This window comes from Neovison vison, chromosome 12 (genome assembly GCF_020171115.1).
Source record: "Neovison vison isolate M4711 chromosome 12, ASM_NN_V1, whole genome shotgun sequence".
Lineage (NCBI taxonomy): Eukaryota > Metazoa > Chordata > Mammalia > Carnivora > Mustelidae > Neogale > Neogale vison.
The window spans coordinates 103,045,349-103,189,527 of NC_058102.1; positions in this window are offsets into that span (position 1 = coordinate 103,045,349).

A 144,179-nucleotide genomic window follows, 5' to 3' on the forward strand; every position below is an offset into this window, starting at 1 on the left:
TAATTTTAGCCATTCTGACTGGTGTGAGGTGATATCTCACTGTGGTTTTGATTTGTATTTCCCTGATGCCGAGTGATATGGAGCACTTTTTCATGTGTCTCTTGGCCATCTGGATGTCTTCTTTGCAGAAATGTCTGTTCATGTCTTCTGCCCATTTCTTGATTGGATTATTTGTTCTTTGGGTGTTGAGTTTACTAAGTTCTTTATAGATTTTGGACACTAGCCCTTTATCTGATATGTTGTTTGCAAATATCTTCTCCCATTCTGTAAGTTGTCTTTTGGTTTGGTTCACTGTTTCCTTTGCTGTGCAAAAGCTTTTGATCTTGATAATATCCCAGTAGTTCATTTTTGCCCTTGCTTCCCTTGCTTTTGTCAATGTTCCTAGGAAGATGTTGCTGCGGCTGAGGTCGAAGAGGTTGCTGCCTGTGTTCTCCTCAAGGATTTTGATGGATTCCTTTCTCACATTGAGGTCCTTCATCCATTTTGAGTCTATTTTTGTGTGTGGTGTAAGGAAATGGTGCAATTTCATTTTTCTGCATGTGGCTGTCCAATTTTCCCAACACCATTTATTGAAGAGGCTGTCTTTTTTCCATTGGACATTCTTTCCTGCTTTGTTGAAGATTAGTTGACCATAGAGTTGAGGGTCTATTTCTGGGCTCTCTATTCCATTGTTCTATGTTCTCTGTTCATTGTTCTCTGTTCCATTGATCTATGTGTCTGTTTTTGTGCCAGTAACATGCTGTCTTGATGATGACAGCTTTGTAATAAAGCTTGAAGTCTAGAATTGTGATGCCACCAACTTTGGCTTTCTTTTTCAATATTCCTTTGTCTATTCAAGGTCTTTTCTGGTTCCATATAAATTTTAGGAATATTTGTTCCATTTCTTTGAAAAAGATGGATGGTACTTTGATAGGAATTGCATTAAATGTGTAGATTACTTTAGGTAGCATAGACATTTTCACAATATTTATTCTTCCAATCCAGGATCATGGAACATTTTTCCATTTCTTTGTGTCTTCCTCAATTTCTTTCATGAGTACTTTATAGTTTTCTGAGTATAGATTCTTAGCCTCTTTGGTTAGGTTTATTCCTAGGTATCTTATGGTTTTGGGTGCAATTGTAAATGGGATCGACTCCTTAATTTCTCTTTCTTCTGTCTTGTTGTTGGTGTAGAGAAATTCAACTGATTTCTGTGCATTGATTTTATATCCTGATACTTTACTGAATTCCTGTACAAGTTCTAGCAGTTTTGGAGTGGAGTCTTTTGGGTTTTCTATATATAGTATCATATCATCTGTGAAGAGTGATAGTTTGACTTCTTTGCCGATTTGGATGCCTTTAATTTCCTTTTGTTGTCTGATTGCTGAGGCTAGGACTTCTAGTACTATGTTGAATAGCAGTGGTGATAATGGACATCACTGCCATGTTCCTGACCTTAGCGGAAAAGCTTTCAGTTTTTCTCCATTGAGAATGATATTTGCGGTGGGTTTTTCATAGATGGCTTTGATGATATTGAGGTATGTGCTCTCTATCCCTACACTTTGAAGAGTTTTGATCAGGAAGGGATGCTGTACTTTGTCAAATGCTTTTTCAGCATCTATTGAGAGTATCATATGGCTCTTGTTCTTTTATTGATGTGTTGTATCACATTGATTGATTCGTGGATGTTGAACCAACCTTGCAGCCCTGGATAAATCCCACTTGGTTGTGGTGAATATTCCTTTTAATGTACTGTTGAATCCTATTGGCTAGTATTTTGGTGAGAATTTTCACATCTGTGTTCATCAAGGATATTGATCTGTAGTTCTCTTTTTTGTTGGGATCCTTGTCTGGTTTTGGGATCAAGGTGATGCTGGCCTCATAAAATGAGTTTGGAAGTTTTCCTTCCATTTCTATTTTTTGGAACAGTTTCAAGAGAATAGGAATTAATTCTTTAAATGTTTGGTAGAAGTCCCCCAGGAAGCCATCTGGCCCTGGGCTTTTGTTTGTTTGGAGATTTTTGATGACTGTTTCAATCTCCTTACTGGTTATGGGCCTGTTCAGGCTTTCTATTTCTTCATGGTCCAGTTGTGGTAGTTTATATGTCTCTAGGAATGCATCCATTTCTTCCAGATTGTCAAATTTGTTGGTGTAAAGTTGCTCATAGTATTTCTTATAATTGTCTGTATTTCTTTGGTGTTAGTTGTGATCTCTCCTCTTTCATTCATGATTTTATTTATTTGGGTCCTTTCTCTTTTCTTTTTGATAAGTCTGGCCAGGGGTTTATCAATCTCATTAATTCTTTCAAAGAACCAGCTCCTAGTTTCGTTGATTTGTTCTGTTGGTTTTTTTGTTTTTATTTCATTGATTTCTGCTCTGATCTTTATGATTTCTCTTCTCCTGCTGGGTTTAGGGTTTCTTTCTTATTCTTTCTCCAGCTCCTTTAAGTGTAGGGTTAGGGTGTGTACCTGAGACATTTATTGTTTCTTGAGAAAGGCTTGTACCGCTTTATATTTTCCTCTTGGGACTGCCTTTGTTGTGTCTCACAGATTTTGAACCGTTGTGTTTTCATTATCATTTTTTTCCATGAATTTTTTCAATTCTTCTTTAATTTCCTGGTTGACCCATCATTCTTCAAAAGGATGCTGTTTAGTCTCCATGTATTTGGGTTCTTTCCAAATTTTCTCTTGTGATTGAGTTCTAGTTTCAGAGCACTGTGGTCTGAAAATATGCAGGGAATGATCCCAATCATTTGATTCTGATTGAGTCCTGATTTAGGACTGAGGATGTGATCTATTCTGGAGAATGTTCCATGTGCACTAGAGAAGAATGTGTACTCTGTTGCTTTGGGATGAAATGTTCTGAATATATCTGTGATGTCCATCTGGTCCAGTGTGTCATTTAAGGCCTTTATTTCCTTGTTGATCTTTTACGTGGATGATCTGTCCATTTCAGTGAGGGGGGTGTTAAAGTCCCCTACTATTATTTTATTATTGTTGATGTGTTTCTTTGATTTTGTTATTAATTGGTTTATATAGTTGGCTGCTCCCACGTTGGGGGCATAGATATTTTAAATTGTTAGATCTTCTTGTTGGACAGATCCTTTGAGTATGATATAGTGTCCTTCCTCATCTCTTATTACAGTCTTTGGCTTAAAGTCTAATTGATCTGATATAAGGATTGCCACTCCTGCTTTCTTCTGATGTACATTAGCATGGTAAATTCTTTTCCTCACTTTAAATCTGGAGGTGTCTTCGGGTTTAAAATGAGTTTCTTGTAGGCAGCATATAGATGGGTTTTTTTTTTTATCCATTCTGATACCTGTGTCTTTTGATTGGGGCATTTAGCCCATTAACATTCAGGGTAACTATTGAGAGAGATGAATTTAGTGCCATTATATTGCCTGTAAGGTGACTGTTCCTGTATATTGTCTCTGTTCCTTTCTGATCTACTACTTTCAGGCTCTCTCTTTGCTTAGAGGACCCCTTTCAATATTTCCTGTAGATCTGGTTTGGTGTTTGCAAATTCTTTCAGTTTTTGTTTGTCCTGGAAGCTTTTAATCTCTTCTTCTATTTTCAATGCTAGCCTAGCTGGATATATTATTCTTGGCTGCATGTTTTTCTCGTTTAATGCTCTGGATATATCATGCCAGCTCTTTCTGGCCTGCCAGGTCTCTGTGGATAAGTCTGCTGCCAATCTAATATTTTTACGATTGTATGGTACAGACTTCTTTTCCCGGGCTGCTTTCAGGATTTTCTCTTTTTCACTAAGACTTGTAAATTTTACTATTAGGTGATGGTGTGTTGACCTATTCTTATTGATTTTGAGGGGGGTTCTCTGCACCTCCTGGATTTTGATGCTTGTTCCCTTTGCCATATTGGGGAAATTCTCTCCAATAATTCTCTCCAGTATACTGGATGCTCCCCTCTCTCTTTCTTCTTCTTCTGGAATCCCAATTATTCTAATGTTGTTTCATCTTATGGTGTCACTTATCTCTCGAATTCTCCCCTCGTGGTCCAGTAGCTGTTTTTCCCTCTTTTGCTCAGCTTCTTTATTCTCTGTCATTTGGTCTTCTATATCGCTAAGTCTTTCTTCTGCCTCATTTATCCTAGCAGTGAGAGCCTCCATTTTTTATTGCACCTCATTAATAGCTTTTTTGATTTCAAATTGGTTAGACTTTAGTTCTTTTACTTCTCCAGAAAGGGCTTTTATATCACCCAAGAGGGTTTCTCTAATATCTTCCATGCCTTTTTCGAGCCCAGCTAGAACCTTGAGAATTGTCATTCTGAACTCTAGATCTGACATATTACCAATGTCTGTATTGATTAGGTCCCTAGCCTTCGGTACTGCCTCTTGTTCTTTTTTTTTGTGGTTAATTTTTCCGCCTTGTCATTTTGTCCAGATAAGAGTATGAAGGTGCAAGTAAAATACTAAAAGGGTGGCTACAACCCCAGGAAAATATGCTTTAACCAAATCAGAAGAGATCCTAAATCGTGAGGGGGGAGAAAGGTGATAAAAAGAGTTCAGAAAGAGAAAAAAAAAGCAAAGAAAAGAAAATTAAAAAAAGAAAACGAATAAAGAAAAAGTATAAAAAGAAAAAATATATATATTAGATAAACTAGTTAAAAAATGTTAAAAAAGAAAAGGGTAAAAGTTAAAAAAAAATTAGAAAGGATGAATACCCAACTTTTGTAGCAACATGGATGGGACTGGAAGAGATTATGCTGAGTGAAATAAGTCAAGCAGAGAGAGTCAATTATCATATGGTTTCACTTATTTGTGGAGCGTAACAAATAGCATGGAGGACAAGGGGCGTTAGAGAGGAGTAGGGAATTTGGGTAAATTGGAAGGGGAGGTGAACCATGAGAGACTATGGACTCTGAAAAACAGTCTGAGGGGTTTGAAGTGGCGGGGGTGGGAGGTTGGGGTACCAGGTGGTGGGTATTATAGAGGACACGGCTTGCATGGAGCACTGGGTGTGGTGAAAAAATAATGAATAATGTTTTTCTGAAAATAAATAAATTGGCAAAAAAAATAAAGATAAAAAAATTAGCCGAAGAAGAGAAAAAAAATTAAAAAAGAAAAAAAATTTAAATTCACTGCAAGACTAAAGAATCATGGGGAGAAAGCCACGGGTTCCGTGCTTTGCTTTCTCCTCCTCTGGAATTCTGATGCTCTCCTTGGTATTGAAACTGCACTCCTTGGTAGGTGAACTTGATCCTGGCTGGATTTCTTGTTGATCTTCTGGGAGAGGGGCCTGTTGTAGTGATTCTCAAGCCTCTTTGCCCCAGGCAGAATTGCACCGCCCTTACCAGGGGCCAGGCTGGGTAATCCGCTCTGGTTTGCTTTTGGGAGCTTTTGTTCCCTGAGCGCTTTCCGTCGAGTTCTGGAGGACGGGAATGAAAATGGCGGCCTCCTGGTCTCTGGCCCAGAGGAGCCGAAAGCCCGGGACCCCACTCCTCAGTGCGCCCTCAGAGAACTGTGCCTAATTATTCCCGTCTCCCTGGACTCCGGCCACGCTCTAGGCTCACAGAGCCTGTGACCAGTTCAAGGTAACCCCAAGCTGGGAGCTCACTCTTCGGCTCTGTCTCTGTAGCTGGCTTCCTCGTTCTAATACCTGTACGCTCTGCGACACTCAGACACCCCCGATCCTTCTGTGACCCTGTGGGACCTGAGGCCACGCTGACCCTGCATGGGCTTCACCCCGGTTTAGCCTCTGGAGTGATGTCCCTCAGTGGAACAGACTTTTAAAAGTCCCGATTTTGTGCTCCGTTGCTCCGCCACTTGCCGGGAGCCGGCCCCTCCCCCCAGGGTCTATCTTCCCGTCGCTTTGGATTCACTTCTCCGCCAGTCCTACCTTTCAGAAAGTGGTTGATTTTCTGTTTCTAGAATTGCTGTTCTTCTCTTCGATCTGCCATTGGATTTGTAGGTATTTGCAATCTTTAGATAAGCTATCTAGCTGATCTCCTGCTAGCTGAAGTGGTCTCAGTCTATTTCTCCATCATCTTGACTCCTCGTATCACCTCTTTGTTTTCTTGACTGTTTCTTTTGCTGTGCAGAAGCTTTTGATCTTGATGGAGTCCCAAAAGTTCATTTTTGCTTTTGTTTCCTTTGCCTTTGGAACCATATCTTGAGAGAAGTTGCTGTGGCTGATATTGAAGAGGTTACTGCCTATATTCTCCTCTAGGATTCTGATGGATTCCTGTCTCACGTTGACGTCTTTTATCCATTTCGAGTTTATCTTTGACACCCGCCTATTCTTATAATTAATTCTATTTTGTTAATTTGCTTGTCTGTTTCACTTATTTATTTGTTTATTTTGCTTAGCTACACTAGTGTGTTTCTTTTGTTTGAAACAGTCCTGAAAATCTTAATCTAAGAATGGAGCCATAATTATTTCAATGATCTTAACAAATGTGGAAACTGAGGCTAAGAGGTTTAACCAATCATTTGAAACTAAATAATGGTTGATTTAAAAAATGATGAAGTTTTAAGCTGTCCCAGGGCCATTAAGGATGGGCAAGAGAATCTCAAGATTATAAGCAGAGACATGAGAGGGCTAGTACTATTTACAAGGACATTAAAAGTTTTAGGAAATATGTACTAGACAGTTATTGTAATGAAAACAGAAGGAATTCTAGGAGGACACAAAAGCCATTACCCATCAAATATCTGAATGGTCTGTAACTTTCTCTGCAGATTCTGCCTCTGTGGAACCTCAGATGAGACCAGATAATCAGTGTCCCTAGATGGTGAGACATTTAAGCAACATTCCTGAGCATCTGTTATGCATCTAGCCTTGTGCAGGATACACAGGAAATGCCATGTACAGACCTGCCCATAAGAAGCTTAAAAGGTCATTAGGGACATAGAACAAAACCATTAGCAAACAATACAGGGCAGCATATAATTAATCTTTCCAAGGTGTGGTGCAGATCTACACATTATAAGAAATTAGTAAGTGGAAAATTCAGCATGGTCTGGAATTGTTGGGAAAGACTTCAAGAACAAGTTTGGACTTGAGGTGAAGTATAAATGTATGGAAAAACTTCAGTAACTCACATGATAGGAAGAGAAGAGAAAGAAGAGAGGGAAGGCAGGAAGTAGGATGGTGAGTATTGGGATAGGCTGCAGTGTAAGCCAAATGAAAATGGAGTTAGCATGGTTAGCATGAGGAAATGAGCTTGGCTGAACACTGCCTTTGCCAGACCCTTATCTTTGGTGGTGTTCTGGCTCTGCTCTTCCATAAAACCCTTCCTAATACTACATCCTTCTGAACTCCTAGCACAGTCATCACTCTTGAATGGGCCTTGTGTTGCTTTAGTTATCTGTATTTCCAATGTCTACATCATTTTGTTTAAAATTTTTTTATCTTCTCAACAGGATGGTAGGCTCCTTAAGGATAAAGACTTAAGGACATTGGCCAGTATGTTTTGACATTCACCCAGAACTGAATGCAACAAGTTGAATTTCAAATTCTTATAATAAATAAACATTTATTAAATGGACCAAGTAGAATCTGGATATCACTTCTAGCTCTAGCTTTCTGGGACCCCTTGCCTCTATAATGTTTATTCCAAGGCTTTGTTGAGTGTTGAAATCAGGTTTCAGGCATGTGGAAGAAGAGGTGGTCTGTTTCTCCTGTTAGGGCTGTAAAAGTCTTCTCAGCTCTGCTCTTGCTGGGGAACTAATCACAGTCCTGGCATACAAACATTGCTTAGAAATTAGGTACACTCAAAAGAAACCAGGTTTGAAGTGGCGGTGGGGTGGGAGGTTGGGGTACCAGGTGGTGGGTATTATAGAGGGCACAGCTTGCATGGAGCACTGGGTGTGGTGAAAAAATAATGAATACTGTTTTTCTGAAAATAAATAAATTGGGAAAAAAAAAAGAAACCAGGAAACAAATAAAAATTTATTTGAAGGGCCCCTGTTTCTCCCACAGTTGGTTGAGACACTTTCACTATTATGCCCAGTTTGGAATGGAAAGTGCAGCTGGTATGCAGAATATTAGCACCCAAAAAACTTCAAACCTCATTGGAGCCCTTTAGGAAGTATTTAAATTATCCTATCACATCTACTTTGATGTTCTTCTTTCATCTTTGCAAATCAAATTTTTAGGTGAGAAGGCAACCACATATTTCAAATGCATTTGCCTCTGGATACGAAAACATTTGGAATATTATGGTAAAGCCAAGGAAAACTATCTGATGGTCTTCATTTCTCTTCTGGATTTGGGAACTATTTGGTTCTACTGTGTATCTGGTTGCAGATCACTAGGGCCATGTAGACCCTGTGCCTGGGAGCAGTGGTGTGACCCAGCTCAGTTGAGATGGAGAGATAGAACTGGCTCCTAGGGCATAGAGTTTAGGGGAAAACCAGGCTTCTTTTGGATTCATACTACATTGAATTCTACCCTGACTATGCTATCTATTAGCTGTATGCCCTTGAGCAAGTTATTTCATCTGAGTCTCAGTTTCCTTGTTTTTTTTTTCAATTTATTTATTTTCAGAAAAACAGTATTCATTATTTTTCACCACACCCAGTGCTCCATGCAAGCCGTGCCCTCTATAATACCCATAGTTTCCTTGTTTTTAAATATTTTACATTTATTTATTTTAGAGAAAGAGAGAGAGAGCAAGTAGGGAGAAAGGCAGAGGAAGAAGCAGAGAGAATTTTCAAGCAGACTCCCTGCTGAGTACAGAGCCTAATGTGAGGCTGTACCCTGAGATAAGGACTTGAGCCAAAATCAAGAGTTGGTATATTACTCAGCCATCAGAAAGGATGAATACCCACCATTTGCATTGACATGGATTATGCTAAGTGAAATAAGTCAAGCAGAGAAAGACAATTATCATATAGTTTCACTATATGTAGAACATAAGGAATAGTATGGAGAACATTAGAAGGAAGGAAAAAATGAAGGGGGAGGTAATCAGAAGGAGAGATGAACCATGAAAGACTATGGGCTCTGGAAAACAAACTGAGGGTTTCAGAGAGGGGAGGGGCATCGGGAGGATGGGTTAACCTGATGATGGGTATTAAGGAGGGCAGGTATTGCAATGAGCATTGGGCATTAGGTGCAGATAATGAATCATGGAATGCTACACCAAAAACTAATGAAGTACTGTATGGTGACTAATATAACAATAAAAAAACATATTATATTACTAAAAAAAAAGAGTCAGATACTTAACCGACTGAGCCACCCAGGTACCCCAGCAATTTTTTCATTTTTAAAATGAAAATAGTAATAATGTGAAACTGAAGAGATGGTCACAAAGAATAAATGAGATCACATACACATGATGCCTTTGGCGCAGCAGCTGGGGAGAGTTAGGACTTGATAAGCAATAGCTCTTATAATTATTATCACTAAGTACATTCTGGAGCATCATCCCTTGCCCAGCCATTCAAGACAGAACAGGGCTTGGGTAGAGCAAAGGAGAGGTGATGGGTCTGAATATGTGGCTGGCTGTGTGTGTTGGTCAAGAGGGGTAGGTGTGTCCTGAGAACATTGTAGACTCATGGGTGTGTCTCAGCCCCAAACCAAGCAAGAGAATCTCTGACAACGACGAGTCATAAGTCTGAGCAGCCTGTCGTGCTCATGTCCCAGGCAAATGCTGCTTCCCATTCTGCCCAGTGGGCTGTTCCCACAGAAAAGGATTTACCAGTCACGTATACTCTTAAATCCCGCATATCTCCTACATCTCTCTCTCTCTCTTTCTCTCTCTCTCTCTCCCTCTCCCTCTTCTCTCTTCTTGGTCTTTGGACTCAATGAAAGAGTTGCGGCCATTTTAGGGACCTTGATAAAGCCCCATTAAAATACCCATGCATAGCCTATGCTTAATGCACCTATTTGGACCTACTAGTAAATGACAGGATGGCATTCCTTGTTAAGCAGATCATGTCTGGACTGACTTCGGGGATTATGTGTTCATTCATAGGGTATCATTGGTGGGAGCACCACAAATCTTGCTCAAAACGTCTTGTCATTTATCTACCATAGAGACAGAAGTTCTATAATACCAGAATCTTCAGTATGAAAGCTTTAGAAAACTACAACTATCTCTGGGCAGGAATGATTCCTTAAGTCAATACAAGTCATTAGCCTCTTAATGTGAAATTGTGCACAGGGATTTTATTCATCAAAGAAATTAGGAAAGAAATTAGAGCCTACAAGAAAAAGTTTGGGTGGAAGGGCAAAAGGCCACAGCCTGTCACTTCAGTCCAGAGTGTGCAGCCCTGAGCAACTGGGCAGTAGGAAGATGCTGATTGTAGGTTTCCTGGAGAAATCTATTGAAAGTGAGGTAGGAGAGAAAGGACAACACTTTCACCCACTTCAAAATTCTGCCTTGATTCTGAGGAATCATTCTTTTTGTCATGTCTGGAATTGAAAAGTCAAGCTTGGAGACATAAGGCAGGCTCTTATCAAAGAGGGAACACATGTAGCAGGATTAGGGCCCATGGACATGAATAACTCAACCAGGCTGGCATTGATGTCTTCCCAAACTGCTCTGAAGGGAGTGATCCCACAGGCTGAGACATAACCTCACCGCCAAAGCCAAAGTATGTCATGGAGCTTTTAATAACCCTGCCTGTCCCTGCCTCCCCCACAAAGGGGAACAGCTGGCCTCACCCTCCCTTCTTCTCATTGTCACTTTCTCTCTGTGATTCCAGGGCATTGTCTTTGAATGGGTGTCCCCATGCTAAGAAGCATGTTTTCAGGATATAAGCAGCAATCATTTTATAATTTCTTTAATGCTATTGTTGCTGGGATTGCCTCTCTACGTGATGGTTACAAAAGGCAGATGGGGAGATTCAGTATAATTAGGGGCCCACAAAACTTTTCACCTGTATGTAGTTTCAGTCCCACCCATGTTTACCTGGGCCACCCAGGCCCCGCTACACCTCCTGCCCTCAACACAGGAGGATCTCAACACCATCTATGAGAACTTCAGACCAGCGTTATGATCAGGTCTACATTTGGGGACTTCCCATCTCCCTTTTAATGCCTCTTCGTGCACTTGTGGAGACCCTCAGCTGTGTGCTGGAGTCCATGCTTACCAGGCAGCAAGTAGGAGCCAATTGTTAATTTCTAGGAATTTTGTGAGCCAGTTGACATCACATTGGCATGGGGGTAGTATTTACATTCATGGAAATCAGTAGATGCTTCAAAACAGCACACCATTGTCCTCTCCTTCACTCAGGAAGTCTTTTCCTCCATGCAACCCACCAAGGGTTTTTCTTTCCTTTCTTTCCCACATTAAAATTTCCCAGGTATGTGTCTTTTCTCTTTTGCTCAGCACTAGCAGTTATTGAACAGAATCTAATAAAGTACTTCCTCTTACTGTATTAACAGTAATACAATTACTAGCATTTGTAATTGTATTAATGCAATTACTAGTATTAATACAATTACAAGTACTAGTACAAGTAGTAATAATTGTATTAATAGTAGTAATTGCTACCGCCCTCATGATGCTTGTAATTTAACATTGGGTAAAACTCTTGGTTCCCTTCATCACATTCCAAGCCGCTAGTTTGGGGGAAAGACCTTCCTAGAACCACTGTTTGCTTGAAAGTTGTTCCAGTGTGTTAGATGGCAGGTGGTACCACATCATCTCCTTGCCTGGAATGATGGAATTGTTGCCTGGCCTGGAGCTGGCAGTCAGTGAGGTGAGCCTGTCACTGCCCTTCCCACCTAACAGTTCAACCTTATGTCATTCTTTAAAATAAATGGATCCCTCTATATTCAAAACAAAGATTGTTCTAAAATCTTAACTTAATTCTTCAAGATTTAGTACTTCTTTCCAACTGAACTAAGGTCCCCTAGAAACAGAACTGTACTTTAGAAATGGATATGTTTTGCTTGCTGTTGTTTTAGTTCCCCCAAATCCCCCATTAGCAGAGACCAGGACACTCCAGTCATATGTGCATGTGCAGTTGGAGGAAGAAACCACTATAGGCACATACTTTGAGAGAGCAAGTCAACTGACTCTCAACTTCTTGAACTGTCTTAAGTTTTGTTGCCCTTTTAAAAATTCTTTCAACTTCCCCCAGGTCCTTCCTGAGCTCACTTTAAATTTTTGTATGATCATGAAACCTGGACTCTGGTAAAGATCTGTCTAGGGCAGGAATTGAAGGAAGAATTGCTCTAAAGTTTCTACATGCCATTTTTTGTAAGGAACATAAGCCCCACCACACTCAGTCATTCTACGCCTTCCCTTGCATAAGATTCTGCAGTGGGACAAGCCTTCATGTGATGGATTATGGATGACAATTGTCAAAGACTTGATTTTTATTTCTGTATCCAAGAATTAGGTTGATTTTGAAAACTACAGTATCATACTTTACTATGATTTCTTGTTCTCTACCATAACGGTTACAATAGCTATCATTATTAATTTGTGGGATTACTTGTTTATATCTCCTTCCCTAAACTGTAAACTCCATCAGGGTATTAATGATCATGTCTGTCTTATTTATCAGTATGTCTCCAGCACCAGGCAAAATATGGTGGCTCAGTACATACTTGTTAAATGACCCTAAGATCTTTCTCAAACAGAACTTCTTCCTCCATTTTGTGTCTGGATTTGTTTTTCCCCCTATGTTACAGTAATTTGAACTTAATAGTATTGAATTACTATTTAACCAGGAAACAAAATGGTCTAAAGGCACAAGTTCTCTAAAGGTTTCTGCTTTTTGATTATATAGTAATTCTGGTGGGGAATCCAGTTGCTAATTCCAACTCCAGAATGTACATTCTTACCAACTTCTTAACACTTTTTTGTGACCTAGTTAGCTTAGCTACCTAAGCAATTATGAAGTCAAGGTCAGAATGAAGCTGACTGGGGAAATAGAACTATGTCTTGAACCTCATCAATTTCCTGGTTATATGATGCTTCCATGAGAGACTGTGCATGGCTCCACACATACCCATTTGTCTTGCTAGCAACACAATTCCTAGGTCTCACCTTTGATGGGTCAACAAAGACAAAGATACCCCACCCCAAGATACCCCACCCCACATTTAAGTGGGAAAATTATTCTTGTGCTTTGTCTCCCAGGGCTGTTTCAAGGAATTGAGATAATGTTTGTAGAAGTTCTTTAGCAAGAAAAGACACTACAATGAGCTGCCCTTTATGTAGAAAGAAGATGATACTGATCTGCGTTCAATAGGTCATGGTGTTTCTCATGGTTTTTGAAGGTGTTTCTCATCTTCAATAGGAAGGTGTTTCTCAGCAGCTGGGCTTGGCTTCTGTTGCCTCATGCTGTCTTTCTGACTAGGATTTCCTGAAACTAATAGCTCTATAAGGTCAGAACTGAGCTATAGACACTATCAAGTCTTCTTAGTATTGTATCCATGGCATTTTCTTAAATTCTCATGGCATCTTTTAAGGTGCAGTTTCAGGTCCCTGACTGCTCCTCTTTCCAATCCTCTCCTCCCACATCACTGAGCACATTTGAATCTGGGTACAGCTCCTGAAGTAGTCTCTTGCTGACTATGTCCTTAAGTCAGACCTGTGGATAACTACTTCTGAAACATGACCTTTCAGGACTTCATCTGGGTGCTTTTATAGTATAGACAGAAGTTCTCGAAGTGTGGTCTTCCAACCAGCAGCATCAGCATCAGCATCAGCATCACCTAAGAACTTGTTAAAAATGCAAGTTCTCAGACCCCACTATATATAGGCCAGTGAATCAGAAGATTTGGTGATAGGGTCCAAAAACTGAACAAACTCTCCAACTGATTCATATTCAAATTTGAGAGCCACTGGTCCAGACCATATTTAGTCTCAAGAATTTTTCAAATTAGAACTTGGGATGAAATTGCAAAGCAGAACATCATATTTTTTTTATCCTTTTACCTTTTTATTTCTTAAGTGATTAAATTGAGGCCATATGATTTGCCCAGAGATACAGTACAATCCTAGCAGAGCCTGGGTCTCATGCATTCATATTCAGAGCTCTAAGAATATATAGATCATAGTGTTCCCATGAGCTTTGGCCTTGGAAATGTGTTCATCTCTTGTGTCAGGGCAAAAACCAGCCTCTCTTGGGCTTTGACCTTTCTCAGCTGAGATACAGATCCCTCCCTCCCCCTTCTAATCTTTCCTCCTAATCTCTAACCATACCCCAAAGCAGAACTGTCTTGGAGAAAAAGAAATCTCCAAAGGCTTGGTGCAGAAGTATGGTCTCTCTTCCGGAGCTCTAACAGGTGACTCCCAAATGTAATTGTTACCCAGATTCCCTGCATGCCTGAGAACAGATGGGCAGTCTGTAGAGGACTCCCTCCTGGAATTTTGGGAAAACCTATTCACAGAAGTGGGGGAAGGGCTCCAAAATCTCTCTGAACAGGTCAGCTGCAAATGCACAAGGCCTGGCAACCTTCACTGCCCTTAAGAAGGAAAGAACTTGCTGTGTTTTGGGACAATCCATTATCACTTGGGAAAAAACAAAACAAAACCTTAAACCTCCTTCCAGCCTTTGCTGCCTACGTCCTTCCAACTCAGGACTATTGCCAGCTTTAAATTTCATCTATCATTTGAGACCATATGTGGAAATTCTGATCACTGACATTTTTATTTTTATCTCTCAGACTGAAAAGTCTTGTCTCTCTTCCAAACCAGCTTATTAAAAAGGCTAGAGTTGACTCCAAGTGCTTCAGGCAGAATGGTGACAAGTGAGAGAGAGAGAGAGAGAGAGAGAGAGAATTCCGGTGTTTGGGAGGGATGGAGTTGGTGCAAGTCCCAGCTTGTCCTAGGATCTCCTGGAGGGTGTCCGCATCATTCACAAAGACTCCACTAACTCTCTCCTCCCAAGACCTTCAAAAGCCTTTGACTTAACACAAGCTGCCCATCCCCTCTTCCCTAAACACAGTTCTATGTGTCACTCTCTATCAACAGAGGTTGAAACAGTAAGTCGCAAGAAAAACATTGGCTCCTTCTGCTTCCAAAAAAATCCTTTTTTTCCCCCTCTGACCTCAGGATCATATTTTTGGTATTAGGTGCTCTAGCTATTTGCCTTCAGGCAATCCATAAGTTAATATTTACAAAGAGATGATCACTAAAAGCCCATATGGGTTCACTGAGAATTGGCCATGTGGAACTAACCCCATTTCCTCTTTTAAAAATGGTTATAAGGCAGTAAATCAGAGGAATGCCATAGTTATATAGAGTATCTTTATTTCAGAAAAGCGTCTAACAGTGTTTTATGATAGCCATATTGAAGAAAACAAAACAAAAAACAAAACAAAACAAAAAATAATGGCTACATTTGAGTACTGCATATGGATTCAGTTGTACTCAGTCAATCTGGATAAAGTTATTTGCGTCGTGACCTGTGCCCGTCCCCATCATGTCTTCCTGTCTCTTCTTCAGTGATTTCTACAAAAGTATAGAAGAGCTATTCATCAAATTCGTGTGAGGTATATTACAGAGAAAGACGAACGCTTTACATAACAAGATGAAAATTCAGACATTCTCAAAAGATAGAAATACTTAACAAAATCTAAGAAGAATTTTTTAAAAGAATTTTTAACACACATCCCTGCAATCAGTTACATAAACAGAAAATGAAAGACAACTGGCTTAATAGTTATCAATTAAAACAAAACAGTTCTCATTGACCATAAGCTCTGGAATGCAGCAACCAAGAAAGCCAAACAATATTTGGCTCTATTAATAGAGATATAGAGAACATATCAAAGAAGTCAATGGCCCTACTGCACCCTGCACTGGTCAGACCACAGCAGGACCATTGCCTTATCCTCTTCTGCAAGCAATATTCTTAAAGGCACATTGACAAACAGGAGAGTATACAGTCAGCAGAAACTGAAGGGGTGAGCAGCCTGGAATCCAAATCATCTGTACTTCAAGAAATGGGAAGGTTCAAGAAGTTCAAGAAATTATAAGAAGGAGGATTTTAGCACAATGAAAAGAAACTTTTCCAGTAAATTTGTCTAATAATGATAGATTTTTCTCACAAATTAATGAATTGCATTCAAAGAAAATACTCAAGGAGAAGCAAGAAATATTAGATTTTCTACTGAGAAGATTTCTATAATGCACAGAAGACTATATTAAGGAGTATGATTTCTAGGTCTTTCTTAAGACTGCTTCCAGCCCAAAGAATATATTTTGGCCAGCTTTTCCTCCAGATCAATCCCCTGGCCTGGGAATACTTTATCCAGCAAGACTGACATTCAAAATGGATGGAGAGATAAAGAGTTTCCAAGACCGGCAAGGCTTAAAAGACTATGCAACCACCAAGCCGATACTTCCGGAAATATTAAGGGGGGGGTTCTATAAAAGAGGAAAAATCCCAAGAATAGCATTGAACAGAAATATAGAGACAGTCTACAGAAAGAAAGACTTCAAAGGTAACTCGATGTCAATAAAAACGTATCTATCAATAATCACTCTCAATGTGAATGGCCTAAATGCACCCATAAAACGGCACAGGGTTGCAGATTGGATAAAATGACAGGACCCATCCATATGCTGTCTACAAGAGACCCATTTTGAACCTAAAGATACATGCAGACTGAAAGTGAAGGGGTGGAGAAGCATCTTTCATGCCAATGGGACTCAAAAGAAGGCTGGGGTAGCGATTCTCATATCAGATAAATTAGACTTCAAACTAAAGACTGTAGTCAGAGATACAGAAGGACACTACATAATCCTTAAAGGGACTATCCACCAAGATGATCTAACAATTGTAAATATCTATGCTCCTAATATGGGAGCAGCCAATTACTTAAGAAAACTGTTAATCAAGATAAAGAGTCATATTGATATGAATAACTAATCGTAGGAGATCTTAACACGCCTCTTTCAGAATTAGACAGATCATCGAAGCAGAAAATCAATAAAGAAACAAGAGCATTGAATGACACATTGGACCAGATGGACCTCATAGATATATACAGAACATTCCACCCTAAAACAAGAGAATACTCATTCTTCTCAAGTGCACACGGAACCTTCTCCAGAATAGACCACATACTGGGTCACAAATCAGGACTCAACTGATACCAAAAGACTGAGATTATTCCCTGCATATTCTCAGATCACAATGCTTTGAAACTGGAGCTCAATCACAAGAAAAGGTTCCGAAGGAACTCAAACACCTGGAAGCTAAAGACCACCTTGCTTAAGAATGCTTGGATCAACCAGGAGATCAAAGAAGAACTGAAACAATTCATGGAAACCAATGAGAATGAAGACACTTCGGTCCAAAACCTATGGGATACAGCAAAGGCGGTCCTAAGGGGGAAATACATAGCCATCCAAGCCTCCCTCAAAAAAATTAAAAAATCCAGAACACACCAGCTGTCTCTACACCTTAAAGAACTGGAGGATCAACAACAAATCAAACCAACTCCACACATAAGAAGGGAAATCATCAAGATTAGAGCTGAGATCAATGAGGGAGAAACCAGAGATACAGTAGAACGTATCAATGAAACTAGAAGCTGGTTTTTTGAAAGAATCAATAAGATCGATAAGCCACTGGCTACACTAATCCGAAAGAAAAGAGAAAAATCCCAAATTCATAAAATTATGAATGAAAAGGGAGAGATCACAACTAACGCCAAGGAAGTAGAAACAATCATCAGAAGTTATTACGAACAGTTATATGCCAATAAGCTTAGCAACCTAGATGAAATGGATGCATTCCTGGAAAAATATAAACTACCAAAATTGAACCAGGAAGAAATCGACAACCTGAATAGACCGATATCTAATAACGAGATTGAATCAGTGATCAAAAACCTCCCAAAAAACAAGAGCCCAGGACCTGATGGATTCCCTGGGGAATTCTACCAAACCTTCAAAGAAGAAATAACACCTATTCTCCTGAAGCTGTTTCAAAAAATTGAAGCAGAAGGAAAACTTCCAGACTCTTTCTATGAAGCCAGCATTACCCTGATCCCCAAACCAGGCAAGGACCCTACCCAAAAGGAGAATTTCAGACCAATATCACTGATGAATATGGATGCTAAGATTCTCAACAAGATCCTAGCCAACAGGATCCAACAGCACATTAAAAAGATTATCCACCATGATCAGGTGGGATTCATCCCTGGGCTACAAGGATGGTTCAACATTCGCAAATCAATCAATGTGATACAACAAATTAATATGAGAAGAGAGAAGAACCACATGGTCCTCTCAATTGAGGCAGAAAAAGCATTTGACAAAATCCAACATCCATTCCTGATTAAAACGCTTCAAAGTATAGGGATAGAGGGAACATTCCTGAACCTCATCAAATCTATCTATGAAAGACCCACAGCAAATATCATCCTCAATGGGAAAAAGCTTGCAGCCTTCCCATTGAGATCAGGAACAAGACAAGGATGCCCACTTTCACCACTCTTGTTCAACATAGTATTAGAAGTCCTAGCAACAGCAATCAGACAACAGAGAGAAATAAAAGGTATCCAAATTGGTAATGAAGAAGTCAAACTCTCTCTCTTCGCAGATGACATGATTCTTTATATGGAAAACCCAAAAGACTCTACCCCCAAACTTCTAGAACTCATACAGCAATTCAGCAACGTGGCAGGATACAAAGTCAATGTGCAGAAATCAGTGGCTTTCTTATACACTAACAATGAAAATACAGAAAGGGAAATTAGAAATCTGGATTTCAAATATGATTTTGTTAAGAACCAGCTGGACAAGTGAATTCTTTCTGTTTTATTTAGTTTTTGTCCACCTGGAAAATGGGAGGGATGAGTTAAATGATAGCTATGATCACTGATAGGAGAAATATCTGATTTATTAAATATTTTTGAATTTATAAAAATAACAGAATTAGAGAAATTACCACCAATTAGGTAATATTAGATTCTTTGGGATCTTATCTTGCAAAACATAAGTCTCAAGATCTGCTTGAAGAAGATATTTTTTTTCCTATTCTCCTGTCTTAGTCCTTGACAGAGAATATTTATGAAAGTAACCCACTAATTTCTACAAAAGGACATTTTTCAACAGTGGTGGCTACAGGATTCTTTTTCAAAACTGAAATTCTTCTATGTCCATAGGAAGTATTCAATGCTTTGTACATTGTTGCAACACTTAAAAGCTGTGAAAATCTTGACACCAAGCCTTAAAGCTCCATAAACACTACAGAAATACCTTTAGTCTTAGGTGGTGAAGTAGCTAAATATAGCCACATTGAAAAGTGATTTGACTGTATCTATTAAAATTTCAAATGTTCTTACCATTTGACCAGCTATTCCATTTCCAGTATCTTCCCTATGGAAATGTACACACAAGTATGAAAAAGCCTGGACAAGGACGGCCTGAAAACATCTATATGTTCCTCAATATTGAAAAGGATAACCAAGCCATTGGATGCCTAACCAGGCAACACTTTGCAGCAAGCTAAAGAGAGGTACTGATGTGTAAAATCCGATACCTCATGTTGGTCAGTAAAAAACCTCCCAAAACAAAAAACAAGTTACAAAGAATATATTAACACAACCAGAGATGCATGTTGTTTGACCTGTGCAAGATGGGCCCTGCACTTTGCCTTTGATTTTTCTGAATTGGGAGACAACATTTTAACCCACGGAGCCACCCAGGTGCCCCCTGGGGGATAACATTTTAAATTGAGAAATTTAAAATTAAAATATACATTTATTCTTTAAAAAATTATTTTTAAATCAAATCTGATAGTTTATTTTGTAAATAACATATATAGAAATAAAATGTATGACAATAGCTGAAAACGATGGAAGGAGGTTGGAAATATACTGTTAAAATACTCTTAGACTGTATGTTAATGGTATAGTATTAATTGAAGGAGGGCTCTAATAATTTAAAGGCAATTATTGTGAAGTCTACAGCAACTGTTTAAAAAGTAAAGCAGAAGTACATTGACATATGCCAATATGCCAAATGACATATGTTGGCATATGCCAACAACATAGATGAAATGAAATAATAACATATTTGATAAACCCCAAAGAAGTCCACCCCTTCAAAAGAAGAAAAATGGAACAGACTAGATGGCACAAATAGAAAAGAAATAGCAAGATAATCAACCTGAACCCAAACATTAAATACATTAAATATAAAAAGTTTAGATATTCTGATTAAAGTAACAGTGAATCTTGGAACTCTGAAAAAAATAAAATAAAATTAAGATGTTAAAATAAATAAAGAACAGAGATTACCTGATTGAAAAAAAATTCTTTAAGTAACCCAATTTAAATATAGAGATACAGCTAAGTTAAAATAAAAGGATATAAAATGTATGCCACACAAACATCAACCATGAGAAAGCTATAGTAACAATATATATAATATCAATAAGTAGACTTTATTTAAAGGATCACAACCAAGGACAAAGACAGATATTTAATAATGATAAATGAATCAATTCCTTAAAAAGTCATAACAATCCTGAGGGATGCCTGGGTGACTCAGTGAGTTAAGAGTCTGCCTGTGGCTCAGGTCATGATCTCAGGGTTCTGGAAACAGGTCTGCATTGGGCTCCTTGCTGAGCAAGAAGCCTGCTTCTCCCTCTGCCTGCTGCTCCCCCTTCTTGTTCTCTCTCTTTCTCCCAATCTCTAACAAATAAATAAATAAAAACACTTTTTTAAAAAGTCATAACAATCCTGAATGTGTATGCATCTAATGATAGAGTTTTAAAATACAAGAAGGAAAAACTAAGAACTGAAAAGAGTGACAGAAAAACCTGCAATTATAACTATATACCTCAACAACCTTCTCTTCGTAATGGACAGAACAAGTAGATAAAAAAATACTGAATATATAACAATATCAACCAACTTGACCTAATTAACATTTATAGAACATTCTGACCAACAACTGCAGAAGACACATTTATTTATTTTTTAAAAGATCTTGTTTAATTGTCAGAGAGAATGAGAGAGAGAGCAAGCAGGAGATGCAGCAGGCAGAGGGAGAAGCAGGCTCCCTGTGGAGCAAGGAGTTTGATGTGGGAATCAATCCCAGGACCCTGGGATCATGACCTGAGTGGAAGGCAGACGTTTAACTGACTGAGCCACCCAGGCATTCCCAGAATACACATTTAGTGGACATCAAACATTCATCAGAATAAATCATATTCTAGGCCATGAAGCAAGTCTTAATACATTTAAGAGAGTTGAAATCACACAAAACATAGTTTTAATCACAATAGAATTAAATTTTAAAGTATATTTTAAGAATTTTTAGATGGGTAATTATAAATGTATTAGGGAGATGGGTGGGAGACTTAGAAATATATTTCCTTAAAGTTATCAAAAGTGTAGAGTTGAGCTTCTTGATTTTTTTAAAAATCAGCAGCAATACTGCTGCTCCTTGTCCCCAGATATCTCCCCCACTGGCCATCATGATGATCATTACTAAAGCTGAGGTGGGTGTTTGTTCAAAAGATGTGAGTATCAGTCACAAACAATTTAGAGTAGATAACTTTATTATAGTTAAATAAATCAGGCCATTAAGGTACCAAGGTACCAATGGCAGCAAGTTACCATTTATGGAGGGAAATGAGAAAATATCAAAGTGCCCAGATTATGGTCTTGCATTGAACAAACCCAGAAAGGAGGCTTCTGCATAAACACTGAAGAAGCTCATGGTGACAAGCATTATCAGGAGGAAAAAAAAGGGGGGGGGAATGGGCATCAGGATACAGTGCAGGAAGAAGATGTAGACCCAGGACCTGTTTGTGATTTTTTTTTTAGGTCCACCTGTGTAGTAGAAAGGCAAGGCCACTAGTGCCAGAAAACTTGTTCCCATCTCTATTGAAGTATGTCATAGATCTGATCAGAATGAGGACTTACTCCCTCACTTTTCTTTGCCTCTCTGGGGATGTGAATGGCTGAAACATATCCTGGCATGCACCCCCTGGGAGACAAGGGCTTTACCATGGAATGTTCCATGACGTGGACCCAATGGCCCCAGAGGGAATATTTTCCTTAGGGTACTGGCTAGAAGATTTATTCTGTTGGATGGTATTCCTTTGTTTCCCAGGATCTAACTAGAAGTCCTTGCTCTACTCCTGCCCCTCCCTATAAGATTGTATTTTGAATTTGTTATGGCCATTTTCTGCACCATGGAAAACCCAGAGAACCTAACAGGTAAGACCATTGTCACCTCCTGGTGAAGTTTGAGTAGCCAGCTCTTCCTCCAATGCCACTTCCTTTCCCCAAATCCCCCTGCTTACAGTTATAGCCCCCTTTTCTTTTAACTAAGTCTTATCAGTTTCTAAAGGGCAAAATTTAAGCCTTATCCATCTTGGAATCCTTTAAAGAAGGAGGGGAAATTCTTAACTCAGGACTCCTCACACACAAGTGGGTTCCATAAATATTTCCTGGATTGTGTTGCATTATGCCCTGTTAAAATGCAAAACCTCTTGGAAGAATGCACCATTAAACCTCAGCAATGGAACATCTTACAATAAGTATAAGAATTCTCTCCCAAGGGAAGGTTGGTGGGAGGGAAATGATATAAAGATGGCAGATAAAGTTTTGAAGAAGTTAGATAGACACTAAAGCAATGACTATTTCATCAAGAGGATATGAAGGATGCAAAATAAACTTCAAGTCTCTCACAATATGACCAAGGATTGGCTATGTACTTTTTGGTCATGACTAACCCTGTCCACAGAAATGGCTTATCAGAAGCTGTGTTTCTGCTCTGTGACCCTAACTCCATAGATATCATTGGGTGGACCAGGAATGGATATTTGATTAATGTGAATCACTTCAAACCCCTCAGACTCAGAGCTATTACCTCTCTCAAGGACTGACCCTACAAACATGGTTTGGGAGTTGGGAATGAGTCAGTCTGCTCAACAGCACAACACTGGGCAGTGCATCCACACACTTTACCTGCCTCTTTCCCTTGCACAGCTAGGTTGTTCAACTTGTCCTTGAATTCCAATAATGCTAATTTTTGCTTAAGCTTACTTGACTTGATTTCTATTACTTTTTTACAAAAGGATTGTAACTGATACAGAAATGCATTTTGCTTTCCATTTTTGAGGTGAGGGGCCCAGGCTTGTGATTGGGAGGCAGTATGACCTGAAAAAAATTACTCAGACTTTGAAGAAAGACAAAAATGATGTTGAGTCCCAACTCCATTACTTGCTGTCAGTGAAGTGATCTTGAGGATCTCAGCTAAGTTCTCTAAGCCTCAGTTTCTTCATCTGCAAAATAGAGTCAGTGATCCATTCATCATAGGATTATGATAGGATTGTGACAGGGCTTAAAAGAGCTAAAATATGCAAAGGGCTTGGCCTATAATAGCTGCTTTTTCCGGCTGTGTTCCTTCATTTTTTTTCAGTCATTCATCAGGCAATATTTCCACAAGAACTTAAACCCCCCCCTAGAGGCCTTAAGAAAGATTCTCTTTAATTTTCTTCAATAATCTAATTTTCATTCTTTTTTATATGTCTGAGCATAATAAAGGCAAAGTGATGCTGAGTGATGAGCACAGAATGGGAAGAAAGTGCTGACTCTGCCCACAGACACAGTTGTGTGACCTAACATAAAAGTCATTTCTGCTCTCTAGGCCTGTTTCTACATTTACACAATGAAGAGGTTAGCCTAAGTTAGTGTCTTAAAATGTGAATAAGATGTTTTACCCAATGGGGCACTACTGGCATTTCGAGTGGGATAATTCTTCATTAAATGGGAAGGACTGGCTCTCATAATACATGTTGTTTAGCATCCCTCGCCCTCATCTTCTAAATACCAAGACACTGTGACCAAAATGTCCCCCAGATTTGCAGAATTAAAAAGGCAGTACGGGACAGATTTAGTACCACTTTGTTGGGCTAAATAGTTTCAGTAATAAAACAAGTTTAGGAAATGTTGAGCTAAGTGAAGTTGCATAACTTTCTTTAGAGTAGGATTTCTTAAAACCTTTATTTGTGATGGTTGCAGATGAATGAACCCATTTCTTCATTAACACAACTCTTACTTGGGATTGAGTTTAACACTGATAAAGAGCAGATATGTGTCCCAGAGAAATTGTATTTTGGATATTTATGGTGAACCGTGAGCTTATGCTGTTTCTGTGACCAAAACTTTATGCCAGTACAAAGCAGCACATTGTGTGTGAGAGAGAATAAAATAATGAAGTATTAACTTTTTGTTGTTATTAGCAGGAACAATGAAAGAAAACTCTGGCTGTTATATACTTTTACAATCTGTCTGCAAGAAATTCCCCTACTGGAAAGCATAATGAGAGTAAGAATGTCCAGGAGGTAAAGACAAATATAATGGATATTACAGCTAAAGTATGAAATGGAAGAAATTAGTATGCCTGGTTTCCATACCTGGTCTAAACTTTATAGGTCAAGCTCACTGAGAGAGCCACAACAGAACAGTCAAAGACCCTTCATTGTGTCCCCACTAATTTACCATTCCATTATGAGTGCAGAATGAATTTTACATTTTTAAGACTCACTCTTCACCCAAACATTGGCCCATTCCAAAGATATACTGTTCAGTCAAGGAGATTACATCTTCCTTTGCAAAGTCTATCTTGAAGATCTGGAGTAGATTCTCTTCATTGCCATTAACATGTTGGTTTTATTTTAGTTCCCCATTTCTGCCTTGTCTGGTGTGGGCTGCTTTGATTAACCAAAGTGACTAGAGCTGGGGACAATAAGGAAGGTATTCCTGAAAAAAGATTTTGATCAGCTTTAAGGAAACCTCGAGGAGCCACAGGCAGGACTGTTCAGAAAGCCAGCCCTGTGGCCTGTGAAGTTGCCAAGTTAGAACTGGGGTCATGAGTCTATCAGCTCAGTTTTTTTTTTTTACTTGCCACCCGAAATATTTTTAATTTATTATTTGACTTATTTTAATAGATTAATTAATTAATTAATCACTCACTTATTGAACAATTAATTATTACAAACCTACTGTGAGTGTTACTGCTTTTGGTACAGGGAAAACAACAATAAAAAGTATAGACAGGGTTCTTGTACTTACTGAGTTTGTATTTGAGTAGAGTAGACAGATAATAGACAATGAAGTAAATAACAAGTAATAAAATGTCAGAAAGGGACAAGTGCTCTGAAAAAGCAGAGTAAAGGTTTAGTGGATGGTGATATGGGATTAAAAGTTTACTGTTTTATAAAAAATGGTCAAAGATAACATCTCCAAAAGGCTTTAATGAAGGGATGAGCCATATGAAAATTTGAAGAAAGAGCATTCTTGGCAGGGGGAACAATGGGTGTGAAGGTCACAAACAAGAATGACGTTAGTGTCATTAGAGGAGCATGGCGTCAGTGTGGCCAATGCAAAGTGAGTCAGGTGAGAAATAGTAGAAAAGGAGATCAGAGAAGTATGTATGGCTCAAATTGTGTACAGTCCTGGAAATCGTGAAAACGAATTTGATTTTTGAGAGTTTGGAGCAAAGCAGTGAGACTGTTTTGTATTTAACAAAACAAAACCACTTAAGCTGTTAGAGGACAGAAAGTAGGAGATGGCAAGAAAGGAAGAAGAAATAATCATACTGGGTCATGAACAGGAGTAGGAAGATCCATTAGAAAACTGCTGCAGCTCCTGGGTATTTACCCCAAGGATACAGATGTCTTGAAAAGAAGGGCCATCTGTACCCCAATGTTTACAGCAGCATTGGCCACGGTCGCCAAACTGTGGAAAGAACCAAGATGCCCTTCAGCGGACGAATGGATAAGGAAGATGTGGTCCATATACACTATGGAGTATTATCCCTCCATCAGAAAGGACGAATACCCAACTTTTGTAGCAACATGGACGGGGCTGGAAGAGATTATGCTGAGTGAAATAAGTCAAGCAGAGAGAGTCAATTATCATATGGTTTCACTTATTTGTGGAGCATAACAAAAAGCATGGAGGACATGGGGAGTTAGAGAGGAGAAGGGAGCTGGGGTAAATTGGAAGGGGAGGTGAACCATGAAAGACTGTGGACTCTGAAAAACAATCTGAGGGGTTTGAAGTGGCGGGGGGGTGGGAGGTTGGGGTACCAGGTGGTGGGTATTATAGAGGGCATGGATTGCATGGAGCAGTGGGTGTGGTGAAAAAATAATGAATACTGTTTTTCTGAAAATAAATAAATTTAAAAAAAAGAAAAAGAAAACTGCTGCAGTATTTTAGACAAAGATGATAGTACCTTTGACTAGGGTGATAGCGGGGGAAGCAGTAAGATAGTTTTGGGTTGAGATAGTGTTGCAAATATTTTATTTATTTCCCTTTATTTCTCAACCTTTCTACAGTTAATTTAGGGCCAGATGACTAATTATGATCAATGAACAAAACTTATATGTGTCATATCCAGGTATGGCAGTTAAAAGCTAGTTTGTCTCTTCTATCTCTATGTTCCCTGACCACAACAGTCTGGGCATCATGTGTGCCAAAGGATGGACGAAAGTCTCCCAACTTATACTGAACCAACTTTTCTCATGTTAAACTCTGAAGTATTCAAGGTATTCTGTCAGGAAGAAAATGAAAATACTAATTCAAAAATATATTCAGCCCTGTTTCTTGAAGAATTATTTATAATAGACAAGATATGGAAGCAACCCAAGTGTCCATTCATTGATGAATGGATAAAGAAGATATGGTATACACACACACACGCATGCACACAAATACCATGTTTATATGTATAATATATATATAATAGATAATATAATACTATTATATAATATTATATAATAATATAAGAGACAAAGAAGAAACCAAGATTCTTAAATATGGAGAACAAACTGGTGGTTACAAGAGAGGAGGTGGGTAGGGGGGTGAGTGAAGTAAGTGAAAGGTATTAAAAGTATACTTACTGGGGCGCCTGGGTGGCTCAGTGGGTTAAGCTGCTGCCTTCGGCTCAGGTCATGATCTCAGGGTCCTGGGATCGAGCCCCACATCGGGCTCTCTGCTCAGCAGGGAGCCTGCTTCCTCCTCTCTCTCTGCTTGCCTCTCTGCCTACTTGTGATCTCTCTCTGTCAAATAAATAAATAAAATCTCTAAAAAAAATAAAAAATATATATATTTTAAAAAAGTATACTTATTGTGATGAGCACTGCATAATGTGTAGAATTGTTGAATCATTATATTGTACACCTGAAACTAATATAGCACTACATGTAAATTATACTTGAATAATAAGTAAAAAGTATTTATTCTGGTACCTAGCAGTGTTTACTCTGAAAAATATGTTATATATAAGGTGAATCCAATAGGATATGTTTAGGGTATAAAAGAGAGAGAAGACTCCAAAATAATGTAAAACTTTTTTGCCATTATTAGATGGTGAATTATAGTGCCATTTATGCAGATGACAAACACTAAGGAGAAGCGGCATATTTGAGAGCAAAAATCAAGAGTTTGAATTTGGACCATAATAAGTTTTCATTGCCCATGAAAAAATTGGATAATAGTCGAGTTCAGGGAAAAACCATAGCCATTTAAACAGATTTGATAGTCATCATTCTTCTGATTGAGATTCAAGGCCATAGACTGGAGGTAATTACTGACACAGGCAGAAAAGTGTGTTATTTAATTTAATGAGGAAATAGCACTCAAATCAGTGTGGTCTCTGGATTATTAGAGGGGCAACAGAAAAATACAGGAAATCAAATAGATAATGATTACCCTCACTCTTTACTCCCTTGTTCCCACGTGGAATGTAATTTTGACCTGGTTCCTAGTGGGAGCTTGTAGAGTAGTGATGGTAGTGTTCAAGGGATGGAAGTGGTATGTGAAAAGAGATAAGATGATGGCTCAGGACCAACCAGACTTGGATATTCCTCAGTTTAGAATATTCTTTCACCCTCAACCTAAATCATCTGAGTTCCTATACTCTAAATCATCACTAAATCCTATACTCTCTTTACTCTAGCCAACTCCTTATTCCCATAATGGGCCTCCAGTACATTTAGGTTATGGGAGGTTGATTTGAATCGGAATGAAAAGACTTTCACAATCGAAGACGATCAAGTTTGGCTGTCCTGGACATTTACTAGCTGGGATTCATTTGCTTTATATTAGAAAGGGAATGGGGGATGATGTCAGCAAAAATAGAAGAGCAAGAACCTCCAAGAATTCGTCACTTCATAAAAAAAGCAACAATTAGCAAAAGTTGTCAGAACCAACATTTTTAGAACTCTGGAAATTAAGTTATGGTTTATAGTAAACTCAGAAATGTTTATTCAAGAAAAACAGCTGAATTTTAGTAAGAACAGGGATTTGTGGGTTTTCACTAGCTCTACTTCCATTCCCGGCTCTCCAGTTTAACTATAGTTTCAAAAAATAATAGTTCACAAGTCTAATGCAGCATAACATCCATCTGTGGAAGATCAGACCTGGAGCTTTTTGGAAAAAAAAAATCATTCCTTAAGAATTGTCACACTTTCACCTGTCTTGTGATTCCTTACATGATCCAACTTACAAGCTCGTTCAGTGTGACTCAAGCTCATTCAGTGTAAAGAGCCTTTTTCCTTGGTAAGGGTGAAGGAGCATTGGTTGAAACAATTATAGGGAAATGTTTTAACCTGTTTGCTACATGAGGTGATGGATAATGGTTGGTGCAAAGACTAACCCACAGCTTAAAAGGAAAAGTTAGGAAATGAGATGGCAATAGGGCTTTGAAATTTCCAGCATATTCTTGAATATCTAAAAGGCCTTATGTATCTTTGGGGTAAATACCCAGGAGTGCAATAGCGGGGTCATAGGGAAATTCTATTTTTAATTTCTTGAGCAATCTCCACACTGTTCTCCAAAAAGGCTGCACCAACTTGCATTCCCACCAACAGTGTAGAGGGTTCCCCTTTCTCCACATCCCCCTGTTGTTTCCTGTCTTGTTAGTTTTGGCCATTCTAACTGGTGTAAGGTGATATCTCAAAGTAGTTTTAATTTTAATCTCCCTGATGACTAGTGATGATAAACATTTTTTCATGTGTCTGATAGCCATTTGTATATCTTCAATGGAGAAGTCTCTGTTCATATCTTCTGTCCATTTTTTGATATGCTTGTCTGTTTTGTGTGTGTTGAGTTTGAGGAGTTCATTATAGATCCTGGATATCAACCTTTTGTCTGTACTGTCATTTGCAAATATCTTCTCCCATTCCGTGGGTTGCCTCTTTGTTTTGTTGACTGTTTCCTTTGCTGTGCAGAAGCTTTTGATTTTGAAGAAGTCCCAAAAGTTCATTTTCGCTTTTGTTTCCTTTGCCTTTGGAGACATATCTTGAAAGAAGTTGCTGTGGCTGATATCGAAGAGATTACTGCCTATGTTCTCCTCTAGGATTCTGATGGATTCCTGTCTCACATTGAGGTCTTTTATCCATTTTGAGTTTATCTTTGTGAATGGTGTAAGAGAATGGTCGAGTTTCATTCTTCTACAAATAGCTGCCCAGTTTTCCCAGCACCATTTATTGAAGAGAATGTCTTTTTTCCACTGTATATTTTTTCTTGCTTTGTCGAAGATTATTTGCCCATAGAGTTGAGGGTCCATATCTGGGCTCTTTACTCTGTTCCACTGGTCTATGTGTCTGTTTTTATGCCAGTACCATGCTGTCTTGGTGATCACATCTTTGTAGTAAAGCTTGAAATCAGGTAGTGTGATGCCCCCAGTTTTATTTTTGTTTTTCAACATTTCCTTAGTGATTCGGGGTCTCTTCTGGTTCCATACAAATTTTTGGATTATTTGCTCCAGCTCTTTGAAGAATACCAGTGGAATTTTGATCGGAATGGCATTAAAAGTATAGATTGCTCTAGGCAGTATAGACATTTTAACAATGTTTATTCTTCCTATCCAAGAGCATGGAATGGTCTTCATTCTTTTTGTGTCTTCTTCAGTTTCTTTCATGAGTGTTCTGTAGTTCCTCGAATACAGATCCTTTACAGATATAGTGAAAAGAAGGGCCATCTGTACCCCAATGTTTATAGCAGCAATGGCCACGGTCGCCAAACTATGGAAAGAACCAAGATGCCCTTCAACGGACGAATGGATAAGGAAGATGTGGTCCATATACACTATGGAGTATTATGCCTCCATCAGAAAGGATGAACACCCAACTTTTGTATCAACATGGATGGGACTGGAAGAGATTATGCTGAGTGAAATAAGTCTAGCAGAGAGAGTCAGTTATCATATGGTTTCACTTATTTGTGAAGCATAACAAATAGCATGGAGGACATGGGAAGTTAGAGAAGGAAGTTGGGGTAAATTGGAAGGGGAGGTGAACCATGAGAGACTATGGACTCTAAAAAACAATCTGAGGGGTTTGAATTGGTGGGTGGGTGGGAGGTTGGGGTACTAGGTGGTGGGTATTATAGAGGGCATGGATTGCATGGAGCACTGGGTGTGGTGAAAAAATAATGAATACTGTTTTTCTGAAAATAAATAAATTAATTTAAAAAAGTAAAAATAATGAATACTGTTATGCCGAAAATAAACACCAGTTAGAATGGCCAAAATTAACAAAACAGGAAACAACATGTGTTGGAGAGGATGTGGAGAAAGGGGAACCCTCTTACACTGTTGGTGGGAATGCAAGTTGGTGCAGCCTCTTTGGAGAACAGTGTGGAGATTCCTCAAGAAATTAAAAATAGAGCTTCCCTACGACCCTGCAATTGCACTCCTGGGTATTTACCCCAAAGATACAGATGTCGTGAAAAGAAGGGCCATCTGTACCCCAATGTTTATAGCAGCAATGGCCACAGTCGCCAAACTATGGAAAGAACCAAGATGCCCTTCAACGGATGAATGGATAAGGAAGATGTGGTCCATATACACTATGGAGTATTATGCCTCCATCAGAAAGGACGAATATCCAACTTTTGTAGCAACATGGACGGGACTGGAAGAGATTATGCTGAGTGAAATAAGTCAAGCAGAGTCAATTATCATATGGTTTCACTCATTTGTGGAGCATAACCAATAGCATGGAGGACAAGGGGCGTTAGAGAGTAGTAGGGAATTTGGGTAAATTGGAAGGGGAGGTGAACCATGAGAGACTATGGACTCTGAAAAACAGTCTGAGGGGTTTGAAGTGGCGGGGGGGTGGGAGATTGGGGTACCAGGTGGTGGGTATTATAGAGGGCACAGCTTGCATGGAGCACTGGGTGTGGTGAAAAAATAATGAATACTGTTTTTCTGAAAATAAATAAATTGGGAAAAAAAAATTAAAAGGCCTTATGGATGCACATGGCTATGCACATGTACAGGAAAGATGCGAAGTGGCCTTAAGCTTTCTCCTATAGCTGATCTTGAAGCTGTGTGCAAGCAGAAAGTGAAGGCTGTAGATTGTGAAGCCTGTAAAAAGTTAAGGCTGTAAGGCAGAACCATAAACAGGCTGGCTGGATGTTGAAGATTGTCCTAAGACATTCATACAGAGGCCCTTGGCAAAGACTGGGATATTTATTGGTACATTTATCAGATAGAATTAGGTTCTGCTGCAACTGACAGAAATAAAACATCAACAATAAAAAAAACCACAATGACTTAAGTAAAATAGGTTTATTTTTCTACTAGATGAAGAAGGCTAGAGCTAAACATTTCAGGACTGGTATTACAGCTCTGGACATCAGGTTCAGGCTAATTCTAGCCTTCCATGTAGCATAACCAGGGTAGCCCATGTTCTCTGAGTTCAAGATGACTGCCAAATTTCAACTACCACGTTTGTATTCCAGGGACAAAATGGAATAAGGGTTAAATGAAAAGGGAACAAAGGGCACACACAAGAAATCATTTAAAGAGGTTTTTCAGAAGTGACACAAACCTGCCATTGAACAGAGTTTACTACTGCAAGGAAGACTAAGAAATCCGGATTTTATTAGGGGAAGCCTTGTGTTTGGATTTAATCTGGGGACAATGACAGAAAGGAAATAAGGAATATTTGGATAGGTAACTGGTAGTCTCTGCCATTGTGTGATTTGGGGGTGGGAAAGTGAAAAGATATTGAGGTCTGCATCAAAGTTGGTGTAAGGCAAAAAAAGAAAGACTACATACAAGGATGGACATAAAACTGGATACTATGGAATGAGTAAGTCACGGGAATAAAAGGTACAGCATGGGGAATATAGTCAATGGTATTGTAATATTGTAACAATATTGTAATTGTTGCATGGTGACATTTGGTAGCTAAACTTGTGGTGAGTGTAGCATAACACACAGAGATGTTGAATAGGTTATACACCTGAAACTAATGCAATAGTGTGTGTCAACTATAGTCATATAGTTGATAGTGTGTCAACTATACTCAATTTTAAAAAAAATAAATGTATAATGTATTTTTATCCCCAGGGGTACAGGTCTGTGAATCACCAGGTTTACACTCTTCACAGCACTCACCATAGCACATACCCTCCCCAATGTTCATAACTCCACCCACTCTCCCAAACCCCCTCCCCCCCAGCAAGCCTCAGTTTGTTTTGTGAGATTGAGTCACTTATGGTTTGTCTCCCTCCCAATCCCATCTTGTTTCATTTATTCTTCTCCTACCCCTAAACCCCCTCATGTTGCATCTCCACTTCCTCATATCAGGGAGATCATATGATAGTTGTCTTTCTCTGCTTGACTTATTTCGCTAAGCATGATACCCTCTAGTTCCATCCATGTCATTGCAAATGGCAAGATTTCATTTCTTTTGATGGCTGCATAGTATTCCATTGTGTATATATACCACATCTTCTTTATCTATTCATCTGTTGAGGGAAATCTAGGTTCTTTCCATAGTTTGGCTATTGTAGACATTGCTGCTATAAACTTTCGGGTGCACGTGCCCCTTTGGATCACTACGCTTGTATCTTTAGGGTAGATGGTATTTTGATAGGAATTGCATTAAATTGTGTAGATTCCTTCGGTAGCATAGACATTTTCACAATATTTATTCTTCCAATCCAGGAACATGGAACATTTTTCCATTTCTTAGTGTTTTCCTCAGTTTCTTTCATGAGTACTTTATAGTTTTCACTACCCAGTAGTGAAATTGCTGGGTCATAGGGTAGTTCTATTTTCAATATTTTGAGGAACCTCCATTATGTTTTCCAGAGTGGTTGCACTAGCTTGCATTCCCACCAACAGTGTAGGAGGGTTCCCCTTTCTCCGCATCCTCACCAGCATCTGTCATTTCCTGACTTTTTAATTTTAGCCATTCTGACTGGTGTGAGGTGATAACTCCTTGTGGTTTTGATTTGTATCTCCCTGATGCCGAGTGATGTGGAGCACTTTTTCATGTATCTTGTTGGCCATCTGGATGTCTTCTTTGCAGAAATGTCTGTTCATGTCTTCTGCCCATTTCTTGATTGGATTATTTGTTCTTTGGGTGTTGAGTTTGCTAAGTTCTTTATAGATTTTGGACACTAGCCCTTTATCTGATATGTCATTTGCAAATATCTTCTCCCATTCTGTCAGTTGTCTTTTGGTTTTGTTAACTGTTTCCTTTGCTGTGCAAAAGCTTTTGATCTTGATGAAATCCCAATAGTTCATTTTTGCCCTTGCTTCCCTTGCCTTTGGCGATGTTCCTAGGAAGATGTTGCTGCGGCTGAGGTTGAAGAGGTTGTTGCCTGTGTTCTCCTCAAGGATTCTGATGGATTCCTGTCTCATGTTAAGGTCCTTCATCCATTTTGAGTCTATTTTTGTGTGTGGTGTAAGGAAATGGTGCAATTTCATTTTTTTGCATGTGGCTGTCCAATTTTCCCAACACCATTTATTGAAGAGGCTGTCTTTTTTCCATTGGACATTCTTTCCTGCTTTGTCGAAGATAAGTTGACCATAGAGTTGAGGGTCTATTTCTGGGATCTCTATTCTGTTCCATTGATCTATATGTCTATTTTTGTGCCAGTACCATGCTGTCTTGATGATGACAGCTTTGTAATAGAGCTTGAAGTCCGGAATTGTGATGTCACCAACTTTGGCTTTCTTTTTCAATATTCCTTTGGCTATTTGAGGTCTTTTCTGGTTCCATATAAATTTTAGGATTATTCCATTTCTTTGAAGAAAATGGATGGTATTTTGATAGGAATTGCATTAAATTGTGTAGATTCCTTCGGTAGCATAGACATTTTCACAATATTTATTCTTCCAATCCAGGAGTATGGAACATTTTTCCATTTCTTTGTGTTTTCCTCAGTTTCTTTCATGAGTACTTTATAGTTTTCTGAGTATAGATTCTTAGCCTCTTTGGCTAGGTTTATTCCTAGGTATCTTATAGTTTTGGGTGCAATTTTAAATGGGATTGACTCCTTAATTTCTCTTTCTTCTGTCTTGTTGTTGGTGTAGAGAAATGCAACTGATTTCTGTGCATTAATTTCATATCCTGACACTTTACTGAATTCCTGTACAAGTTCTAGCAGTTTTGGAGTGGAGTCTTTTGGGTTTTCCATGTATAGTATTATATCATCTGCGAAGAGCGATAGTTTGACTTCTTCTTTGCCAATTTGGATGCCTTTAATTTCCTTTTGTTGTCTGATTGCTGACTATGTTGAATAGCAGTGGTGATAATGGACATCCCTGCCGTGTTCCTGACCTTAGCGGAAAAGCTTTCAGTTTTTCTCCATTGAGAATGATATTTGTGGTGGGTTTTTCATAGATGGTTTTGATAATATTGAGGTATGTGCCCTCTATCCCTACACTTTGAAGAGTTTTGGTCAGGAAGGGATGCTGTACTTTATCAAATGCTTTTTCAGCATCTATTGAAAGTATCATATGGTTCTTGTTCTTTCTTTTATTAATGTGTTGTATCACATTAATTGATTTGTGGATGTTGAACCAACCTTGCAGCCCTGGAATAAATCCCACTTGGTCGTGGTGAATAATCCTTTTAATGTACTGTCGAATCCTATTAGCTAGTATTTTGGTGAGAATTTATGCATCTGTGTTCATCAGAGGTATTGGTCTGTAGTTCTCTTTTTTTGATGGGATCCTTGTCTGGTTTTGGGATCAAGGTGATGCTGGCCTCATAAAATAAGTTTGGAAGTTTTCCTTCCATTCCTTTTTTTTTGGAACAACTATACTCAAATTTTTAAAAAAATGTGAAGTAGGGCACCTGGGTGGCTGAGCCAGTTAAGCCTCTGTCTTCAGTTCTGGTCATGACCCCAGAGTCCTGGGGTCGAGTCCTGCATTGACCTCTCTGCTCATTGGAGTGTCGGCTTCTCCCTCCTCCTTTGCACCTCCCACCTGCTCATGCTGTCTCTCTCTCTAATAAGTAAGTAAAATCTTGAAAACCAAATAAATAATGCAAAATACAAAAAAAAGACCCCTTGGTACAATATTAACAATGTTCCATAATCTAAAATAGAAATAAACCCTATACTAAAATCAAGATCAAGGAACTTGCTAAAGATATCTTTTTATATTCCATAGTCAGTATTATTTGAGTAAGAGAGTTGAGATATTCCACAAAATTCTGTTGACTTATTGACTTTTCCAGTCCTTCAGAACTGAGAAGCCCATCAAGGGCTTCCAAGCACAGTTTTTCTAGGTGCTCTAGAGATGTCCACAGGATGTCATATATGAATCATTTGAATCTGAGCCATGTTTTCATTGTATCTCAGTTTTGGAAAGTTTTGATGGACAAATTTCCACTCTATCTCTTTGAACAAAAGGAGGAGAAAGACTGAGTGATAATGGAGGATGTTAAGTTCAAAAATGGCATTTTTGATGATTTCAAACAAGTAGAATGTACTAGTCAGATACTTAATGCTAGTAGCAGATGGAGTCAGGTATAAAGAGGAAAAGACTATTTTTACCTTCTACAAGGTTGTTCTATACCCTATAAAGTATTTCTCTGTGTTTCACAGAACACTACTTTACATGACATAAAAGGTTTCAAAACCCAAATAAAATTTAAAAAAATAGTGTAACTTGCTCTTAAAGATTAATAATTAACACTAGAGATTAAATTCATACTATGTTCAAGGCTCAGAGAGTCCTGCAGTAAAGAAACCCAACTTTGTAAAAGCTAGTGCTCCCAATCATCTGGCCCCTCAAGACATTTTTCAGTATTTCATGAAATTTCTCAGAACACAGTTTCATTTTAATTTGGGAAATGGTGCCATAGAAGAGTGTGTTACCTGCAGTAAAAAAAAGTATTTTCTTGGGGCGCCTGGGTGGCTCAGTTGGTTAAGCAGCTGCCTTTGGCTCAGGTCATGATCCCAGCATCCTGGGATCGAGTCCCACATCGGGCTCCTTGCTCAGCAGGGAGCCTGCTTCTCCCTTGGCCTCTGCCTGCCATTCTGTCTGCCTATGCTCACTCTCTCTCCCTCTCTCTCTGATAAATAAATAAAATCTTTTAAAAAAAAAGTATTTTCTTAATGTCCAATATTTCATAGACTGATACTTTTTTCCCAATTTATTTATTTTCAGAAAAACAGTATTCATTATTTTTTCACCACACCCAGTTACTTTTATTTAAAATTACAATAAAGTGAACTGCAAGAAAAATGAAAAAAAAAGTGGTCACACAGAATAGGAGCCAAATATTTTATTATTGGAGTCAATAGTCTAATGAAAATTACTGTGTCAAAATGCTGAAAAGTTTCCACCTGTTCACTATAGAAAATTCTGCAGTTATTTCACTGTGAACAGGCAGCAAACAGTTGGTGGACTTGCTCCAGCCCACTGACCAGGTGGTATTAATGTACCACTGCCATACAGCATCCCCCCTTCTCTTGTATCTTTCCTAGAGTAAACCATTCCTTACCTTCTAATGCATATTTTGCTGTTTCTTATGAGAAAAAGGCCAATGTTTGCATCAAAATATGACCTATGATCTTGGGTTTAAGTCAGAGAAACAATATGAGAGAAACCCAAGCTTGGCTTTTGAAATTCAGCTTTGGCTTTTAATAGGAGAGAAAGAAGCTGTACTTTTCTGCCCCTGTTGATCTTTTATCCTTTTGCATAACTGAGGCTAGATCCAGAGATAACTAGGCCCTCAAATGAAGAGAGAAAATAGGCAACTTCAGTCTGGAGTTAGAGTCCTTCTTGGCAATACTATTGATCAGTCGAGCTTCTAAGCCTTGATTCCCCACTTGTCTGACATTTTTCTGGTAATTGCCATTGATACCACCTGTCCCTTCTAGTCCATCTACCTCTTTGCAGTCAGTCTAATGTTCATATGACTTAGAATACCTGCTATTGTCAGTTTCCTGAACTTTCAGGATACTCAATCCATCATATTAGAGGGGTACTTCAATTTAACCCTACATCTTTGGAATATGAAAGTGCCAGATTCACAGAAATAGCTGAAAGTTCCTGAGAAAGTGAGGTTTAGAGGATTTATCCTGAGAAGGAAAGGATTGGGGATGAAAAGACACTTAAGTGTCTAGGCTGAAACAAACAAAATTTGTCAACAGAGGAGTTTTTCAGGAGTGGAGCCTCTTAGCCCCTAAGGGGTGTTGAATTGGAGGTATAAAAGGGATAGAGACCGAGAGGAAAAAAGCTAGCTTCTATCTTCTATATCATGAATATCTAACTTGGTCCTTCTTCAGATGAAGAACTTCTTTGAGATGGGCCAAATAATGCCTTGGAATCTAACTAACTCACTATTTCTAAAGATGAGGCACATTAAGCCTAACTAACATCTCTGTTAGTGTCAAAAGGTTGACAGGGATATGCTTCCTGTGAGAATCTAGGGCTGCCTGCCAAAACCTCCTGCCTCAGTCTGTACTGGTTAGGGTTGACTAACTCTCTTCTACCAGCCAACATAACACACAACAGAAAAACAAACAAACAAAACTCCCTACAAAACTATCTCCAAGTATCCCACCAAAATAAGATGGTGGAAAATTCAGATAGAGGGAGTCATGTGTGAGGAAGAAATAAGTATTCCTGCCTCTTGAACTTCCTTTCATTTGGAGTGACATCCATTAGCAGAATATTCCTGGCCTCCCTCCAACTACTTACTCGTTTCTCCCAAGGCAGGGGAGGTGATTTTCTAGTTGATGAGTTTGGGATGAGCATTGAAACTATGGCTCCTTTCTTCCTTCTTTGAGATGTGCTTGCAGAGCGTTCATCTCCTGAAAAATTCTGAGCTACTGCTGTGGAGTCAATCTATGTTCTCCAGTGGTGCTTGTGCCAGGGGGGAGGTGACTAACTGAGGATTCAGTATTAGGAAGCCCACTGTCCCCACAATTCTAAGTCATGTTCCTTAATAACCATATCAATAATAAGGGAAAGATCTTACTCTCTAAATGTCTATTCTTCATTTTAGTTTGTTTAGAATTCAAACTTGAAAAAGAGGACTATTATATATTGACCCCCCCCTCAGGCCCCCAAATAAATTATTGGTATTTATTTATTTATTTGACAGAGAGAGATCACAAGTAGGCAGAGAGAGAGAGAAAGAGAGAGAGAGAGAGAGGAAGCAGGCTCCCTGCTGAGCAGAGAGCCCGATGTGGGGCTTGATCCCAGGACCCTGAGATCATGACCTGAGCAGAAGGTAGAGGCTTAACCCACTGAGCCACCCAAGTGCCCCAAATTATTGGTATTTAAATAGTCTCTTGTAGAGGCAGGATCTCTGACAGGATCACAAAACCTACCTGGTAGAGTTCTTACAGAATTTAATCAATCAGTGTTTAAGAAGGCACTTGTGAATTATGATATGATACACTAATCTAAAGGATTAATAATGATGATGATGTCAATAACAATGACAACACTAAGTTGAATTATGAACTTCTCTACCTTCATCCTAGTCACAAATTCCCTGCTTCCTCTTAATCTCTTCCACACTGTACACCAGCCAATATGTATCCACTAGACAGTGAATGAACTTAAACCAAAACATTTAAAACTTGAGTATCTCTATAGAGCTCCAATGCTCTTTACTTTTCAATTCTAGGAAGTGTGGAGGGTAGTTACTAAGAAAAAAATTTGGTAGCATTTACTAACAATATTTGGGGCTTTAAAGATGGTGAAATTGTTTCTAACAAATCAGATTTTTAGGTAAATAATGAATGGGAAGCTGCTGGAATATTTATTTGCATTCCTAAGAATCCCCTAACATTCTTGCTCTGACAGTCAAAATCAAAACAAATGCTTCCATTTCTTAAACATTTCCTGGTATGATTAACATTTCCCTTTATTTAGAAGAAGAAAGAGTTTGAGTCATGAAGCTGCACTTCAATTAAATAGTGTTTAAAAGAACAAACATTTACTTAGGAATGCTTTTAAAAAGCAATGGGATAGAAATTTAATGCCTTAATTTCACATCCTTCAAAATGGTGAGGAGAAAGATGTAGAAATAATATTTCCTTTCTCATGAGGTTTTTTGGAAATTAGTAAATTAGTGCTTATTAAGTGCTTGGCTAAAAGATGAGGTGAAAAATACCAAACATCATCTCTGTTATTCTGTTCCAAGTGTTCATCTGTCACTGATAAAAGCCTGAGCCCCGGGCACAGTCTTTTGTACTCTTGTCTTTGCAGAGAATTGCCTACAAGTTTCCTTTATTCTAGTGATAAATCATAATTAATAATTCATCCATTATGCTATCAGACACACAAGGCCAAGGATGCACTGCCTCGAGCACTGGCAGGCTCTCTTGCTCTGTGCCTGCTATTGTTTGTAGCACAGAGATGTGTCCATGGCAAAGACCTATGAGGCCTGAAGGGAAGGCACCATCTTGGTTGATTCAGATCTATGGCTTTGGAAGAAGCATTTGGCATCCTATAGAGAGGCCACTGCTAGTGGAATCAGAGGACTGACAGAGACACAGAGAAGAAAATGACTAAGGGATGGGTCAGAGCTTAACCATGCCTAGAAGTGGAAGGTAGCATTTTTTCTAACTCATTCCCTCTGGCTTCTGTTGGACTTATTTGTTATACCTGAGATGTCAATGAGCACCTATTGGACTCGGCTCATTACATGTACCCATCACTCAACAGAAACTCATTTAAGAGATTTCAACGAAAGGCATTGATCAATGGTCAGAACTCACGTTAAGAAATGACATTCTTTCTTCCCAGAATTTACAAAATAATTTACAATATAATGGTAAATTCTAGAGAAGCACCATAGTTTCCAACTGTCACCATGACCCTACATATTTTGTCTGTACTCTACCATAAGCAAACTCATGCTATTAGGCCAGGATTAACAACTGGATGTGCTAAGACAACCTAAAAAAGGAAGTGGTCATAAGCTAAAGAAACCACGCATTAATCCAGGAACCAAATAGGCAACATTTAATCTGCCTGCTGATGGCTGTCAGACTTTGGTCAGTGGCCAAAACTCTCTAAACAGACCACAAGGCAAGCTTCCATCCCAGGGTTTTTTTGTTCTTTTTTTTTTTTTTTTTAATAGTTCAGGTCATGAGTTGGTAATCAGAATAATGGGTTAGATGGGTCATGGGCTGATTTTAGAATGGTGTCATTTCAGAACACAGTCAGAGTATTTTAAGTTGTATGGGATCTGGGAGATCATTCAATGTAAACTTTTTGTTTTATGGATGGGAAAACAAAAGGCTCAGAGAATGGTTCTATCCAGAATTGTATGTTTGTAGGTGCCAGAGTCGAAACTCCCAGAATAGGGGTCCCCCATTACCCCAGATCATCCTTCTTAATTATGAAACATGAAACAAAGAACATCTAAAGGCCCTGAAATTGAGGCAAGGTCACTTTTAGACAAGTTCTATTTTAAAGATTTCCATGGAGTGGGCCCCCAAAGTAGCTCTACAACCAGGAATAAGATATGCAATTTAGCAATTTAATTTGTCGATAAATATGTACTGAGTGCTTGCTATGTGCCAGGCACTGTTTTAGGCATTATGGATTTAGCAGTGAGTCAATTAGACAGAACTTCCTACCATCATGGATTTATATTTGTATTATATTACTTTCTATATAAGACACATTCACATGTAAGGTAAGTTCCTAAGAGAAGGTCCTGATTAAGAGCTCAATGAGAAAGAAAAAAGGCAGTAGATATGTGCAAGGTATTTGAAACCTTCCCCTATCCAGTGTATTCTATCCTTCTTCATCTCCTCCAGGACTAAATAATGAAATGGGACATTATTATAGAGGTAATAATGGATCTTCTCCAATTTATATCTAAAAAAACCCCCTAATTTGCTTATGAATTTTGCTACTTTATCATTAATAACAAAATTTTATCTTCACTACTCACATCTGGTCCATGATCTTCTCCCACCTAGGATGTGCTTAGATACAAGGTCCTTTGGTATAGCTTCTCTCCACCCTGGGCAGATTCTGAAAAATTACAAAGCCAGTCAAGATAGGCCAGGTTAGTGAGAGTGTACGTGAAGCTGGGGGACAGTTAAGGACCCTGCAGCATTTTGGAGGCTTGAGGAGTCTCCTGTCCCCAACCTGATCAGTAACCAAGGATTCATTCCAAACAGCTTTCTCCAATGACTCGGGCCTGCACTGAGAAGCCCAAGGCTAGTGCATAGCCCTGTACTGACCAAACACTTTCTTGCCCAAGTTTGGGGCTGCCTCCTCAGCACGTTGATGTCACTGTCCCAGTCTGACCCTTGGCTCCCCAGAATATCAAAGTGATAGTGTGAAGCTGTTCTATGGTAGAACTGGTGGGGATTTCTGTTGGTTCCCTGTTGCTATGAAAACTCTTTCCACAAATAAATATTTAGATATGGTTGAGGAATAAACTCCCTTCAAGAGTGAGTGTATTTTATTTAATTCTGACAGTCTTTAAGCATGGTTCAGTGCATGACTCAACTGGCAGCAGCCAGCTCTTTTCAAAAAGAAATGTTGCTTCTCTTTGACCATGCACTATCCCTTCCTAACTTCTTCTCTCTCTCTTCGGCTTCCTGCTTATTTTCTCTTGGTTCTTTTTCTCTTTACATTTTCTTTCTCCATTTTGTCCTCTCAGATCTTTTTTACATTACTGCATGTGTGTCTCCTTTTCTTCCCTTTTCTCCTATTTTGCCTTCTCTCCTAGTAAAGCAGAGCATATTTTGGACAACTAAATCTGTATGTAACTGGTTTTGATCAGCTGTGGTCCTCGAGACCTGAGTGACAGAAGTCCCTATCCCTTGGCCGCCTGTCACAGTATAGGCCCAAGGCCAAGACCCACTTCCGGTGTTTGCTGGAGAGATGCTGAGCGGTCCTCCTGGCAAGTGCACAGATGGTGGGTGATGGAGTCCGGATGCCGAGACTTAGGACAGGTCAAAACAATGATTGCTCAAGTGTAAACTGTGCTAATTGCTGGGGACAAAGGGAGAGCCAGATCCCACTGGAGTACATGTCAGGGTGGAGTACCATAAACAAGAGGTGGCTTAAATTGTTCACAGATTAATATTAAGGCTGCTGGCCTGAGCTCCTAGACTGCTTTGGCTTTCGTTGTCACTTTATTGATGTGGAGACTGAGCTCTGCCATTTCACTCCAGGACATAAAAATTGGTTTTGATCATTTGTAGATCCTTCCGTAATGGTGGAGATATTTTTCCTTGAAAGACATCTCATGTAAAACATTACAGTGGATAGAATGACAGACACAAAGAAACACACACACAAACTTCATTCCAGAAACAACACCATTCTCCCTCAATAAATAACTACTTTATAGTAACTAGTTTTACAGTAATCATGTCCTTTATTACTTTATGGTTTTATCACTCAAGTGCATCCCTAAATGCTATAGTTAAATCTTGAACATTTTAAATTTTTGGTCTCTCTACACTCCCTTTAATTTATAGTTCCTTCCTCCCTTCCTCTTTTCCTTACAATTTGTATTGATGAATCTGGGCATTTGACTTGTAGTCTAGATTTTGCTAAATGCATACTCATGGTGTAGTCTAACATGTTCTGTCTTCTGCATTTCCCACAAATTAGCAGCTAGAATTTGAGGCTTGGTCAGACTCAGTTGTGAACCCTTTCGGCAAGATTATGGGTGGTGTTCATTCTATGTGTTCATTCATCACCGCATTAATGTCTGGTTTTCACTCCTTTTTTGATGTGAGTAGCCATTGTTGCTCAACACCTAAACTCATTCACTTGGGGGTTGGTGGCATCTTAATCTATAATTTCATTTGTCATCAAATAGCTTGACTACTTGTATAAGGAAACACTTTTTCTCATCCAATATTTTGTTACTCAGGGGAATAGTTTATATAGCACAGGCAGAATAAATGCTCAAATCACACTTTATTTACCCAGTTTTCAAGAAAAAATGGGTTAGCTTCTTGTCACTCTCTGGAGGTAACAAATTGCAAATATTGTTATAAATCTGTGGATTTATTTATTTTTATTTTTAAAGATTTTATTTATTTATTTGAGATATATGTAGAGAGAGCACAAGCAGGCAGCAGAGGAAGAGGGAGAAGTAGGCTTCCTGCTGAGCAGAGAGCCTGATGCAGGGCTCTACCTCAGGACACAGGTATCATGACCTGAGCTGAAGGCAGACGCTTAACCAACTGAGTCACACAAGTGCCCCATAAATCTGTGGATTTAGAAAGATTTGATGGGTTTCAATTCATTACAATTCTTTTCCTTATTGAAGCTCCAATTGTCCCTCTTTGGCTACTGAGAGCATACTGGTTCCTCAGTTCTTTTAAAAAAAATTTTTTTTTCTAAATTTCTTTTCGGTGTTCCAGAATTCATTGTTTATGCACAACACCCAGTGGTCCATACAATACATGCCCTCCATAACACCCACAACTAGGCTCACCCAACCCCCCAACCCCTCCCCTCCAAAACCCTCAGTTTGTTTCTCAGAGTCTCTCATGGTTTGTCTCCTCCTCCAATTTCCCCCAACTCACTTCTTCTCAGTCCTTTTGACTCTGATATGGCAAGATATTCTAGGGTCATCATGCAAATTTCTCTGAGAAACCCTGTTTGTTTGTTTGTTTGTTTAAAATGGGAAAGAGTATTTCAAGATGATAATGTTGTCATTAGAGATGCTTATTGCTACTGGGTTGTATATAGATAACATATATACAATATGTATTTCTATATAATTATATAAGAAAATGTAACAATATAGATAATCTTCTATACATACCCATGTAGTGAGTTCATATGTTCATACTGATATTTCCATTTCTTTTTTTTTGCATGTATGAAGGTGATTCATTATGTCAATTAGAATTTTTTTTTAAAGATTTTATTTTATTTATTTGTCATAGAGAGAGAAGCGAGAGCAAGCATAGGCAGACAGAGTGGCAGGCAGAGGCAGAGGGAGAAGCAGGCTCCCCGCCAAGCAAGGAGCCCGATGTGGGACTCGATCCCAGGACGCTGGGATCATGACCTGAGCTGAAGGCAGCCGCTTAACCAACTGAGCCACCCGGGCGTCCCATATGTCAATTAGAATTTTAACCATTGTTCATAATTGGTATCCCCTAATTATATAAGATTCTGTGGGGATAATTGAATTTTCAAAAAAAATTTATTTCATTAAAAATTTTTTTTATAAACATATAATGCATTTTTATCCCCAGGGGTACAGGTCTGTGAATCACCAGGTTTACACACTTCACAGTACTCACCACAGCACACCCCCCCAATGTCCATAACCCTACCACCCTCTCTCAACCCCTCTCCCCCCAGCAACCCTCAGTTTGTTCTGTGAGATTAAGAATCTCTTATGGTTTGTCACTCTCCCAGTCCCATCTGTTTCATTTATTCTTTTCCTACCCTCCAAATCCCCCACATTGCATCTCCACTTCCTCATCAGGGAGATCATATGATAGTTGTCTTTCTCCGCTTGACTTATTTCGTTAAGCATAATACCCCATAGTTCCATCCTTGTCATCGCAAATGGCAAGATTTCATTTCTTTTGATGGCTGCATAGTATTACATTGTGTATATACACACCACATCTTCTTTATCCATTCATCTGTGGATGGACATCTAGGTTCTTTCCATAGTTTGGCTATTGTGGACATTGTTACCGTAAATATTTGGGTGCATGTGCCCCTTCGGATCACTACATTTGTATCTTTTTTTAACATTAAGTTATTTATTTTCAGAAAAACAGTATTCATTATTTTTTCACCACACCCAGTGCTCCATGCAAGCCGTGCCCTCTATAATACCCACCACCTGGTGCCCCAACCTCCCACCCCCCGCCACTTCAAACCCCTCAGATTGTTTTTCATTTGTATCTTTAGGGTAGTTACCAAGTAGTGTGATTGCTGGGTCATAGGGTAGTTCTATTTTCAATATTTTGAGGAACTTCCATGCTGTTTTCCAGAGTGGTTGCACTAGCTTGCATTCCTACCAACAGTGTAGGAGGGTTCCCCTTTCTCCACATCCTCGCCAGCATCTGTCATTTCCTGACTTGTTAATTTTAGCCATTCTGACTGGTGTGAGGTAGTATCTCACTGTGGTTTTGATTTGTATCTCCCTGATGCCGAGTGATGTGGAGCACTTTTTCATGTGTCTGTTGGCCATCTGGATGTCTTCTTTGCAGAAATGTCTGTTCATGTCTTCTGCCCATTTCTTGATTGGATTATTTGTTCTTTGGGTGTTGAGTTTTCTAAGTTCTTTATAGATTTTGGATACTAGCCCTTTATCTGATATGTCATTTGCAAATATCTTCTCCCATTCTTGGTTGTCTTTTGGTTTTGTTAACTGTTTCCTTTGCTGTGCAAAAGCTTTTGATCTTGATGAAGTCCCAATAGTTCATTTTTGCCCTTGCTTCCCTTGCCTTTGGTGATGTTCCTAGGAAGAAGTTGCTGTGGCTGAGGTCAAAGAGGTTGCTGCCTATGTTTTCCTCAAGGATTTTGATGGATCCCTTTGAGGATCCATTGAGGTCTTTCATCATTTTGAGTCTATTTTCGTGTGTGGTGTAAGGAAATGGTCCAGTTTCATTTTTCTGCATGTGGCTGTCCAATTTTCCCAACACCATTTATTGAAGAGGCTGTCTTTTTTCCATTGGACATTCTTTACTGCTTTGTCAAAGATTAGTTGACCATAAAGTTGAGGGTCTATTTCTGGGCTCTCTATTCTGTTCCATTGATCCATGTGACTATTTTTTTTAATCATTATACTATATCCACATCATCAGAGCATATATCCATCCATCCACTCCATACCATACTCTCCCCTGCTTAAGCCTTATTTAATCTCAGTTCAACAAGGATATGTATATTTGAAAGCATATAAATGTAATGATCACTACTAGTCCTTGTGTCTATTTCTCTTTAGTCTTTTTGGTGGTCTAAAGCTCATTCAATATCTCCTGTGTATGACCAAAGTTAGTGTTTCTCCTGTGTGCACTGCTTCTTTGAAAATATAATTCACAAAAAAAATGTGCATGGGCCTTAAGAGTTCAGTCTGATGAGTTCTGAGGATTGTACACACTCCTGTACTCACTACTCAAATTTTCCTCCCATCCCTTTGTAGCCAGTTGTGTTGCCTAGTCCCACCTCCCACCAGAGGCAGCCGCTCTCTGATTTTCATGACTATAGATAAGTTTTCACCTGTTCTTTGACTTCATATACATGGAGCTCAAGTTTGATGTAAAACACTTGTCTTTCCTGTGTACAATCATAGGACATTTTATGGTAATCTTTTTAAAAAAATTTTTTCAATTTATTTATTTTCAGAAAAACAGTATTCATTATTTTTTTCACCACACCCAGTGCTCCATGCAATCCGTGCCCTCTATAATACCCACGACCTGGTCTATTCCTAGGTCATCACTGAGGATTTTTTTTTAAAGTCATAAGTTAGTGTTGAATTTTACCAGATGTGTTTCCTGCATATATTAAGGTGTTATATGACTTTTCTCCTCTAATGTGTTAATACACTGAATTACATTGATTTATTTTAAAAATGTCAACCCAGATAATGTTTTGTTAATGGATTTACTTATGTTTATAGAAATGTATTTCTCAGGTTTTGGCTTTGTGGTTATTCTGGCCTCATAAAATTTAATTGGTAAGGAATATTTTCTTGTCTGTTTCCTGAAAAACTTTGTATAAGATTGGTATTATGTATTCTATAAATGTTTCACTCATTTCACTATTTTGGCTTGGAGTTTATTTTGTGGAAATATTTTAGATTATGGATACACTTTAAAAAAGTAGATATAAGGCTACTTAGGGTTTTAAATTTCCTCAAGTTAGTTTTGATAAGTTGTTCCTTGAAAAGATTTTGTTCATTTCATTTAAGTTGTCTCATTTATTGCCATAGATTACTCATAAATATGAGCTATTGTCCTTTAAATATTTTTAGGATATTCAGTGTTGATTATATTTCATTTATTATATTAGAATTTGGTATTTTTTTCTTAAAAGTTCAGTATAATTTAGCAGTTAAGATATTTGGGCATAGAGCATCCTTTATGAGATGGTTTGAACTATAAATTCAATTTCCTTAATAGATGTAAATCTATTTTGTGTGTGTGTTTCTTTTTGAGTTAGCTTTGATAGTTTCTCTTTCAAAATTTGCTCAGTTCATCTAAACTGTTAAGTCATCATTGTGATGTTTTTCATAATACTCCTTTATTATCCTTTTAGTGCCTAATATAATCTGTTAATTATATAATCTGTATAATCTGTTGTGATGTCTCCTCTTTGGTGACTGATATTGGTAATTTGTGTTTTCTCTCTTTCTTATATTTTCCTGATTTTCTAGCTAGAGATTTATCTAATTTTATTGATATTTTAAAATAATTAGCTTTGATTTCATTTTTCTCTGATGTTTTTCTGCTTTCTATTTTATTGATTCTGTTCTTCGTTACTTTTTGCCATCTTTGCTTATGGTCTAATTTTATCTTCTTTTCCATTCTCTGTAAATGAAAGCTTATCTCATTGATCTGAAAACTATTTTCTTTTTAAAAATAAGAAATTGGTATGATTAGGGCAACAAACATTTCTCTAAACATTGCCTTATTTGCATCTTACATATTTTGTGTTTTTGTTTTTCAATTAGTTCAAATGTTTTTGGCCCATGTTTTTTTTTTTTTTTGCCCATGTTTTATTAAAAGTGTATTGTTTGTGGAGCATAACAAATAGCATGGAGGACATGAGGAGATAAAGAGGAGAAGGGAGTTGGGGGAAACTGGAAGGGGAGGTGAACCATGAGAGACTTTGGACTCTGAAAAAAAATCTGAGGGTTTTGAAGGGGTGGGGGGTGGGAAGTCGGGGTACCAGGTGGTGGGTATTATAAAGGAGCATGGAGCACTGGGTGTGGTGCAAAAATAATGAATACTGTTATGCTGAAAATAAGAAATAAATTTTTAAAAAGTATATTGTTTGATGAAATATTTGGAAATATTTTATATTTCCGTATTATTATTGATTTCTGGTTTAATTCTCTTGTGGTCAGAGAATATACTTCGTGTTATTTCAATTGACTTAAATTTGTTGTGACACATTTATTGTGACATAATTGTTCTATTTGATAGCTATTCCTTGTGCACTTGAAAAGAACATGTAACTTGATAATGGTGGATTATATATATTATAAATATAAATTAGTTCAAGTTATTGTTATTCAAGTCATATACTTCAAGTCATTGTTATTCAAGTCATATACTTCCTCACTGATTTTCTGTCTATTCTTTCTATCAATATCTCCAAACTCTCCAACTATAATTGTAGATAATATTATTGTCTATCTCTCCTTTTAGTTCTACCAATTTTTTAAAAATATTTTATTTATTTATTTGACAGAGAGAGAGATCACAAGTAGGCAGAAAGGCAGGAAGAGAGAGAGGAAGGGAAGCAGGCCCCCTGCTGAGCAGAGAGCCCGATGCGGGCCTCAATCCCAGGACCCTGAGATCATGACCTGAGCCGAAGGCAGCGGCTTAACCCACTGAGCCACCCAGGCGCCCTAGTTCTACCAATTTTAACTTCATATGTTTGGAAGGTCTTGCTATTAAGTATACACACATTTAGAATTGTTATGTCTTCTTTTTTTAAATTAATTTTTTTCCTTTTTTTCCCCAATTTATTTATTTTCAGAAAAACAGTATTCATTATTTTTTCACCACACCCAATGCTCCATGCAAGCTGTGCCCTCTATAATACCCACCACCTGTTACCCCAACCTCCCACCCCCCCGCCACTTCAAACCCCTCAGATTGTTTTTCAGAGTCCATAGTCATTTAAATTAATTTTTTTCAGTGATCCATAATTCATTGTTTATGCACCACACCCAGTGTTCCATACAATACATGCCATCCTTAATACCCACCACTAGGTTCACAAACACCCAGCCCCCCCCCCGCAAAACCCTCAGTTTGTTTCTCAGAGTCCACAGTCTCTCATGGTTTTCTCCCCCTCCAATTTCCCCCAACTCTCTTCTCCTCTCCATCTCACAATGTCCTCTGTGTTATTCCTTATGCTCCACAAGTAAGTGAAATCATATGATAATTGACTTTCTGCTTTATTTATTTCATTCAGCATAATCTCTTCCAGTCCCATCCATGTTGATACAAACTTGGGTATTCATCCCTTATGATGGAGGTGTAGTACTCCATTGTATATATAGATCATATCTTCTTTATCCATTCATCTGTTGAAGGGCATCTTGGTTCTTTCCACAGTTTGGCAACAGTGGCCATTGCTGCTATAAACACTGGGGTAAATATGGCCCTTCTTTTCACTATATCTATATCTTTGTGATAAATACCCAGTAGTGTAATTGCAAGGTCATAGGGTAGCTCTATTTTTTTCCCAATTTATTTATTTTCAGAAAAACAGTATTCATTATTTTTTCACCACACCCAGTGCTCCATGCAATCCGTGCCCTCTATAATACCCACCACCTGGTACCCCAACCTCCCACCCCCCGCCACTTCAAACCCCTCAGATTGTTTTTCAGAGTCCATAGTCTCTCATGGTTCACCTCCCCTTCCAATTTACCCAAATTCCCTGCTCCTCTCTAACGCCCCTTGTCCTCCATGCTATTTGTTATGCTCCACAAATAAGTGAAACCATATGATAATTGACTCTCTCTGCTTGACTTATTTCACTCAGCATCATCTCTTCCAGTCCCGGACATGTTGCTACAAAAGTTGGGTATTCATCCTTTCTAATGGAGGCATAATAATCCATAGTGTATATGGACCACATCTTCCTTATCCATTTGTCCGTTGAAGGGCTTCTTGGTTCTTTCCATAGTTTGGCGACCATGGCCATTGCTGCTATAAACATTGGGGTACAGATGGCCCTTCTTTTCACGACATCTGTATCTTTGGGGTAAATACCCCGGAGTGAAATTGCAGGGTCATAGGGAAGCTCTATTTTTAATTTCTTGAGGAATCTCCACACTGTTCTCCAAAGTGGCTGCACCAACTTGCTTCCCCACCAACACTGTAAAGGAGTTCCCCTTTCTCTGCATCCTTTCCAACACTTGTGGTTTCCTGTCCTGTTGATTTTGGCCATTCTAACTGGTGTAAGGTGGTATCTCAATGTGTTTTTTTTTCTTCAAGATATTATTTATTTATTCATCACAGAGAGAGATCACAAGTAGACAGAGAGGCAGGCAGAGAGAGTGGGGGAAGCAGTCTCCCTCCTGAGCAGAAAGCCCAATGTGGGGCTTATCCCAGGTCTTTGAGACCATGACCTGAGCCCAAGGTGGAGGCTTAACCCACTGAGCCACCCAATCGCCCTTCAATGTGGTTTTGATTTGAATCTCCCTGATGTCTAATGATGAACACTTTTTCATGTTATCTGTTAGCTATTTGTATGTCTTCTCTGGAGAAGTGTCTGTTCATGTCTTCTGCCCATTTTTAACATGATTATCTGTTTTGTGTGTGTTGAGTTTGAGGAGTTCTTTATAGATCTTGGATATCAGCTCTTTGTCTGTAGTGTCATTTCTGAATAACTTCTCCCATTCCGTGGGTTGCCTCTTTGTTTTATTGACTGTTTCCTTTGCTGTGCAGAAGTTTTTGATCTTGATGAAGTCCCAAAAGTTCATTTTTGTTTTTATTTCCTTTGCCTTTGGAGACATGTTTTGAAAGAAGTTGCTGTGGCCGATGTTGAAGAGTTTACTGCCTATGTTATCCTCTAGGATTCTGATGGATTCCTGCCTCAGGTTGAGGTCTTTTATCCATCCTGAGGTTATCTTTGTGTATGGTGTAAGAAAATGGTCGAGTTTCATTCTATATGTAAGCTGTCTTCTTGATGAATTAACCCTTTATCATCATGGAATATCTTTATTTATCCCTGATAATACTATTTGGTCTGAATTCTACTTTATATGACATTGATACAGCAACTCCAGCTCCTTTGGTTAGTGTTTTTTTATGGTATATTTTTTCTCATATTTTTCCTTTTAATCTATGTCCTCATATTTAGATTGGTTTCTTATAGACAGTGTTTAGTTGCATATTGTTCTTACTCCATTCTGACAATCTCTGCCTTTTAATTGGAGCATTTATTCTGTTTATACTTAATGCACATGAGTTTAAGTCTACAGTTTTGGTATTTGTTTTGTATTTATCCTATTTGAATTTTTTGCCTTTCCTGTTCTTTTGATTTCTTTTGTGTAAACTTCTATTTTCAATATCTTATTTTATTTCATTGATTAACTTCGTACCATATTTCTTTGCATCATTTTTACTAGATGCTCCATACATTACAATACATATCTTTAATATTACAGTATACCTTCAAGTAATATTATACTATTTTAAAACCAATACTATGCTACATTACCATGACATTCCATTTACCTCTTTCCTGCCTTTTGTTATTTTGTTATACATTTAATTAACTTCTCTATATATTATAAACTCCCAATCCATTGTTATTTACTTTGCTTAATAAGTATACACTACACTATTCTGTGTATGTATACATGTATGTATCGTCATCTATCATCTATCTTTTTTTTTATCTATTTCATCATTATATTTATATTTAACCCCTCTGTTGTTCTTCATTCATTTCTGCTAATGTGGTCTGAGATTTTGTCATCAGTTCTCATAAATCTGTATTACTTTTTTTTTGTATTACTTTTTTAAGCATTTCTTGAACCTCAGGTATTCTAGCAATGGATAATGCCAACTTTTAACTATGTAAAATTATTTCATTTTTATTATTATAGTTGAAGTACATTTTCATTGGATATAGAGTTCTAGGACTTTTTTTCCCCTTCTTTCCTGCATTTAAGTTATCTTTTGGCCTTAATCATGTTCTATGATTATGAGAAGTTAGCTGTCCTTTTCACTGTTCTTTGGTATGCAATAAGTTTTCCTCACTCTGACTGTTCTTAGATATCTTTTTACCATTTTTTTCCAACTTTTTTTTATGATGTGCCTTGGGATGTGAGTGTGTGTGTGTGTGTGTGTAAAATCCTGTGCTTATCCTACTTGGAGTTTGCTGAGCTTTTGGATCTGTGGGTTAATACCTTTCTTAAAGTTAGAAAATTTTTATTAGGTCTTCAAAAATTTCTTCTGCCCATTTTGTCTCTCCTCTTTGTTTGGTAGGATCACACAGATTTTAGATGTACCCCCCCTTCACCTTTTTTTGCTCTTCACTATTCATTGTGTTTCAGTTTTGATAATTTCTATTGAGTAAATCTTGTTGAGTGATCTTTTTGTCTTTATTCTTAATTTTCTCTTAAGTGGATCAAATAAATTCTTCATTTCTGACATCGTTTTTATTTCTAGAAGTTTCATCATTATTCAAACTCCTTTTTTTGTAGTATATATTTTTTTAAAATTTTCAGCATAACAGTATTCCTTGTTTTTGCACCACACCCAGTGCTCCATGCAATCTGTGCCCTCTATAATACCCACCACCTGGTACCCCAACGTCCCACTCCCCCGCCACTTCAAAACCCTCAGATTGTTTTTCAGAGTCCATAGTCTCTCATGGTTCAACCCCCCTTCCAATTTCTCCCAACTCCCTTCTCTTTTTAAATTCTTTTTAAAATTTATTTTTAAAATTTCTTTTCAGTGTTCCAGAATTCATTGTTTATGCACCACACCCAGTGCTTCATGCAATATGTGCCCTCCATAATACCCACCACTAGGCTCATCCAACTTCCCACCTCACCCCTCCAAAACCCTCAGCTTATTTCTCAGAGTCCAGAGTCTCTCATGATTCATCTCCCCCTCCAATTCCCCCCAACTCCCTTCTCCTCTCCATCACCCCCAAACTACTAGAACTCATAGAGCAATTCAGTAATGTGGCAGGATACAAAATCACTATACAGAAATAAGTTGCTTTCTTATACACTAACAATGAAAATACAGAAAGGGAAATTAGAGAATTGATTCCATTTACTATAGCACCAAGAACCACAAGATACCTGGGAATAAACCTAACCAGAGAAGTAAAGGATCTGTACTCAAGAAACTACAGAATACTCATGAAAGAAATTGAAGAAGACACAAAAAGATGGAAGACCATTCCATGCTCATGGATCGGAAGAATAAACATTGTTAAAATGTCTATACTGCCTAGAGTAATCTATACTTTCAATGTCATTCTGATGAAACATCTACCAGCATTTTTCAACGAGCTGGAGCAAACAATCCTAAAATTTGTATGGAATCAGAAGAGACCCCAAATTTTTAAGGAAATGTTGAAAAAGAAAAACAAGATGTGGTATATATACACAATGGAATACTATGCAGCCATCAAAAGAAACGAAATCTTGCCATTTGCGACAACATGGATGGAACTAGAGCGTATCATTCTTAGTGAAATAAGTCAAGCAGAGAAAGACAACTGTTATATGATCTCCCTGATATGAGGAAGTGGTGATGCAACATGGGGGCTTAAGTGGGTAGGGGAAGAAACCATGAAACAAGATGGGATAGGGAGGGAGACAAACCATAAGTGACTCTTAATCTCATGAAACAAACTGTGGGTTGCTGGGGGGAGGGGGGTTGGGGAGAAGGGGGGTAGGGTTATGGACATTGGGGAGGGTATGTGCTTTTGGGTAAATTGGAAGAGAAGACGAACCATGAGAGAGAGACTGTGGACTCTGAAAAACAATCTGAGGGGTTTGAAGTGGTGGGGGGGGTGGGAGGTTGGGGTACCAGGTGGTGGGTATTATAGAGGGCACAGCTTGCATGGAGCACTGGGTGTGGTGAAAAAATAATGAATACTGTTTTTCTGAAAATAAATAAATTGGGAAAAAAAGTATAGTGATAGAAAAAAAAAAAAGTAAGCTGGTAAAATATCAGAATTTGGGCTGCCTGGATGCTCGGTGGCTTAAACCTCTACCTTCAGCTTGGGTCGTGATCTCAGGGTCCTGCGATTGAGTCCAACATCGGGCTCCCTGCTGGGCGGGGAGCCTGCTTCCTGCTCTATCTCTCTCTCCCTCCCTCTCTGCCTACTTGTGATCTCTCTCTGTCAAATAAATAAAATCTTAAAAATAAAAAAAAAAAGAAAAAAAAAACTGGGAGCATCATGTTGCCTGATTTCAAGCTTTACTGCAAAGCTGTGATCATCAAGACAGCATGGCACTGGCACAAAAACAGGCATATAGACCAGTGAAACAGAGTAGAGAACCTAGATATGGACCCTCAACTTTATGGTCAGCTAACATTCAACAAAGCAGGAAAAAATATACAGTGGTAAAAAGACAGTCTCTTCAATAAATGGTGCTGGGAAAATTAGACAGCTATATGTAGAAGAATGAAAATCAACCATTATCTTACACCATACACAAAGATAACCTCAGGATGGATAAAAGACCTCAACCTGAGGCAGGAATCCATCAGAATCCTAGAGGATAACATAGGCAGTAAACTCTTCAACATCGGCCACAGCAACTTCTTTCAAAACATGTCTCCAAAGGCAAAGGAAATAAAAACAAAAATGAACTTTTGGGACTTCATCAAGATCAAAAACTTCTGCACAGCAAAGGAAACAGTCAATAAAACAAAGAGGCAACCCACGGAATGGGAGAAGATATTCAGAAATGACACTACAGACAAAGAGCTGATATCCAAGATCTATAAAGAACTCCTCTATTTTTAATTTCTTGAGGAATCTCCACACTGTTCTCCAAAGAGGCTGCACCAACTTGCATTCCCACCAACAGTGTAAGAGGGTACCCCTTTCTCCACATCCTCTCCAACACATGTTGTTTCCTGTTTTGTTAATTTTGGCCATTCTAACTGGTGTAAGGTGATATCTCAATGTGGTTTTAAACTCAACACACGCAAAACAGATAATCATGTTAAAAATGGGCAGAAGACATGAACAGACACTTCTCCAAAGAGGACATACAAATGGCTAATAGACACATGAAAAAATGTTATCATCACTAGCCATCAGGGAAATTCAAATCAAAACCACATTGAGATACCACCTTACACTAGTTAAAATGGCCAAAATTAGCAAGACAGTAAATAACGTGTGTTGGAGAGAATGAGGAGAAAGGGGAACCCTCTTACACTGTTGGTGAGAATGCAAGTTGGTGCAGTCACTTTGGAAAACAGTGTGGAAATTCCTTAAGAAATTAAAAATAGAGCTGCCCTATGACCCTGCAATTGTACTACTGGGTATTTACCCCAAAGATACAGATGTAGTGAAAAGAAGGACCATCAGTACCTCAATCTTCATAGCAGCAATGACCATAGTTGCCAAACTGTGGAAAGAACCAAGATGCCCTTCAATGGATGAATGGATAAAGAACATATGGTCCATATATACTATGGAGTATTACACCTCCATCAGAAAGGATGAATACCCAACTTTTTTTTTTTGTAAAATTATTTTTTTTCAATTTATTTATTTTCAGAAAAACAGTATTCATTATTTTTTCACCACACCCAGTGCTCCATGCAAGCCGTGCCCCAACCTCCCACCCCCCCCCCGCCACTTCAAACCCCTCAGATTGTTTTTCAGAGTCCATAGTCTCTCATGGTTCACCTCCCCTTCCAATTTACCCAAATTCCCTGCTCCTCTCTAACGCCCCTTGTCCTCCATGCTATTTGTTATGCTCCACAAATAAGTGAAACCATATGATAATTGACTCTCTCTGCTTCACTTATTTCACTCAGCATAATCTCTTCCAGTCCCGTCCATGTTGCTACAAAAGTTGGATATTCATCCTTTCTGATGGAGGCATAATACTCCATAGTGTATATGGACCACATCTTCCTTATCCATTCATCCATTGAAGGGCATCGTGGTTCTTTCCATAGTTTGGCGACCGTGGCCATTGCTGCTATAAACATTGGGGTACAGATGGCCCTTCTTTTCACGACATCTATGTCTTTGGGGTAAATACCCAGGAGTGCAATTGCAGGGTCATAGGGAAGCTCACGTTACCTGATTTCAAGCTTTATTACAAAGCTGTGATCACCAAGACAGCATGATACTGGCATAAAAACAGACACATAGACCAGTGAACAGAGTAGAGAGCCCAGATATGGACCCTCAACTCTATGGTCAAATAATCTTCGACAAAACAGGAAAAAATATACAGTGGAAAAAAGACAGTCTCTTCAATAAATGGTGCTGGGAAAACTGGACAGCTATATGTAGAAGAATGAAACTCAACCATTCTCTTACACCGTACACAAAGATCAACTCAAAATGGATAAAAGACCTCAACATGAGACAGGAATCCATCAGAATCCTAGAGGAGAACATAGGCAGTAATCTCTTCGATATCAAGCCACAGCAACTTCTTTCAAGATATGTCTCCAAAGGCAAAGGAAACAAAAGCGAAAATAAACTTTTGGGACTTCATCAAAATCAAAAGCTTCTGCACAGCAAAGGAAAGAGTCAAAAAAACAAAGAAGCAACCCACGGAATGGGAGAAGATATTTGCAAATGACAGTACAGAATGCCCAACTTTTGTTATCAAACTTTTAATTATTTAAAGTACTTGAAAATCCCTATCTGATGATTGCATTATCTGAGTCATTACTTATTCTGCTTCTATGACTATTTCTTGATTTATACATACCTTGTCATTCTGCATGCCATGTCATTTTTAAATGACACTTTTAAATGTCATGCCAAGTATTTTGTGTAAAAAACCAAGATAGACTTCAATAAATATGTCAAGAAAAAAATAGATCTTTTTCTGTCAGGCTACTATTATGGGATGGGAAGGAAAATGAATTAATCTGTCCCATAGTTGAAATGGAAATTCTGCAATTTCAGTTAGATTCACCTCACCACTGTTTTCAAATATTTTGAGATAGAATCAGAACTTCTCCTATAACAGGTATTCATATTTGAGAAATTGAGTGATTCTGGAGTTCTCTTTATAGTTCAGCTGCTAATTTTCAGGTTGGTGAGAAGTTCTTTGTTTTTCAGTCTCAGTACTAGTGTACTGTACATCAGATGTGTTTTCACTCTACTGACATGTCTCTAACTTTTGGAAAACTACCTCAGTGCATTTGGTGAAGGTCTACAGAGCCTCAGAATTTCTCTCAATTATCTTGTCTTACCTTCAACCTTTGGCAATGGCTATTTTGTACTTGATTATTGTCCTCAGTTCTCATGCCCATCCTCAGGCTTTGGAAGCCCCTACAGTGTACCTGATGAAGGTCTGGAGTACCTTGGAGGAATCTATCTCAGCTCTAGTGCCTTAACCATAACCTTTAGAGAATTACTTGAGTGCATTTGGTGAAGGCCTATACAAAAGAGTTGCTTGGTAGGTACAGACTTATTTTGTTCTGGGACTCCTTGACACTCTAATCTCTCAATCTAGCCCACTTCTGACCATTGAAAGTTCATTAAAAGTTTGACTGTTTCTCCTTATTCCATCAATGGTACATTTCTCCTCTTTCTTTTTTTTTTCCCAATTTATTTATTTTCAGAAAAACAGTATTCATTATTTTTTCACCACACCCAGTGCTCCATGCAAGCTGTGCCCTCTATAATACCCACCACCTGGTACCCCAACCTCCCACCCCCCCGCCACTTCAAACCCCTCAGACTGTTTTTCAGAGTCCATAGTCTCTCATGGTTCACCTCCCCTTCCAATTTACCCAAATTCCCTACTACTCTCTAACGCCCCCTTGTCCTCCATGCTATTGGTTATGCTCCACAAATGAGTGAAACCATATGATAATTGACTCTCTCTGCTTGACTGATTTCACTCAGCATAATCTCTTCCAGTCCCGTCCATGTTGCTACAAAAGTTGGATATTCGTCCTTTCTGATGGAGGCATAATACTCCATAGTGTATATGGACCACATCTTCCTTATCCATTCATCCGTTGAAGGGCATCTTGGTTCTTTCCATAGTTTGGCGACTGTGGCCATTGCTGCTATAAACATTGGGGTACAGATGGCCCTTCTTTTCACGACATCTGTATCTTTGGGGTAAATACCCAGGAGTGCAATTGCAGGGTCGTAGGGAAGCTCTATTTTTAATTTCTTGAGGAATCTCCACACTGTTCTCCAAAGAGGCTGCACCAACTTGCATTCCCACCAACAGTGGAAGAGGGTTCCCCTTTCTCCACATCCTCTCCAACACATGTTGTTTCCTGTTTTGTTAATTTTGGCCATTCTAACTGGTGTAAGGTGATATCCCAATGTGGTTTTAATTTGAATCTCCCTGAGGGCTAATGATGATGAGCATTTTTTCATGTGTCTGATAGCCATTTGTATTTCTTGATTGGAGAAGTGTCTGTTCATATCTTCTGCCCATTTTTTGATGTGTTTGTCTGTTTCGTGTGGGTTGAGTTTGAGGAGTTCATTATAGATCCTGGATATCAACCTTTTGTCTGTACTGTCATTTGCAAATATCTTCTCCCATTCCGTGGGTTGCCTCTTTGTTTTTTTGACTGTTTCCTTTGCTGTGCAGAAGCTTTTGATTTTGATGAAGTCCCAGAAGTCTATTTTCGCTTTTGTTTCCTTTGCCTTTGGAGACGTATCTTGAAAGAAGTTGCTGTGGCTGATATCGAAGAGATTACTGCCTATGTTCTCCTCTAAGATTCTGATAGATTCCTGTCTCACGTTGAGGTCTTTTATCCATTTTGAGTTGATCTTTGTGTACGGTGTAAGAGAATGGTCGAGTTTCATTCTTCTACATATAGCTGTCCAGCTTTCCCAGCACCATTTATTGAAGAGACTGTCTTTTTTTCCACTGTATATTTTTTGCTGTTTTGTCGAAGATTAATTGACCATAGAGTTGAGGGTCCATATCAGGGCTCTCTACTCTGTTCCACTGGTCTATGTGTCTGTTTTTATGCCAGTACCATGCTGTCTTGGTGATCACAGCTTTGTAATAAAGCTTGAAATCAGGTAAGGTGATGCCGCCAGCTTTATTTTTGTTTTTCAACGTTTCCTTAGCGATTCGGGGTCTCTTCTGATTCCATACAAATTTTAGGATTATTTGCTCCAGCTCTTTGAAGAATGCCGGTGGAATTTTGATCGGAATGGCATTAAAAGTATAGATTGCTCTAGGCAGTATAGACATTTTAACGATGTATTATTCTTCCGATCCAAGAGCATGGAATGGTCTTCCATCTTTTTGTGTCTTCTTCAATTTCTTTCATGAGTGTTCTATAGTTCCTCAAGTATAGATCCTTTACCTCTTTAGTTAGGTTTATTCCCAGGTATCTTATGGTTCTTGGTGCTATAGTAAATGGAATCGATTCTCTAATTTCCCTTTCTGTATTTTCCTTGTTAGTGTATAAGAAAGCCACTGATTTCTGCACATTGACTTTGTATCCTGCCACGCTGCTGAATTGCTGTATGAGTTCTAGTAGTTTGGGGGTGGAGTCTTTTGGGTTTTCCATATAAAGAATCATGTCATCTGCGAAGAGAGAGAGTTTGGGACTATCCACCAAGATGATCTAACAATTGTAAATATCTATGCTCCCAATATGGGAGCAGCCAATTACTTAAGAAAACTGTTAATCAAGATAAAGAGTCATATTGATATGAATACACTAATCGTAGGTGATCTTAACACGCCTCTTTCAGAATTAGACAGATCATCGAAGCAGAAAATCAATAAAGAAACAAGAGCATTGAACGACACATTGGACCAGATGGACCTCATAGATATATACAGAACATTCCACCCTAAAACAGCAGAATACTCATTCTTCTCAAATGCACACGGAACCTTCTCCAGAATAGACCACATACTGGGTCACAAATCAGGACTCAGCCGATACCAAAAGACTGAGATTATTCCCTGCATATTCTCAGATCACAATGCTTTGAAACTGGAGCTCAATCACAAGGAAAAGTTCCGAAGGAACTCAAACACCTGGAAGCTAAAGACCACCTTGCTTAAGAATGCTTGGATCAACCAGGAGATCAAAGAAGAACTGAAGCAATTCATGGAAACCAATGAGAATGAAGACACTTCGGTCCAAAACCTATGGGATACAGCAAAGGCGGTCCTAAGGGGAAAATATATAGCCATCCAAGCCTTGCTCAAAAAAATTGAAAAATCCAGAACACACCAGCTGTCTCTACACCTTAAAGAACTGGAGGATCAACAACAAATCAAACCAACTCCACACATAAGAAGGGAAATCATCAAGATTAGAGCTGAGATCAATGAGGGAGAAACCAGAGATACAGTAGAACGTATCAATGAAACTAGAAGCTGGTTTTTTGAAAGAATCAATAAGATCGATAAGCCACTGGCTACACTAATCCAAAAGAAAAGAGAGAAATCCCAAATTCATAAAATTATGAATGAAAGGGGAGAGATCACAACTAACACCAAGGAAGTAGAAACAATCATCAGAAGTTACTACGAACAGTTATATGCCAATAAGCTTAGCAACCTAGATGAAATGGATGCATTCCTGGAAAAATATAAACTACCAAAATTGAACCAGGAAGAAATCGACAACCTGAATAGACCGATATCTAATAACGAGATTGAAGCAGTGATCAAAAATCTCCCAAAAAACAAGAGCCCAGGACCTGACGGATTCCCTGGGGAATTCTACCAAACCTTCCAAGAAGAAATAACACCTATTCTCCTGAAGCTGTTTCAAAAAATTGAAGCAGAAGGAAAACTTCCAGACTCTTTCTATGAAGCCAGCATTACCCCGATCCCCAAACCAGGCAAGGACCATACCAAAAAGGAGAATTTCAGGCCAATATCACTGATGAATATGGATGCTAAGATTCTCAACAAGATCCTAGCCAACAGGATCCAACAACACATTAAAAAGATTATCCACCATGATCAGGTGGGATTCATCCCTGGGCTACAAGGATGGTTCAACATTCGTAAATCAATCAATGTGATACAACAAATTAATATGAGAAGAGAGAAGAACCACATGGTCCTCTCAATTGATGCAGAAAAAGCATTTGACAAAATCCAACATCCGTTCCTGATTAAAACGCTTCAAAGTATAGGGATAGAGGGAACATTCCTGAACCTCATCAAATCTATCTATGAAAGACCCACAGCAAATATCATCCTCAATGGGAAAAAGCTTGCAGCCTTCCCGTTGAGATCAGGAACAAGACAAGGATGCCCACTTTCACCACTCTTGTTCAACATAGTATTAGAAGTCCTAGCAACAGCAATCAGACAACAGAGAGAAATAAAAGGTATCCAAATTGGTAATGAAGAAGTCAAACTCTCTCTCTTCGCAGATGACATGATTCTTTATATGGAAAACCCAAAAGACTCCACCCCCAAACTACTAGAACTCATACAGCAATTCAGCAGCGTGGCAGGATACAAAGTCAATGTGCAGAAATCAGTGGCTTTCTTATACACTAACAAGGAAAATACAGAAAGGGAAATTAGAGAATCGATTCCATTTACTATAGCACCAAGAACCATAAGATACCTGGGAATAAACCTAACTAAAGAGGTAAAGGATCTATACTTGAGGAACTATAGAACACTCATGAAAGAAATTGAAGAAGACACAAAAAGATGGAAGACCATTCCATGCTCTTGGATCGGAAGAATAAACATCGTTAAAATGTCTATACTGCCTAGAGCAATCTATACTTTTAATGCCATTTCTCCTCTTTCTATTACTCTTCCAGGGGTAAGATGAACCATGGTTCTCATCTTTCCTAGGAAGGGCTCATCACTTTCTGGAATTTAGTTCTTTCAGATTTTTTTTTACATGAAAGCTGTATTACAGATTTGTTTTAAAAAGCTATGTTTTTTAGCTCATCAAATTTGTTCTCATTGTGTTCAGGTAAGATCTTTTTCCACTTTCTATATCTAAATAGGAAACAGAAATCCTATTTGTAGTCTTCCTAACCATTTCCACTTTCTCTAAAGTTTAGACTGGAAAATGGCTCCACTTGGCTAAAGCAAAAGTCATAGTGGAATCAAAACACAGATCACTGAATTCAATAAAAATATTAAGATACTTTCAAGATGGAACAATTTCCACTTACTTATGTGGGGATCACCTAAGGTTCCACTCATGCTTTATCTTCTCCAGGATTTCCTTTCTTTCATAATCTCATTCCAGTTGAAATACCCACAATCAGACTGTCTCATAAGAGGTGGGGTATGTTTCTTGCCTCTGAAGTCTTGTCTAAAACATGTGCACTTTGACAAGTGAGAACTGGCGCTCATTCACCTGGACAATGATAAGAAAGAATTGTAGATTGAACCTGTGTTTGGCTAGCATGTTTATTCTTTGAACTCATCCTACTAAGCACCCCTCTTTGACCTTCCTAGTAGTCTATCTGGGCATTGACCCTTCTGTCTCTAATCTCTTTTCCAGGAAGCCCTTTGTAAGTGCCTCAAGCTTTTCTTATTTTCCTCTTGATATTTCTGCACATTATTTGTTCATAGTGAGCCTTCAATTATAGGCAAGCAAAATCTATATTCAGTGTTTCATTCCGTTAGTGAATGGGATCATATAGCTTTATGGCCCTAAAAGACATCTATATGCTGTTGTACATACCAGTACCTACCAGGTGATATCATAAAATAGTACAGAGAACAGAATTAAGCCTACTTTTTTGTTTAAAGCAAAATTTGAAGAATAAGTTACTGGTAGACAAAGCCTGGAATTTCAGTAATACATCAATAAATCTGCAATTTAGTCCAGTAGGTAGCAAACAAATTGCAAGTCACAGCAGTCCACATCTCTACACATAGGTGAAATACAGCAGAGACACTCTTGTGGGTGATACTCAGATGTCCAACTCAGCTACTGCTGGCAGCAGCATAGATGGAGATTGATAACAAATAATATCTCAGCCCTTGATTTGTGACTCATAAATGTCTGTTTCCTGGAAAGGAATTGCTGAATGCAAGACATGGCTCAAGTGTAGATGGCAGCTAAGGTATAAGGCAGATGAACAAGATAGTAAGTTGTATACAGGTAAAAGGACTAATGGGGATGGATTGGGTTTGAGTCTTGGGTATGCCACTTGTGTTTTGGTGACCTCAACAATATATTTACCCTTTTTCATTCTGTTTCCTACACTATAAAATGAGAATAATGATAGCTACTTTATTGGGTTTTGAGGACATTCATGAAAAGAATAAATATGAAAGTTTCTGGTTCATAACAGATACCCTTTTGTTTTACTTCTCTTCTTCTGAAATTATGGCATTTGGTTTTTGGCTCAAGCTGTTTGTGAGTTTCTGCAGCTAATATTACTATTATCATTGTCATTGTCATTGTCATTACTATGGTTGTTATTATAGATATTTGGAGCACTGGAATGGTAAGAGCAATTAATCAACTACCATAGAATCTCTGGTGATGTAGACAAATAGCTTTTCCCACAATTTAATTTGTGGGATGAGGGAAACAAAACCAGATCAAGGAAGTGACTTTGGGATAATTTATGGCAAATTAATTTTGGGATAATTTATAACAAATTAAACTGATGTTTGTTAGTTTGTTGTTGTAGAAGCACATTTCCCAGTTCACACCCATGCCTGAGATATGCAGCGTTTATCAGACCCCCAGCAAATGTTGATAGCCAAGATCTCTTCCTGAGGAGATAGCAGCTCAGACAACATTCCCTCAGAACCACTCTCAGAGTCACATTATGTGCCTGCATGATGGCAAATGAGTTAGCGTTCACATCAGTCTGCATTTGCATAACTTTTTATGGTTGATGAAATAGATAAAAACCATGGAAGGAGAACAAAGCAAAGTCATTCTGTATAAAAGCCATTCTTCAAGCTCATTCATTTATCAGACCCTGGTTTTTGAAGATACACAGAGCTCTCTAAACACATGTTTCAAGCTACATTTGTACAGAGAAAAAAGCTGACACACTGACAAGTTCACCAACTTGAAGCCAATCACTGAACTGGTTCCTATTTCAGTGGTAGGTTTCTACCTCAAAGGAATTTTCCATCATCTCTTCTAATTTGAATTCCAAGAAAGAAATAAAGAAAAGAAACACTCACCTAATTTTTATTATATGTGCTTCTTTGCAAGGTACTTTTAGAAGGGGATATATGCTTATACATACTTATGTACAACTTAAAATATAGCAAAATTATGCATTCATCTGTTGAAGGGCATCTTGGCTCCTTCTACAGTTTGGCTATTGTAGATATTGCTGTTACAAACATTGCAGTGCATATGACCCTTCAAAGATACATCTGTATCTTTGATATAAATATCCAGTAGTGCAATTGCTGGGTCCCAGGGTAGCTCCATTGTTAGCTTTTTGAGGAACCTCCACATTGTTTTCCAAAGTGGCTGTACCAACTTGCATTCTCACCAACAGTGTAAGAGGGCTTCCCTTTCTCTACAACCTCTCCAACATTTGTTGTTTCTTGTCAATTTCTGCCATTCTAATTGGTGTAAGGTGGTATCTGAATGTGGTTTTAATTTGAATTTCCCTAATGGCTAATGACGTTGAACATTTTTTCATGTGTCTATTAACTATTTATATGTCTTCTTTGGAGAAGTGTCTGCTCATGTCTTCTGCCCATTTTGACATGATTATCTGTTTTTTGGGTGTTGAGATTGAGGAGTTCTTTATAAATCTTGGATACCAGCCCTTTATCTGTAGTGTCATTTGAAAATATTTACTTCCTTTCAGTGGCTTGTCTGTTTTGTTGACTATTTCCCTTGCTGTGCAGAAGCTTTTGATCTTGGTGAAGTCCCAGAAGTTCATTTTGGCTTTTGTTTCCCATACCTCTGGAGATGTGTTTTGTTTTGTTTTTCTTTTTTTTTTCATTTATTTATTTTCAGCATAACAGTATCATTTTTTCACCACACCCAGTGCTCCATGCAATCCATGCCCTCTATAATACCCACCACCTGGTACCCCGACCTCCCACCCCCCCGCCACTTCAAACCCCTCAGATTGTTTTTCAGAGTCCATAGTCTCTCATGATTCACCTACCCTTCCAATTTACCCCAACCCACTTCTCTCTAACTCCCCATGTCCTCCATGCTTTTTGTTATGCTCCACAAATAAGTGAAACCATATGATAATTGACTCTCTCTGCTTGACTTATTTCACTCAGCATAATCTCTTCCAGTCCCGTCCATGTTGCTATAAAAGTTGGGTATTCGTCCTTTCTGATGGAGGCATAATACTTTTGAAAGAAGTTGCTGTAGCTGATGTTGAAGAGTTTGCTGCCTATGTTCTCCTTGAGGATTTTGATGGATTCCTGTCTCACACTGAGGTCTTTTATCCATTTAGAGTTTATCATTGTGTATGGTGTAAAAGAATGGTCGAGTTTCATTCTTCTGTATATAGCTGTCCAACATTCTTAGCACCACTTATTGAAGAGACTGTCTTTTTTCCATTGGATATTTCCCCCATGCTTTATTGAAGATTAATTGACCGTATAGTTGAGGGTCCACATCTGGGCTCTCTATTCTCTTCCCTTGGCTTGGTAGGAAAGAGTTGCATAAACTTCCCTGACTTTAATGGGAAGTCTGAACAATTCTTGAATTTCTCTCTATCCAAAAGCACTTATTTCCTACAATTTGATTGGATAATTTATATCTTATATTATTCTGTGTCACCCTCCAATCTAACACCAGCCCTCTAGCAATACATTAAAACTGCATTCATTGCTGCCTCCGTGTGTTTTTTTTAATTAACTTTTTGCTTTTCATTATTACATGAATGTGCTTTTTTTGTACAAATGTTACCTCATCACACCTCCACAAGATAGCTTTTAGAAGATCTGTAAATTAATAAGAAAATTGATGATCAGAAAGATTAAGTAACCTGTTCAAATTCACACAGCCAGGAAGTGGTAGAACTGGACTGCAGGTATAGAACCATCTTAATCTAAAGTTTTGTTCTTTCTACTGGGTCTAGAAACCTCAGTTGTAGTCCATAAGCTATGTGACTCATACAGAGTCAGATCAAGCATAGATCTGTAAGGTTGTTTCTGAGCCACATATAAGGGCTACATCTCATAACACACTCAGAGCATTTTCAGTGGGTTTCTCTGTTTCCCCCATGACTATGCATCTTTGTCCTGCTGAGTGCCACATGTTGACTGTAATATGGATTTTAGAAACAGTTAAGCACAAGGAACCACATAAAAGTTCATATGATCCAATGCCTCATTCTTAGATTGTATTCCAATAATCATGGAATATCAGACTAGAAGAGAACCTAGAGATTAGGAAGAGTCAAGCCCCTTGTCTGATAGACTGAAAAGTTAAAGCTGAAGAAAACCCAAATACAGAACTACCCAGAGAACAGACTACTTCTGTCCATGCAAGCATTGGGTTAGAAATGTGATTGTACACAGGAAAGACAAGTGTTTTACATCAAAACATCAGATCTTAATGTTCCTCTTCGAAATATGCTTTATTGTGCCCAGGTACAAACTACTGAGGACTCAGCTAAACGTCAACATGCGAGATCAAGATGATATAATATTTTGTGGTCAGAAGATGGGGCAATAAATGTCCAAGCAAAATGAAATAAAATAAAATAAAATTGTTTTTCACAATCTGAGGGGTTTGAAGTGGCGGGGGGATGGGAGGTTGGGGTACCAGGTGGTGGGTATTATAGAGGGCACGGCTTGCATGGAGCACTGGGTGTGGTGAAAAAATAATGAATAATGTTTTTCTGAAAATAAATAAATTGAAAAAAATAAAAATAAAATAAAATAAAAAGAAATGTGAAGATGCATTATCAAAGCTTTTGCAACCTGACAGTGAGTGCCAAAAGACAATCTTGTGTAGAGAAAGTTTATGGCTGCAAATGGCAACCTATGGTGATGTCTCACTGGAGATTTATTTAGGCACTAGCCTTGACCACAGAAGCTTTGTGTTTGGAATTCACAGTGGGGAAGGTGCTTTGTCTATACTGTATAATGTTATTGTATAGGGATTTAATTATTCTCATGAGATAATGATTAAGATATATTTTAGCAGTTGGTTGAATTTAACACAAAACAATGACACAAAACTACCTCCTGTCTATTAGGTACTTAGCAGCTAAGATTTATTAACCACTGCAGATCAATTGGTTAAAAGTCACAGATATCTTCAACTTCATGTCAAGTATGTCCATGCTATCACTCTTAAGTAGGTAAAGTCTAACAATATCTAAATTTTATTTATCTTTTACAAATTACAATAGGTTCTTTTTAAAAGATTTTATTTATTTATTTATTTGACAGATACACACACACACACACACACGCGCACACACACAGGGAGACAGAGAAAGAGGGAATACAAGCAGGGGGAGTGAGAGAGGGAGAAGCAGGCTTCCTGCTGAGCAGGGAGCCTGATGCAGGGCTCAATCCCAGGACCCTGGGATCATGACCTGAGCCAAAGGCAGATGCTTAATGTCTGAGCCACCCAGGAGCCACCACAATAGGTTTTTATATAAATAACTTCCTTTACTTGATGCCACAACCCTGAAAGTTATGTAGAATATGAATTTTTTTTTCATAGATGGAAAATGGAAACTCAGGGAGCTTATGAGACCAGAGTTACACAGCTATGTCTTAGCAGAACTGAAACTTCAATGAAGGTTTTGTGTATCTAGGTCTGCAATATCTTTATACTCTCATTAGTTCAGGGAATCTTTGTAATGAGTTTGAACCCAGATACCTAACCCGTTAACTTCAAGCCTAATATGCATTAACTTTCACTCAGGGTCTTGTTGGCTCAGGGCTCAGAGCTCTGACAGAATTTTCCCAGATATCAGTGGCTTCCAATCTTACTTGTTCCATGAATGATTTCATTCCATGCATGGCTCATTATTCAGTATCTGCCTGTACCAAGTACTGGACCCATTTTAGTGGCTCCAGGACCTCACGTAGCTTACAGTATAGGAGGGAGGAGAGACAAATAAACAATAACCACATGGGTAAAAGCCTTCACAGAAGAAATACAACATTATAGGAGCATATAGATGAGAAGGGGTGGGTCAGAAAGGAACGCTAAAGATGGGAAGTCCAAGCTGAGACTTGACTGATGGATAGGGAGAGGAATGTGCTCGGCTAAAGGATTAGTTTTTATGTGAGAACCCAGAACTGAGAGGACTCAGTGTATCCACAAAGGAGAAGGAAATATAATATGATGCCTGGATCATAAAGCGATGGGCAGAGGACGTTAGGTCGAAGCTAGAAAGTTACATAGGGACCGGGACATGGATTGCCTTATAGGCTACAATAAGGGTTGGGGCCTTCTCAAAATAGTGGGAAGCCATCAGTAGGTTTTAAATCACTGTGACATAAAACTACTTTAAAAAAACCAAACAAACAAATACTTCTTTTACTCTAACGACAACAGAGAGGAGAATTTGGAGCCAAGGGAAGTGAACACTGAAAGATCACTTCGGAGTCTAAAGTCTTTATCCACAAGTGTCTCTTCAAGTAGAGAACTCTCTGAGTTATTTAGTTGTTCTATTTTCATTTATCTCTTCTTTATACACTTAAGCACAGCCATCAGACCTGGGAAAGAAGGACTTTTCTGCCCATATTTTGTGCCTTAGAGGGGTCCAAGTATCACAAACGCAAGAAAAACACAGAAAACTTGAGTACCTCTGTCACTTGGTTTGAGCGCTGTCTCACCGTAAGCAGTTACACCAACATTGTCTGTTGGAATCAATTCTGCCTAAGCCTCAGGAAAACACTTTCACCCACCTGTGGCTGAAAGGCAACCATATCTTATTAGAGTATAATATGTAGGTTGTGTTCATGTTAGAGATCAACATCGCTCTTTTTTTTGTTTGTTTGGTTGGGGTTTTTTTTGTTTCTTTTTCCCAATTTATTTATTTTCAGAAAAACAGTATTCATTATTTTTTCACCACACCCAGTGCTCCATGCAAGCTGTGCCCTCTATAATACCCACCACCTGGTACCCCAACCTCCCACACCCCCCCGCTACTTCAAACCCCTCAGATTGTTTTTCAGAGTCCATAGTCTCTCATGGTTCACCTCCCCTTCCAATTTACCCAAAAGCACATACCCTCCCCAATGTCCATAACCCTACCCACCTTCTCCCAACCCCCCTCCCCCCAGCAACCCACAGTTTGTTTCGTGAGATTAAGAGTCACTTATGGTTTGTCTCCCTCCCTATCCCATCTTGTTTCATGGTTTCTTCTCCTACCCACTTAAACCCCCATGTTGCATCACCACTTCCTCATATCAGGGAGATCATATGATAGGTGTTCATGTTTGAGATCAACATCACTTTAGAAATGGGTAGGATGTGACCAGAGGAGTTCTTGGATAAAAGACAAATTGATTAATCTATCCTTCCTCTCAGCATCAGTGTAATAGATTTTTGTATAACACTTGTTTTTTTTTTCCCTCCAGTAATGTCAAGAACTCATATTCTTACTTATCTCTATATTTCAATTCTTGATTCCAAAATACTCACAAATGAGCATGGTGTTCTCAGCAACCATACATGGCAATTAAAGATATTCTACAATAGCAAATCCTTCATATTACCCTTTAATTTGTGTATAAGTAAGCCTAGGCATAACATGGGTAAAGTGTGACATTGATTCTTGACATTACTGTTTATAGCTATATAGTGGTGATGAAACTATAAGCCAAATGATAAAATTGAAATATTTTATAATATTTTTGATAACAATAGTTTATTACATGCCATCCCATACTATATTGAAGATGATATATAAAGTTCATATTTGATTTCTAAATGTGAGTACCATTTGAAGAATGGTATTAAAATTCTTAGTGCCTTTGTAGAACAAAGTTTCTCCAAATTTAAATTCCTAAGAAGCTATTTACAACTAAAATTACTCAATAAATGTTGTACTATAAATGAAATAAAAATTATGTGCACATTTTGATTATAAGAATATAATTAGAAATTTTGCTGAAATAAAGGCAATAAAAATTTTTAAAATAAATGTTAAAACATAAAAATATAGTTACTCATGAATCATATTTTAAAATATGAATGGTAATGCCTTTTATTATGTATAAAGTATCATATTTATTTTATTGCTCATCTAAATACCACCAGTTCATCAGTAGAACATTCAGGAATGTCCAAGAATAGATTTAGTCATGAGAGACTCTGGGCTCTGGGAAACAAACTGAGGGATTCAGAAGCTAGGGGGTTGAAGGGCTGGGGTAACTGGGTGATGGGTATTAAGGAGGGCACATGTTGTGATGGGCAATAGGTGTTATACACAACTGATTAATTGTTGAACACTACATCAAAAACTAATGATGTACTATATGTTGGCTAACTGAACATTTTATATATATATATATATATATATATATATATATATATAGTTAGTCATTGTTGGTGTTCCAGTCGTACAAAAACAATAGGTGCCCATATTTTTCTTTCTCATTACAAAGATATATTTGTTAGAGTGCGAGAATAGAACTTACTTTATTTGACTATATGTTAGCCTAATTTATAACTTTTAAATAGACAGTATGTGGGCTTCCATAGGTACTCTTGCTGTGGGCCCCCAAAAGTTGGGATTTTGTCTATACCAAAGTGTATGTGCCCCAGAATTCAAACTTCAATCACCTTCTTTCTGAAAATTCCCTCTTCAATGACTTCATACTTTTCCTTGGGTTTACTTCTTGTTTTTGTGCAAACGACTTCCAAATTTTTGTCACCCATTCTCTGATCCTGCATCTACCAATTATTTTGGGCAATTCTATTTGTCCCCCAATGGGAAAGTGTATGTCTCTGTAGAGCACAACTCATGAATTTTATATATATAAATACAATATGTATTGTGTGTATATATATATATACACACACACTAACTATATTGTATAACTATATAACTATACTAACTATAACTATATAATTATACTAATAGTAAAACTATATATAGTTTTATACATATATACATTTTTTCTGTATTTCACAGTATTTAGCTCCCTGCTTTCCACTTACACATAAGTAAATGTGGAGGTGGAGGATAGATGAAAAAGTCATGAAAAGGTTTCAGACAAAATTTATGGAAATTTGGATAGTGGAAAAAGAACATAAAAATAGTGGAAAGATGACTGTTGCTGCCAATATATACTCTGCTACCATTAGAATCCCAGAGCCATCACAGTTAAAGGAGACCTGACCATGACCTTTTCTAACTCATTTACAGATGAGAAAATAAGGGTCCACAGAGGGGAAGTGACTCCCGCGGAGTCATGTGGCCATTAAGCGGCAGTTAGGACTTCACCCCAGATCTCCTGAAGCCCCGATGTTTCATTCAGGATTGAGGCAATCATTCGCCAGGTGCTGTGTTGGCTCCTGGGGACTCACAGCTGGATCCTTCTCTGGGCATTGCCCTTGGCCAAGGAAAAATTTCTAAAACTGCCTTGCCCACAATCAAACCTGCTTCCCAGGGACAGCCTGCATGTAATGATGGACAAATGTAGAAGCACAGAAGTCTGGTTCCCTTACCTCCTTCAGGACACCACCCCTGAGTGCTCACTTCAACTCCTGAACACCCTGCAGCATTGGCTGAGGCCTGCAGTTCAACTTCTGCCTCTGCCCAGTCCTGCACCCCTGGCTTCTCCATTGATCTTCTGCACATAAATTTCTAGCTCGGAGCCTGTTTTATGGAGAAGTTGGCCTAAGATAGTATCTTTTTTTTTTTTTTTTCTGGAAAAGAAACTGGAATTTGGAGTGTCTGGTCCACAAGTACCTTGTTTCTGATTGATAAAAACAGAAAAACAATCTGAGGGTTTTGAAGGGGCAGGGGGTGGGAGGTTGGGGGAACCAGGTGGTGGGTATTGGAGAAGGCACGGCTTGCATGGAGCACTGGGTGTGGTGCAAAAAACAATGATTACTGTTACGCTGAAAAAAATAATTAAAAAATAAAAAATAAATAATAAATAATAAAGCATTGCATACCAAATTAAAAAAAGAAAGAAAGAAAAAAGAAAAAAACAAAAGGGACATCTTTGCTTCTAGCCACCCCTCCTTCTCTTCCTGACTTCGTCCTCTCCCCCAGCATGCCTCCTCCCACGCAGCCCATCTTAGGAGTTATATTCATGTCCTAACAATTGTTTGGGGGGATTTTCTAACCCCAGTCAGCTAAGTCCCACCTTTCAGTCTCCCTCTGGAGCCTTCCTCAAAAAATATTTTCTATTTGCATTACTTAAAATCCCTCTTGGCAGGAATGGGTCAGACTGGTTTATACAAATACTGCTTACTGCTGTACATAATGACTTATAATCCAACCTGCCTTCCTGTGCTGGGTTGTCTCCTTCTACTTGTCTTCCACACCCCATAAATGTAGCTAAACCAGACAGCTTGGAAGCAGGCATGGAAGGAAGGATATGCCATTCTTTACCACCTTAACAGAGGCTGTTCCTCCTACGCCTGGTCCATAGCTTCTCTTGAGGGCAGGAAGAAACTACAGCAGCCTATTGGACTTAATGCTGGCTCTGGGTCAGCTTCCTACAAGCCACAAAGTAACAGTGTACTCTTTATGTACTGCAACAGAATAGCTTCACCCCTCTTTTAGGAATTTCAGTAAGTGGTCATCTTTCTCCAGGAAGCTGTCCTGCATCAGCTCTACCCATTCTGAAAACCAGTGACAGTTTCTTTTCTTTCTTTCTTTCTTTTTTTTCTTAGAGACTTTTATTTGTCAGAGAGAGAGAAAACACAAAGCAGGAGGAGCAGAAGACAGAGGGAGAAGCAGACTCCCCATGGGGCAAGGAGCCTGATGCGGGATTTGATCCCAGGACCCTGAGGTCATGACCTGAGCTGAAGGCTGACGCTTAACCAACTGAGCCCCCGACGTGCCCCCGGTGACAGTTTCTGATGCAGGAAATCACCTTCACTATCCTCACCTCTCCGTAAACCCCTCTCCCACATGAAGATGCAATATAGTGATTGATAGTGGGTGATCAGCCATTATGTGCATACTTTGGATATACCCCAGAAGATCTCTAAACCTCCAGTTAACAAACTGATGGCATGGGGCTTTTAAAGCTTCTCATTCACACTGTTAGCAAGACACCAACTCAGATTTTCACTCTCACCCACATTGATTCCTCCCCCTAGCTCTTCCTTTCACATACTCCCTTAAACTATGTGCAGCTCCATCTGTCTTCCAAACTATCCCGGGTGTTCTGTGGAGCGCAGGAGCCATACCAATCATTCTGGTATCTAACCTCCACTCCTCCCCACCTCACTGCCTCTGATTTTCATATATTTGGAAGTCATTACATACATGTTAAGTAGTACTGTTTTTTTCAAGACTTTTTTATTTGAGAGACACAGACAGAGCGAGGGAGGACAAGCAAGCAAGGGGAGGGGCAGAGAGAGAGAGAGAGAGAGAGATAAACAGACCTCCCGCTGAGCAGGGAGCACAATGCAGGGTTGATCCCAGAACCCCAGGATCATGACCTGAGCCAAAGGCAGAATTAGCTTAACCGGCTGAGCCACTCAGGTGCCCCTAAGTAACGCTATTTAATGTACAAGTAGGAGGCAAACATTCGAGTTTATGATTCTCAAGAAAAATTCTCCCTAGTTGGTACCTGCAAGCACTCAGTGCCCTCCACTACGGGACCCTGTCCTGGGTGTGGTGCTGTGCACTGAGCTGTGGTGGATGCCAGATTTCCCCTGTGTGATCACAGTGACCTTCAACACTTCCCTTCTGTGGACCTCAGTTTCCTCATCAGTAAATTGTCAGTAGTGTGTCTTACGCCACATCACGTATTCTTTCCTGTGACTGATTTTCTCAGAATCATTGGCACCTGCCCCGGCCAGTCTAGTGGTGGCTGTGTAAGTTTCTTTTCTGAGCCTGAAACCAGGTATGAGATCATCTGCCCTGCAAGAACAATTTGGCGTTAGAGCAAGATGGTAATCCTCTCAGGTGCTGGAGAAAAACACACCCTTCATAACACGAAATGAGCTTTAAATTGCAGCTTTTTACCCAACCTTTCGGTATGGATATTAGCATAGCCAATCCAGTCTTCATCTTCTTTGGATTTTATTAGGGGGCGGGGGGGGAGGTGAGAGGAGGGACAGGTAAGGCCACACATACCTATAAAAGTTTGTCAAAATCTTAGTCTGCGTATGTGTGTGTGCTTCTTTCTGCCACCCTAACTTGTAAAGTTCTTGAGGAAAGTGATTATAATCTAGTACTTTGGAATCCCATCTTGTATCCTGTCTCCTAATCAACATTGCTGCTTTGTCAAAGGTTTTGCATTAGAAGAAGCAAAGTGTCTAACCGGAGATCACATAAAGAGTCAGGGACCCATAAGCCCACACACAGAGTGCTGTTAAAGTGATTAATTACAAATAACAATACATTTTTAAAAAAGGAAGATGGATTTAGGTCTGTTTTTTATAAGAGTGTGAGGGAGGATGCAGCAAAACACTGGGTTTTCCAATGAAAATACTAATTTTTATTTTTCCTGCATATATTTGGCATGGCGGTGTGCACAGATGAATAAAAAAATTAAAGAAATGGTTAGAACCAGAGAACTTCCTGTCAATTACAGATGCTCTTTTTATTAATCTGCTTGGGCTGCCATAGCAAAATACCACAGTGGCTGAAACAACGGAACGTTATTTTCTCACAGTTATGGAGGCTGGAAGTCCAAGAGCAAGGTGAGGAAAGTATTGGTTTCTGTTGAGACCTCCTTTCTCAGCTTGCAGATGGCGGTGTTCCCTCTGTGTCCTCACATGACCTTTCCTCTGCGTGTGCTCACTCTTGGTATTTCTTCCTCTTCTTATAAGGACACCAGTCCTACTGGTTTAGGGCCCCACCCAGTGACCCGATTTAGCCTTAATTACCTCCTGAAAGACAGCATCTCCAAAAAAATCACATTTGGGATTAGAACTTCAACCTATGAATTTTGGGAGACACTGTTCAGTCCATAATACTTTTCAAATTGAGTTTTTGGAATGAAATAGGCATGGAAATGAGAGACTTAGCTCTTTTGTTTTGTTTTGTTTTTAAATTTTCCTTTGAGTATAGCTGACACACAATGTTACATTAGTTTCAGGTGTACAATATAGTGATTCAACAAGTTTATACATTATGCTATGCTCACCGCAAGTGTGGCTACCATCTGTCATCATACAACACTATTACAATATCATTGACTATATTCCTTATGTTGTGCCTTTTATTCCCATGACTTATTCATTCCATAACTGGAAGCCTGTGTCTCTCTCTCTCCCCTTAACCACTTTGAGAGGTTTAGTTTAAAACCACCTACAGTCAATTTACCATTATTCATCCGAGACATAAGATGCTGAGAGGATCCAACTTAGTAAATAAAGTAATTAAAGTAATCAGGAAGCCATTTGTGCTCAGCCTCAGAAAGCATTTTTATTATTCCCCAATTTTGTACCAGGTTGAATTTTCAGATTAAATCTCTAGTCTGGTTTCCAAAGTTGTTTCCAACTCTTTGCTATAAAATTTTGTGTGCATATGTGTCTTTGTATCTCTGTTTGAGCAAAGTTGTCAGGACTAAAATTGCTGAGCATTGGGCATGTGCACACTTGACCAAATCTTATACATTTTGTATTAAAATGACTGTACTGACTTATACCCTAACCCGCAAAGCATGTGAGTTTCCTTTTTCCCAGTACTAGATGTTGTAGCAATATTTGATTTATTTTCTTATTTTTTTCTAGTTTCATAGATATAAAGTAGTGTCTCACATTATCACTTGATTTCACATTGTACTGATTAGTAACTGAGTTGACCGTCTATTTGCATATGCAGTATCTTATCAGCTTTCACATCTATAAATTACCTATATATTTTCTCGGGTTTCCTGACTGCTTCTTGCAGATTTACATAAATTTCTTATATATTCCGGATTATAATCAGTCATGTGTTTTGCAACATATTTTCCCTGTCTGGCAACTGTGTAGAGAGTTTTTCTCAGAACAAAATATTTCATTTTTATGTGGTCAAATCAAAGTTTTCCCCTTATGCTAGATGCTTTTGCATCTTGCTTAGCAAACCTTTGTTCAATAGAAGAGCACAGAGATAGTTTCCAAATTTTCTTTAATAGTTTTATAATTTCACCTTTCACATTTCAGTCTTTAATCTGGCAAGAATTTATTTTTACAACTACTTTGAATTTGAGTTTTAATTTTACCTTTCTCTGTGTTTTTTAATTTCCCCATCACAATCTACCAAATAATTCTTTCACTCTTGGTTTATGATCTGTGGTAAACCAAGTTCCCTTACAAGTGTGAATTCTCTTTCTGAATCCTTTGTTCCATTACATTGTTATATTTCTTTGTCCTCACATCAGAATCATGCTAGTTTTAATTAATTTGTCTTTGTAACAAGTTTTAACACATAGTAGATACAGAGTATCCTCTTTTAGTTCTTCTTTTTCAAAAAACAAACACTTCATAAACCTTTATAATTCCATATAAATTTTAACATTATTTTATCTTATCCTGGTAGGATTTACACTAAAATTAGGTCGTTTTTACATATTACTTGGGGGAGAATTGGAATTTTTATGTGTTTTCTCATTCATGACCATAGGATTGTTCTCATTATATTGGTTTTTTTTTTTAATGCCCGATCACTTATTTTATCATTTCTTTCCATGTAGGTCTTATACATTTTTGTTAATTTCTTTAGAACTTTTAATTCCCATTTTAAATCGTATTTTAATTTGTAGATTCTTTGTGGGTTTATTATCTTCTTATAAATGCAACTTAACTTTCAAAGACATTTTCTGGTTGGTTATTATTATAGTAGCTTGCTGATTTTCTTGGGTTGTGTAAATGATCATTTTATCTATTATGATTTTTTTCTCTTTCTTCCCAGTTCTTAGGCTTCATATCTTTTTCTTGTCATTTCTCTGTTGGCCAGAACTATTTGAACTCTGCTGAATGAAGGGTACCTAGCTGCAAATAACTTATCATCTTCCTTAATTTATTTTTTTGTTTTTATTTTTATTTATGCATTTTTTATATATTTTTATATTTCTTAGATAATTTTATTGAGGTATAATTTATGTCCCATAAAATTTACATGTTCAATGTGTATAATTCAATGTTTTTTTATTATGTGATCATATTTTATAACAAATTAAGAGGAGAACAGAGAAGCATTTATATTTATACACTCTTTTAAATTTGCCATATATTTAACATTTTGGGAGCTCTTCATTTCCTCTTGTGGATTCAAGTTACTACCTGTGTGATTTCTGGTCAGCCTGGAGGACTTTCTTTAGTATTTCTTTTTTTTTTTTAATTATTATTTATTTATTTATTTTCAGAAAAACAGTATTCATTATTTTTTCACCACACCCAGTGCTCCATGCAAGCCGTGCCCTCTATAATACCCACCTATTTCTTAAAATGCAGGTCTACCAGCAACAAATTCTCTCCGATGTTCTCTCTTTGGGAATGTTTTCCTTCTGTTTCCATTTTTAAAGAGTAACTTTGCTGAACTCTCTAATTATTTGTTAACTTCCTTTTCATACTTTATGGCACTGCACTTCTTTTTAGCCTTGTTTCTGATGATATATTATGGTTCATCTGTACACAGAGGAAATGTTGTTACTTTCAACATTTTCTATTTGTTTTGGCTTTCAGCAATTTGATACTGATGTGTCTAGATATTTTTGGTGTGTTTATTTTGGGGTTTGTTGAGCTCTTCATAAAATTTGGAATATTGTTGACCATTATTTCTTCAAATATTTTTTATGTCTTTCTCTCCCCTCCTGCTAGGACTCTCATTATACATTAGTTGTTTTGTTTGAAGTTTTTCCCACAGGTCTCTGATGCTCCATCCATATTTCTTCATTCTCCCCTTTCCCATCTTTGATCATCAGATTGGATAGTTTTTATTGATCTATTTTCGATTCACTGATCATTTTCCTTACCTTATTTATTTTTATTTATTTTTTAATTTATTTTTTTCAGTGTTCCAAGATTCATTGTTTATGCACCACACCCAGTGCTCTATGTAATACATGCCTTCCTTAATACCCACCACCAGGCTCACCCAACCCCAAACCCCCTCCCCTCCAAAACCCTCAATTTGTTTCTCAGAGTCCGCAGTCTCTCATGGTTTGTCTCCCCCTCCAATTTCCCCCAACTCACTTCTCTCCATCTCACAATGTCCTCTGTGTTATTCCTTAGACTCCACAAATAAGCAAAACCATATGATAATTGATTCTCTCTGCTTGACTGATTTCACTCAGCATAATCTCTTCCAGTCCCATCCATGCAAAAGCTGGGTATTCATCCTTTCTGATGGAGGCATAATACTCCATAGTATATATGGACCATATCTTCTTTATCCATTTATCTGTTGAAGGGCATCTTGGTTCTTCCCACAGTTTGGCGACTGTGGCCATGGTTGCTATGACCATTGGGGTACAGATGGTCCTTCTTTTCACTACATTTGTATCTTCGGGGTAAATACCCAGTAGTGCAATTGAAGGGTCATAGGGTATCTCTATTTTTAATTTCTTAAGGAATCTCCCCACTGTTTTCCAAAGTGGCTGCACCAACTTGATGCATTCCCACCAACAGTGTAAGAGGATTCTTGTTGTTTCCTGTCCTGTTGTTTCCTGTCCTGTTGATTTTGGCTATTCTAAATGGTGTAAGGTGATATCTCAATGTGGTTTTGATTTGAATCTCCCCTGATAGCTAATGATGATGAACATTTTTTCATGTATCTGTTAGCCATTTGTATGTCTTCTTTGGAGAAGTGTCTGTTCATGTCTTCTGCCCATTTTTTGACGTAATATGGACCCTCAAATTTATGGTCAACTAATCTTTGACAAAGCAGGAAAAAATATATAGTGGAGAAAAGACAGTCTCTTCAATAAACAGTGCTGGGAAAATTGGAAAGCTATGTGTAGAAGAATGAAGATCGACCGTTCTCTTACACCATACACAAAGATAAACTCTAAATGTATGAAAGACCTCAATGTGAGACAAGAATCCATCAAAGTCCCAGAGAAGAACATAGGCAGTAGCCTCATGGACATCGGCCACAGTGACTTCTTTCAAGACATGTCTCCACAGGCAGAGGAAACAAAAACGAAAATGAACTTTTGGGAATTCATCAAGATCAAAATCTTCTGAACAGGTAAGGGAACAGTCAACAAAACAAAGAGGCAACCCACGAATGGGAGAAGATATTCAGAAATGACACTACAGACAAAGGGCTGATATCCAAGATCTATAAAGAACTTCTCAAACTCAACACATATCTTCTTTACTTTAAAGGGAATGTTTCTAAAACTTCTCTAACAGATAAAACAAAACAAAACAAAACAAAACACACACACACACACACACACACACAAAACAAACAACCAACCAAACCAAAAAAGCAAAACAAGTCCAAAACACTTGAAAGAGATTTTAGACATACATATAACATATTACATATAAACAATGAAATAAAATTGCAGGTAGATACTGCAGCATTTTGAAAATCATGAGCTTGCTGTGTTGTTGATAGAAAGGGATGCTATGAAGAGTGAAGAGGTGCTATGTACATACTAGAATTGAACAGTCTCTCCTTGATTTTTATCAGAAGGATCAAAAGAGAGTTGAATCAACAAGTTGCTGACTATGAAAATTGATGTTAATTCAGTGCTATGTCCTTATGCTATCTAAAATCTGTGTCCCACATTTTGACAATATTTCTAGAAAGTTAGTATTTTTGAGTATTTTGAGCAAACAAGTGACATAAAGTGATAAAGGTTGACTTGGATCCTTCCTCTCTTTGCCCATTTGGAAGTCACTAGGGTTTGTGGATTGCTGAAGACTTCTGTACCATTGTCTCTTCCCATGTGGCCCCATTGTCCCTGACACAGTCTGTGTAACAAGCCTCCTGACTTTCCTGCCAAAATGTTCTTTCCCTTTATTGTATTCTCTATCCTGTCAGCAGAGTAATGGGCCTGGAGACAGTCTGACATATACTGGTACTTTAGAGACATCATGAGCTCCTCAGAGACAGTCTTGTTGCTGAGAAAACTGTATGTGCTGGATACAAATTAGTCGCCCTTCCCCTGCATTTCATCAGCACCATCTTTCCATGCTCATTGAGCTTGCCACCTTTGGTTCCTGGTGTTATCACTTTTCCTGGTCTCTATGTCAGGACTCTGCTGAAAGTTTCCTGGCATCTTCCAGGGTGACCCATTGACTGACATTGCTTTGACACTCGGTGTCATTTAATTTGTAATGGGACTTGGCATTCACATACATCTGCATCATGTTGTTCTTCTAGACCCAATACATGGTTCATTTCTGGTCTCATGGCTAAATGACCATAGTTTCCTTTGCTGAAAACTCTCCTCTGACACCCCACTGCTGTAAGAGAAAGCCTGTTCTCAATACAACATGCAAGACCAAATCTACCTCTCCAACATATCTCCAGCCACAGGAGGCATCTTACTGTCACCTGATCAACTGCCATTCCTCCTGCTAGCCACGGACTTCTGTGCTTCTTTGTCTTTAGACTTGCAGTTTCTGATCTTTTAAATGCAACTTTCCCCCTTTGTTTATCTTTTAAACCCCTGTTGATTGTTAAGAACCAGTTTTGATGACAGCTCTTCTGAAGCTTTCCCACTTTACCTCCAGAGTCAATAACTCCTTCCTTCATGCTCTAACAGCAGGTGTTCACATTTGTATTATTGTCTTACATTACCTTTTGGCTATTATTGGCTTTGAGGTCTGTTCAACTAGTACAGGGACACCTCAGTTTTTCTTTCCCCAGAATTCAGTTTAGTGGCAGAGACTTGATATGTATTGAGGAGTTTATATAACATGAACAATAAAAATATTTGGGAAGATCGATTGGGTCATCACAGGCAAAACAACTCATGATTATAGACTGGATAGAGAGTACCCATGGACAAATTGTCATACCCTATCATGATTTAGGTAGAGCTGAAGCTGTGGTGAAAATAGAAAGAGTAGACACGGTGGGGTGCCTGGGTGGCTCAGTAGGTTAAGTATCCAACTCTTGATTTTGGCTCAGGTCTTGATCTCAGGGACATGGGATTGAGCCCTGCATCAGGCTCCACTCTTAACCAGGAATCTGCTTGAGATTTGCTTGCCCTCTGCCCCTCCCCCACTCTCTCAAATAAATAAATGAGTCTTAAAAAAAAGAAAAAGAAAAAGAAAGAGTGGATATGAGATCCCAGTATAGAATGACCAAAGATGATGATGGTGGTTAGTTGCAACAAGAGAAGAGAAGCATTTAAAATGTTCTGGAATTTTGAGTGTAGGTGCCTAGTGGACTGATGGTCTATTAACAGAAACAGGGAAGTAAGGAGGAGGAGGAGATGACCTTGAAGGAAAGCCATATTGGGGTGAAGGTATCCAGGACATACAAGTACAGAGTTCCAAAGGCCTTCTGAAATGTGGGTCCAATGCTGAGGATGTAGATTTAACACAGCCCAGGGAGATGTAATAGTTGAAGCTGTAGTCAGAGACTGGAGATATACTATAAGAGAGATTATAAAGAAGCAGAAGACAGATGCTGTGGGGGAAATGCTCTGCTGGGGGAACAAAAGGGAGAAAATAAGGGCACAGGGACTGAGGAGGAGAAAGGGCCAGAAAGTAAGTGTGAACCAGCAGAGTGTCTTGCTTCAGAAACCCAAAAGGAAGAATTACAAATAGAATATCAACAATATCAAATTCTGTGTAGAAGATGGGACTGAAGAAGAAGCCCTTGGATTTGGCCTTGGAGAGGGCCTTGGTGACCTTCAAGAGAACCATTCTTGAGCAGAGGAGGGCGTGGGGACACTGCCGGATGTGAAGTGAAAGGAGAAAGTGGGTGGGGAGGAAGCAGAGGTGGCAGGTGCGGCCCATTCTCTGGGGAATTTGCCAGGGTAGAGGGGGGCCTTGAGTGGGTAAGTGGGTGGTGAGGCCAAGAAAGGGCCCTGATGTGTGTTGGCTACTGCACATCTAAACCTTGCTGGTCAGGTCAAGCCTAGCTTAAAACCCTGTTCATTGTCCCCTCTTCTTCTCTATTCCAGCGGTCATCACCTCTTGTCTGGTTTTGAGAGCAACCTACAGGCTTTTCTGCTTCATTTCTCATCACTCCGTTGCTTTCTCTAGGTCTGCTCCAAGCAGTGCTCTGATCCTATTTCTTCCACGGTCAAAGATGAAATCCAGCCCAGTGCCTCACCTATCCATACTTGGGCCTAACTTCCTTTCAGAACCCTCTCCCTGCTCCCACAAGTCCCCCAGCCTGAGCCTCAGCCACAATGGGCGTCTATACCTGCGCCTGTCAACCACTTTCCACCTCTACCTTTCCTACCCCCACCCCCTCACCAGAATAAGCTCTAACTACCAGCCCCAATGCTAGTCCAACTGCCCTCCAAAGCCGCTCTCTTCTGGTCTGCTTGCTGTTATTCTCACATCTTTCCTGTTCTCTCTTCTTGTGCTGGAAACTGATCTTCCAGAATGGGCTTTTGCCACAAGACATAATTCTTTCTTTCTTTTTCCAAAGGGGCATCTCCTTTTTGTGTTTGGGCATGTTGTAGGTAAGCCTGCATCTATCCCTCATGCAAGCCAGAGCTACTCCCCAAGACACTTGTGAATGTCTTCTCTACCATGCAAACCTCCTGATTTACCACATTTCTTGTGGCCTGAAAGCACCATAGCATTTTATTTTGTTTATACCTGGTAATTAAGATATATATATAGAGAGATATATCTATATCTATATCTATATCTATATATATATAGAGAGAGAGAGAGAGATTTCCACACATATGTTCCTATTGCTTTTTGAGAGTGGGCTTGGGTTTTACCTCTTCAGTATCCTTTACTTAAAACCTACTGCAGGCCTATATCCTAGGGGTTAGATGCGCAAGGTAAATGATCCTCCCACTCCTAACTGGGCCAGGAGGATGTGGAAATGGGCAGGCACAGGAGAAGATGGAGTTTTCCATCATCCAGGGAGAATGGCTCCACAGTAAGTCCCTGTCCCGTGAAGTCAGACAGATGCCCTATAGGCTGCTGTCAGTGCTCCACAACACAGCCGGGGGCAGAGGATGGCTGTCTGTGCTGCCCAGGCTGGCACCTGCTGATGTTTAATTCAGCACCATGACACAAGCTGCCTCTTGGTGTGTGGCTGTTTCCTGTGTGGCTGTCTCTGTGCTCCAAGAAGACCAACAACGAGTACTGACTATATAGACTACATAGCTACTTGCTGTGTGTCGGGTGCTGTCATATAGTTTTCATTTTTTAAAACTCACAAGAGCCCTCGTGGTTGCGTATTAATCACTCTTTTCGTAGTTGTTCAGAGGATAACTGGAGCTTCAAAGGCTTGCCAAAGGTCATGTGACTAATAGAGGCCAAAGTCAGAATCTGGACCAAGATGATGCAAGTGTCTTTCCCTGTTTTCACCCTTTGAGGGTGGGATGGGGCTTAGTCCCTGCCTCCCACCCTAGAGCTGGCCCTTCCTCCTGTTGGCCCAGCAGCCTGCTTGGCCCAGGACTTACCACACACCCTTTCCATTAAGTTGAAGCAAATGTGCCTTCCTTGTTGCTGTGCGCAGAGGATGGAAAAGCCCAGCTCTTGTTCCTGCCCATGCTCAGTGCCAAGCTAAGCCCCTGCAGGTGTGAGGGCAGAGCAATAAATACTCACTGCATTGTTCTCCTTGTCAGCACCGAACAACACCGGCTCTCCTTCCCTGGGGAAGCTGATGAATAAATGAGAGATGCCACGCAGACAAAGCCAGTCATGCCTTGGGCTGTGCCTGGGTGACTCCAGATGAATTGTTAAGGGGTGAATCCATGTTCTGACCTTTATGATGGAAGGAACAGGAGATCATCACCACCTCCACTGGCTGCATGACACCAGGGCCAGAGCCAGAGGGGAGGAGGTGCTGCCACGCAGCCCTCCCTGTGCCAGGCTTTGGTGAGAGCCCGGTGCTGTTCATTTCCCCTTCATTCACCTCTGAAACATCACATATCACGCTCACAGCAACCTGGGGAGTGGGATATTTTATCGGAAGCATGAAAGCCCCTCATGCATGAACAGAACTTTATAGTTTACAAGGAACTTCTGGGACACTGGATGAGGCGGTATGAGGGGGGGGCTCCTTTCCTAGAGCAGCAGACCAAGCAACACTGAGAGAGGAGATGTGACTTACCGAAGAACACACAGCAAATGAGAGACAGAGTCACACGCAGGTGCAGGTCTCCTGGCTCCAGGTCCAGGGCTTTTGCTGGTCTTCTACAGCAGTCTTTTTTTTTTTTTCAAAGATTTTATGTATTTATTTGACAGAGAGAAATCACAAGTAGATGGAGAGGCAGGCAGAGAGAGAGAGGGAAGCAGGCTCCCCGCTGAGCAGAGAGCCCAACGCGGGACTCGATCCCAGGACCCCAAAATCATGATCCGAGCCGAAGGCAGTGGCTTAACCCACTGAGCCACCCAGGCGCCTCTACAGCAGTCTTTCTTTCTTTTTTTTTTTTTCCAATTTATTTATTTTCAGAAAAACAGTATTCATTATTTTTTCACCACACCCAGCGCTCCATGCAAGCCGCGCCCTGCACAATACCCAACCTCCCACCCCCCCGCCACTTCAAACTCCTCAGACTGTTTTCCAGAGTCCAGAGTCTCTCATGGTTCACCTCCCCTTCCAATTTACCCAAATTCCCTTCTCCTCTCTAATGCCCCTTGTCCTCCATGCTATTTGTTATGCTCCACAAATAAGTGAAACCATATGATAATTGACTCTCTCTGCTTGACTTATTTCACTCAGCATCATCTCTTCCAGTCCCGGCCATGTTGCTACAAAAGTTGGGTATTCATCCTTTCTGATGAAGGCACAATACTCCATAGTGTATATGGACCACATCTTCCTTATCCATTCATCCGTTGAAGGGCATCTTGGTTCTTTCCATAGTTTGGCGACCGTGGCCATTGCTGCTGTAAACATTGGGGTACAGATGGCCCTTCTTTTCACGACATCTGTGTCTTTGGGGTAAATACCCAGGAGTGCAATGGCAGGGTCATAGGGAAGTTCTATTTTTAATTTCTTGAGGAATCTCCACACTGTTCTCCAAAGAGGCTGCACCAACTTGCATTCCCACCAACAGTGGAAGAGGGTTCCCCTTTCTCCACAGCAGTCTTTCTTAGCAGGAGCTTCAGAACACATCAGTAAGACGTGCCCTTCTTACTGCAGTCTGCCTGCGTGAGTAATATCTGTCTCCTGTCTTCTCAGGAGGACAGTAACTGAAGCTGGCTGATCCCAGATTTTAATCCATTTACAGACTCTGTAGAAGAGACTTCAGAAGAGTTCCTGCCAGGAATTTTGAGACCCCCAGTGAAAATGCCAAGGGCCTTAGTAATGTCTGAACAGCTTTGGAGCAAAGGAAGAGCTAATATCCAAGCTATACCTGAAGTTTGGGGAGCTACTTAGCAAAGGGGGGTGACTTGTAGCTTTAAAAAAGGCTGTATCATAGAGCAGAATTTGGAACCCTCTACAAACTTATGGTGGAACAGAAATATCCTTGTTTTTAGTATGTTGATAAATTATTATAATCTCAGATATTAAATTATAAACTAATATAATAAAATACAAGTAATAGAATAATAAATTAATAAATAAAAATTAATGGAATTAATATAAAGTAACCTACAAAATTATTTTTGAGATACTAATTTTCAACTGGGAAATGCTTAGTGTGTGCTAAGGTTGGCAGGCTGGCTTAGCTTCTACCTTTTGGGGCATTCCAGTTTAAGAGTCACAAGGGAAGTCCTGATCCTGAGGACACAGTGCTTTCCCTACTTTCCCTAGAACAAGTGCTATGCTGTCTTATACAGTTGTCCCTTGCCCTTGCCACCAAGTGACAAAGGGAATGATTCTGAGATCCACAGCTAAGGCAGGATCTGGCTTCTCTTGGCACTGTGTGAGCTCATCCTGCTTCCCTCATGTGTCTGGGATCTGTAGAAGTTATAGAGCCTCCATCATGCTCTCATCTGCCCCAGGCTTCCCAGATCCAGAGGCTGGTTGGAAAGGCAGAGTTGGGTCTGCACCATGGATGGAGCAGGGTCTGAATGTTCACTGTTAGGGAAGGCCCTGCCTAGGGACACCTGCCTATGTATGCGTGCAGCTTCGTCTTTGTTTCTTCATTCCCTGGGACAGAAGAAGGACCTTTCTCATTCATTCATTCATTCATTCACCTTATATCCATTTATTCACTTATTCATGCTACCTATTTTTTGAGTGTCTCCAAAGTGCCAAAAATTGTTCTGGATACTGGAACTACAACACTAAATCAAGTAGACAAACACTTCTCCCTCTGTGGGGCTTACATTCCACTGGTGGGTCTTTTGTGGAGTACTCAAGGTCCACAAAAGTGTCTTATATAAGTAAGACATAATGAAATATATACTATGTGAGGGAGACGTGGAGCAGGCCAAGGTTGACCAAGGATGAGGATTGCAGCTGTAGGAAGCATTCAGGATAGGCTTTATCAAAAAGGTGACATATGGAGAAAAACTTCAAGAAAGTGGGGGAGTGACTTGTATAGGAACACGGGGCAAGACCATTGCAAGCAGAGGGGATAGCTGAGGCCAAGTCCCCCACTGGGAACTGTCCTGACATGTGTGAGGAACGTCAGAATGTTGCAGGACAGAGTGGAGTGGTCCAGGGTAGGAAAGGTCAAAGGCCTTAGGGAGCACACACTCTCTTAGGCTGTGTGGACCACTGTAAGGACTTTGGCTTTCCCTCCAGAGAAATGAGGGGTCGTCGGAGGTGGCCTCAACCTGATTTCTGTTTTAATAGTATCACTTGGGGAGCTCTACTGGGAAATGGACCTTGGAGGGGTAATGGTAGAAGCAAGGGAATTAGTTAGAAACATTTTCGGTCCTTCCAGAGGTGATGATGGCTTTGAGCAGTGTGGTGGCAGTGGAGAAGTGAGAGATGTCACAATCTGGGTCTAATTGGAAGGTTGAACCCTTGGAATTTCCTGTCCAATTAGATGTGGAGTGTGTGACAGGGAAGGGTTAAGGTGATTCCCAGGTTTTTATCCCGACCTACTGGAAGGATAGAACTGACAACCCTGAGTTAGAAAGGCTGTGAGCGGACTGTTAGGGAAGGCAGAACAGAAGCTTCTGAGCTTGGTGATCCTGGGCAGGTCATGTTCCTTCTGAGTCTCCATCTCTTCACCAGCAAAGGGGAGATACTAGTAAGTGCTACCTCCTTCAAAGGAGCACGCAAGGGCTCAGAATCACATGAGGACTAGTACAGTGCCTGGCATATAACTGGAGTTGATAAATGAGCGGTCGTGTTTTCCATTCATACAGGACCAGGGTAGGACCAGCAAACAACATTTTCCAGGCTCCGAAAGGCAGAGACTCTGTGTGACTGGGCAAATGCCTCCTTTGAAGTCTTAAAGGTCAGCGCTTTGCCAGCTGCCTGCTAGAGACAAAAGGCAGCCTGATTTTCTGTATGGTCGCTTTTTGTTTCTTACTTTGTTTACCTCAAACAAAGGCCTGAGGCCAGCTCCGGAGACTGAGGGGACAATCCTGCTGGAGTCTTCCTTGCTCTGGCAGACTTCAACCTTTTGCCCAAAGGGAGAGGTCACCCCTGCCACTCTCCCACTATCTCTCCTCCAGGACCTGCCTCTTGAAAAGAACTATGCTTGGTGGCCAGAGCCTCTTTCCAGTCCTACCACTAATGGGTATGGCAACTTTGATAATGTTGCTTGACCTTCTTGAGCTTGTGTGGCTTCTCTGCAGAATGGGAATAATACAGCATATTTCCCAGGATTGTCGTAGATGCCATTCATGCCCTGGGGCCCTGGTTTGAATTCTGACTTGGTCATTTTTCCAGCTGAGTTATCCTGTACAAGTTACTTGAAGACTCTGTGCCTTGGTTTCCACTTGTTAAAATGGGGACTATAATAAACACATACTTCATAAGGATCCTGTGAGAATCAAGTGAATGTTTAAGAATGAGCAAGAATATTTAAATAAGAATAGCACACATTAAATAAAAAATATTTAAATCAGAATAGGACACATAGGTTCTCAAAAAATGTTAGCTGTTGTAAGGAATACATAAAAGTGCTTCAAAATGCTATAGCACTTTAAATATGTGACACAAGGTTATTATGTTGGCTTTGAATTTTTGAAGTTCCCAAGCCTGCCGCCTGATTCTTATGTCAGAGTCACGGATACACCCACAATATTAAGCATTTATTTTTGGAGGGGGTAACAGAACCTTGCTGGACATATATTAAATAATCTTGGTATTCAGAAAAACGTTACAGACAACTTCAAAAGAAAGAAAATTACCTTCAGATGATCTGATTTTGTACATAGAGTTGTTCTGGTGTTTTCAACTTCCTAATTCAAAGTCCACTGTCTCTGGCCTGTCTCCTGCGATTGCTAGGAAGTCAGGCATTATCTCCCATGATGTCTGGGTATATGTACAAGCTGGTGGTCTGTGAATGGCATAGGTTCAGACTGAGCATACAGAACATGTGGGCACGTGTCAAGACGAATTTGTAGAAAGACAAAAGGAATACCTGGGAGATTCTGAAATTTACAGTACCACGAACACACTCAAGCAATAGCAGTCATTATGTATGGTGAACACCACTTGGTGGTTGCCAACTATGTGTCGTAAGGGGACCTTAATCCATGCTCCAGACAGATGTACGTGGCACGCCTCACAGGCAAGGCTCCTGGGCCACCTGCCCCTCTGCTTTTTCATTTGCTCCTCAACTAACGACAGCCTTGGTTATACCAGGCCCTGTGGCTGGCCTCACCAATTGGTGAGCTTATTCTAACTGGGTCTGTTTCTGCAGGCAAAGATCTTTTCATTCATGCAGAAGAACTGCACTTTTTCCCTCTACTTTGCCACTCACCAGATGTGTGATAAGGAGCCAACTGCCTCCACTACCTCAGTGGATTTTCCCACATGCAAACTTAGAATCATACTACCTATTCCTCAAGGTGGTTAGGAAGAGTATTCATGAATTTTGTAAATAGATTAACTGGAAGGTATTATCGCCCCAATCTTGCATGTGTCCTGCTGTGTTTTTGCATTTAGGTTTCTGGTTTGGAGACAGAATGGTCAATAGCTTTCTGTCATCCAGAATATGAAGAGGATTAAAAAGCACCAAGAGGCCAGGGCTAGTATTTTTTCCTTTGATCAAACTCTCTAGTAAGCTCTAAGGCTGTGTAGCTCATCTAGAAAGGACAGCAAACACTTCCCCACTACCCAACTTCTCAGTCACACTTAAGGCCCCTATTGTGATTTATCACTGGGTTTTAATTCAATCCATGCCACAAACTCAGCAGCCTTTAGAAAATCATTTCTCTTCCTCTGAGTTGAAATACCCTTCCCTACAAAACAAGGGGTTGTATTAAGAAGTCTCAAAGATCTCTACAGCTGACATATCCCATTGTTGCAGTTCTATCATCTGATCAATGAACACAGTATTTAGTCAATTTATGTGATGTATTAAGCCACATCTGTTATTAATTAAAAGAATAAAATCCATCCATGTTCTTTGGTCTCCTTGGTCTGCACACTGTTAGCAAAAGAAGAGCAACTTGAAAGTAGATTCTTCCATCAACCAAAGAGAAACTCCGCTGGCCTGGTTCACCCCCATGCCTTGTGGATCACCACAACCTTACTTCAAGAATCGAGAACCAAGAAAGATTTAAGTTAGTGATGAAGGAGTGCACAAGCTCAGAGAAATAGTAAATCAGGGACTAGTCATTCGAAGGAGGAGCTATGTCAGAACATGCATTGTTTCTTGGGTGGGCTTTCCAAGAAGTTTCGTGTTCTCCAGTGAAGTAAAAGGGAACCACATAGAGGAGGATAGGGTATAAGAGGAGAGGAAGATTTTTGCTGTCATTCAGTTCTATGCCTTAACTTTACTGAAGCCCACAGAGGACAAGTGGCTTGCCTAAGGTAACCCAGATATCTGGTGGCAGAGTGTGTTTCTAGGAAGCCAGTGCTGTCTGTTTCTACTTCATCTCTCCCTTCGGCTGTTGGCCCATAGAAGGTGGCCTTTACCCCCTTTGAAAGGAGAAACAGAGATCTGAGAAACATTCAGTGAACTTGTCTGATAACATACAGCATTTTGTTGTCATTAGCAAATTCATTGTTCTGACTTTTTTTTCCCCATCATGCAGTAGAGGCCAATTGGCATGTGTCTATACTTATTTAATCATGAAAGTCTTGTCAGGGTCATCTTAATAGTCTGGTTCAGTTACCTGATTAGACTTTCCAAAAACCTGTTCTCTCTTTATATTGGCCAGGAAAGCTGCAGCCCAAACACACATTTGCTTATGGGCTGTTATGCTCATACACATACACACACATGCATGCACGCATACACATTTAAGATGTGTGAGAGGGCATATGGTGCCTATGGAAGAGGGTGTGAAGTTGTGGATTTCGTAACATAGCAATACCTAGAAGAGTAGCTTGCCTTCCCAAAGGCAGGGGGTTCTTTCCAGCTCTGAGAGTTATAGTTTGTGATTCTGTGTTGACTGAGGGGTGACTGAAGACTTTCAGTTCCTTAAGAGTACGTGTTTACTTCCTGGAAGAGAAGAGCCCAGGCCAAAGTCATGTTATCCTTGATAATTCTCCTGTGGGTGGAAATGAGACATGCCGTGTAGGTGCTCTAGGGAGAAGCTTGTGGTAGTTGGGAGCTTTTGGAATCAGGAGCCCATAGATATGTCCCTGGACTCCAGCCTCACACTGGGGCAGAACAGTGGGCTGGAAGGATTGGGTCTACCATGACTGCTGCTGGTACCATGTCCCTGCATACCCTCACTGCCATTGACCATATGAAAGGCACTGTTAGGTTCTGGGATACCAAGATAAATAAGTCATGGCTTCCACGTCTTCTATCACCGCATAGTTCATATGCTAATAGGAATGACACATGTATTTTTTTTAAAGATTTTTTATTTATTTATGTCACAGAGATCACAAGCAGGCAGAGAGAGGAGGAAGCAGGCTCCCTGCTGAGCAGAGAGCCTGATGCAGGGCTCCATTCCAGGACCCTGGGATCATGACCCAAGCTGAAGGCAGAGGCCTTAACCCACTGAGCCACCCAGGTGCCCGGACACATGTATTTTTTAAGTATAATTAAATAATGAACAGTGTTTTACTGGACTATAGTTATATAAAAATACTGAAGTGGCAGGGGGTGGGAGGTTGGGGGAACCAGGTGGTGGTATTAGAGAGGGCACAGTTGCATGGAGCACTGGGTGTGGTGCAAAAATAATGAATACTGTTATGCTGCAAAAAAAATACCAAAGAAAGGAGACAAAAAATCATTCTTCCTTGGAGGAATTTTCTCCAATGCTGGCATAAGGTTCACTTGAAGGAGATAAAATAAGTATTTTTTAAATGCCTTAACTATTTAATTATTACATATATTATACAATATGTTTCATTATTGGTTATCTGTGTTAAGAGTTGGGGAGAAGCAGTAGAAATAACCGTTTCGAAGAAAAATAAAGGAGACCCAGGGAGAAGAGCCAAGTCGCCTGATTGCCTCTCATTTATTCATTCAGCATTGTCTAAGTATAACCCATTGGTTGGACTCATGATATAAAAGCAAGTGAGAAACAATCTGAGGGGTTTGAAGTGGCGGGGGGGTGGGAGGTTGGGGTACCAGGTGGTGGGTATTATGGAGGGCACGGCTTGCATGGAGCACTGGGTGTGGTGAAAAAATAATGAATAATGTTTTTCTGAAAATAAATAAATTGGGAAAAAAAAAAAAAGCAAGTGAGAGATCCCTGTCTACTTCTTCTCAGAGAACGCGCCTTCCAGGTCAGGTGCAGGGTGTCCACAAGGGTCAGGCTTCTGCCAGCACCACAAGGTAGTGTTCACAGAACCTGTCTAAGCCAGACAGAGAGCTTAAATCCATCCCTGGGCTGAGTCTTCCTGTGAGGTATCCTGTCTGGTTAGCTTTGATGGTATATCTGTCCATAGCTCTGGATCTAGCACTGTGGCCCAGACCTGATGAGTCCTGTTGTCATTTCTGGCATGTGACCTTCTCCACTTCTGACTCTGGACTAAGTCTGGATATCGGGTGACACACATCTCATATTTAGACCTACCTGTTTATGAGGGCTCACTGTGTTTTTTGCAAGGGCTATTGGAACCAGAGAAAGCTGTACAGTAACAGGATTCTCCTAGGGTCTGGGTGGAGAAAACATTTCTCTTCCTCTATCAACTCTGCTGATGAAGTGTGGCTGCCTAGAGCGTTTGTTGTGATGTGAAGCTGGAGGGGTGGGGCCAGGAGGGCTTCTTGTGCTTTCTTCAGGGTCTCAAGGAGTGTAAGTAGTTTCATGGAATCACTAGCTGACTGTGAGTCATTTAAAGCCAAACTGTGTAAGCTGAATGGGCTGCTAGGAAAAGTAATATGTAGAACCTACATATATATATATATAATATATATATATTATTTATTATATATATATAATAAATATTATATATATAATACTTTTACACTATGCAACTCCAGAAGGCTCAGATTGGCTCTCTCTCAACCTAGTACACAAAGCAAAGTGATCCCCAGTTTACCAAGGGAAAAACAGTGGACCTTTCATTACTCACTTTACAGTTTATCTCCTGGAAATCTTACTTTCTGGTGTGCTTGGGAGCAGCAATGGTGTATTTGTTTACTCTTCTTCTAAACTGTAGCTTGTGGCCCACAGAGGGAAGCAAGAGAAGGCTAAGGCCTCCCTTTCCCACCAGAACATGTAATTAGAATACCCCAACATCCTCTAAGACATGGTTTTGAAGTAAGAACCTGCCTGAGTTAATGACAAGAGAGCAAGTTCTGCTTTTTGTCGGTGGGGCTGGTCTAGGAGCTCATCCAGGAGCTGTGACAGAAGAGCCCTACTATTTTCCCCAGGTCCTCGGGTCAGGTGCTCAGTTTTGCTCCTGCCAGATGGTCCAGGACTTGAACACGACCTTCACAATAGTAAAATAACCTCATATATTTGAATAGTATTTTACAGCTTATAAAGAACCTTCGTACGTTATCTCATTGGAGTCATGGAAATCCCAGAGACAAAACATTATTATTCTCATTACACAAATGAAGAAACTAAATCCAGAGAAATTTAAATAGTTTTCCAACAGTTGTATGCTCACTCAGTGACTAACCGTGGCTTAGCCCTAAGTCAGTTGGCTCTGAAAAGTCCCTTTCACTCTAACATGGATGCATTCCTGAGCCAAATAGGAATAATTTTTGGACCGTTAGCTGTTTGGGATTATGTGTACCAATCTTCCTTTTCAATAGCACAGATAAACAGGAGCTGATAGAAAATGTCTGCTTATTGTTTTGAAAGAGCTGAGAAGGAAAAGTGAATGAAAATTTGAATGTCTGGACTGGTTGCCAAGGAGTGCTGTTTCGTGCTTTGGAAAGTTTGTATAGTGGCAGTGATTCATGTCTCTTGAATGGCTAAACTAATATCTTGCCTAGATAGAGGGGAAAGGATAAGATGGAGTTTCAGGTTCTCTTCTAATCTAGCCTCTCTTTAGAATTGCTAAGGCATCACCTCTCACGCATATCTGGTCACCTCCTGATGCCACCAGCCATCAGGGATTCTGACTGCCTGACCTTTTGAGGCCACTTCCCTAAGACATAGAATGTTCATGTCAATATCTCCTGAAGGTCCCTGAAGAATGGGCCATCACCATGAAGCAATGTAGGCTTGCTCACCATAAGGGCCTGACAAACCTCGTAACTGCTGTGGAACTCCTCATGGAGGTAGATAGTTAGATTAAAAAACAAAAAACAAAAAAACACATTTTGGCATTCAAAAACCTGTTTTATATAAAGATAGTATTGCAGGAATCATCTTCATAATTTGGCACAAATGGACGTTCTGTCTTTAGGACTTACAAAGACAGGATACATAATTCTTTGATTTTACTGAAGAAATGTATTTAAATGAAAATTTAGGGCAACCCATTATTATTGTATGTTATTTTATATACTTATTATTAAGATAATGCATCAAAAAATAAAATACAAAAATTATGAAAATTCAGGAAGCACAAATGACCAATAGCGAGCAAAACATTTCTTACAAATAGTAGAACATGTGAGTAGTGATACTTTTACCACTTGAAAACTTCAAAAACAAGAGAGTGCTCAGTGAGTACAATCATTAATCAATAGCAAATGAGTCAGAATAAAGTAGGTTTCTCAATTTTGCACTATTGACTTTGGGACCAGATTTCTTTATTGGGAGAGGGGTTTATTGTAGGATGTTGAGTGGCATCCCTGGCCCCTCTACTCACTAATATCCAGCAGCACTATTCCACCCCAACCTCCATTTGTGACAACCAAAAATGTCTCCAGACAATGCCAAAAGTCTTCTGGGGAAAAACAGTCCAGCAACAGGAAACACTAGAGTAGAGAAACACACAAAATTAGAAAGAAGGACTTTGAACAGTACATCAAAAACTATGCACTCTATGATGGCTAATTGAACATAATCAATCAATCAATCAAAAGAAAGACAGACTTTAGGACTTATAAGTCTTGACTTTACCTTAATGAAATGAACAAACTTTTTGGGAAAAAAAGAGAGGGGGGTAAACTTGAAAAGTGTCCATCCAAACACTTGCCAGGGTGCCTCATAGTCCCTTCAAGCATGAGAAGTTGAAGTTAAAATCCTTCTGGAAGGCATGACCATAACTGGACCCTCTTGAGTATTCTATTTTCCAGACTCTCCTTGTTCCAGATCCATTTCATTGAACAGCTTTCAAACTATCAATTTTTGCTCCAAAAAGCTTTCCCATAGGGAGAAGTTTCACTGGCCAAAAGATGTAGATGACATCTTGTCTACCTGACAGCCATATTTTTCTTTTATGTAAGTGAACTGACATGGGGGTTTATCCATCATTCTCTTTGACATAGGTTAGTGTTAAGTCATTATCTTTGATGTATGTTGGGATTTGAATCAGACTGAATTTTTCAACCCAAAAAAACTTTATGATTTTCACAAGATTAAAGTACACTTGTGAAACATTTTGGAAGCCAGCCTGTGCTTTTTGGTTATCTAATTGCTGTAAAACAAGCCACTCCAAAACTTAGTGGCTTAAAAAAATAGCTACTTCATTGCTCACAATTCTATAGATGAAAAATTTTGGCCAGGCTCTGTGTGGACACATGATGTCACTGGAGTCATTCCTGTGGCTGCACTTATGCTTGGGGCTTTGCTGTTGCCAGGAAGCTGAGGTTTCTCAGTTCTTCTCCACTTGGCCTCTTCCTTCAACAGGAGAGTCTGGTCCTTGTTCTATAGCAGAACCAGGCTCCATGTGTGCAAAAGCAGAAGCTACTAGATCTCTCCATATCTAGTTCTGAGAGTGATATAGTGTCACTTCTGCTTTATACTTGCCCAAGCAAGTCAAAAGTTCAGTCTATATTCAATGGGAAGGGGAATACACTCCAAAACTTTATGGAAAGCATAGTAAAGTTATATTTTCAAAGTACACATGGTATTGGAAAGATTACTGTGGCCATCTTTGGGAACAATGTATCTTATTGTCACAGAATAAACTCTAATAACAATCATTAAAAATCTATAAAGCCTTGAGATTTGTATGTTAAAGAAAGTATCATGAGCTCAGATTTTAGGACAGAAGTTATTAAAAATAGAGAGGACTCTGGGCTCCAATCTTCTTTGGGCAGAGAGCAGACTGAGGTGAAAATGCTAAGGAGAAATGCAATTCATTTCTTATGGGAAATGAAAGATGGAGAGGAGAAGGGTGTTGAGGGAGATTGGAAGGGGAGATGAACCATGAAACTCTATGGACTCTGAAAAACAACCTGAGGGTTTTGAAGGGGCGGGGTGGGAGGTTGGGGGAACGAGGTGATAAGTATTATGGAGGGCATATATTGCATGGAGCACTGGGTGTGGTGCATAAACAATGAATTCTGTTACACTGAAAAGAAATAAATTTTTTAAAAAATGAAGATTGTTCAAAGGGCCAAGACCAGAGAGCAAAGCCAAGAACTGAGGAAAACCATAGATAGGAGAACCACTTCTGGAAAGCAGACATGAACTCTACTCAAGGAATCTTCCTTAATACCCAGGTCAGGAGAACTGACAACATATGCCTGAATTTCAAAATTGCTCTGGACCACTGATTATCATGTACTTCCTAACATTCTCTTTTTATTTATTTTTATTTTTTTTTAAATTAAATTTATTTATTTTTTGCATAACAGTTTTCATTATTTTTGCACTGCACCCAGTGCTCGATGCAATACATGCCCTCTATAATACCCACCACCTGGTACCCCAACTTTCCACCTGCCCCGCCACTTCAAACCCCTCAGATTGTTTTTCAGAGTCCATAGTGATTCACCTCCCCTTCCAATCTCCCCCAACTCCCTTCTCCTCTCTAACCCCCCATGTCCTCCATGTTATTTGTTATGCTCCACAAATAAGTGAAATCATATGATAATTGACTCTCTCTGCTTGACTTATTTCACTCAGCATAATCTCTTCCAGTCCCGGCCATGTTGCTACAAAAGTTGGGTATTCATCCTTTCTGATGGAGGCATAATACTCCATAGTGTATATGGACCACATCTTCCTTATCCATTCGTCCATTGAAGGGCATCTTGGTTCTTTCCATAGTTTGGCGACCGTGGCCATTGCTGCTATTAACATTGGGGTACAGATGGCCCTTCTTTTCACTACATCTGTATCTTTGGGGTAAATACCCAGGAGTGCAGTGGCAGGGTCATAGGGAAGTTCTATTTTTAATTTCTTGAGGAATCTCCAAACTTTTCTCCAAAGAGGCTGCACCAACCTACATTCCCACCAACATTGGAAGAGGGTTCCCCTTTCTCCACATCCCCTCCAACACATATTGTTTCCTGTCTTGTTAATTTTGGCCATTCTAACTTGTGTAAGGTGATATCTCAATGTGGTTTTAATTTGAATCTCCCTGAGGGCTAGTGATGATGAACATTTTTTCAAGTGTCTGATAGTCATTTGTATGTCTTCATTGGAGAAGTCTCTGTTCATATGTTCGGCCCATTTTTTTTTTTAATTATTATTTTATTTATTTATTTATTTATTTATTTTTTCCAATTTATTTATTTTCAGAAAAAACAGTATTCATTATTTTTTCACCACACCCAGTGCTCCATGCAAGCCGTGCCCTCTATAATACCCACCACCTGGTACCCCAACCTCCCACCCCCCCGCCACTTCAAACCCCTCAGACTGTTTTTCAGAGTCCATAGTCTCTCATGGTTCACCTCCCCTGCCAATTTACCCAAATTCCCTACTCCTCTCTAACGCCCCTTGTCCTCCATGCTATTGGTTATGCTCCACAAATAAGTGAAACCATATGATAATTGACTCTCTCTGCTTCACTTATTTCACTCAGCATAATCTCTTCCAGTCCCGTCCATGTTGCTACAAAAGTTGGATATTCATCCTTTCTGATGGAGGCATAATACTCCATAGTGTATATGGACCACATCTTCCTTATCCATTCATCCGTTGAAGGGCATCTTGGTTCTTTCCATAGTTTGGCGACTGTGGCCATTGCTGCTATAAACATTGGGGTACAGATGGCCCTTCTTTTCACGACATCTGTATCTTTGGGGTAAATACCCAGGAGTGCAATTGCAGGGTCGTAGGGAAGCTCTATTTTTAATTTCTTGAGGAATCTCCACAGTGTTCTCCAAAGAGGCTGCACCAACTTGCATTCCCACCAACAGTGGAAGAGGGTTCCCCTTTCTCCACATCCTCTCCAACACATGTTGTTTCCTGTTTTGTTAATTTTGGCCATTCTAACTGGTGTAAGGTGATATCTCAATGTGGTTTTAATTTGAATCTCCCTGAGGGCTAATGATGATGAGCATTTTTTCATGTGTCTGATAGCCATTTGTATGTCTTGATTGGAGAAGTGTCTGTTCATATCTTCTGCCCATTTTTTGATGTGTTTGTCTGTTTCATGTGGGTTGAGTTTGAGGAGTTCATTATAGATCCTGGATATCAACCAAAGGCAAAGGAAATAAAAGCGAAAATAAACTTCTGGGACTTCATCAAAATCAAAAGCTTCTGCACAGCAAAGGAAACAGTCAAAAAAACAAAGAGGCAACCCACGGAATGGGAGAAGATATTTGCAAATGACAGTACAGACAAAAGGTTGATATCCAGGATCTATAATGAACTCCTCAAACTGTTCGGCCCATTTTTTGATATGATTGTCTGTTTTGTGTGTGTTGAGTTTGAGGAGTTCATTATAGATCCTGGATATCAACCTTTTGTCTGTACTGTCATTTGCATATATCTTCTCCCATTCTGTGGGTTGCCTCTTTGTTTTGTTGACTGTTTCCTTTGCTGTGCAGAAGCTTTTGATTTTGATGAAGTCCCAAAAGTTTATTTTTGCTTTTGTTTCCTTTGCCTTTGGAGACATATCTTTTTTTTTTTTTATAAATTAATGTATTTATTTTCAGAAAAACAGTATTCATTATTTTTTCACCACACCTAGTGCTATCTTGAAAGAAGTTGCTGTGTCTGATATCAAAGAGATTACTGCCTATGTTCTCCTCTAGGATTCTGATGGATTCCTGTCTCACATTGAGGTCTTTTATCCATTTTGAGTTGATCTTTGTGTACGGTGTAAGAGAATGGTCGAGTTTCATTCTTCTACATATATCTGTCTAGTTTTCCCAGCACCATTTATTGAAGAGACTGTCTTTTTTCCACTGTATATTTTTTCCTGTTTTGTCGAAGATTAATTGACCATAGAGTTGAGGGTCCATATCTGGGCTCTCTACGCTGTTCCACTGGTCTATGTGTCTGTTTTTATGCCAGTAACATGCTGTCTTGGTGATCACAGCTTTGTAATAAAGCTTGAAATCAGGTAACATGATGCCCCCAGTTTTATTTTTGTTTTTCAACATTTCCTTAGCAATTTGGGGTCTCTTCTGGTTCCATACAAATTTCTGGATTATTTGCTCCAGCTCTTTGAAGAATACCAGTGGAATTTTGATCAGAATGGCATTAAAAGTATAGATTGCTCTAGGCAGTATAGACATTTTAACAATGTTTATTCTTCCAATCCAAGAGCTGTCCAGTACATCAAATTCCATAATAACCTTCTAACCTGAACTTTTTGATACATACACCTATGTTTTTCTTTTATATTTCTATTTTTTGAATTCCTTCTTTTTTAAATTTTAGTTTAGTTTAGTCTAGTTTATTCATTTTTATTTTTATCTTCTAATATTCATATAGAGTTAAACTTCAAAGTAATCCTCTTTCCCCAATCAATACTACCCCTATAGGTAAAGTAATTTTTAATCCCCCTTTATCTTAGGAAAGTTGAGTCCTTTAACAAAGATATCAAGATACATCCAGGAAGAATCAAAACAAACTTCCTTGCCCACACTGAGAATTTATAACCACTCTCCCATTTTTTTTCCCAATTTATTTATTTTCAGAAAAACAGTATTCATTATTTTTTCACCACACCCAGTGCTCCATGCAAGCTGTGCCCTCTATAATACCCACCACCTGGTACCCCAACCTCCCACCCCCCCGCCACTTCAAACTTTTTCTTCCACAAGTGTTTCTGTGTTTTTGTGTTTGTCCTGATAGTATATAAATCTTATACTTTGGGTTCTTTTTGACGAGGTTCTTTCTTTATTTGCATATATATATTTTTTTCTCTTGTCATATACTTTTATCAGTCTTTTTGTTTGTCTGTTTTTGATTGTTTACTTCATAAATCTTACCTTGGGACCCATTTGGACTGAACCTTCTCTTTCATCTTCCCTTTCTTTCCTGTCTCTCTCTCTATCTCTCTGTTTTTCTTTTCTTTTGTCTCTCGTTTGGGTGGGGAATCCTGATTGCTCAGAATTGTTCCAGGGTGCACCTTGACTGCACCATGATTAATACATCCAGCTACATCTGTTCAGTCATCTCCTACCAAAATGGCTAGGAGGAGGAATGCCCAACAGAAGAAAAACACATTCCTCTTTTTAAATGGAATATCCCTGCCTTATCCTTGCATCTTGCAAGTGTGGAAGGCAAATAACCTTTCCTTCTAGTTCACAGGTCTCCAGGACTCTCATCCTCATCTGGGCCTGATGGAGATCAGGTGGTCATCTATTTTGAAAATTCTAAGTACATGCCAGTTTTCATCAGGGAGTGAAGTCTATGTCCCTTCTTCCTGAATCTGAGCTGACCTTATATATTGTCTCGAGTCATAGAATGTGGTGGAAATTATGCTGTGTGACCTCTGTACTTAGAACTTATGAGGTCTGGCAGCTTCCACGTTTGTACTGCCAGGACCCTGAACCACAGTAAGAAAGTCCAGCCTAACTTGCTGGAAAATGAAGCAGAGTGGAAGAGTACTAGGGTGCCTCAGCTGAATTCCAACATCAAGTGCCCATATATGTGCCTCAGGACATCTTGGATCCTCCTGTAATGCCAGCATTACCTAGTCAGTACCAGGTGGGACAGAGTTAAGCCAACCCTGTTGAGCCGTGCACCGATCATGAATCCACAAAATAATGAACAAATTAAATGGGTGTTATTTTAAGCCACGATGTTTGGGACAGTTTGTTACATGAACAAGAAAAAAAAAATGGAAACATACCCCTTTCTTACAATTTGCCCTTTCTTCTATTTTATGCATGCATTTCATTTTCTCGCTGAAAATTTTTAAGAAGCACCCCACATTTTCAACTTCTTAACAGATTCTAGGGTATTTCATTGTTAACACAGTTGTGTAAATGCCAGGAAAGCACAGTGACACTTTAGGATACTTCTGATCCCACTATGCAATGACCAAAGACCTAAAAATGACAGTAGACTCAGACAGGCATAGGAGGTATCACCATAGACTTCCAGGTTTAGAACCCTCTAGGGTACCTGGGTGGCTCAGATAGTTAAGTGTCTGCCTTCAGCTCAGATCACGATATTAGGGTCCTGGGATTGAGTCCCATGTAGACTCTCTGCTCAGTGGGGAGTCTACTTCTCCCTCTCACTCTTCCTATGAGGTCTCTGTCTCTCTCTCTCTCAAATAAACAAATGATTTTTTTTTTTAAAGAGAGACACACTGAGAAAAGGAACATAAGCAGGGGGAGTGGGAGAAGGAGAAACAGGCTTCTCGCTGAGCAGGGAGCCCAGTGTGGGGCTCGGTCCCAGGACTCAGGAATCATGACCTGGCCAAAGACAGAAGCCCAACAACTGTGCCACCCAGGTGCCACAATAAATGAAATCTGAAAAAAAAAAAAAAAAAAGAACCCTCCTCTAGCTTCTGTCAGGAAACTGTCAAATCACGTTTGCTCTCTTCACCATCCCCTTTCGTTCCTCAAAACAGCAAAAACTCCCTGACTTAATGATCATCATTTGTGATATGCTTGCTTCAGCTTACAGTGTGTTATAGGAACTGTCAGGGTCTACAGGATCTCGGCCTATAGGAAGGAAGCAGACCACCAGTGTCTCTTGGCTTTGAGAAATGCCACCAATTATGCAGATAATTCTCTGCTTCCAGATGAATTTTGTGTTGTCTTTACCCTCTGCAGTTGCTTCTAAGAAATCAGCTGTTAGATATTAGGCTCTGAAGTGAGCTGTTTTTCCAGATCACTGAAAACCAAATTGATTTTCCATGGAGGTGTCCATTCCATGGCAAGGGAGGGAAAGAAGGGAGATCTGAAGAAGCCTGGAATTTTTATAGGGTTAAGAGCAGCAAACATGTTGAATGAGCTGATTATTTTGGCTTTGGACACAGAGGCAAAAGAGGGCTCCCACCTCTCAGACTTGATATCTATATCATTAACAGAATTATAAATATCCTTTCTTGACATAGAAAAGTCCAAATAAGGAAATAAGCAACAGTAATTCTGGGAATCTGTTCTAAGTTTACAGCTACAGAATGACTTGTTTTAGAATCTGATGAGAAATACAGGAACTAGAAATCAATGGTATGAAAACATCACCAAGACTAAAGATAAATGCTTCAATATCACTGTCATGTCCCAAGAATGTGTAGAGTTGGGCTTGAATCCCAGCCAGGCTACCATCCTCAGCTGAACTATCTACATTGCTTGATCCTTTTATACCCAGGATGTTTTCTCCTTAAATCCATCACTTTACCCCACCCCACACTCCCAGCACCACAACCTTGATCCTCCTTCCTCAAAAAATAAAACCATTAAGAGCAAAGTACTTCAAAGTCCAACCTTCTCCACCACAACTTCAAAATTTCAGCTCTTACTCCATGGGTCAGCTTCTGTCCTCTGGGCTCAGAAGACAAAGTGTCACTGTCCAGCTCCCAGTCATCTGATACTTCTGGTTCTTGATGCCATCCCTTCCTGCTGCCCTAGGACTTTGTTTCAACCACTGCCTCATTCCTTGCTACATATTCAACCTCCATTCTTTCTTGGCTATTTACCCTCTGCTGGTAAATATGCCTAAGTCTCTCCACTCTTTATAAATTCCCTTTCTTGACTTTCAGTCCTCTTCCAACCACCAACCTGTCCTTTATCTTCTGAAAAACCATATGATCCTAAAATAGAAATCTATACTCATTGTCTCTACCATGTTACAATGTAATCATTTCTCAATGATTACAGTGAATGATTACAATGAAATGTAATCATTTCAATCTGTTTTCCCACACTGTTCTACTTCCACTGAGCTGGCCAAGGTCACTGTGCAGCCAGGTGCATTATATCACATCCACCAGATGCTTTTCGGCCCTCTGCATTTAACATTGTGACCATGAATTCCTTACTCTCTTGATGTCTGGGGTACTTATTCATGTCTCCCGTTTCAGCTTGTACGTCTTCAGTGATCTTCTTTGACTTCTTCACAGAAGACACTTCAACCTCCTCAAATATGCTGTCTTCAAGAATAAGGCCTTAACCCGCTACCATTTTCCCCATGAATGGTCTTAGTAACTCATTTTACATGCTCACTGTGTACTGAGGACCACATATCCTTATATCCAGCCCTAATCTCTTCTCTGAGAGTCACATTGTCCTTTCACTCCCAGTCATGGTCAATTACCTTTTCTCATCCTATTTCTCCTCTTTCCTGTAGTCTCACTTTCCCTATCTATAATTCTACCATCCATCTCGTTACACATGTGAGGAACTTGAAATCATCCTATATTCCTTTTTCTCTCTCATCTCCTACATTTGACCAGTCACCAAGTCCAGCTCACGTTGCCTCTTAAATACTTTTCAAATCTCTCTTTCCTCTCTATATTTCTGATGCCCCAGTTTAGCTCCTTATCAGTTCTTATGCAATTTATTGAAGTCATCCCTGCTTTGAAATCCTTCCTTCCATATTTGTCCCTTAAAATCCACCCTCCATATGAGGAAAGAATGTTCCATCTAAATGTAAACATGTCATTCCTATGCTTAATCTTTCAAAGGTTCCCTATTATCTGCAGAAATAACTCCAATCTCTTTCCCAAGGTATAAAAGGCCCATATAATCTCATCTTCTGCCACTCCCTGTTCTTGTGCTATGTGTTCCCACACTGACCAATGGCTGGTGGTTCCCCCATTCTCGCCTTGTTCTTGAATACCTATGCTTTTGCTCATGCACAGAATTTTCTTCTTTCCTTTCATGGCCTGGGTAACTTACTCCCTTTTAGAACCAATGTCAAGCATAAGCTTCTCTGAGAAGCCACCGCCAAATCTGCAGGTTGGACTCCATGTCCCTCCCCTGTTCCCATGAACCTTGGTACCTGCATCTCATCTCTTATCCTGCCAAATTCTATCTACATGACTTGTGGATGTGTTTGCTCCCTACACCGTCATAGATTACGTAAGAACAGGAATGAATTCATCATTGCAGCCTTAAAATAACACACAATCTAGACATGGTAGGCATTTAATAAATGTTTGAATGGAACAGAATGACCTGGTTGACCTTAGGAGGTCATCTTCCCTGCTTCGTCTGTAAATGAGTGGGGGTTGAACTGAAATGAAATGGGAGTTAAACTGAAAACCTTTAACAGGTTCTTCCCCTCTTTAACACCTCATGATTTTGTGATCTTTTGAACAGGGAGGTGTTGACAGGGCAGAATTGTCCAAATGTCTTCTTTTTATTCCACTGCCTTTGGGGTAGATAGAAGAAGAAGAAGGAGGAGGAGGAGGAGGAGGAGGAGGAGGAGGAGCAGGAGGAGGAGGAGGAAGAGGAGGAAGAAGAAGAGGAGGAAGAAGAGGAGGAGGAGTATATTTTATGCTGCATGTTACTTGGCACAGGCACTACTGAAGGTCCTTGAAAAGTAATGACTCATTGGGACACCTGGGTGGCTTGGTTGGTTAGGTGTCCCATTCTTTGTTTCAGCTCAGTTCATGATCTCAGAGTCCTTGGACTGAGCCCCTGGTCAGACTGCATGCTGGGCGTGGAGCCTGCTTGAGATTGTCTCTGTCTCTCTCTTTCTCTCTCTCCCTCTACCCTTTCTCCACTCTCTAAAAAATGGACTTATTTGATACTCACACCTGATCTATGAGTGGTTATTATTATTATCCCATTATTTTAAATGGGGAAACTGAAGTACAGAGTAACCTTCCCAGAATTATGTGGGTAGGAAGAGGCAGCAGCCTCAGAAGATGTGACGTAAGAGTATGCACTCCAGGGCACCTGGGTGGCTTCGTTAGCTGAATGTCCTGATCTTAATTTCAGCTCAGGTCATGATATCAGGGTCATGGGATAGAGCCCCACATGGAGTCCCAGGTCAGGCTCTACAATTAGTGAGAGACTGCTTGTGGATTCTCTCTCTCCCTCTCTCTCTGCCCATCCCCCTGCTTGTACTCTCTCTCTCCCTCTCTCAAATACATAAATCTTTTAAAAAGTCTTCACTCATAGCCATGACACTATAAGGCATAAATGGACAGCCAGCCAGATGCAGAGATACAATAGATATGTTAAAGGAGGAGGAAAAAATTAATGCTGAGTAGCAGAAGGGGATGGAAGGTTTGTAACTCATTCTCTGAAGCCCACATGAAGCCCAGCTTGGCTCAGCACATGATAAAGAACAACACGGTGGTAGTTAAGCCACCAGTGGCCTTGTAGGCATTGTGTTGGTAAAAAGGAAGAAATTAGACTTTATGAGGAGTCTTTGGGTATAATGAATTCTTCCTGCATTTGTCATCATAGTGCTAATTAGGCTACATTTTGTGGGCTTTAATGTGGCTCTGGCCAGAATTTCCCAGATATTTTATTGTAATTTAGCATTAGTCAGGCTTCAGTTAATGGACACAGGCAGCTTTACTCACCCTGGTGTGGGTCCCACCATTGCTATTATATCTTTTGATATTCATCCTCATGACACTAATCAGCAAGTATTGATTTAGACATTGTACATTTCCATAGGAATTCCATTTTAATTCAACATTAGAGTGCCATTAAAATGTAAAGGCAAGGGCATGCAGAAGTCACCTTAAAGCATTACTGTCTCTGGAAAATCAGCTGGTTTTAGTCATTCTGCCAACTCTGCTTGGAGGAGGACAAAGACCCAGACATGAGGGAGTGGCCTCCTTTATGATTCACACTGAGGCCCCATGGCTGCTTTATGACATGGCTTATTAGTCAGGGGTTGAGGAGTTGTGATGGAGGGAAAGGAAGGTGGCTCAGGGTGGAGGACATCCACTTTTATCTCTGCCTTACCAAAGATTCTGCTGAAGTCTATATCACATAGCAGCAATCTCAAAGAACAATGGAAATGGAGGGTGTATGATGTGGGGATGGAGTCCAACCAATCAGTAGGATATAGGAAGAGAAATGGAGTCAGTCTTTCTCATGATGGGAACACTTAAAATCTTTGTGCCTCCCAAAGTAAGGATTCTTTAGGAGGTATATTGCATTAAACTGAATCTTAAAAAGTTCTGTGTTCTTTTTTTTTCCAATTTATTTATTTTCAGAAAAACAGTATTCATTATTTCTTCTCCAATCAAGACATACAAATGGCTATCAGACACATGAAAAAATGTTCATCATCATTAGCCCTCAGGGAGATTCTGTGTTCTTTTTAAATTTTTTTCTCTGTGAGATCAATAGGCAGGCTTCTCTTGTTTTGTTCATCCCTTATGTGTCCTTATATCTTTGGCTTGTCCAGATCCCATTGTCAACATCCTTCCCTTTCCCTTAACTATTCTACCCTGGACTAAGGAACACCAAGGATGCCCACCAAGTTCCAGAAGAGTCAAGGTCCAGAAAGAGACAAGGAACAAATTCTCTCTCAGAGCCTCCAAAAAGGAAATAACCCTGCACACATCTTGATTTCAAATTTCTGGCCTCCAGAATTGTGAGAGAATAAACTTCTGCTATTTTAGGCCACCTCGTCATGGTCATTTGTTATGGTAGCCCTAGGAAAGTGATACACATGTTGAGGTAAGACACAAAGTTCATCTGCTTAAGCCTCCCCACTGCTTGTGGGCTAAGTCCCAATTCCCTAGCATCCCTGCTAGGCATCTCCATGAGCTAGGCCCTGCACACTCCTTCAGCCCAATCTCATATATCACCTGCCCTTCACAGTGCCTCCCTCCAAAACAACTTTCCTTAAGCCACCCAGAACAGAACCCTTTGCCTCATCTCTGTGCCATGTCTTTACCTTCTGCGTAGCTATCCAGCCCTCTGTTAGAGCTCCATTCCACTCTGACAAGTATGATTACGTGTGTGTTTTCTTTAATTGTCTATCTTCCCGTAGTCTCTTAATAAGCTCTTCTTTACAGAATGTTGATTAATGGAGAGAATAAAAATGGGTTCTTATTCATCTCTGAGTTCCTGGAGCCCAACATCATGCTCAGGACATATTACATGTTCAGTGGGTGTTTGCAGGATGAATGGGGATGGGGATGGGGCTGGCTCTCTGAACAACACCCATGTTTGGGAGACAAGAGGCAAGAGTAGGGTAGGGAGAAGCAGCTGTTCCTCACATTGACTTCTCCATCTAGTGTCTACACTCCTGTTTCCTTCATCATTCCTTGTTTCCATGTGTCCTGCACATGGTCGGCATTCAGGAGAGACTGCCAAGTAACAGGAAAGGAGCAGTTAAGGGAATAAGTTGTAGTAGCAGGAAAATAGCTTGCCATAGATGCCCAAGTGGGAGCAGACAGAGCTTCACCCATATACTCTGTTCCATATGGGTCCTTAACACAGATCTGATTGTAGACAGATAAGCAGAGAAGAGCAGTTTGTGCCCCAGGACTATACAAACCTCCTGAAACAGCTTGCAGACCCACAGACTTAAGGTTCTCTTGAAAAGAATAACCACAGAATTACAGAATTTTGGAGTTAAATGTGCATTGGAGAATATCTATGCTCAAGGATCTTGGAATTTTATAGTTATGAGGAAGCTTGAAGATCATTTAGATTCTGCTTCATTGCCATCTACACTTGTATTTGTGAGAAAAAACTGAGGCCCAGAGAGGGAAGGTCTCTTACCCAAGGCCACACGGCTGATTACCATGTTTTTTGTGATTCTGTTCTGTGTCATTTTGACATCTGTGTGGCATTGGTATCTTTCCCGACAGCTGAATTAGTTGCATCCAAGAACAAAAATTGCCCATGGATGGTACCGTGGGCTTTCCCCTACCTTACACCAATTCTTATGCAGTATTTGATCCTTTTCTGACCTGAGGAAAGCTCAAGGAGCATTGGAAGTGGCAAAATTTGAGACATCTCATTCCCTACTATTGCTTCCTGGCCTTGCTGGCATGGTCTTGCTGGAACTTCCCTTTTTGCCTGGCAACCTCTCCCACATCTCTTATTTTCCACACATTCTCCACATGCCTAGGAATTTACTCACTTGTGTCTTCCACATATCTGTGTGCCTATGCTCTACCAGAAACCAGTGTCTCATTTAGGTGCTGTCAAAATGCCAACCAAGCAAGAGAGGAAGATCCTGGGTTCACAGTGCAGATGCAGCAGCTACAAACTCCTTCAAAGCAGCAAAGTCCCTGTGGGTCTTAAGAATTCCCTTCTACTACATATAGCTGCCCACTTTCCCCAGCACCATTTATTGAAGAGACTGTCTTTTTTCCACTGTATATTTTTTCCTGTTTTGTCGAAGATTATTTGACCATAGAGTTGAGGGTCCATATCTGGGCTCTCTACTCTGTTCCACTGGTCTATGTGTCTGTTTTTATGCCAGTACCATGCTGTCTTGGTGATCACAGCTTTGTAGTAAAGCTTGAAATCAGGTAACATGACGCCCCCTGTTTTATTTTTGTTTTTCAACATTTCCTTAGCGATTCGGGGTCTCTTCTGATTCCATACAAATTTTAGGATTATTTGCTCCAGCTCTTTGAAGAATACCGGTGGAATTTTGATCAGAATGGCATTAAAATTATAGATTACTCTAGGCAGTATAGACATTTTAACAATGTTTATTCTTCCGATCCAAGAACATGGAATGGTCTTCCATCTTTTTGTGTCTTCTTCAATTTCTTTCATGAGTGTTCTGTAATTCCTCGAGTACAGATCCTTTACCTCTTTGGTTAAGTTTATTCCCAGGTATCTTATGGTTCTTGATGCTATATTAAATTGAATCGATTCTCTAATTTCCCTTTCTGTATTTTCATTGTTAGTGTATAAGAAAGCCACTGATTTCTGTACATTGACTTTGTATCCTGCCACGTTGCTGAATTGTTGTATGAGTTCTAGTAGTTTGGGGGTGGAGTCTTTTGGGTCTTCCATATAAAGAATCATGTCATCTTACACTGTACACAAAGATAAACTCAAAATGGACAAAAGACCTCAACGTGAGACAGGAGTCCGTCAGAATCCTAGAGGAGAACATAGGCAGTAATCTCTTTGATATCAGCCACAGCAACTTCTTTCAAGATATGTCTCCAAAGGCAAAGGAAACAAAAGTGAAGATGAACTTTTGGGACTTCATCAAAATCAAAAACTTCTGCACAGCAAAGGAAACAGTCAAGAAAACAAAGAAAACACCCTTCTTGGACATCATTAAGAACAATCTGTCCAATGGCTTTTTTCACAGAGATAGAAAAAACAATACTAAGGTTTGTTTGGAGCCACAAAAGACTGCAAATAACCAAAGCGATCTTGAGAAGAAGAACAAAACTGGAGGCATCACATTTACTGATTTCAAACTATAGTATAAGTCCATAATAATCACAGTATGGTAATAGCATGAAAGAGGCACATAGTTCAAAGCCATAGAACAGAGATCCCAGAAATAAACCCATGCATATATGGCCAATTAATTTACAACAAAGGAGCCAAGAATAAACAAAGTGTCTCCTGATGAATGAATGAATAAGAAAGATGTTTGTATTCCATATAAGCATATCTATATCTATCTATATCTATATCTATATCTATATATAAATGGAAGTTATTCAACCACAACAGAGAAGGACATGCTGTCATTTGCAACAGCATGGATGAACCTTGGGGGCATTATGCTAAGTGAAGTAAGTCAGACAGAAGAAGGTGAATACTGTATGATCTCATTTGCAGGGGGAATTTACAAACTGAACTCATAGATACAGAGAACAGATTGATTAGTTGCCAGAGGTGGGGAGTAGGGGGCAGAGGAAATGGGGGAAGATGGTGAAAAGGCACAAACTTCCATTTATAATAGAAATAAGTCCTGGGACTATAATATGCCAATTGGTGACTATAGTTAATGATACTCTATAGTATAATTAAAAGTTGCTTAGAGAATAGATTTTGGAAGTTCTTATCACAAGAAAAAAATTGTTACTACTTTAGGTGATGGATATCAACTAAAATAATGTCATTATTTTATAAGATATACATACATCAAATCATTATGTTGTATGCCTTAAACTAATTGGGTGCTACATGTCAATTACATTTCAGTAATACTAGAAAAAATAAAGTTAAGAAAAGAACAGCCTGAGTTGCTTAAGAACCTACAAGCAGTGGCAGAAGAAGACTCACCAGCCTCCTGCCTGGATACGGTTGGCATACAAGAGTGTTGCTTGTGGGTTTTCCAGGCCATTGGCTATTTCTTCTTTTTCCCTTTAGCTTCTGAAGGCTTCTTTTTCAGCACTTCAGGTTATGGAACCAAAAAGAGTTATAGGTCTCTGGTGGCTCCAAGTCAGGACGAGGAGTGGAGGACACAATTTAAGGAGGGATCCCCCTTGGGGCCGACTCTGCACTAGCATTACCCTGAGGGTGCATGCCACTTTAAATTTTGCACCATAGGTAGTTCAGGTCCTGCCCAGGGCTGCCTATTTCTGGGTAAGACTGCCTTATCCCATCGTTTAGCATTAGGAAATATTCTTGCTCATAAAAGTTGTATCGCAATAATAGAGATGATATTTGACCTCTAGTCTGTTTTGGAGAAAAGCATCTGAGAAGTGATACTGTGTGGAGTAAAGCTCTGGGGCAGATACTGCAGGATATGTCTTGGTTCTTTTTTTAAATTAATTATTAATTAATTAATTTTCAGCATAACAGTGTTCATTGTTTTTGCACCACACCCAGTGCTCCATGCAATCCGTGCCCTCTCTAATACCCACCACCTGGTTCCCCCAACCTCCTACCCCCCACCCCTTCAAAACCCTCAGATTGTGTGTGTCCTGGTTCTGATATTTGTTAGCTGGAGGCCCTGAGCCTTGATCTCTTGGGGATTCAATTTTCTTGTTGGAAAATGGGAATACTAAAATAACTCCTTTCTTAGCTTGTTTGGGGTTTAAAATAGTTGATATGCATAGAACGCTCCCACAATTACTTGACACTTAGTACATATTCAATAATATTAAAAAATAGAGCTTCCCTATGACCCTGCAATTGCACTACTGGGTATTTACCCCAAAGATACAGATGTAATGCAAAGAAGAGCCATCTGTACCCCAATGTTCATAGCAGCAATGGCCATGGTCACCAAACTGTGGAAAGAACCAAGATGCCCTTCAATGGACGAATGGATAAGGAAGATGTGGTCCATATACACTATGGAGTATTATGCCTCCATCAGAAAGGACAGATACCCAACTTTTGTATCAACATGGACGGGACTGGAAGAGATTATGCTGAGTGAAATAAGTCAAGCAGAGAGAGTCAATTATCATATGGTTTCACTTATTTGTGGAGCATAACAAATAGCATGGAGGACATGGGGAGATGGAGAGGAGAAGGGAGTTGAGGAAAATTGGAAGGGGAGGTGAATTATGAGAGACTATGGACTCTGAGAAACAATCTGAGGGGTTTGAAGGGGTTGGGGGTGGGAGGTTGGGGGAGCCTGGTGGTGGGTATTATGGAGGGCACGTATTGCATGGAGCACTGGGTGTAGTGCATAAACAATGAATACTGTTACACTGAAAAGAAATTAAATTTTTTAAAAAGTAAAAAAAAATAAATAGAAAAAATTAATATGTAACATGAAGTGGAAAAACACAACTCGCACATTGATACTTACATTTATTGAAATGTCGTATGGTTTTATCCTTACTTAAAACACATTTGAGTGCTTAGTGATAGGTGATCATTAAATAGGTTTATCGTTATGTTTTTATTTTTATAGCTATTGCTTAAGTAATTGGATCATTAGGTAGGTGTTCATTTTCCATAAGTTATAAGAGGTTAGTTTCCACAGCCCCCTAACAAGTTAGACAATTATCTAAATTGCAAGCATGATGTCAAGAGAGCATATTCAGCTGATGAAGAGCTTACCTTTATGGCACAATATTAATGGCAATCATCAAACTCTGGTCTAATGGGATTGCCAATAAATAGGCAAATGCGCTTGATCTCTTTAGGCCTGGTATCATGGGCACATTAAATCCAAATGTTTAGAATTTCTTTTTGCCCATTTTATTTATTTTACTTTTTTTTATGTTAGTCACCCTTGAATTTCTTAACAAATATGTATTTCACAAATACAGTCACACAAGACATAGATCAGTTTGGAAATACTAAGGATGCCAACTCCCCATTACATTCAACTAAATGTGTACACTAATGATCTGCTGATAAATTCTAACAATTGCCTCTTTGAGAAAACAAAACAAAACAAAACAAAACCCTGATTTGTAGCGTTTACCAGTTTCTGTAGTGTAAGTGTTTCTACTATGGCCAGTCTCAAGCTATGACGAATACAGAGTCTGGAGGAGTTTCAAATCACAAAATGCAGAGTTTGGGGAAAAGATGCTAACGACCAGCTCTTAGGGACTAGTACAATCTTGATCCAGCATATCGTGGGCTCCCCAAGTATATACATCCCTTGTCATAGAAGTGTCATTTTAGGAGTTAACTTGGTAGTAGAGAAATTCACTCACCAGGTCCCTGCATTACCAACTGTGGTAGTACATGGTGCTTATTCTGAGCCAGGTTCTATTCTAAGCTTTTCACAAATATTAACTCATTTAGTTCTTGGAGAAACTATAATTCTTATTTATAGATACAGTGACTGAGGCACAGAGATGTTAAGTAATTTGCTCAAGGTCATTCAGCTGGCAAGTGGTAGAGATGGGGTTCAGATGTAGGTAGTCTGGATCTAGGTATTGATGCTTTCAACCACTGTGTCTGTACCCTGTTCATTCTCAGTCTCTCTACCTCTTTCTACCTCTATCTCTCTCTCTGTCTTTTGTACATAAAAATCTATGTAAAACTTAAAAGAAAATAAGAAAAAAACAGAGAGGGAGGCAAACCATAAGAGATGCTTAACTCTAGGAAACATCTGACAGTTGCTGGAGGGGAGGTGGGTAGAGAGATAGGGTTATTGAGATGGGCATTATAGAGGGCACGTGATATAACGAGCACTGGGTATTATATGCAACTGATAAATCACTAAATTCCACCCCTGTAACTAATAATACAGTATATGTTAAATAAAGAATTTTTAAAAATCTGTGTAAACCTTATATTTATCACGGAAGCATTCTGTGATAGCATTCTTTTGCTTCCATTCTTTTGCATTCCATTCAATACAGATTATAGTTACTTAATCCTTTTTTTTCCATTTTTTGTTCAAGTTCCTCTCCTCCCAGACTACAAGCTTTCTGGGAGCAGGGACCATGACAGGTACTCAGTGAATGTAGCTGGAGGTGTGAATGAAACTTACATCACTCTCCTGCCTCCTCTGTCTCTTTTGCTAGAATGTAACACATGTGAAGGTAAGAACAAAGACTAAGTTTGTTTCAGATCAGTGATTAGCCCTGTGCCTGGGACATAGGTGGCACTCACAGATGTTTGTGCCATGAATGAATTGAACTGTATGCTCTTGGATATTTAGTTGCTTCTAATATCATCCTATAAAAAGGTATCTCATCTTTGGGCACATGCATGCACACACATCTCACTTGCCTTTGTCCATATCTGTGTGCTTGCCTTAGCTTCCTTCTTGGATTCTGACATGAGCAGAGACCATGTCTTTTTATCTCCATAGCCCAGGATCTAGCATAATGCCTAGTGCTTCACAGGTGTGCCAAACATGCTTTTAGTTTTTTTTTAAATTTTTGTTTATTTTTTAATTTCTTTTCAGTGTTCCAGAATTCATTGTTTATGTACCACACCCAGTGTTCCATGCAATACGTGCCCTCCATAATACCCACAACCAGGCTCACCCAACCCCTCCTCCCCTCCAAAACCCTCAGTTTGTTTCTCAGAGTCCACAGTCTTTCATGGTTCATCTCCCCCTCTGATTTCCCTCAACTCCCTTCTCCTCTCTATCTCCCCATGTCCTCCACGTTATTCCTTATGCTTCACAAGTAAGTGAAACCATATGATAATTGACTCTCTCTGCTTGACTTATTTCACTCAGCGTAATCTCTTCCAGTCCCATCCATGTTGATACAAAAGTTGGGTATTCATCCTTTCTGATGGAGGCATAATACTTCATTGTATATATGGACCATATCTTCTTTACCTATTCATCTGTTGAAGGGTGTCTTGGTTTTTTCCACAGTTTGGAGGCTGTGGCCACTGCTGCTATGAACATTGGGGTACAGATGGTCCTTCTTTTCACTACATCTGTATCTTTGGGATAAATACCCAGTAGTGCAATTGCAGGGTCATAGGGTAACTCTGTTACCCTATAAACAAGGTGTTCCAGGAAGAACATTGGTGGGGGCACCCAGAGGTCAGGATTAGAAATCTGGTTCCTGTACATGTACACCAAATGACCCTAGAGGAATTCCATTTCACCCTTCTGGGATAAGAGATCTCTAAGTCTTCCCAGTTAGTGTTTCCTGAGTTAAATATCTAGTGTATTCCTAGAAGTTAATGCCCCCAAATTGCTCTTGGACTCTAAGAGTTAAGCATGGGCCTGCCACTGAATATTGAGGATGAGAACGAAGTAACATGTGACCATGGAGTTGAACAATTCATTTCATAAATCTCAATGAAACATAATGACCTGATTAATATTAACTGCCTTCCCCATCCTTTCCAGGCATGGGGTGAGGATGGAGGAAAAAAGAAGGAGGGTGAAGAACAGAAGGCACTGAATTCTTAAGTGGTGTGATTCAATTACTTCCAAAAGATCTCCAAGATGAGCACGCAATTATTACTAATTGCAAATAGTACTGATAATGATCACAAGCCATCACTCTTCTTGGCCCTGCTCTAAACAAGGCTGCAGGCATTAGTGTGCATTAATCACATGAATGCTTGGTGCTCCAGGGGCTGTGGCCACTAAGTTTTGGATGATTCTGTATTCTGAATGGTGGAGTAACAGAGTCCAGGGATTGCTGAAGACACCAAATCCCACCCTCCCCTACCACCTACCTCTGCCCCTTACCTCACCTAACCTACAGACACGAGGAGCCCCTCTTCCGATGATCATACTCGAGAAAGCAACAACAACAAAAATAACCTTCCTTTAATCGGGGTCCCAAAGGGCTCTTATTTGGAACTTGCATCCGGGTGGTCAACCTACCTCCTTCTTGTTAACAGTTTATTTCATAACTGGAACCTAGGAGCTGGAAGCCTGGATATAGGTGCTACAGAATACAGATCTGTTTCCATTTCTGTGCACCTCAACAGTGGGACAACGGGACCTTGATTCTCCTGCCTATGAAATAGAGATAATACTATGATCTTCTTCTCTTCTGTTTTGTGAAAGCGGTAATTATATGGTAAACCCATGGTGTGTCTTTGAGAAAATGGCTCTCTACGTATAAGTCAGAGATTATTTGAGGCTTTCTTTTTTGGTATGTCTAAAGAAATCAGTTAAGAATGTGCGTGTCGGGGAAACTCGTGCCCCTTTCAAAATAAAAAAACAACCTCCTGTTATTAATATGTCACCGTTTGCCCCTTGACGACAGAAAACATGGCAAATGTCTGGTATCCTGAAACAGTCAAATCCAGACATGACGCGGGGAGGCAGTTTCTCTGGAGAAGCTGGCATTGCTCCGCACCCACCACAGCCTAGCCTGGCACGGATGCGGTCAGTTCCTCCTCACCACTCACACATGGGTCACCCATCTGTTGCTCCTCTGAAAAAGCTTTGAACCTCACCCTCATTTCTCTACACTGATTCCGCATTGGAAAAACATACATCACGATTAAAGTTAATTTTTTTTTTCTGTCTGTGCTCCAATCCCCCCCACCCCCAAAAAACCAACAGGTACACTAAAAAGCAAAAGGATATAGCTTCCCAAAGCTGATGCGATTTCTCTTCGGTTTATCCCTTGTCTTGGATTACCCACACCGAGAAAGAACTTGTTGAAACTGAAGTTCCGACTACATCAGTACCTGATTCTATCAGTGGAGGAAACATCCTGCTACTTGCCCTGTACGGATTGTTTCTCGGGGGAATGGGGCGGAACTCCCCGTGGGGAACTGGGAGCTTCTACCTTGACAGAAGAGAACTAAAGCACCGTTAAATGCACCAGCCCATTCTCTCCTGTACTGTTCTCCTTCTTTGATCCCCAAATAAGGAAGCTTCATTATAAGAGGCACCAGACAGAGGAGTCCCCTCAAAGCTGCTCTGTTGCTTTCAAGTTACAGTCACTGGAGAATCAGTATAAATTAACCATTATCTTGCTTTGTCTGGACACAGTCAACCTCACTGCTTATTTTTACTAACAGAAAAATAACCATGAGTGAGTATCTTTCTTTATATTTTATAGAATGTTTAACTTGAAATGGCTTTTCTTCAGACTAAGTAAATAATTTTTATGCCCATTTTACAGGTGGTAACCTAAGGAGGAATTTTCAGAGAATTGAAACAGTATTGGAACAGTGAGCTCCTGTGCTATACCCTAGTGCCTTTACCATTTCTGGAACTCTCGGGGCACCCCAAAATCTATGGCTGACAGATTATACCCAAGGGTCCAGTCCTAAAAGTCCCACACTCTTATAACTTCAGTTCAAGTCAGTGGTCACAGTCAGCACACACAGTTGTCATTCTTAAGCCACCAGGAAAATGTGGCAGTGGAAAAAATCCAGGGCTTTGCTGCAGGCCTGAACTCAGCTTCTCATGCAACCAGATGCTGGAATCCATCAGGCTGCCCTGGGAGCCACAGCTGCCTCTAATCTTCCCAGTTCCACTTTGATTTCAAATCTGTGCCACAGATACACCCTGATCCACCGGCTATATACCCCTGGGGAAAGTTCTCAGACGTCGGTGAACAGGGAGTTACCTGGCAAGTCTGCTCAACACGCATTGAGATCCCATCCCCAGTGGTCCTGATTTATCAGGATAGGAGTATGATGGGAAAAATCAAAGTTTCAAGCAGGTGGCCAGGTGCAGTTCCTCTGTGGAGGGCGATGCTGAGGTCCACTGCTTGAAGGGTAGGGTGGGGAGGGTGTCTTTCTGTCTGCAAATTCTAATTAGGAGACCTGAGACTTCATGCTGCTTCTCTTTTTTATTCTCTTCTTTGTACTCAGATTCTTTTCCTAGAAAATGGCAGACAGTACACCCTTCTTGGGAGGTTCTTTCATGTTAGAATGAGAGTTCCAGTGACAACCTGCCTGGTGTAGGTTGAAATGTGCCCTCTCAGAATGACATGCTAGAGTCTTAACCCTCAGGCCCCAAGAATGTGACGTCACTTGGAAGTAGGGTCTTTACAGAAGTAATCAAGTCAAAATGAGGTCATTAGGGTGGGTCCTAATCCAGTATGACTGGTGTCCTTATCAAAAGGGGGAGGGGCACGTGGGTGGCTCAGTTGGTTAAGGGTCTGCCTTCGGCTCAGGTCATGATTCCAGGGTCCTGGGTCCTGGGATCAAGCCCTGTGTAGGGCTTCCTGCTCAGTGGGGAGTCTGCTTCTCCCTCTGCCCCTCCCCCCCCCCCCGCTCCTGAGCTCTTCTTTCACTCTCATGCGTGCGCGCGTACACACACACACACACACACACACACACTCAAATAAATAAATAAATCTTTTTAAAAAGAGGGGGGGATTTGGATGTAGGAAGGCATGGATACAGGAAAAATGCATGTGAATATTGGAGTTATGGGGGCAAAAGCCAAAGGAACTCCCAGAACCTAGGAGAGAGACCTAGAATAGATCCTTTCCTGGCATCTTCAGAGAAAACATGACCCTGCCCATACCTTCATCTTGCACTTCCAGCCTCCAGAATGGTGAGACAATGAATTTCTGTTGTTCGGGCTGTGTGGTTTGCAGTACTTTGTTATGGCAGCCCCAGGAAATGAACACAATGCCTAAAGCTCCTGGGGGCACAGGCACGCCATGCATTTTCCTCCCTGGCACATCTGAGTCATGCTGGAGACTTGTCTGCTGGAGTCGGATCTGGTGAACATGGACTGCACCAAGGACAAGCCAAGGGCAGCTGAGCCCCTGATGCTTTACATTGCTTGGAGTGGAGATTCTTGTCATAAGAGGTTCTCTGGGGGCCTGTTTCTTTGCATTGCTTTGGTTCCTCTGAGGGTCGATAGCTTGTGTCACTCACTTACTTCAGTACACAAAGGAAGGCCAGATCTCTTCAGACGCCATGTGGATCCATCGAATCAGGAGATGGGGGAAGCTATGCACTGCAAGCAAACCTTAATCAAGCTCTTACTACGTGCTAGGTGCTCTTCTCACTGCCACCGAGATACTACAATTATCCAGATAGTTCACAGACAGGGAAACCAAGGGAGAAAGAGATGAAGATCACACATCTCAAAATGGGGCAGGTGTCCGGCTGGCCCAGTAGGCACAGAGAGAGAATGGCATAGAGTACGGAGTGATCCATCTACTTTAAATATTTTCCAAAAAAAATTTCATTTGAACTGGTCATGGGAAAAAAAAAGGAGTTTGCTAGTCCAAAAAAGGCTAATGTGGGGGAGGGAAAAGAAGAGATCTCTAGAGAAGGTGAGGCTTCTGGCAAATGTGAGTCGACTCACTGTGCTCAGGGAAGTCTAAGACTTAGGCCCAGTTGGAGCATGAGAGAAAGGCCTGGGTGTGTGGCTGACTTCCAGAGAGGGTCACCATGAAGAGGACCCACTTTATCCTGGGGTGTGCCCTCCTCAATAACGCCTTGTCACCTTTGCCATCCCCATCTTCATCATCACCGTTGTCCTGGGTGTTGATGCTATTTTGCAGTTGATAAATTCCTCTCACAGTATCACAGTATCATTTGCTCATCCTGATTTACTATTAGACATGCAGAACTTTTAACTACATAAAAAAGAAACCCTATTTCAGGACACTTCAGTGATTTCTTGGAGCTCTCCAGCCAGAGATTTGACTTTTAGAGCCAGGATGTGAATCCTGGTGTGCTGACCTTCTCCACCTACCCAGGCTCTTTCTCATCTAGCCCCCAAACGGCCCCCCACTCTGGGCTCTGGGCTGCTGAGAGCCATTGGGGTTGTGTGTAGGGTCCGGAATCCTTGCTCCTCCTTGCCCCATTAATTATCCCCAGGGCTCCCTGCTCAGAGGAATTCAGAACATGCTGTGGTTATTTGTGGAGCACTTTGTCTCTGGGAGATGGGGGCTTACGCAGCTCAGAAAAAGCAGCACTTGCCCACACAGACAACACTGCCCAAGGCTATTAATATCCAAGCACAATAGCTTAATGACGAGGTGGAGTGTGGTTTACCCTGGCCACAGGACTTCTCAGCCGTGGAGGCTGTATTATTTTACAGCAAGCCCCTCTTCTGATTCAGCATAGACTGTAGAAGACGAGAGAAAGGGCCTTGCATGGCACTGCAATTGTCTGTCTTCAGTCACTTTCCTGGGAGATAAGGACAAATGGAGGCTTGAAGTCTTAAAATAATATTTGATTAGTGCTCCCCGCTTTTTTTTCTAAAGCATCCCAAGCATTCTGCATTTGTTGTCTTTCTCAATCTTAGGGTTATCTTTGTGCCTAGGGAAAGGGTAAACCTTTCTGATGCATTTATTCACACAGAAAACACGTATTGAGTAGCTACCCTGTACCTAAACCATCCCCGCTCTGATGATTCTAAAATGAGGAGGACAGAGTTCATTTGCTCAAGCTCTCAGTTGGGTGGAGAAAGACACTGAATACATTGTTGTATCCCAGTGCAATTCTCTCTGTACCAAAGCCTAAGAGGCCATGCTAGCTAACTCAGTCTAGAAAAGACAGAAGTCAAGGAGAACTCAAAAAGAAGAAGTCACCACCCTGGCTCTCAGGGATGAGTGGACATTTGTCAGGACAAAGTGGGAAAGGGCATTCCACCAAAGGGAAGAGCTAGTGCAAAGTCGGGGAGATCTGCACTAGCCTGGCAGCCAAGATAAAGGATCTAAGTCTCGGAGTGGGCGGGGGGGTGAAGGATGGTGCGGTGGGGCTCAAAGACAATGGTCAGGAAAGAGCAGACTTGCAAGTCACTTCATGTCTGTGGGCCCTAGTTCTGAGGATAATGTCCTCTCCTCCTCTCAAGCCTCTCTTCTTCTTCCTTCATGTGGTGACACTGCCCACCACGTGTCTAGCTGGGCACTCAAGCCTCAGACTCATATGTGTCAAGCCCTGAAGTTTCCTTGCAGTCCAGGCCACTGCATCTCAGCCTGGTGGATTCCCAAGCTAAGATGATTTGGCTTCAAGGAATCTGGGTGGCAGAGGGCTGGCCAAGGCAGAAATGATGGAACAAAGACCGTGAAAACCTACCAGTTGCGACTAATGAGACTCAAACCATCCTCATCTGCTTGGAGAGCGAAGAGGCTGGGAAGGGCTCTCTAACTGGCATGCCAGGCTTGGGGTCTCACTTTCTCATTTGTAACATTTAGGAACCTACTGACAGACTCACGTCTCATTAGTGCAAATTACCCAGGGCCACCTGTAACCCCAGTCTTTTGCTCCAACAAAGACTGAAAGGCCCGAGGGACCCCAAGATTGAACCATGAAATGTCATTAGCTGAATCTCAGTCCTCACAACTCCCAAAACTAATTATAGAGCTAGGAGTGGCTGGGGCCAGACCCCCTCCGATATAAAAAGATTTTATGAAAGGCAAAGGGGGGAGGCAACAATAATTCTCACCCTATTATATTCCTTTCAATTATTTACAGTACTAGGCACTGGTGGTGAACAAATATAGAGACTGGAATCCAGTGAGGTCACACGGGTGTTCTGGAAGCCAGTGATGCTGTATTGGAATTTGGGGACACCATGAGGCAATGTTTCAGCTGCCCCTGCATTCCTCACCTCCCATTGTTTCTGTGTGTGTGTGTGTGTGTGTGTGTGTGTGTGTCTCCACCTCCCCTCCCCCCCTGCCAAGGTTAAGAACACAGACCCCACCATGAGAATTCTAAGGATTATCCCATGTCCAGGACTGGTAAAGATCCTCCATCCAGGGTTTTAACAAGACTCACATTTATTCTCTCAAATGAGCACAGCAGAAAATGAATACTGGATTAATGCAAAGCCAGCATGGGGATAGTGTTAGTGAGTGTGACCTAAAAGGTCACCTGGGTGTCCTCTGACCATGACAAAACCCTTGAGCAGTAGTTAGGCAGCACCAAAGATCTATGGGCTCCTCGATGTTTCCCAGCCTCCCTGGTAGTAGTTGACACCTCAGCTGACTGACGTCTGGCTAATGAAATGTATGCAGGGATACAAACTGCTTGAGGCTTGTCCTTAAAACCTGCTGCTGAAACTTCCGGTTCTTTTTCTCCATGGTGGACTTGGATGCCACATGCATCAGGTGTAGTTAGAAGATAGAGAAGCTCCTTGACCCACCCATTATCAGACTATTACATAAGCAAGAAATAAAGTTTTTTTTTTAAAAAGGTTTTATTTATTTATCTATTTTAAGACATAGAGATCACACACCGGGACAGGAGCAGAGGGAAAGGGACAGGCAGACTTCATTCTGAGTGCAAAGCCCGACACGGGGCTCGATCCCACAAACCTGAAATCATGACCTGAGCTGAAATCAGAGTTGGATGCTTAACCAACTGAGCCACCCAGGCGCTCCAAGAATAAATGCTTTTAATAATGTTGTGTCATTGATGCCAGGGACTATCTGATTTGACAGTTAATGTAAGCCCCTTAGGGAAGTTTGTTCAGAACAAGAAGAAAAGTCCACTGCAATAAATAAACCTCTCTTTTTCTTGATCTCATGATTCATGTTTCAAAACAACCCTTGACCTGCAGGTCAGAGGGGGCCCTTTGTCACTGTCTCAGAACGGAAACAGCGTAACATCTCCATGAGTAGTAGTCTCTCCTGGGACAGATACCAACAGGCTCCCTGGAACTCTGCTATCAGAAAGGGTAAGTAGCAACAAACTTGAGAAACAATATAATGCCCACAGATTTGTATACTCATGCAGACACACACACACACACACACACACACCCTTTTTCCGATGTGGAATAATCTTGCAATGTGTGCCTTCTCTGGGAAATTATCTAACAGAGAAGATTGATTGGCATGCCCAGTTATTGTGGCTTCTATGGGTTCCTGGTTTCCATATTTCTGAATGGCCCAGGACCTAGTTTTTGGACAAATTAGACATCCCTTTGAACCAACGACATTTTTTTCTTCTAGAAATCTTTTCTTGCTTTTCCAAAACTCTCCCTCTCTTCCTTCCACCTCTATCTATAGTCTGTCTCTCCACTCAAACTTCTGACATCTTTCTTGTCATCTAGTCCCATGCTTTGGAGAAAAGGGCACAATAGATATTTCAGAAAACAAGACCCCCATGATTTCAATATACTTCCTTTAGAAAACAGATCTCTAATTTGAGAGGACCCCAGCACGTAAGGCCTTCCTGGAGTCAGGCATTTGGTAATTTTTGTTAACTCAGTCATTGAGGCAGAAAATCAAAAACATAGGACAGCTCCAGAGTCCATTCTATTTGGCTCCACAAAGCATCATATCAGGAGTCGTTAAAGCCAAGGGATTGCACTAAGATATACACAGAGGAAGTTTCTGTGATACGATACTCATCACCACCATCTCCTTCCTAAGTATGTGGTCGCCCCAAACAGAGCCCCTCTCCCTAGGATGTCGCAGTGGCATTCTTCTACTTCTTTTCCTCCAGTCCATCCCCTTCACTACTACCTGATTACCTTCCCCAAACTCAGCACCATTCCTATCACTCCTTTGCCTAAAAGTTTTCCAAGATTCCCCACTGCCTTATGGAAAACCTTAGCTTGGCATTCAAAGCCTCCAAAATCTGCACCCATTTTACCCTTCTAAGCCCATCCTTCCCTATACCTCTTCCCATACTTTCAAACCTATCACAACATGCATATCCCGCACATTCCCACCACCTCCTGAAAGACCACCATGGCCCTCTCTGATTGGAAAAATTCTGTAGGTCCTTCAAATCATCACCCTGCCTTGTAGCTTTCCTGCTCCTTGTTGTCCCTGTGCATATAAGGTCTCTCCCAGTTTAAAATTCCATAGCTCTTTGAACTTCCCATTTATATTTAACACGTTCAGCTGTATATTATAGTTAATACAGTTATGTTTTTCTGTATGATTAGAGAATGAGATCTTTGAGAATGTGAATTCTGCATTATTCATCGTAACTGATGATGTCTTTCACGGCGCATGCATGCCTGTGCCTTTGCAAGGTAGTTGCTCAATAAATGTATATGCCATTGAGTTGAATACAGGAGTTAGCCTAATATTAAAATTTACTCAGGCTGTTATCCAAAGTGGGAATCAAAAGTTGACCGGACTTTCTTGAAATATGATCAGATAAATCTTTAAAGAGCAGCCTTTCTTGGAAAAATAAAAGAGAGGAAGGAGAGGTTCAAGTCAACAGAAAAATAAGGGGTAGCCTCCTCATTTTTAGATCTTAGCCAGGAATCTGTCCTTCTGAAAAAAAGGTCTGACACCACACCCTCTGGAACCACAAATTGCAAGGCTTATGGGTCGAGAGGTTGCAGGGAAAGAAAGCCCTCTCTCCATTTACCAATTGTTTTCCAGCTCCTTCCGCTAATCAGGAATCTCCGCTAGAAAATGACACCGGGTGTGTGTTGCTGAGTTTCGCCTACTCTCAGGCCTTCTGGTGCCTCCCAGACCCTTTGATCCTGGGCTCCTATTGTCTCCTGAAACCAATCCTTTCCATTTTGTATTTTCCCTCCTAGATCACCTGATACCTCCAAGCAACCAGGTGTTTCTTTCAGAAGCCAGAAGCTGATAACCTGGACTCACTAATCTAAGCCCCCAGTCCCTGTTCTTTGTAGTGGAAGACTCAGGGCGGAGATTCTTTCCACTGGGAGGTGGGTGCCAACTCTCCCTTTCAAACTTGTTCATCAGCAAACTAAAGAAGATGCCAGAAATGTTTGGAGCTACAGAAGAACACTGGAATAAGTAAATGACTTTATAAAACAGCTATTTCAAGGTAGCATCTCATTTAGATGTACAAGTTTTGGGTTAAAAAAAAAATGAAATACCATTAGTTCTATTACTTTGTAGATATCACTTGGATGATTATTTCCGCAGCTTGATTATCAATCCCTTGGTACAAAAACTATGTGTTAGACGTCTTTTGTGTCCCGCACTGTGCCTAGCCCTGAACTGAAAACATTATAAGCGCATACACCTTATTGACGGGTTTCTTTGTTTCTGGATGAGACATATTCTTGGATTATATACCTTACTGATTTTTTCCATTAATTGGAACACCCAATTCAAAATAGATGCTTAGTGAGGAAGTAGGGATGATTGCCATTCTCCAGATATTTTGGAATCAAGACCAAAGAGCTTGAGTAATTTTCCAAGCATCATCAAATAAACCAGTGATAGAAGCCCCCAGGTGGGAGAGCAAACTTCACAGGAACAAGGCAGGAATCTGTTATGTGGTAGGTAAATCCACTGAACGCAGTTAAGTGAACCATATGGTTGGAAGGGAGAGCCTAAATCCATCTTCATGCCAACTGGGTTCCCTACATCTAAGGAGACAGGTATAAAAGAATCTCATAACACTATTTCAGGCCATCTCTCTTGCTCAGAGGGACGAACCACAATCAACTCCTCCCAGAACAGCCCAGGAAGGATATGGGTGTGTGTGCTGAGACACGTGAAAGTGGAGGCCTGAGGTTGGGCTTGTCCTCACGACTTGCATTTGACATTTAGCCAAGTACCAATTAACTTCTCCATATGTTTCCCAGAACACAGAGGGCCTTCCTCTAGCATAGGCAAGGCCTGTCTTCAAACACACCCAAAGTAGAGAGATATGTTATAGCAGCAGGCGATGTCCTGGTTAGACACCTTAAACAACGGATGGGGCCTGCCATGGGACAGTGTCCATACGCATAGATACACATTTGCACATAGGCTTTGAGATTCCACTAAAACTCTGTATTTCTGGTCAAACTATATGCATATCCCTTGTCTGGCTGGCTCTTGTGGTACACTCCTAAGAATCAAAGTCACTAATGCTTCTGTGACTTTAAATTCATGGGTTAATTCTAGGGATCTTTACAATCTGTGTTCCAATCTACTAGCATTAACATTTGAAACACTTTCAGAGGTTTTATGTGTAGATAATAAAGCAGACTGGTATAATAGGAACACCAAAGTCTTTCTTTGTAAATAAGTTAGGAGAGCTTGATTTTTCCCTCCAGTAAATCCAGTTAGGGGTATAACACAAGATTTTCCTTAAACTTGGAAGAAGCAAAGAATTTGGGATCAGAAAAGCTTAGTTCAGGTGCTTTATTTATTAATTGTGCAACTTTGAGCAAACTACTTAACCTCCCTGAGTCTCAGTTTCTTCAGTTGAAAAATAAGAACCTAATACCTACTTCACACGGGTATAAGGATTAAATGGGGTAATGTATGTATAAGTGCTTTGAAAATGGTAAAGAACGATACAAATGCGCCTTCCCATTGTTTTATTCACAGCGCTCCTGCCTGACTGCATCCACTTAACCCACTCTCCAAGATCTAGAATCAGATTTCAACCATATGGAATCATCCACGAGGCAGCAGATGGGTTTACAAGTCTCTTGGTCTCTTCGTGTAACTAACAGCCAAGAAGTCTAAAGCTTGCATTGTTTACATGGAAGATGTTTCTTGCTCTTCTCTTGCCCGTTCCCACGCCATACCATCTGAACTTGCCACCTTTTTTGTTTTTTCAGTGCAGTTCTTTAACTGGGATCCTCTGCATACGGACTCCATCCAACTATTTCATCCCACCATCCGTGGCTACCTCCTATGAGTTTAGCTCTATGGTTTACAGCTTTTTCATAGTTGATGCTTGAATTATGTTTCACAACAACCCTAGGAAGTAAAAAAAAAAAAAAAAAAAAAAGGGTGATATTGTCATTCCTCTCTTATGGGTAAAGAGCCCGAGGTGCAGAGAGGCTTACTGGCAAGTGACACTGATGGCTTTTCTGACTCCAAGTCCAGTGTTCTTTTTTGATGTCACTTGTTGTCTTTTCTCCATGGAGGCAAACTACCTAGAGCCAGGGGGACCTTCAGGAGAGATTTCTATCTTATGGTGAGAGAACAAAGACTCAGAGAAGGCCCTGAGGGGACTTCAAGGCCTTTCCTGTCATTCCCATTATTCTACCTCAGACCCTCTGAAGTCTCCATGTGAGCTACCTTTGTGTATGCGGACTGCATTTTGCTAGGGAGCTGGGGGACACAAAAACATTTGGGAAACTCTCTGACAATTAAGGAACTAACAAGCCAGAGAGGTAAGATTAAGGTATTAAACTCCTTAAAACAACTAATGGGGGGGGGGGCCTGGGTGGCTCAGTGGGTTAAGCCTCTGCCTTCGGCTCAGGTCATGATCCCAGTCCTGGGATTGAGCCCTGCATTGGGCTCTCTGATCAGCGGGGAGCCTGCTTCCTCCTCTCTCTCTGCCTGCCTCTCTGCCTACTTGTGATCTCTCGGTCCAATAAATAAATAAAATCTTAAAAAAAGACAAAAAAAACCTAATGGGGACATGGAAGGCACTCTCTCTAAGACCAAAATTTTTAACCTCTGAATTCAAGTCTGGTCTCATTTCTTGAGGTTCAGAAGTATAATTCACATGGTAGATTTAAGTTCAAGTCTTCCCTGACTGAAAATGTTCTAAATTCCCACAGTGACTACCTGTGTCACTTCTTCAGCTCATGTGGGCAAGATGGCTTTCCTCCGATTTTAGTAGGGACAGGAAGGATTCTGTGAGGAGAAAACCAGGAAAAGACTAGAGTCTTTAGCAGCATTTTTCATGAGTGATGCAGCCTTCTTCATAGAAAATAACTTCTTGGGTTAGCTCTCTGTTTTTATCTTAATCAAGTAGACCTATTTCCTACTTAGAATACTTCTAAAGGAATATTAGGCATTTTACCTAACGGTTGTTGAAGGAAACTGTGCTTTGCTACCCCACTTGCCCTGTGAAGGTGAATTGATCATGCTCTCAGGTTTGAAGACTTCCAGGTTGTCCTGGAGACCATAGAATATGGCTGTCTAGGACCAGGCCATCATGGCACCCCAGTATTGATGCTCTTCTCACACTCCACCTTGATTGTCAGAAGGCATCTCATAAGACCGTCTACTTAGAGCATTCCAGGACTGGCAGAGGTGGCCCTTGGATAGGCAATGGCCACACACTGGCCTAGCCGCAAATTTCTTTCTAGTACTTTGTCTGCTGAGGCAGAGAGCTGAGTTGATGCAATTTTATGCTCTCTGAACACATTTACCAAAGCCACCTGGTCCTTAGGAGAGATGGAATCAAAGTGAAGGAAGGCTCCAGGCCCATAGCCCAATTTGAAACCCAGGATGAGGTAACAGAATAGATGGTGATGATTCAGTAGCCTCATGAGGCTGAGGTTTTGTGAGCCCCCAACTAATGACAGGAGCCACGGGAGTACTGCACCAGTCAAGTTCCAGAGGCCATGCTGTCTGGCATTTGGAGGGAGAAAAAGCTGGCCATGAACTCCTACTCTTCCACATACCCAGTGTATCATCTTGGACTGGTTGTTTTAACATCAGACAGTTTCCATGAGCTTGTCTCCACTGGAAGGCTGTGAGTATTAGTTGCAATGTTTGTAGGCACTCGAAAATGTTGGCTGGCTATTATCACTTTCATCCTTTGCCATGTGTAGAGATAAACATGATCCAAATAGATCAAAAAGTTACAAAGGCAATTCCTGGTTTAGCAGTTTCCTATAGTGAATTCATAAAGTGTGTGTGTGTGTAGGTAACAGTATCATGGGGGGGGCAAGGTTACATGGCAAAGATCAAGAAAGTTTCAAAGCAGAAATATAAGACTGTAGTCCCACCTTTGCTTCAGCACTGCCAACCGGCTAGCCTTGGACTGGTCATGCAACCTCTGTCTTTCTCAATTTCCTCTTCTATTTAAATCAGGTTAACAGTAACTCCCTTGTCTACTCTACAGAGACATTTTTGTCAAGGGAAAATACTATTCAGTAGGTTGAAGTGCTCTGAAAACACAAAGTGTCATACAGTTATAAGGGATAGTTATTATTTAAAACTCAACGAGGCTCTGGACACCAAAATGTCTTATGTCAGTAACTCTGTACTTTTGGCTGTGTTTTACTGCTCACTCTCTGTAGCTTGCCATTCCAAGATCCGCCCTGCCCTCCCTACTACCCAAGTCCCTCATGTTATAGCACTACAGCGTGGGGTCTGCAGTGTGACTACATTGGCCACAAGATTTGGGGAACATTAGAAGACAACAAACGTTGGAAGAGCATCTTCAAAACATGTGGTAAAGGCACAAATGTGGCTATCATCTGTGGAAAAAAGACGGAATGGCAATTTGATTAATGATTCCCCTGGAAGTTGTAGGGCAAAGAAGCACTCGCTCTGGTCTTCATGGAGGGAGAGGAGAGCAGTCAGTCCATTTGCCCTCACTGAGACTGAGCTGGGCCGTGGGGCTCACTGCTTCCATCCCTTCTTCTTTTCTTCCCTTAGGGCAGTGCTCCCTCCCCAGAAGACTTTCTCAAAAGACCACTGAACTTCCCTGGACTGACCTCTAAGAATGTTCTTTCAGTTACCCTAGGAATTTGGCTGTAACTGTGATTGGATTCCTCAAGCCAGCCCACCTTACACTCCAGGAATGTCAGGATTATCCTGGCAAACTACGGGGGCATCCAGAGGACACTCCGCTACCCCTCTGCGGTGTTGTTCAGAGACGGATGACTATTACCATAAAAGGGAATTCCCATCTCACACTAGATTATGAGAGCCCTGGTGTGTGGGGCCATGTTGTGAAAGTCTCTGTATACTCTGCTCAGTGTCTATTACAGTGATTTACACAAGGAAGGAGAGTGGAGGGCGGAGGGTGAGTGGAAAGAGAAATAGTACATTTGCCCCCCCCCCAGAGGCCTTGGTATCCTCTTATTGTAAGGCTATCTTTGGTCTTCTGTTCCTGAAATCTGTTCCCCTATGCCACCCAAAGTAGCTGATCATGATTTATAAAATATGTCACCATTTCAAAACACATCCTACTCATTGTCTATACCCACATTAAATTTAACTTACAGAAAATCTTATTTATTGACCTCCTGCTCCATGGTAGGCACTGTGGTGGGAGTCACTACCTTCCTAGAACCTCATACCAGGAGAATCTCATGCAGACATGTGTCAAAGGTTGGTACTCTGCTTGATGCTGAGGAACTAAAGATCTTCGATGGTCAAGGCCAACCCTTTATTGTACAGAGGAGTCTGCCAAAACTCAAAGGGGCGTGAGTTTCCCAAGGCTACAGAGGGGTGGCAGAGCCAGGCCCAGTACCCTCATCTTCTGCCTCCCATTCCAATGCTTGTTCATGACACTGCTACTCCATCTACCTTCTCTGGGGAGTCTGTTCTTACTTCCAGAATGGAAAGAACATTAGTCCTTTCATCAGAAGATCTGGTATCAGGACTTGGGTCTTCCAGTTATTCAGAGAATGTTCCAGAAGCAATACCATATACCTGATACTCCTTTACCTCTGTTTTCCTTATATCATATTAAACTTGTGGGTGTTTTCTCAGTAACCCGGTGGGCTGAAAGAAAGAAGAAAGAGGAAAGAGCCTGGTGGGTTTACTAAGGGCAAGGGAAGTGTAGGACATTGGGGAGCAGTGTGAGAGACTTCTGGTGAGATCTTCATGCAAGCAGAAGTCACTTAAAAATGTTCTTTTCTTTTTTCAAAAAAAATTTTTTTTAAATTTATTTGACAGAGAGAGAGAGCATAAGCAGGCAAAACGATAAGCAGAGGGAGAAGCAGACTCCCCACTGAGCAGGGAGCCCCATGTGGGGCTTGAACCCATGAACCTGAGATCAGGACCTGAGCCAAACACAGATGCTTAACTGACTGAGCCACAGAAGCGCCCCTAAAAATGTTCTTTTCTGACCATAGGCTAAGAAATGCTTAGGAAAGAAGGTCGAAGTTGAAAACATACTGAGCAGGTGTTGGGGATAAGTGTGAGGTGTGGATTGGAGCCTTAGCCTGAGGAAGTAACCTGGGCTGGTCCCCATCTCCAGAGCAAACAAACACATACTCCAGCAGTACTGTCCGCTCAACAGAATACTCCTTCCTGGGCCAGGAGTGGAAAAGGCCTTCCATAAGGCATAGAGAAGATAAGGAGCTTTCTCTTTTCCCTTCCTCAACCACAAGCAAAGAGAAAATGGCACTGTGTGTCTAATGGTGCTTTCTCCAAGATGGAGTCACACTGCTTCCACCACGACTCAGGTGAGGAAAAGTGCCTCTGTGAGTCTGGCATGGCTCCAGCTTCCTCCACTCTGTGCTCTTCCTGCCAATTAACGCATCCGTCCTTCTCCACAGGTGGGGAAATGGCCCATGGCTGCTGTCTGGCAGCCGGGGCCAGCACAGCTCTGACCATGAAGCACCACCCAGGGGCAAGCTACGGGGATGAGGGACCCCTCAGGAGAGGGGCACGTGGGTCCGGAACCCACCCTCCCCCTCCTCCTCGCAGGAGAGAAGAGGGGGAAGACCAGGCTGGGGATGGCAGAGAAATTTGGGGGCTGGTTTAAGGGAAACAGACTGAGCTGCTTACAGCCTGCCGAGGCTGCCAGCAGCCCCAGATGGCGCAGAACCTGCTGCTCTTGCTGAAAATTGATTTTGGAGGCAGTGAGGGAAGGAGGAGGGGAAGCAGGGGAAGGGGTTGTTGAGCAGGGGGTGGGGTGGGAAGACTTGCCAAATGGAGGGTGGAATTTAGAAGCTTTGATAAAGACACACAGTCCAAACACTCTGGGAGCAGAGATAAAGCCCTCAGCAGAAAGGGTGAGGGGATCTCTCCTCTGTATTCTCATTCTGTTTCACCTTGCTGCTTTTTCTCTATTCTCTCTCCATCCCCATTACCAGTCTCGAAGGACACCCCCGTCATACTCCCTCTGTGCTGTGGGATGCAGCAGGCTGGAGGGGGTGGTAGGCTTTGGAAAGGAACACCCTACCCTCCTCCAGCGACCCCTTCCCCACCCCCAAGCCTTCAGAGGATAAGTGACCCTGAGCTAAGGAAGGAAGCCAACCCTTCAGTACCTCTCATTTGGGCAAGCCCTTCTTGGGCCCTGCATCTAACTCTATCCATGATTTTGCATTCTTTTCCTTGAAGATAGCACCAAAGTTATGTAAGCTTCAGCCCCACAACAGCTATGCCCCCACCTCACCCCTTTTTTTCACTCATTCTGCAAATACTAACTGGGCAGCCCTGGAGGCCAGGCACTGCACCAAGCCCGGGGACAAAACACCCACTGCTAGATGTGATCCTCACTGAATTCATAGGAAGGCGAGAAGAAGAGCTCAAATTCACCAAAGATCATAATGTCAGTCAATGTGAGCAGTGGAAACAAAGTGGGGTCAGAAAAGAAGAGATCACATCCCATTGGAAGCTCAAAAGGAAAAGGGTGGTGATTGTATGTGAGGGGAGACCTGAAGGACAGCAAAGAGGTGTGGTCTGCAAGGCAGAGGAGGAGGGGACCCTGTAAGCAAATCTGAGGACATAAGAGCATGGAATCAAGCGGTGGGGAGTAGTACCTTCAGGCCTGAATGGGAACACTGAGGATGGCCAGGCCAGTGGCCATGCTGTGTGGTTTGCACTCCTATCTGCAGGTAGTAAGGCTTCCCTATCTGGGCACTGAGGCACAGTCCCCGGAGAGGGGTTTGCAGACTGGCTTGATGAGAAAGGAAATTGGAGGACAGGAATGAAGTCAGGTAGCAATCCAAGCGAACTATACATAAAGCAGGGGGGATGGGAATAATTTGACTTCCATCAAGGAGCCAGACAAGATCTTCTTCATCTATATTGGGACGTGGAGACCAAGTGAGGTTGGTGGGCCCTGCAGGGCAGGAGCTCAGGAAAGGACTTCATGTGAAGCGTCAGTCAAAGGCTCTCAGCTAGCCATGAAACAGCTATCCTGGGTCTTCAGACTTAGGTACAGATACATTTCCAACTCCCAGTGGGTCCCCCAAACATCCCGGGAGAGAGCTGGGCATGACTGCCTCTTCTTTATTCTAAAGGAGGAAACTGGCTCAGAGAAAGGGCCTGCCCAGGGCCAACCAGGACACTACAGGTGGAGTCAGGGAGAGAACTCAGGGTCTAGTCCAGGGCTTTCCCCATGCTTGATGTCATTAGGAGTCATGGTGCCGTCCAGAAGGTCCTCATGGCTGTGATGGGACAAGGACTCCTGCATTCTTCAAGGAACTGTTGGGCTCTGAGTGCCATGCCAGAGGGACCCTCACACCCTGTTTCTGCATCTCCCCAAACATTCCGAAGTGGAAAGCTTGCCTTACTGAAATGACTCTCCTTTCCTCTCATTTGATTCTTGCCTTAACTAAAAAGGAGCAGTCCTTTAGCCAAATGCTCAAAGAGGGGGAACATGACCTTCCCTTGACTAGAAATTTTTTTTTTTTTTTAAGAAATGGTTAAGGGATGACTTGGTGGCTCAGTCAGTTAAGCGTCTGCCTTCAGCTCACGTCATGATCGCAGTTTCCTGGGATGGAGTCCCGCACCGGGTTCCCTGCTCAGTGGGGAACTTGCTTCTCCCTCTGCCTGCCGCTCTCCCTGCTTGTGCTCGTGTGGTCTCTCTCTCTCTCTCTGACAAATAAATAAACAAAACCTTTAAAAAAACAAAGAAATTATTAAGAGTTGCAACAAGGTATCTGCCCAGCTTGGGAAGGGCCACTCTCCCTAGAGGCACGCTGCTGCTTGCCCCTAATGCCTGGGTGCAGGTTTTTAATCTGTTCAAGGGTGTCAGCATCATCCCTGATCTGAAGAGCTGACTCCCTCCTCCTGTGCTTCGCTGCATTTTGAAAGGGAAGGTGAAGATGATTCTGTGCATTAGCCCTTCCTTGAGTCCAGTTGATGTTGTCCTCTGGGGGGTGAGGGGGGCTCTCTCTAAGACCCTAAGCAGTGGGGTTGCTCAAAGTCACTGAGCATAGAGTTGTTCCTGTCACTTGACCTACATTAATTCATACACGATTTAGGCAGGGCCCTGGGAACGCTGTGAGGGCCAGGGATTAGGGAGAGACCCAGCTTTGCACTGGTTTGGCCACTGGTTTGGGGAGGTCATCACCATGCTTTCCTGCCTTTAGGGAGTGTCTGACCCTTGGAAGAACCATACTCACCACAGCCCCATAAAAAAACAACACCCCATAAAAAACAACACCATCTGAAGAGAAACAAAAGCTTGAGTGAGGGACAGAAATTTCTCCCCTTCAACTTGCTACAGAAGGCAAAACACAGAAGTGCTGGCCTGAAGGGTCCCAAAGTTGGCCTGTAGTATCCCCAACTTCTCTTGTCTCAACACTCTCTACCATGGTAAAACCTTACTAAACCCCATAGAGGCTCCATGCTTTTTCTTCCTTCTGCCAAAACTATACTCTGGAATACACATGATGAAGTCATTTATACTAAACCACAACTTTCGTGGCTACCCCTCACAAAGTTAGTTAGACCATGATAGGGAGTAAACCTTGGTGCTAACCTCTATGTGGAATACACTAGATCTTGGGAAGCAGGGGTCAGGAAGATCTCTCCAAAACTATGACAGAGTTGAAAAACACAGAAGTGAGAGTGGGGAGTCTTAGCTTCTTGGAGGGCTTTGCTGTTAACCTGCTGGCTGACCCTAGCAGATCACCTAGACCCTTTGGACCTTCATTTCCTCCTTTGAGAAATTGGCATGATAGTCTCAGCTTCCCACCACCGTGAAGATAAGAAAAGATGAAGCGTATCAAGCACATAGTACTACCGGTGCTTCCAACAAGCAGGAAGTCCATAATGAAGCTGTTTATTCATTGCTTCCTTCATCCCTTTACTCACTAGCTCACAAAATCCCTTCCTAGGGCATCTGCCTCATCTACCTGCAGGCTGTCCTTGGATCTGAGCCCCAGCCTTTTACATTCATAAAGCTCCTAGTCTAGAGTCAGTCCTTAGCACCCATAGCTTTAGAAACCCAGATATCCCATTCTTGAGGGACAGAGTTTTCCAGAGTAAAGGCTGAAAAGCATGGGGACTGCAGGGAGAGAGGCTGTAGAACTTAATCTTATTCAGGTCTTACCTCTGGGCAATCGAGAAGCCTGCTTTTAGCATCTTCCAAATCAGCTTCCTGCTTATTGCCCCCAGGGACAAGACAGAGGCTTTTCTCCCACTTGGGCTTTGGCAGAAGCAGAGCCCAAAAGGCAGGGCAGCACATTCTCCAATGCACAGCCTGGGGGTGAGGGGTGAAGCCCTCCAAATCTGTCATCAAAGGGTAGGGCCCGGGCAACCATAGGCGTGGAGGGAGGAATTTGGGCTGTTTCAGCTTTGATGCTCACTGAGCTCTGGGTGATCTTGAGAATTTTTCTTGAGCCTCTTTGATTGCCTAATTTATAAACTGTGAATGATAATATGCCTGAAGTGCCCAGGATGGTGATCTGTAGCTATTATTACTGTGGTTATTATCTGTCATTTGAAGGTTATGGAAGTTGATGGCCTTAGAGGTCGCTTACAAGGTTTCCCCAGGGGAGGCAGCAAGGATATGACTCCTCCTCAACATTTTCCTGGGCTGGACTTTCTCTTTAAGATTCACCCTTCAGGTTCAGACCTTGATCTCCCTGGGAGCACCCATACTTTGACACTCCTCAATCCTTTATAGGTTGGCAGTATGCTCAAAGAATGAATCTTCCCTGTCAGGTGAATAGGTAAGAGTCTTTAGCAACCAGAGGAGAAATTTGAACAAGAAAGGCAATCAACAGTCAAGACCATATTTCTCCAGCAGCTGAGTTTTCCCTTAGTCCCAAGAGTTCTAAAGGGATTTTTTTTTTCCCTTCAAAGCTGAAGGTCATTCAAAACCCCATCCCGTATCTCCAGACCCAGACATCTTAAAAAGAAAACCAAGAGATATCAAAGCAGAGAATCATGGGAAGTTTCATTTGCCCCCAGGTCCGTATCTCAACTTTCTCACTGTGTCTAAAGTTGATTTCTTTGTGATATGAGGCAGGTGAATATTTTCACCACAATTTTGTCCCATTCCTTGCTTCTGAGCTCTTTGAGATTTAAAAAACTCTTTCATTTTCTTCTCATCATATTAGGTCTTACCAACAGAAAGTGGAAGGAAGGGGATGTTCCATGTTCCTTTTTCTCCAAATCCCGTGTTCTACACCAGTGGGTGAGAATGGGTGGGATGGATGAGAAATTGGAAAGGCCATCATCTCTGCAGAATCACACAAGCAAGCAGCCAGGAGAGGGAGATCCACAGAGCCATGCATTAGTCCTCCTGAACATCATTAGCATGCAGCCCGCACTCTTCAAGACAGCACAAGGTTCAGTCTGTCAAAGAGTGATCTATGATGTGTCACTTGTGCTGTTAACAGGCATTTTCCATTTTGGCAGTCTCAGCACATTTAGCTCCTCTTCCACAAGAGCATCGCTCTGTCCTCCATTAATAACCACTTTTAGACCCACACAGTCCCCACCTGGGCAGTTCCATCTGAGGGCCTTCCTTACAGGGCTGAGCTGGACTCTGCAGTTGCTGGTGGTAATGGGGACATTCTCTGTCTAGAGAAGTGAGCTGTTATTCTGTGGCCTGAAAAATACAGGACAAGGGGAGACTGCCCTACATGCTGTGGGCTTTCAATAAATCTCTATTAATGAGTGAATTAATTAAAGGTAGACATGAAAAAGGACTTTGCCTTGGTGGGGGTTATCTATTGCTTTCTGGGCCAGACCCCATAGCAGAGGATGAGAAAGGAGAAAAGGATGAAGATAATACAGGCCCTGCCTCATTGGTGCTTTTTTTTTTTTTTTTCCCCATTGGTGCTTTTTTAGGAAGGGTGGGAAGACCTGTATGAGAATATGTAGCAGAGGGCCCCAGAAGGGGACTCGTTATATATCCATAGAGGGTTTCAGGGATAATAAGACCTGTTGGGACATTACAGAGCATGTGACCCAGAAATAGTAAAAATCTCTCTTGCTCTACATGTTCTGCCAGTTTAGACAATTTATCTGGTTACTCCCTCCTCAAAAATCCCCAGTGGTTATGAAGGGAAGTCCTAGCCTCTCCTCCATGTGAGTTGCTATCTCCTTCTAGCTCCACTAGCTTTTCTATCCCATAAGCACTGATGTGTGAGAATCCAGGAAAAAAGTGATCCATACTCAACACTCCTCTTGTTTAATAAAACCCTAGATTTCTTCCCATGGGCCTTCAAGTCACAATCAGGTTCTGTCTTCCCCTTGGCATTCAAACCCTGCTGTAATCTGATGCCATCATCTTACCCAACCTCAGTTCTCATTTCTCTCTCAGGAAAGGATGACAATACAAGGATGTCTCCATTCCTTCCCTTGGGTCACTGCTTATGACTTGAATGCCTTCCCTCTTCTTTTCTCACTTCTCTCAAGGCCAAGAGAAGTTAGTCTGTCTTCTCTGGGAAGCCATCCCCACTGTCTTTGCTCACATTCTTTTTTCTCATAAGTCCCTACAGCACAGATGTCTTATTCTCATGAGTTGACAGAGGCCACATTGGTCTCTCCTGGTACCCTTGATTTTCCTAGCATGGTGTTCAGCACCAAGGAACAACTCTGCTGAGATCCAACACAAAAGCCTCACCAAAAAATGCCACCTGTGGCTAACAAATCAATCACATTGATTCTCTAGTGGTGACCTAGAAGAAGTGGGGAGCAGAGATGCTAGAAGGAGAGAGCAGAAATGAGGCCTGAAATATTCATCTAGCTGTTTCTTGCACTATCAGTTGAGAAAGGTAGTCAAAGCCAACCCTGACCATTCCAGGAGCCATTGGTGCTGTAGGAAGACAGCTCCACTGGGGATCAGCAGGTAAGAGCTCACTCTGGCACCTTGCTTTTCTAGCAGAAAGTATCAGTGCCACCCTGTGGCATTCCATTGGACCTTCCTTTGAAAAGGCCTGATATTTTCCTCACAAACCACCACCAAAAAAAGAGAAGAATCTATGGACCAGGAGGGAAATAGCAAAGCCAATTTGGAATCAACTTTGGCCAAGGAAATGGCGCAATCTAGCTTTAATGAGATTAAATCAAATTACTTCCAAAAGGAGATGTAATTATGACAGCAACTTCTTTGGGGGCAAGCTGGGATTTATTTTCTTTTTGAGAGCCAAGACTGGATTTAGCTTTTCATGAGCCTGGGGCAGCGAAGTTATTGGGGACCTCCGGAATGTTTTTCTTTCACAAAGAAAAATTTCTACCAAAGAAGAAAACTCAGTTAGGGCCAGAGAATGAAAGAGCAGAGCTTAGGTAACCTGGGGTAAATGGGCTATCCCTGATAGTTTCATAGTTGTAAGGACTGATGGGGTAATACCATGCTTGAAAGCCGGCATGTGAAGGGTCTGTAGGAACAGATCAGTGACCTATGTGACATTAGCAGTCTCCTTTATCTATAGAGGATATGTTTCAAGACCCCCAGTGGATGCCTAAAACTGCAGATAGTACCAAACCCCATATATATATATGTACATATATATACATATATATATATATGGACAGTGTATGTATATATGCACATATATATACACACACATATATACTATTTTTTCTTATACATACATACTTATGATTAAGTTTAATTTCTAAGTTGGGCACAATAAAAGATTCATAAAATAACAATAACAAGATAGAACATTCATCATATATAATAAAAGTTAAATGAATGTGGTCTTTCTCAAATATCTTACTGTAATGTACTCATCTTTCTTGTTGTAATGTTGTGAGATGATAAAATGCTTACATGAGATGCAGTGAGGTGAATGACACAGGCACGGTGATTTAGTGTTAGGCTATTGTTGACCCTCTGATGATGCTCAGAAGGAGGATCACCTACTTGACTATGGGTAACTGAAACCCAGGAAAGCAAAGCTACATATAAGGGGACACTACTGCATATTTTACATTCAAATTATGTTGAAAGCCTACAATAGCCACTAAAACCAGCTTCTGTTATTGACCACTCATTATATGCTTGGTTCTAGCCCCAAAACTTTATATTTATTATCCCATAAAAGAGATCATCCTCATAACATTTCAAAGACTTTGGTATTATATCCATTTAACAGATGAAGATACTGAAGATCAGAAATGCCAAGTTTGGGACGCCTGGGTGGCTCAGTTGGTTAAGCAGCTGCCTTCGGCTCAGGTCATGATCTCAGCGTCCTGGGATCGAGTCCCACATCGGGCTCCTTGCTCAGCAGGGAGCCTGCTTCTCCCTCTGCCTCTGCCTGCCATTCTGTCTGCCTGTGCTTGCTCTCTCTCTCCCTCTCTCTCTGATAGATAAATAAAATCTTTAAAAAAAAAATAGAAATGCCAAGTTTGCCCAAGAGTATCCCACTGGTAAGAGGTCAAGTCAGAATTCAAAAACAGGTTGTTTTGACTCCAAAGCCTTCTGGTCCAGTATTTGGGGCTACACTGAGACAGGTGAAAGCTCTGCGGGCTCTTACACTCTGGGTGTACCATCCCCGTGTGCACTAGACTTTGCTATAATTACTTATGCTCTGCCAGACAGTGCGCATCCTGTATCCTTAGCACTCAGAAAAATAATTGGTCTTTTAAGTCAGGTACCACAGAAGTAGACCCTAAGCAGAAGATCTGTGTGTAGGTGTTTAAAAAAAAAGTGCTCCCAAGAGACCATTGAGAAGGAAGTAGAACAAGCAGGACACAAAAGAAGAAAAATCCAAGCAAGGCTATTATTGCAGGTGAAGCCCTAGCTTCAGTCTGATCCTGCAGAAATCTCTAAATTATAACTCAGATTTTGTTCTTCCTGGAAGAAAGAGGGCTATGAGCCACTATAGGAGGAGGGTTTGGGAGGAGGAAATAAACTTCTAGGACTTTCCAACTCTCACTCTTCCATGAAGAGCTCTGGTAGCCCAAGGATAGTCCTCTTAAAAAGGGTACAGTTGCAAGCCATTATCAGCAAAGTATTCAGAAGTTGGGGGATGGGTACCTGGACAAGAAGTGTCTGCCCTAACCATGGTCAACGAATTTGGGAATCTGGATTGAAAGCCCTATATTATCCCTTGGAATCAGAGAAATTCTAGAGCAGAAACACAATATAGCTGAGTGAAGGACTATTCATGTACACCTGCAGGAAACCAGTTGCCATAACCATGACTGGTAATATAGGTCAAAGGCTTTGTGGCAAGATACAAGAGATGCCCAATACCACATGATACAGTTTATCTGTGAATCTAGGCGTGGGTGAGCCTTGCCTATCCAAGTCCAGAGTTCATTATTATTGGGAAGGAGAAAGAGCTTGGCACAAAGTTGTTTTATTGACGTGGAAGGAGATATAGGTGGTGACCAATTGAGAAAAGCCAGCTCTTTTGATTGTAGACATCATGACTTGATGACTCAGCCACTAAACGACTATTCAGAGGTCTAGAAGCCCTTTATAAAAGCATAGAAGCCATCTTCTAACTGAATATCTAGCTTGAGAAATAGCTCCATCCTTCATAGCAAGGGAAAGTAGACTGTTTTTCTCTCCTATCTATGGATTTCATTGTTTGAATTGTGACAAGGATGGGCCAGGAACAGTGCGGTAACCTTGTGGAGGAGGTAAGGAGAAGTCTGTATCCTCAATCAACCCCATATATACCTACTTGGCTTCCTAAAATACAAGATTCTGGGGACAGGAGCAGGGGGAGGGGGGCTCTAGTGCACAGGGAGTGGAGAGACAGAGGTTAGAGAAGAGCGGAACAAAGGAGAGTAGAGGGGTCTCTGACTGGGAGAGAGGAGGCTGCTGAAGCCAGGTCTCCTGGGGCAGTGTGGGGGGAGATTACAAACCCGCTGAAAGAGAGCCAATCTGCCCCCTTTACCTAACAGCTTTACCTCCTAGCAGGGGCCTGGCAGCATTACAGCTACTGTTCTCTCTTTTTCCTGGCATCGTTAGCCTAAATCAATTGACTTCTTCCTTTAGAACTAGAATTGAGAAACTCCCTGAACAAAGACTCTTGTGCCTGATCTCAGGTTCTACCAAAGTTACAGTTGGCCCACCTGGTGCTTTATCCTCTACCTTTCCCGTCTTGTTCTCTCAAATCATCGACTCCTGGGAGTTTGCTTTGACTTTTCTTCCTCCCTTAACTCCCAAGAGTAACCACCACTCCCTTTTGCTTCTTCCCTCAAAGTATATCTTCTGTTTCATTTACTTTCTTGGACCATGTGATTGAGTGGAAAGAACATGGAATATGTGTTCCAAGGATATATATTCAAATACCAGCTTTTCTACCTGCTGGCCATGTGGGATTGGGTGCTTCCTTCCTCTCCTTCCTCCCTACCCCCCCCCCCCAGCATCCTGTCCTCCACCACCTGGACTGCATGGCCATCAACTTGGAATCCACCTGCCAGAGCTGTGTGTACACTTCCTGCCTCACTCCTAACACTTTCCACCTATGCTAGATGCTCTCAGTTACCTACAATACTCAACCTAGAGATGCTCTTGGTTACCTACAATACTCAACCTAGAGTTGGTTTCTGACCCAACAGGATTCATCAGAAGTCCTGAGAGAAAATCTTATTGAAATTAAAGGCTTTTTCTTTTTTCTTTTTTCTTGGAGTTTTAGACTCAGATACCTGACCTGTCTGCAGCTTGTTGATGAGTAAAGTATAGTGGTACAAAACGGTCATGTTACTACAACTGAATACTTATGTATGAATGTATGAATGCCAAAGAGTTGGAGTTGTTAGCATTATGCACATACCAGCAAAATGACTAAAGTAGCTGAAAAGTCAGGAAAAGACAACTATGGCAATGGGTATGTATTCTAGTGTATATTAAATGAAAATTTGAGGTATGGTTAGCCCAGCAGATCCGGAAACAACTGCCATTGAAATAATAGTTTATTGCTTAGAGTTCCCAAGAACAAGGAACAACCTAGTCCTTGGGACACCAAAAGGCCATTCAGGAGTCAGAGGGAGACAGGTAAACTGTGGATGAGAGCCTTATTGTGGTTTCTGCAAGAAGAAATGGGCAAGGCAGGGTAAGCAGGCTGAGGACTGGCTGCTTGAATAATTTCATTGGGCTCTGGGGCAGAAGCACTGTCCCAAGCTGTCTGGTACCTGGCCCTGGGATGACTGGGTAGGTGGATAGTGACCAGGAGTGTGGGAGCTGAATAAAAGAGGTGGTTGGGGTGGCGACTCTGGATGAGTTGCTTGAATTTAAAAAGCCATTCCTAGGCAAGTTGTTTACTAACTCTAGGAACTGGTTGATGCGGGGAGGAACATCTTTTCAGGATCAACAAGGTCCCAGATGTCAAAGCATCAGAACAATGGCTATGGTTAATGCAGTATGGTTGGTGAAGAAAGAGAGCTAATGATAAGAAGTCTTTTTGTCCTGTGCAGAGTATAATTCATACCCAAGGGACGCTGAAGCAAGTAAACCATCTCCTTGAGGCTTGTCATTCTGGGGAAAAAGGAATACCATGGTGTAAGTCCAATGAAAGCCTTTGTAATTCACACGAATTTGCGAAATTAAAACATAATCCTTCTTACCAATACTTAGTAGTGATTAATCTCCTTGGTCCAAACAAAGAATTCTAGTTGTCAGGTATTTTAACTAGAACTCTAAACAATGAATATGTGAATAGTGGTTCTTTGTTAGCATAAGCTGATTTTTATATATAACATTGAGAAAACCTTGGGGGCAAGTATCAGCACTAAGAGTATGATGGGAATAACTGTCTTTTTCAAAATAACAGATTTGTGTCAATAGTGTATCTCCCTCCCTTAAACTAAGCAGGCTGCTCACTCCTGAGAACTGAGTGGATGCCAGATGACTCCACTTGATCCTTGTCCCCTGCTGTGTCCTGCACACAGGACTCCTAGGGAAGGAGGCAAGACAGGGTACCACTCACAACAACATGCAAATAGAGTATAAACACACAGAACTGTGTGTGTGCATCATATTTAAACACTAAGAAGAAATAAGACTGTACGAAGTGTTACAGGGCCATCTTGTTCACATAGATGAATTCACATGATTGATGCGTTGGCTTGTTTTCTGAATGCACACAGAACATAGAGTGCCCAGCTTTTAGGGAAGTTGAACATTTGTTTTCTTGAATCTCCACTTCTCAAGGTAGAAACCTCCTTGTTCCTGCTCCATGACCAGGTAGTTGGTCAGTTAATCAGGACAGTTGGTTCAAATGGACAATCAGTAAATAGAGATCACACTATGATAAACATTTCATTTGAGTTCAAAACATACTGGATGTTTACTATAAAACTTTATACATGTAGAGCCAAGGCCACAGGCCTGGGGATATAGATCTAAAGATGACCAGTGGGTTAAGCCGCTGCCTTCGGCTCGGGTCGTGATCTCAGTGTCCTGGGATCGAGGCCCGCGTCGGGCTCTCTGCTCAGCAGGAAGCCTGCTTCTCTCTCTCTCTGCCTGCCTCTCCATCTACTTGTGATTTCTCTCTGTCAAATAAATAAATAAAATCTTTAAAAAAAAAAAAAAAAGATGACCATTCCAGTCTCAATCTCTCTCTCTCTTTTTTTTTTTTTTTGGTATAAACAATTCTCTCTAAGTATTCTTGACAATTTCCCTTTGCAATTTCTTCAAACTAGAATAAGAGGTTACATGTGTGAAGTATCTGAGTTCAGAAATCTAGATTGTTATTATAGATTTGAGTCATAGCTTTTGTTTTGATCTTTTATATTTGTTTTACCCAAATCTAATTGATAGCAATTCTCTTTAATAAATCACCTTTATTGAGAAATCTGAGAGCATTCAACTTAGTTTTCACAGAAACTTTTTGTAAAATTTATTTTTTATTTATTTTCAGCATAACAGTATTCATTATTTTTGCACCACACCCAGTGCTCCATGCAATCTGTGCCCTCTATAATGCCCACCACCTGGTACCCTGACCTCCCACCCCATGCCCCTTCAAAACCCTCAGATTGTTTTTCACAGAAACTTTTATTCTTTTTATAGTTGTTTTATTTAAGTAGTATTAAAATAATTAATCACAAAACCAAGTAGAACCACATAGACCAGTATGATAGCAAGCACTAGCAAGAGTCACCAAGTGACTCTTGGTAAAGATACCACCCTCCTAGAGGCAGCAGAAGTGTCCAGCAGTGTTGGTGTGAACAAGCAGTCCACCTTCCTGGCCTGCTATGCAGTGGGACCCCCAGATTAGGAGGAAACAATAGCCTAGGGCAGCAAGGCCTCCTGAAAATGGAGATTGGCTAAGAGAGATTTTCTTGTATTTCCTGATCCCAACCTCTCTTCTTGTTTTAGTACTAACAGTACTTTATTCAGGTACTGTCAACATATATTAAAATGAATGAATGTTAAGTATATAACTCAATGCACTCATGTAACTAGAACCCAGACCAAAATAAAGAACATTGCCATCACTCTGCAAAGTTCCTTCTTGGACCTTCAAGACGATCCCTGATCCCCCAGAGATAACCACTGTTCTGATTCCAGTCACCACGGATTAATTTTGTCTATTCTTAACCTTCCCTAAAAGAAATCACCTCAACTTTTTGTGTCTGGTTCCTTTTTCTTAATACAGTGCCTTTAAGATTAACCCATGTTATTCAAGGTATCAGTAGTTTGTTCTTTTTATGAATTGCTGAGATGTATTTGAGTCCCATCTTCTTAACTGAGTTCACTGGCAACCACTTCAGCTGAGAAAGAACAATAAGGTAAAAGGAGAAGATTTTCAACTATCATTCTAACTCTGTAGACTTCACTAGCTGCTCTCACCAATACTGTATTCACCCAGAGGTCCAGGGCACTGACAGATTAAAACTTAAGCCTAGTGGTACTTTCTGAGTGGTTGGGAATCTGTAGACTTATCTAGCTATGCTACTTTTTCCCTCCATCCTATCCACTCAGACATTGAAGAACCAGTTTGGAAAACTATCGTGGGCCCAGTTATCACAACACTGGTGGTTCATTGTGGCTTGCTCAGAAGTCATCAGCCCATTTTCAGTAGCCATGAGTAACAATGATGGCTACTTGCTCATCAACATTTTAAAATCCTGCTGAGGAGCCCTATGAGACTGGGTTTGCCTACATAGCCAAATGAGTCACTCATGGGTAGCATACTTGGGGTTATTTGAACATAGACTCTCTTTTGCAATTTTCTTGTGATAATATAATCCAGTGAATCCACTTTGGGATAGGCTTAAACTATAAAAGGGACCAACCCTCTTTCTCTCTTGAGTTCAGTGCTTTTGAAATCTCATCTCCGCTGCATTAGGAAACGGTGGCTCAAGGCCAAGTCCATTTGGCAACTCTTGAGGCTCTGCTCAGCATGACTGACAGGGCCAGTGGTTGTTGAGAGTTTC